A 117497-nucleotide genomic window follows, 5' to 3' on the forward strand; every position below is an offset into this window, starting at 1 on the left:
AAAAAATCAGTACATATTTTTTTACACGCAATCAACTACGTAAACAGCTGCCTGTGCCACCAAAGCTCGCCTTGCTTACGGATGCTCCATTTCTAGGTCATCGTCGGTAGCGCGGTTTGATGTCACACTGCTGCGGGGTCTATTTTTCCCTCCGTCCTCCGCTCCTGCTCCCGCCAGGAAGACGCACACATGAAGGCGTATAAGACCAGGTTGACTGTGAAACACTGTCTGTAGGCATGTATGGTAGAGCCAAACACATTTATAAGGCATTCATTACAGAAACCTGCATACAAACACGTGCATACAAAAGGCCTATTTGCAAACCTGCATTATCCCCCCCTCAATGCATTTACAATTATTAGCTGAGGCATACACTTTCTCCCACAAGTACCATACTGTCCTCTCACCCCAGAATGAACCGGCAACCACGATTTCCTTCCCTTTGATGCTGTGGCAATAAACTTGACCTGGTGGAAAGCAGGAGACATTTGACCTCTGGGACATATAAGCTCAGCATCTGCTCTGAGGTGGACCCAGTGGGGAATGGCAACCCATCGAGGGAAGGGCCAGAGATGCTGAGAAAGTGGCTGGTGCATCCCAGAGGTCAGCAGATGTAGGCTATGCTGCAGTTCAAAGACTAGGTTCTCAAGCATGTGCTTTCATTTGTGGTTTTATTTCAAGAGCACGGTCACATGTTGGTATGCTAATTTAAGCTCTGTTAACTAATGAGGAGGTGAGGGCTAACACAAAGGACATCTGGCCACATGGTTCTGGAGGCGCAGCATTTGGATTCAGCTGTGTGTACTCCCCCTGTCCTCTCTTCTTCTATGGTGCGTGTTATCATTCTCACCTTGCCTCACCTATCTGTCAGCTCAAAAGGTGAAGCATGCGTAGCGCTCCAGAGGAGTCTACGACTGCCAGGAGCAGGTGTAACCAGTGTAGCAAAGGTCTGCAACACAAGTTGGATGACCACTGAGCAGAGTGAGCAGACTGAGCTAAATGACTAATGAAGTATGCCAGCAATTAATGCATTTTACCACACAGATGACATCCATATATCAGCATATTTTCTGGAGCCTATTCATTAAAGTAGCCAGTGAAATGGGAGACAAATTGCACAAACTACATACGTATTCCAGATTGTTTACCATGTTACACATCTTGGCATGCTAACGTTTGCTAAATAGCTCTATTATGGGGAATATCATAGAATGCAAGAGAAAAAAAATGACAGAAGGGCGAGACTCAGAAAAAAAAAGTCACAATGACAAATTCGTCTTCTGCTTCAGCACCACAGACAGCGCCGTGGATTTATCAATACACAGCACATTTGGGCTCCTGGTATTTCTTGATATAACTCGCACAAATCTCAGTCAGATAATGGATCAATAACTCAGGCAAACTGAACTAAAATGATCAACCTGTCGATCCGGAACAGCCGAGACTGATGAGATTGTCATTAGTCAGGCAATCAGTCCTCATCAACTTAAGTATTGGACAAACTGAAATTTGATCTGATTATGGCATGAGATGACATCTATTACACTTCGTCCGGTGGGAGCATGAGTGAGTACAGTGTCTCTACGACGTTTCATGGCAATCCATCCAGTAGCGTTTGAGTCATTCAGTCAGCAGAAGAAAGGCACTTGAAAAGGAAATGAAAATAATTTCTGTCTGCATCCTTTCTGTCTTCGTGCTGAATGCTGGCAGAATGTTTTCACAATAGTGATGATCTAAAAAGACATGCAATGCAATACACGTGTCTTCCAGTTAGTTGGGAAACACTCGATCTGACCAATTCTTTTTTTTACCTTATGAAACTAACATCCATGTAACTAATCCATACAAAATAAACAGAGCAAGCAGAAATAACATTTCCCTCTCTATCAATTCAAGGCCACTTACACATTTCACATATTTACACCATTTTCTTTTAAAGAAAGTCATTTTGGACCTTTAGTCTTTTTGTCAGAACAACTCATTATGATTTGTTGGTCAAAAGCAGTTTACCTTGTCTTACTCTCACCAAAACAAAGTGCACTGTTTAAAAAGCGATAAGTCATCTTTGTACAAACTGCAACACACACACTGCTGAACATCAACAAAGCAGCGCATTCTTCTGAACAGCTCTGAATGGATTTCTGAAAACAATGGGAGCATGTGACTTCTGGGAGGGCAGGCAAATCTGCATAACAGTAGAGCCCATAATTTGGTAACTGTAAAAACATAAAAGTTTCAATGGCAGATCTTAAAATAAAACAGCCAACTATTTATTCATTTAACACTGTTATTATCCTGCACACTAACACAATATGTCTCTCTCATCCTCACTCAGTTGGCCTCATTGAGATTTAACACTATGTTGAATGAGGGTCTTTTCTCAAGGAGCCCCCCTCACACGTGTGGTGCTTGATGTGCGGCCTGCTGTCCATCCTCCACAGCTCCACAGCTCCTGCCACGTACGTGATTAGGAGAAACAGGAAGAAACGATCTCATCACAGACCACTAAACCCATTCAGTATATTTTTTACTGAGCCTTGCTGGAAGATGCTGCAATCAAACTCAATTAGGGTAAATCTTCTGGTGCGTTCATCATTTGGGGGGAGAGATGCCACCGTGGGCTTTAAAGCAACACGCTGGAGCAAGAAATAGTGGAGAATTAGGTGGTTTTGGATTAGATGCAGCTGGTTTCAGTGAGATGCTTATAGGACTAAATGCAGTTTAGAGGGTTTATTAACACCTTGTGAATCCAGCGTGGTGGTGACTCATAGTCAACGCTGACGACACTGACGTTCGTGGGTGTAAAGAAGATGACATGCCTGCTCGGTTGATCGGGTTTGTTTACGGGGATAACATTAGTGAATAAGAGGGAGAAGAATATGATCCACATCGAATATGTCAACATTTAATTGCTTCATTTGTTTTCTACATCTCCGGCATCAGTTTCACTTCACGTGGGCTTGGTTATTTGAGTCTAGTGTTTTATAACCTTGCCATTTATCCCTCAACATAACCAACGTACATGTGCTGATTGTTTAAATTGAAATATTTTTTTGTGATTTAACAAGAGTAACCCAACTAGCTTTTTCCAGAGATTTCAATCCTGTCACATCTTCAATGGTCAGTGGTGCTGGAGATAGATCTGGTGATCTCAGCAGCTGTTACGATTCCACTTTTAGGACTCTGTGTTGTGTACTTTTAAACACTGTCTTCATCAGCAGATTAAGTGTGTTTAATACTACAGTGATAAATCCTGAAACTGAAGGCACCACTTAGGAAAACATCGTCGCTTTGATTTTACAGAAGCAAGCGGACACGTCGGTTGAAAATAAAACACTATATTGTCCGCGACTGTAAAGGTTACATAATGACCCGGTAAGCTAGAGTAATCAGAGAGTTTCCGAAGAATCAAGAGGAGACATCTGTCATACGAGGGGGATGATGTTTGTTATTCTCGCCGGACTTCAATCATCTGAGTTTTTACAGAAGAAGTTCACAAAGTGTTCCCTCTCTACACACATAAACACATACTCGGGCCACCTGCCCATCCGCGCCTCTTTGGCCATCAAAGAGGCTGCACTATAGTGTACCACACACACACACACACACACACAGAGAGAGAGAGAGAGAGAGAGCCCTGAGCATTATCCCTCTCTGTGGGAGGAATTCCCTGAAGGGGCAGCCTAGAGGAGGGAGCTGAAACATGGAGGCCCAAAGAGAGAAGAAGGTCAGGGTCACACAGAGTAAAACCATTCTTGGATAAAAAATGTGGTATAGTTGCAGTGCAATATAATGTTGTCAACTGCAATGACAAAACAAAATTGTCCTTGGAAATGGACTAAAACTTTTACATTTCAGAATTTATTAAAAAACAATTTTGGTGTCAATAATATTATCCTCAGTTACCACGGTAAATACGAATAAACCAATATATATAATACGTGAGAAGTGTTATTTGGACCTTGCTCCATCCATCAATAGTGCAATCAAATCATCGTTGATTGGAGCTAAATTTGCTTACAGATCACTATCAAAATATATAATTGTAGCCATGCTCTTTTTTAGTGATGTTGTTGTGGTTTGGTTTAGTTATTGATTTGCTGTAATTATGTCTTTAATGTGAGTCCTGTGTTATGTGTATTATTTTAAAGTGAAAAAAAAAATTGAATTACGAAAAAACATTTAACTAAGTTATAGCCATGCTGACATGGTTCATCGGATGAGAATCAGTTATTCCACCACTTTATTCCAGACTAAAATATCTCAACAACATGCCATTCATAGTCCCCTGAAGATGAATCATAGTCATTCATGAAATATAAGATGATATCAAAACAAAACTTATAGTAAGAGGATACATAAAAAAATGAAAAATAATTGGACCTGTATGACTTGTCAATATCATTTAATGTGCATAATACCACCAAATATGGGTGCACATTTAAAACAGGTTATATATTATCAATGTCAAAAACAACAAAAAACCAGCATATCATTAGATCTACCCTGTGTTGGTTAATAAGATTCAGACTCAAAAGACTCACATTTCTAATCTCCAAACAGATGGTATCAGATAGTTGGGGCCATGGGAGCAACATGCCAAACATGTTTTGTAATAATAAAGTAGAAATACCTCATTTTATGAATATTATCTAAACTCCTGTGTGAATGCGACTCATAAGTTCTTCAGTTATTGAATTCAGTCTCGTCCTGTTTGGACAGCTGGCCAGAGTTTTAAGCGACTTGCCTGCATGAGACACGTGTATTACCAGTGTGGGTTCTTCTCTTACTCATGTATTTGTACAAACTGTAGTATTCTATGTATTTCCTTTTAGATCCCTGAGGAAAAGAACACAAACATTTCAGATGTAGACAAACACGACGCTACAGTACGTCCCTTTGGATCACCTGAGTGCAAACAAAGCTCCGCTGTTTAAATGGGGTTTAACTCAGAGCCATCGTTTGTGTTAAGGACTCAATCAAATGGTGTGGAATTATCATGAAGTCGGATCATTTCTTTTGTAGAACGTTCTCCTTGTCGTCTGGGTCTACTTGTATAGTCAACAATTTCCTTTCAGCTTGCCTCATGATCTTGTTTTTATATTCCATTCTCCATGTCACTACTCCTCATGTTGAAACACAACATATCATGAATTATTTCCACATTTCATGCTTCCCCTCCATCAGGGGCCGGTCTAGAAACTTGCCATAGTTTAGTTTTAGTTAACGCCTCCTTTCCTCTAGGGTCAATCTTTGACAGCGAGATTGAGTTTCATGGAAAGTAATTGGATTTGTTGCTCTGCAGTCACAAACTGTAAAAAGCAAGGCATAATGTATTTGAGGAGGCATACGCTGTTACTTAAGTTATCTGACCTGCTCCAGTGATGAAAGCAGGGATGGCCTGCACAGTGAGGTTAGATGCTAGTTTCTAGGACTAACTAATGAGTGCGTTTGCTGAAAACATCTTCATATCACATTCTCTGTACATTTTGGGACATGATGTACGTATGCCAACCCCGTCCTCTCAGTTTTATTCAGTGTGGCCACTGATTGTGTTATGCAAAAACGGCTTAGTCAATTGACACAGATTCCAGTAAGCTGAGCCAGTACCAATGCTGAAAACTAGGCATTCACAAGTGTCCGTGTGAGACAGCGAGCACAGTTCATTTGGAGCCGCAGTATTAATCAACAGGCAGATCAAAGCTGTCATTCTGCTACTACTGGGTGAGTTAAGCTGCACACTTTGGACATCACTCAAGTGGAGACCCGGGGGAGCTCTGGCATCCTGGCCGTCTTCGCCACCTGTTACGACACATAAGATCACAATTGAAGCGAAGGGGAGGATTTCTTCATGAAAAAACAAATGTGGATGATTCCTCAAGCGGTACCATTGGGACTGTCGTATTATGACCCAGTGCCAGAGATGTTAATCCAGCCCCTCCTCCCCACTCTGTGCCCAGCAGCGGCTGGGACATCACCATGGCAGTGTGAGGGATGCTGCTGATGTAACGAGCAGCACGGATATAAAACTAGAATCACAGCAAGATGTGAAAAAAGTTTGGATCCGACAAGCAATTATATATACAAGGCGCTCAGATTAAAGAAAGAAATCAGAAATAAAATACATTTACTCTACATGTTAAATACATCTAACATCATTCAGGGACTAATATTTTCTTACTAGATTTTCATCATCAGAACATAATTTGAATGTTTTTTGGTGAGGAGTTTGTCATTTGACAGGTTGAACAAATTTCTGACACTGCCCCCTAGTGGAGGGAATGAGAGTGAATTGTTGCATTTAAAACGCATGAAAACAACGGACACGCTCTATAATAATATCCCTCCCTCACCGAAACCAAACAGTGGAATTTGACTACTTATTTTACAAATCCGCCTCTAAGAGATCCATCCCCAGGAGACAGGTGGGAATCTTTTCAGCAACAAAGGCCTGAACAACCACGCACTGGACGCATGATTACAGAGAAGAATTAGTTACACTACACTGCTGCGTGTCACCATAGACACACTTTCCTCATGGTTCCCCCAGGAAACAGTAGAGATGGAATCAGCCCAAATGAACAGACTCTGAAGGGCATATTCAAAATCACTGAAGTGAGCTGGTGGTGAAACATGTCAGGAAAAAAGGATATGAAGGCAGTCAATTGAAGGTCTGGCACAAAATAATGGTGAACATATCCAGTGGGCACTGAGAGATAGAGATGACTAGAGAATCAGGATGATTGCAGCTTTTGTATAATGAACCTAAATGCACAAAATGAAATGATCGCCTCCATATTCAAGGCTAGAGTTTAACAATTGTGGATGTTTTGTATCAAAAAAAGAGCACAGAGAACAAGAGGTTCCAGGCTGGAGGACAACGCTCACAGATACAGTAAAATGTTTCCTTAAAGTGCAACTCTAACCATAACTGACATAGTGAAACATTTAGCAAGAATTACCTCCTCGCCATTGTATGCCTCTGCGACCCGGTCACGTAGCAGTTTACGTCCATGTGTCCAAAAATGTCATTTTATCCTATTTAATTTGTGCTGAAATGATATTCTTGAGGCCAAAAACGTGTTTTGTGAGGTCATGAACATGACCTCCAAAATCTAATCCGTTCATCCTCGAGTCCAAAAGGACGTTTGTAATTGAAATTTGAAGAAGTTCCCTCCAGACGTCCCTGAGAATGAACCAGATGAAAGTACTGACAAGCCGGAAACATAATGCCTCTGGCCAAGGCCGTCACTGAGGCATAATAATAACCTTTTATATTTAATCTCCAATTACCAACCTATAAATGCAAGTCTTTGAGCCATGAAATAAACTTGCAACTCAGTAGGGGCATTTAATAACAATGTGCTCATTTTCCATGATGTTATTCTTCTCTTTCTTGCTAAAGAAGAAAACATTTTTCAGATTAAGTATCGTTGAGCAAAAATGTTGGGTTTATCGTCACATTTATTTAGATTTTCAAAGAAACAAAACCTCAGCAGGTTTACATTATCATATGTACAAACATTATACAACATTTACACGTTTCAACTGAAAACATATTTTGGATTGATAAAATATCTAGCTATATAAATCAAAACTACATTTCATATACAAAGAGAAGATAAAAATTACAGTTCGTCTGTGCGTCTTGTTTTTCTTTTCACAGTATCATTTGGCCACAAAATTAAGATTTCCAGGGTTCGGTATGGCGACTCATCTCCTTCCGGTTCACTCAATCTCAGTAAAGCGTGCGAACATGGCCTTACGAACTGCATCCTTGTAAGTGTCGGATGCAGAGAGTTCATATGAGCTTCCTTTAATGCCCAAGCCTGTGCCTTTGGTCCTTAATGAGGCCTGTAGGGAAAAGAAGGTTATTAGAGGAGACAGATTGGATGCAGCCAGTCCTCAGGTAACACTGCTAATTATTTTGAAAGTGAAAAAAAAAAAATGCATTGACATGCACAGTCCATCTGTTAGGAGCTGGTAGGGTTAAGAAAGTTATTTTGAAGAGAATAAGTGTTGGCTGCCTCACCGCGATGGGAGTGGTGATGCCCTGTTGGTGGCGCCCCAGACCTTTGCCTTCCTTCCAGCCCATAGCTTGCAACATTTTGTTCCCGATGTTGTCACTTGTGAGGCCGTCTTTGGTGGGCTGCTCATAGTTTCTGTTGAAGGTGAATGATGGGAGGTGTTAAAGATGACATTTCACAGATGTTCGCAGTGAGCTTTCATTCTTTACACTTACACCGTGGGAGTTGGCGGTTGATAGAATTTCTTCTTTGGTGCGGGAGGTTCAGGAACACCGTACTTCTCCCTTCTCTCCGCAGCTCGGTCTCTGTATTTCAGCTGTTAAAATGAGCAATAAACTTTATTAAATGTATCCGGAAAAACAAAAGAAAAAGAACGGGAGTAAATTCTATTTTAACCAAATACCTCAGTTTCTTTCCTCTCCAGCTCCTCCAACTCTGCTTCTGTGAGTTTTGATCTTCGGTGTATTTCCAGGTTTTGCTTTAACAATTGAAAGCAACTTTAAATGCCAAATATATATCACATGCACACATAAATATTAATTCAAGACGGTATCGATCAATAATGCCCTTGCCATTTTGCGTAGAAGCTTCATACACTGAACAGATGGCATCAGCCAGAATATTCACAGCTCCTTGCAGATTAAACGCCTGCTGTTTCTCACCGTCCTCACCTTGTGGAGGTCGGAGAGCTGCTGGTGACGCAGCAGAGCATCCTTGTTGGGGAACTGCCGTCGACACAGCAGACACACCATCTTATTCCAGTCCGTTATTTTGCTGTCATCCTCCGCTACTCTATCTGAGCCGCCCTCCTCTGGGTCACTGTCTCCGTTGTAAGCAGCAACCAGACTGCTCTGTGATAGGAAAAAGCATAAAAGTTATTGAATTTATCTTTATTATTGATTGTGCAGGAAATAAAAGGCAAAAGGCAGAAACAAACCTTAGCTGTAGTCTCCTGCTCTGCGATCTTGAATGGTTCAACCATAAAAGATGGCATCTCAAAACCTCCCATTTGCTAAAAGAAAGAAGCAAAAATTGCTCATGAGACCAAACCAAAAAACAAATTAATTCACACAAAAAATTCACAACACAAATTTGAATGAATGAGAATTCCCAGTTAGCCTCGTCTCAGTATATTAATACTGTTTGCTTCAACACTAATCCAATTCAAAACACACTTGTAATGGTGACAACCAAATACCTTTTTCTCAAAGAGGAAGAAACCTGCGTCGGCAGCTGCAGACTCTCTCCGTTCTTCCTCCTTGGACGGTCCAAAGCCTTGGAAACTGCTCTTAAAACTTTCTTTTTGCTTATTTAAGGTTTTTGCCCAACGCTCCATGTCCTTGGCAATCTGCAATTGCACTCAGTCAGTTCAGATATCGTTTTAATAAATAGATAAAAACAAAAAAGAATTAAAAAGTATCATTTACCTGCTGTGCAGACTTGCTTTTGGGCTTTTCTTTTTTCTCTTTGGGCTCTTTACCGTTTGCGGCTGAGGAACTGTTGGCTGAGCTCGCGTCCCCTTCAGCTGGTGCCGGCACGTATGTGGCTTTATCGCTGTCCCAGTAGAGGTACTGCTGAGTCTCAGAGTTATAGTAGTACTATTGATGACAAGCACAAGAAAACATCAAATTAATTACATACAAAGGCATAGTGTTTGGCAATACATTGTGCACATAGAGAAAGACCACAGGGAACATACTTGGCTGCTGGGATCGTAGTACAGGCCAGTCTGTGGATCATAATAGTACCCTGAAGCCTCATCATACTGGTACGTGGAGGTGTCGGGGGCGGCTACAGATACAATAAGAGGCACATGAATAAATCATATAAAATTAACGTAAGGTTGATCTATTCATCCACATAGAGAGGAGCCAATGTGCCGCTAACTAATCTCACCTGTTGTGTTAGCGGTCGGGGCAGCAGAGCCAGCAGCTGCAACAGTGGAAGCTGCTGGTGTTACTAGTGCTGCAGTGCAAACACTAGCAATCTGTTGTGCTGCATCGACAGCCCTCACTAACTGGTGTGACTGAGAGTGAGGGGAGGGGGAAAATATCACCATTTACTTTTGTAGCCACTACACAACAGCAGAAATACCATTATAAATTGAGTACTACCTGTAAGGCAGGCTGGCTGATAATGACAGGTTGGTAAACCTGAGCAGTCTGGGATATGACCACACCTGCAGGGATCATGGTGTTCATTCCTGGAGCAGCTAAAGACAGGTAATAATGATGTTGGATAAGCAATCCCAGCATTAGTAAAAACAAATAATAAAAATGTCAGAAAGTCTGAGTGATTTGACACCTCCGAGTAATCCATCTCCAATGATGGGAGCCGATGCTTCAGGATGCTGCCACACTTGATAGCTCTGTCCCTACATCCCAGAAAGAAAGAAAAACATGACATCAATCACTGGTCTTCCTTGTTAAAGTCATTGTCAAAACCAAAGTTAACTGTGAACCGACCTGTGTTTGCTGTGCGTAGCCCTCTGAAGGAGCAACGTAGTCCGAGGTGTTGCCTGAACCTTGCTGCAACTGCAAGAAGATACAGAGACGAGAGCAATGTCAGCTTCCCAATTAACAACATGCCAAGTTGTATTTGCAACTGAGCCAATCTGCAAACATACATGTCTAATTCTACATGTCAGTGGTTGTGAATTGATGCACATAACCTCCTATACAGCCAGCAAGACAACCTTTATTCCACACATATGCATCGAAGTCACTGCAGTGAACCCCGTAGCTGATTGGCTACTGCTTAACCCCCCCCCCCCCCTTAAAAATACTCAAATATACTCAATACTCTAAAAAGCACAAGTAAAACCCCGTTACCTGGCTGGATGACCACTGGGCGGCAGCAATGGCTGTGCTGGCAACAGAGAGAGCACTGGCTCTGATCCCTTCAGACTGTGTCGAGTCTCTGGAAAAGACACAGAGCGATTAGTTCAAACTGAATTTTGCAGCACATGCAGGATGAAAATGGATCCGTTATTTGTCTTAACTAAACTTGTATCTGAATGACTGCAGGAACAAATAAGCACCGTCTGGCAGAATGTGTTTTAATAGGTGTACTACAAAACTAATTAATAGAAAAGACAACCTATGTGGGGATATAACTTCACACAGGGCAGATGCATAAGAGCTTCCATGTCCCATTTTACTATTAATAAAGTTGACTCAAACTGTGTGTGTGTGTGTGTGTGTGTGTGTGTGTGTGAGAGAGAGTGAGAAAGAGAGAGATGACTCACTTCCTGGCACTCTTGGCATAATCCACACCAATGGTTTTTCCATCCAGTTTTAGAGGTGGCTGAAGGCTCTGGAGAATGGTGAGCAGCTGAGAAGCCTCCTGTACAGGAAGTGGAGATGCGACATAGTCGTGTGTCAGCCTCCCCCAGAAGAAACATACTGACTCATATCAGGACCACATATTGACTACAGCAATAACATACCAATGGAGACGAGAGCTGAACAAAGGCAAAGCCTCTGTTTTGTCCCGTTTGCTTGTCTTTGATGAGGCGGATGTTGCCCGCTGACAGGTTGGCATAGGGGGCCAATATGTTCAGAATTCCATCAACATTTGAAAGAGGGGCAATGTTTCTCAAAATGATTGCTGTAAACAAAAAAAGTACTCATGAATAGATGTTTGTTTACTGGGGAAACATACCATTCTGAATATGTGGTGAAAAACACACTCACTGTCTCCATTGTAATCTCCAGGCTGTTGAGACTCAGCATTTAAACCACTTAGTCCCGGTGACTCCCCATCTTACACAGCAATGACAAAGCAGATTAACACATAGGTTACCATCAGTAGGTGCCAGGATAGTGCAGGACACAGTGGAAGGTACTTACATAGAAGAACAAAATATATACATGTACTTTTAGTCTTAAAACAGCAACTCACCAACTTTAGCTGCTCCACACCGGAAACACTTCTGCCTCTTCCGGAAATTGTACAGACCACACTGATAAACCAATGACATTGTTATAGTCTTTTGTTTTTAAAGAAAAAGAAACACACGTGCCCATACTGACTTATTTACAGATTAGTATGCAATCATGCTACTAACCTGACCATTACATATTTGCAATATTCCTACAGGTGAAACCAACAAACTAGTATGCTGCTGCATAGGTGTCTTTTTTTACTATATATTGTGTCATTTTAAAAATGTATTCTCTATTTTTTTTTACACAGTGTATGACCCAGATGTTAGATGTAAATGACTCATTGCCCACACAAAGTGTTGCCACAGGTTGTACTATTTTGCATACAAATTCCACAAATGATATCTATGAATAAATATCCATCAGGTCAGTGTGTGCACATATGGATAGGACACATCACACACCCACAAATGGGCACTCTGCCCCTCAGCATCCCAAAGCTGCTAGCGAAGCAGACAAGCTAACCCCTGGCAGAAATACGTGGGCAAAATAAGGTAAGAAATGAATATGAAAAATGGAAAAGTGAAATTAAATTAAAAGAACTAGTCAGAAATGACACTCACTGCATTGCAAAGCCAGTTTTCAAACTTCTGTCTCCTGTTGCTGTAGTGCACCGTGATGCTTTTCCCCTGGATCGCCAGCTTGCTCTGCAGAGTGAAAAGCCACCAGTTATTTCACATTTCAAAGAGAAGAGTGAGAGCAGCTGGAACGGGAAAGAGTGGCTAGGCTTACACTCTTAGCTGCTTAGGTAGAGTGTCTCAGGGAACAAAAGGGAACAGAGGTAGAGAGTGAGGTTCAGAGAGAAGGCTGCAGCTCTGTGTACGAGGGAATGAGTTCTCAACAACAACAAAAAAAAAGTGTTCTAAGTGTTTGGGATCGGAGTGCTGCCAGCTCGTCCATGTCCCACTCCATGTCTTCGGAGTTTAAATGGAGGTGAGAAAATATCCAAGTGACTGAGCTGGAGCAGAATGTACTGGATAGTCAGGACAGAACAAGACTACATGGGCCACTCTGTGAAGAGGAAGCATGTTCCTTTCATAAGGAGAGACAAAAAGCTACTTAGCTTAAGGTCATAAATATGTTCTGCAGTGTGTCTTGGTTAATATTTGTAACAGAGCAGACAAAAGGTTTCATTGCATTTCCATAATCAAACCTTTATACAGTGAATCATCACTGAATTCACAACAGTCAGTAAACTAAGTAGTTGAGAGACTATCATGTCTGGAAAAGTTGCTGTATACTAAATTAAAATCAGCCAAGCGTGTGATATCAAAAATATTTACCTCAGTTTTGCGTGACCAAGGTTATGATACAGTCCTGGAACTACATACCAACAGCTTTAGCTCTCTATATAAATATCTAAATATAATGCACAACTCTCAATTATCAGACAGACATGTGTCGGTTGATTGGGGCTCTAATCTCCAAGAATAACTCTAAACTTGGTGATTGTTGAGGCAACCTGATTGGTCTCCATCCATCGGGTAGAATCTTGCAAGTGATAAAACTCCACGAAGGCGAAACCACGGCTTATACCTAGAGACAGCATTCAAATATAGACGGGAGGCGTGTTAGTTAGAACGCTTTGGTGCAACATTCAAACTCACAATGGGCTTGTACACTCCAATTCAAATCAAAAACGGAGGTGGGAAAGGTGCTTACAAGGTCAGGGGGATGGTGGATTTAGGTTTACCTTAACAAAAATGGTACAGGAATAGTACATACAATTACCTCCTTACCTGGCGATACCATTAAAACCAGGCCATCTAAAGGATCCTCTGACAGTTGTAATATGAGGCTCTTTTTCAGGGATTGCAATAAAAGGAGGTGAAGTGGGTTGTAAGACAGAGGGTGGAGGCAAATGCGAGACACTCAACACTCACCTGTCCTTTTCTTCATCAAGCGAACATCAACAGGCTGGGGCCCCTCCAGCTTCTCGACTGCTGAGCGGATCTGGAGAATTGAGGCAGAGGGACATCATCTGATTACAACTGCTGGGAATTCTTACTGTTTTGTCGATCAAAAAGTCACAAAAAAGCTGGTATTAGTTGCACTCAAACAATTTGAACGTTCCAAAACTCCATAAACTGCCTGATGAAAACCGTTAGAACTTAGGAAAAAAACTAAACCTCCCAGTCAGTTGCTTGATGGCAGATAAATTGACATGCTGGCCCAAGTTTTTAGAATTTAGGTCAATGAAACAGATCAATGCAGAAGCTGCCTGATTTTTTTTTTACAATTTATACATATTTACAGTCACAAAGGGATCTCCGGTGTGACCGAGCATAACATCGACTCCAGGTCAACTTTCAAACTGTCAGTTTTGGATTGCTTGTAGGAACTCTAGGAATTAATCCCATGCCTTTCTTTCTGCTATTTTGTGTAATGGTATTTGGGTGTTCTATGTCTTTTGTGTTTATTGTTAAAACAAAAAAGCATCGGTGAGACTTGTGGTCTTACATCATCCTCTGTGACATGAAGAGAGAGACCCCTCAGCATAATAGTCTTGCTCTCCTCTTCCTGGTCCATTTTGTAGTCCTGGTCTGGATAGTCACCATCGTATTCATCATCAGATCTGTCACTGTTGCGCCGTTTTCGGCCCCTCTGCTACAGACAAAAAACAAAATAATCATGTTATTAGATTTAGTGTTTTGTATTTTTTTCTGCTGTGAAAGTAACATGAGGTATTTCTATTGACTCACCTCTGGACTCTGGTCTCTGCGCTCATCAAAGCGTTCTCTGTGACGATCATCACCCCATCGTCGGTCATAATCCCTCTCCACATCTCTACTCCGTCTTTCTTGCCATTCTAGATCGTCTCGCCTCCCATCCGAACCATATCTCCCACTGCGTTCACCTCGACTAAGCCTGAAACAGAGAAGAAGAAGGTCAGTGGGAATTCACTGAATATGTGCCAGTCCTATATTGGAGTATGTTCAGCTTACCTTTTATCAGCTCCCATGGTTCAATGCAGATGAGACGCTTGATCAAGCAACTCTGCAAGGGGAAAAATATTGTTTAGCCATTGAATTGTGACGCTCAGAGACTGATAGATATCAACAGGACACCTTGACATGGTATTGTAATATGTCTTGTTTGACTTAATGTAGCTAATGTGCAGATTTTTCCAGACTACTCTTCAAGCCACAGATAAGACCTCAATAGAAACGAGTGGCAGAATAGTTTTCAGATGGAGGTTCAGTTTAGTTACAAGAAAGCTGTTCGTTTAAAGCTCAGACCGGATTGAAAAATATTTTCATGCAAAAACTCTGCTGCAAGCAGCGGCCCCTGCTAACACAGTAGCAAACAGGCCAGTTTAGCTAAATGCGTTAACTTTAACGTTAAAGTCAGCGTAGGTACCCTTTAATTACTTAGTTTACGTTAACAGAACAAACGAAATACAAATGCAAGTAATACACCGTTTTTACATACCGTTTTTCTTTTATATATATATATAACCAGACCGCATCTGCTGGTAACTGGGGTCTAGGAGATTTCCAGCTTTCCCCATTTCCGGGCAGCATAGTCTTCTTCTGTTTTATGACTGATAGCAAACAGATTCGTTGCGCACTACCGCCACCTACTGATCAGGAAGACACGGTGAACAAAAATCCTCTATCAAGGTGAAAATGACTGAATAGACAAAACATCTACTGTACTTAATAATACATATTATAAATATCACAGATTAATATACAACTGTGCAGTAATATCTGAGCAATAATATGTATTACTGCAGGTGTGGGCTTAATCTACTCAGGCTGTTAACCTGTTGCCTTGTATGTAACCTATAACTGCTGACAAAGTGCTGTAGAAATTGGTCTGGCTATGTGAGACTACCATATATAAGCACTTAGGCCTGCCAGATTGAATACTCTAAAATATTGTGCCAAATATTTTGAAAGAAAATAAAATATGCTTAAATCCATAATACTTTTCTTAAACCTGGTCACAGTAGCTGCTTCCTGTTTCCCAAGATCTTCCTAGCCATCATTCATTTCTAAATATGTCTGTTTCACTCATGTTACTGCTTGTTTCAGTATGACATCATCTTTAGCCCTCTGCACTTTAATTATATGCAATTACTGATCAGCATGTTAATTGGCCTCTTCACTACCTTTAATAATTCCTCCGTCTGCACAATGAAACCACTATAAAGATGCTTTAAATTCTATACAATTTACAATGACTTTGTGTTGACCTCAAATAAAACTTAAAATAACTGTTGAATTTGAAATTTAGAAGCAAATGAAGAAATATTTTGAAAATATTTTAATAATTTTTCTGCTTTGGTGTTACCTATAAAATGTCTGTGTTCTGTACAGTAGTGGAAAATAACTAAGTACAGTTAATCTTGTGCTGTAAAATGCGTGAGAAACGAGAGAAATATTGTAATGTGTACTCCATTGCATTATTTTAATACCTTTAGTTACTAGTTACTTTGCAGATTACAATTAATACAAACTATACTCAAAAAATAAATTATGATAGATCAGCATACAAGCCCCTACTTTACCAACTGCAACATTAAAGTGATGTACACATGAACACAACAATGATTAAATTATCCAATTATATTACATATATCTTTCTGAAATGGGCCACTCTGCATACTAAGTACTTTATGGTATTCAATGTGCGTCCTGATGCCAATACTTTTTTGAATCACTGGGCAGACACTTCCCCCCATCACCGCGGGGTGGCGCTGCAGTCTCATCGAGATGCGGACGAGCTGCAGAAATCTGCCTTCATCCCTCAACACACCACAGCGCGATGCTCGCAGCAGTGGATGCGAACCGTTAAATGTTTAATTGTTAACTACCTCACATAGCGTATGCCTCGCGTCTCTCGCAGTTGGGGGAAGGAAAAAAGAAACACTACAAGAAGTCCGGACAGCGCTGAGACGACTCGGCCGCTCCCACCGACTGTGACCCGGGCATCGAGAAGAAGGTAGCCGGCTGGCTAACGTTACCATTAGCTAGCAAGCTAGCAAACTGTGTTAATCGGCGGTAGTTTCATACGTAATTGCTGATGTTCGCTTGAGGATCGGATTAGATTAGTTAGTGAAATGCATCTGAGATTGTGCTGTTTAACGTTATCTCGTTGATTGTATGCCTACTATTAACGTTACCTTAGTGACGCTGGCTAGCCAGCTACATGGGCTGACAGCTCGTCCGTCTGTGAGCTCGAGGCTTGACGTAGCTACGCGTTATGAGCAGGCACAATAAGCAGACATAATAACCACCGTAGTAACGGCCGTATTCGCCGTTAAACGCGCCTGCTCTCTGTACTGAACGCTCTCGTCTTGACGCCACCAGGCTGCATGGCGGAGCCGGAGCTTCTGCTGGACTCCAATATCCGACTTTGGGTGGTGTTACCCATTGTCTTCATCACCTTTCTGGTCGGCGTGATTCGACATTATGTGTCCATTCTGCTTCAAAGTGACAAGAAGTTGACGTTAGAACAGGTTTCTGACAGGTACGTAAACTTGTGAGGTGGATCCTATTAAAACATAAATGAACCAATCACTGGAAATTCACGTAAATAACTATTGTTTCATCACCAAATCCAGCCAGGTTCTTATTCGGAGCAGAATCCTCAGAGAAAATGGAAAATACATTCCCAAACAGGTAGGGGATTTCATCATCCATCTCCAATAAATGTACACTCTATTGTCATACGACACAGTACTGAAAATCCCTCCTTGTTTTAGTCCTTTTTGATGAGGAAGTTCTACTTCAATAATCAAGAAGATGGATTTTTCAAGAAGACCAAAAGAAAGGTTGTTCCACCCTCTCCAATGACAGGTAAGTTAGTTAAATTAAAAATGTCTGTCATTGGGAGAGTTAAAGTCTTTGTGCTTTATGGCAGTATTTATAAAATAGTGTTAATGTGGTTCATTACATATACTGTATAAACAAAGTCCTCAGCAAGACCTTCACTGAGTGCATTTTGCTGCTGTATCTTCCTCACAGATCCCAGCATGCTGACGGACATGATGAAAGGAAATGTCACAAATGTGCTTCCCATGATCCTCATCGGAGGCTGGATCAACTGGACCTTTTCAGGATTTGTAACAAGTAATCCTCTCACTCTCGCAATGATCTTGCAGCAGAATATGACATGCATAAAAAAAACTTTTAATGTATGCTACCAGGTATGATATTGTTCATATGTGAATGTTACATTTTTTTCTGTTTCACACAGCTAAGGTTCCCTTCCCTCTCACTCTGCGCTTCAAGCCCATGCTTCAGCAAGGGATCGAGCTGCTCTCACTGGATGCCTCCTGGTAAACAAGAAAAAACACAAACATCTGTAGACATGTATTGTATTGGTTGCTGCACATTGATCTCAAAATGCTTCAGCTAATGTGTGACCTTCTCGTTTGTGTGTTTATCATCTAGGGTGAGCTCGGCCTCATGGTATTTTCTGAACGTCTTTGGACTACGAAGCATGTACTCATTAATTCTAGGCCAAGATAACGGTAATTGTAGCACATTTTACGATGTTGATGTTGTCACATCGTTTCATTTCAAAAGCAGGAAAAAAATAATTGAATTTCAACACGCGCATCTTAGACTTATTTCATTCGATGTTTTAGATACAGATGCATCCTGGCCTTGTATTCAGATGCTTATTTTTGATTCCCAGATGATGATTGTTTTGGCTGTGTGACTCGATCCCAACAGGTGCGGATCAGTCGAGGATCATGCAGGAGCAGATGAGTGGCGCCGCCATGGCCATGCCTGCGGATACAAATAAAGCTTTCAAGGTATATACTGCAGCTTCAGCATGATTCGTAAATGTGTTCGGGGCTTTGCTTGGTTGTTCGCGTGACATCTGATGTGATCTTGATTTCAGGCTGAGTGGGAGGCACTGGAATTGACAGACCATCAGTGGGCACTGGAGAGTGTAGAGGAGGATCTGATGAGCAGAGAGCTGGACTTTGATGGCCTGTTTAGCAAGGAGCTGCCAGTTGGTATCTTCTGATGGTCGCTGTTACTCGGAGCCTTCAATTTGAATTTTGATCATTGCAGGGATTTGTTTTTTGGTTAAAGCCACAGAGATGGGACAGATCCCTTCATGTTATGCAAAGTTTACATTCACTTATTTGTGTCCCTTGTCTTTTCACATGCATTATTACATTTCCAGTCCTACCAATAGAATCTGAAATGGCTTAATACACTGGTTCTGCTGCTGTCTCATCTCTTTTGAGACAAGGAGATGTTTGGGTGAAATTAAGTGGCTTTGTGCTCATTGGAATGCATTATAGTTATTAGCGTGCTACTTGTATGCCATCATGTCATTAGGTAATAGAATTAACTACCTGTGCTTCTTTTTTTTTCTTATGTCATGCACAGCCAGACTAGCTGTTTCAATGTTCATATGTATCACCATCTTTAAACCATATGACACAATACCATTTTACAGGTCTGAATGAGGTTAATTTAATTATATTTTAACAAACTTTAACGACTCCTTTGTTAGAGATAGATCCGCTGCCTGAAGTTGAAAGTAGACCCACAACTGTTTAGCTGTTGGCAGAGAATGTTGTGTGATTGAAATATTGTGTTTTTGAAGTATGTAGATTGGTTTATTTTGTAAAGTAACTCCTCTGTGTTTTGTACAGCATAAAACCTGTTTTGACTAAATACCCAGTTTTGTCTTTGTTCCAATGCACCCCGACATGTTTGGGGAAAAAAATATTCCATTAACATGCAGACGTAATGTAAACTAAACCGCTTCAGTCAGTGCTGAAGTTTCCGCCCCAGAGGATGTTCTGAGGTCATAATAATACACTGATGTTTCTGTAAAGTAGCACCCTTGGGTCCACTGCTGACCTAAGACATTCTGCCATCCGACTGCTCTGTGACTGACCGGTGTGGCAATGGTGATGACAGAGCAGTCACACTGGAGTGCTACAGCAGCTCCGCTAGCTTGTGTAACGTGACCGACCGTAGAGGAAGAACGTTTCCTATGAGCGGCGCTCTGAAGACTCTTCCAACCGCGCGTTCACGATACCGGCAGCACACACTCGCTGCATGATGGCCGAGGGAGGCGGACCCGAGTCGGGTGGCGCGGCGGACTCTGACTCGGAGCCGGTAGCCGCACAGATGCCAACACCTTCGACCGAAAATCAAAAACAAACTATTGGGTCACTTTTGAAAACAACTCTAAGGAAGGGTGACGAATGGTAAGAATCGGCAACGGTCAGCGCAACCCGAGTGTTTAGGCTAGCGTTAGCTAGTCAGTTAGCTAACGGGAAACAGGAAATGCTAACATGCTAAAGCTAGCGAGCTAACGGCACCAATGGTTGCTAGTCTCAAATCGAAAGCTGCCCTGCTAGCGATATTTTGGCCAGCTAACGTTGAACAAGTTAGCACGCTAGCTGCTAGCAAGTCCGACGTAACTATTTCCTTGGTGCCCGATATAACATCCGTTAACGTTGGTCATAAATATCCAAACTAACATGGCCCGCTAAGTGACTCATTTGTAAACATTAATGCCAGTTGTGTGACACGATAATGGACGTTAGCTTATGTGGTGGTTAGTAGGCTGGTAGAACAGGCCCTGGATTCAGATGTTGGTTGTCCTGCCATACAGACCGGCTCGTTGCCAGATTAATAATGTTAATGTCCAGGAAATGCTCCGGTTGGCAGGGATAATTTTGCGATCTCGTTACCTGCTTGTGGTGACATGCCATGGTGAAGTTGTCTAACGGGTTTCTCAACTGGCCAGCTTCCTGTGTTAGCTAACATTGTTTCATTTCATAAAGACAATCCGGGCCTGGGCATAATGCAGCTAGGTGTATTAAAGAGGCTTCACCTAAGCAATGCGATTTTACAACAGAGAAATTTCAGATAAGCATTTCAATTTGCCTTCTATGAAAATGGGAACTACGGGCAGAACATGACACATTTATTACGTCTAAAAGCCACTTGCTTCAGCAGCTGACAGACATTAAACGTTATTTGTTGAAAGTCAGTTATTGTCCATATAGTGTTTAATGGTACAGTAGTTAAATGCCACTATCCCATATCACTCATGCTGAAATGTATCATTTTCCACCAGCATAATTACAACGTTGCATAGCTTTGTGAAATTAACCTCGGGTTAAAGTGCAAAGCTCATACACCTTACTTTACAGAGGAAAAAAAAAAGTTTAAATGACTCCAACGTCTTAGTATAGGGATGCTTGCTAACAAGCCTATTAACTAAAGGAGATTCTCTTGGGAGGAGATTAAGTCAAACTAACTTGCTGTTACTATATCCATCTGCAAATGCCAAAGCTGTTTGTTGTTGCATAATGTTCTAGGTTGTACACTTTCCCTCCAAACCCCACACATTGTATCATCTCTTCTTTTTCTGTCCTTGCTCGCTATCATGAACATAGCAGGTGACCAAAAAGTGCTTTATCAAGTCTTAAAGGTTCAGACGATATGATGAAGTGTCTTGAGGAAGTGTGATGTGTTTGTTATTAACTGTTACCAACCTATTTGTTTTAGGTATCTAATAGACAGCAGGTGGTTCAAACAATGGAAGAAGTATGTTGGGTTTGACAGCTGGGACATGTACAATGTCGGAGAACGTAGCCTCTATCCTGGACCAATCGATAACTCCGGCCTGTTCTCAGGTAAAAACTTTAATCTTTAAACAAACTTCTATGAGACATTGAATTATTTGCTCTTGAGAACAGCACATATCCCACATAGAGGTTTAAAGAGCCGTTTTCAGCCTGTAGTCATTATTTTGTTTTTGTTGCCTTAAAGACCAGAAGACTCAGGAGCTGAAACAGCACCTTATAGATGAGCTGGACTATGTCCTTGTACCCACTGAGGCATGGAATAAGCTTGTCAGCTGGTATGGCTGCCTTGAGGGCCAGAGACCTATCGTCAGGAAGGTAATGCTGGTGACGATTTAAACATTTTTTTACTTGACTATTCACTTCCGGATTGGACTCCTAAATGTCTTCTTCCCTTTTTTCAGGTTGTTGAACATGGCATGTTTGTCAAGCACTGTAAGGTGGAGGTCTTTTTGCTGGAGCTGAACTTGTGTGAGAATGACAACATGGACAATGTTGTAACACGTCATTTCAGTAAAGCTGATACTATAGGTGAGGGTGTATGTTAGTGTTCTATGGATTCAACTTTGTATTTGAAAATAACAGGATGGCTGTGATTTGTGTAAACAAATAAGGAGGAAAGTTAATAAACAAAAGATAATAAACAAGCCTTGCAAATCCACTCTTTCCAGATACTATAGAGAAGGAGATGAGGACGCTGTTCAGTATCCCATCGGAGAAGGAGACACGGCTCTGGAACAAATACATGAGCAACACCTACGAGCAGCTGAACAAGCCAGACAGCACTGTACAGGATGCTGGGCTCTTCCAGGGGCAGGTAGTGTAGAGCTATGTCATTCAAATAACCTTCAGATCAGTGATGTTATTCATTTCTTTTGAACACCATTGGCCAGTAACATACTGGTGCTCACTGTGCATACATAGTTAATTTACAGGCATTGTACAGAAGAACATGAGCTCTTAAGAGTCTATTGCAGTAGAATACATTAGCCCTGCAATAACATATTGTTATGTTTATGTTGTGCCATAGAGGTGGAGCTGTATGGTAGTTACACTGAGGATTGTGAGGTCAGTTGTGCCAGCTTGGCACTCATTCAGCTTATTTTTACACAGGTGCTTGTGATTGAGCGGAAAAATGACGATGGCACGTGGCCCAGACAAGCTTCCCATCCCAAGTAAGCAAATGCTTGTTGTTTTCATTAAGGTCGGGAATTTATTATTTATTTTTTTTAACAAATGTGCTTCTCTAAACAATGCTCTTGCTCACCAGATCCAGTACAACCCCATCTAGGAATTTCACTACCTCCCCAAAACTCTCCTCCAACTCAGCAGCCAGTATCTCCTCAACAGTAACCAATGGAGACAGCAGCTGTAGCCCTGGCTACCCACTAAACAACAGCACCTCCTCTGGCAACAGGCAAGACTTCTTTTCTCTTTATTTATCTACCCTTCATTATTTGCCCCATGCACAGATTGTCATCCTATACCTCTGCTGCACATTTGCTGTGTGCTTTATGTGGTGCAGGACCTTTCAGTTATGATCACATGGATTTGGACCAACCACCAGCTAACTTAACCAGCTAACTTAACCTAATGTACTTCTGCATCAGTTACTTCCTCAGCTTCTGTGGTATTCAGTTGTTTAATCTCCAAGAAGTATGTTATGCTGAAACTTGCATTTTCTCATGCTTGTATTGTAGAGGAACTTAAAAGGAGATTCTTGCACACTACTTCATAGGACTTCTGCTTGTTAAATGGTTGTCAGTTATTCCACTGTAAATTTGTATCGGGTATTTGCTTTCAAATGCAACACCTGTGTCACCCAGAAAAAGCAACACCCACATAAAAGGGGCTGGTATTAAATATGTACATACACTCCTGTGCAGTGTCAGAATAGTATTAATCATATTGCATGGTGAAGAACATTAAAGAGTACACTGTGACTGTACTCTTGCAACATGGGTCCATTAAAGTGCTTTGCTTGCTGGGAAAGGCGTTATGAGGCGTTAAGGCGCTTGCTTTCTGAAGTTCAGTGCTACCTAGAGCTTAATAGGATTGCTGATTAACTGTTTTGTGCAATTCAATGGGAAATGCAGTGTAATTAGACATGGATATATTCAGAGTTTCAGTTTATTTGGTTATGTATTTGGAGAGGGTAGACTGATGATGAATACATAATATAATGTAGTTTGTGGGCAGGGAGTTATTATTGCAGAGGTGTTGCATTGAGTATCATTAGTTGTAGCTGATATTGCCCCATCTCACTCAAGAACAAACCTCAACATCAAATAAGTTTTTTAATGAATATAGTTTTTAATAGTTTATACATAATAGAAATTAAGGTTACAGAGAAAGTCTTGCTCACCAAATGTGTTTTTCACACTGCCAGTGTATTCAGGGACAGGGCATTATGCTCAAAAGGGAAATAAGATGCAACTGCAGTAATAACATCTGAATCCGGTGCTGACTAGGTGGAATGGCTTTACTTAATTCAAAAGGCTTCCATGTTCTTTAGCTAGTCCTAACCACCTCCAGAGGTGGCTTGACACTTAAAGTAACAGTAATATTTACAATCCACCCAACTGCCCTGGGGTCCTGTCATATTAAGGTTTTGGGTATGTATTTGTTCAGGATAGCCTCAGCGTTATTACTAGTTCACAATTCAGAGAGGTACGCATGATAAGTTGTTAATGTGTTCTCTTGAAGGGGAATTTTGTCAATCTGATATTTTATCCATGTACCATATTTGAATATCACGTTTCAACATATTTCATATTTCATACTTCATCCCAAACACAGTGTCTTTGGACACCCACAATAACAGAGCTGCTCTTCCAACAGATTGGGAGGCTACAATTCATACAGCTCCTCCTACAACTACAGAGAATCACAGTCGCAGCCTGGCCTGTGTGGTCTCAGTAATTTGGGCAACACATGCTTCATGAACTCTGCCCTCCAGGTAAAAAACAACTTCCATTCAGAGAAAGTCATTTGCCATAATTATTTGTTTCCTATTCACACAATCATCCACCTTTTTTTATTGTGTCTTCTTCCAGTGCCTGAGCAATGCATCCCCACTCACAGAGTACTTCCTCAATGACCAGTATGAGGCAGAGATTAACCGAGAGAATCCCCTGGGAATGAGAGGCGAGATTGCCGAGGCCTATGCAGACCTAGTAAAGCAGATGTGGCTGAGCCGCAGCAGCTATGTAGCCCCACGTACCTTCAAAGTGAGTTGTGATGAACAACTCCAGCTGAAGCGAAAGTGTACAGATTGAAAATTATCCATTCATAATCTTAGAATTATAAAGTTGATCAAATGTACTTTTTTCTTTCCAGACCCAGGTCGGACGTTTTGCCCCCCAGTTTTCAGGCTACCAGCAGCAGGACTCGCAGGAGCTCCTGGCCTTCCTGCTCGATGGGCTTCATGAAGATCTAAACCGTGTCAAGAAGAAGCCTTATCTGGCCCTAAGGGATGCAGAGGGCCGTCCAGACGAGGTACAGAAATGGTGTGATGCTGGTTTTCAGACTGTGGACATTTTGTTTGTCAGGAGCATTTTATTTTGACTCAAGTCTGATGCTGTAATACGATGCTGCTTAAATATTTATATTCACAGTACTCCCGGCGTTGTTGTTTTGACGTATGAATTTTAATACGTCTTTAAATTTCAAAGGCTGACTGAGCTGCGAGACATAGCAGGTTTTATTTTGAAGCTGCACATAGTGTGCTTTGATCTACGCTGTTTTATAGGAACAGAAGAGGAAAATGCTTCAGTGAATTATTTTACAATATAGCCTTGCTCTTTTTTCTTCCTGAGGTTTTAAAATGGCATTTGATGAAAGTTTTTTTTTTTTTATTGCAGATTGTTGCAAAGGAGGCCTGGACAAACCACCGCTTACGCAATGACTCTATTATCGTTGATATTTTCCATGGCCTCTTCAAATCCACTTTGGTGTGCCCAGAGTGCGCCAAGGTGTCTGTCACCTTTGACCCATTTTGCTACCTCACACTGCCTCTGCCCATGAAAAAGGACCGCACTATGGAGATTTTCCTGGTGCGATCAGATCCTCAGTCTAGACCCACACAGGTGAGTTGGAATTGTGCTCTAATGATATACATCTAGATTGGGAACAACTACAAATGAAGCTAATTATTGCCAAGTAACTAATATTAGCATTCCAGTTGACTTTGCACTAGCTGTTGAAGTTTCTGAACGCTCCATCTTTTAACTAAGCAGCTCACAGATAGATTTTTAATATCTTTTATTTTCTTTTGTCTGACAGTATCGAGTGGTGGTCCCCAAACTGGGTACAGTGACAGACCTGTGCAGCGCCTTATCCAAACTCTGTGGATTCCCTCCAGAAAATGTAAGAAACATTTTCCTTTTTATACTGCCAGCTTTACAGTTTCTTTTTCTTGGGTTGAAATAATGCTAATTTTGCAACTTCCTTCTCTGTCAAGATGGTGGTGGCTGACGTGTACAATCACAGGTTTCATAAAATCTACAGACGGGATGATGGCCTCAACCAAATCATGGAAAAGGATGACATCTTTGTGTGAGTCTTGTTGTTCACTAAAAGATGAGATGTCTTAAGGCCTGACCTCGCATACTGCCCTATGCCATATGTACTACAGACTGAACACTGGGTTCATCAGTAGGATGCTGTACGTGGTTTCTAATTCAGTTTGGGTGTGTGTAACATGTGTGTTTGTGTTGTTCTTTGCAGGTATGAGGTACAGGAAGAGGACAGTGAGAGGATGAACCTGCCTGTATATTTCAGGGAGCGCCACTCGAAGCATGCCGGAAGTTCCACAAGCACCATGCTGTTTGGCCAGCCTTTACTCATCACTGTGCCCAGACACAACCTCATAGCAGATGTTCTTTATGACAAGATCCTAGAGAGAATTGGGTAAGGACCTACTGTGTGGATGGCAAGGAAGGGGACACATGACGGTGTTGTTACTGCTAATAAAAAGTGAGTTCTGAGTGTATTTGCTGGACAACTAATCTCCTCTGTTCTCCGTTGCAGACGCTATGTAAAACATTCCCCGAGCCCTAATAGTGAAAGCAGGGCGTCAGCCTCAGCAACCTTTGCCAGCTCCAGCCAGGCTCCTGAATGTTCCACATCGTCTAGTCTCAATGCCAGCCTGGGTGGCTGTGGCAGCCCCCCGTCGGACGGGGCCTCATGCAGTGCCAGCTCCAGTAACGGCAGCAACCACTCAGGGACCTGCAATGAAACGAATGGGCTATATGATGGTACGGAGCTAACAGTGTTGGTCAGGAAACATTGATCAGCCAACGCAAAAACTGTAAAGTGATGAGATTTCTTTGTTGTCTGTGCAGGTGAGGAAGAGGCCATGGACCATCAGGTGAGTCCAGAGCCAGAGAATGGCCAGTCCGAAGAGGAGGAAGACGAGACCTCCGACTTGGAAAATGGGTCGAAAAGAGACGCAGCCAAGCAGCGCTCTACACCAGCCAAGCAGCGCTCTACACCAGCCAAGCTCTTCACTTTCAGCATAGTCAACTCGTATGGAACCGCTAACATCAGCCCACTGCCCTGTGATGGAAATGTCCTCAAGCTCAATCGTCAGTGCTAGTCATTTGACCTCGCAACTACAATGTTAGTTTTATTATTCAAAGCCGCTTTGTGTTGACACAGCCTCTCCTACGTCCTCTTCTCTGCAGCACATTCCACTGTGGCCATCGACTGGGACACTGAGTCAAAGAAACTGTGCTATGATGAACAGGAAGCAGAGGTCAGTAGGTTAATATTCATTATAAGTCCTGTGACCATGTATGCTATCAGTCTATTTATATTTGTGTGAAAACTGTGCGTAGGCCTATGAGAAGCACGAGAGTATGCTGCAGGCCCAAAAGAAGAAAGCCACGGTGGCTCTGAGGGAAAGCATTGAGCTCTTCACGACCATGGAGACACTTGGAGAACACGATCCATGGTAAGGATTCAGCTTAGTTCAGTGTCGAACCTCCAATTTAGTTTCTTATCTGTGTTATATGAATATGATCTTTTTTTTAATGCAGGTATTGTCCAACATGTAAGAAACACCAACAGGCCACAAAAAAGTTTGACTTGTGGTCGCTGCCTCGCATTCTGGTAGTTCATCTAAAGAGGTTCTCCTACAACCGGTGTTGGAGGGACAAGCTGGACACAGTGGTGGACTTTCCCATCAGGTATGCATGCAGCCAGTGTTGCTCATGAACATTATTTTGTTGCGTGTTTGGTGTGAACACACCTTTACACCAGGGGGAGCTGTGGCCTGAAACTCGCAGAACAATGCATGTATTGTATCTTCAGGAAATGGACTCTTACCTCAGGGACCTGAGGTCATACGCCAAAGAAGAATTACACCTCTGTCCTTACTGTCCTTATCTGCAGAGTAGCCTTTGAGCTCTGCATGAGTCATGAACCTGTTTTCAGTCGGCCCAGTACAAGCTGCAACTTCCTGTATCACTCTTGGGACTGTGTGTGCTGCACATAATGACCTCTGCTGAGGAACTTGATTGACTAGAAACCAGAAGGAGGCGGAGAAAATGTTAATGGGATTCTGCTTTTAAAAACAGCCGAGTCATGCTCGCTCAGGTTGACTTAAACCTACAGTAGGCCCATCTGTTTGACATGTAATGTGATGTTAAGAGAATCCCTCTTTCCTTTGTTAGGGATCTGGACATGTCGGAGTTTGTCTGTGACCCTAAGGCTGCCCCCTACGTATATGACCTCATCGCTGTATCAAACCACTATGGAGGAATGGGAGGGGGTCACTGTAAGTCACTCTTCATTTTTCGACTTTGTCGTCATTTCAATCTCTTGAATAACACTTTACCTTCTTCTTGAGTGGAAATCACAGGCCAATATCACTCCACATCAACATACCACAAAGAGCTGTAAATAACCCATTTTAACATGAAACTGCTCTAGTTCTTTGGTAGTCTATAAACATGCACACAGTAAGTGTTAACGGATGGTCTGCTGAACATGTTTACAGTGTCTCCATGGGCACTAACCAATCGGTTACATTTTCATATGAGCCTCACACATCTTTGTTCTCTGTGAACTCATTGTCAAGTCTTTTTTTTTTGCATTTGCTTGTGGTGTGAGTGAAATGGTTGTTTCTCTTCCTGGATAAACAAATGAACTGAATAGCTTTTTTAACACTTCCCTCTCACAGACACAGCCTATGGCAAGAATAAAGTGGATGGAAAGTGGTATTACTTTGATGACAGCAGTGTCGCCTCTGCCTCAGAGGACCAGATTGTGGTTAGTTTTGACTCTTTAATATTCATAAATCTTCTGTATACAGGTATCCTGTACCGGTGTTTGATGAAGCTAAGCCCTCAGCCTTCTTGGCTTTCGTTCCTTGGTGTCACCTGTCCCCATTTGTGTGGTGTAATCCTATCCTTGTTGCCCCATGCAGACTAAAGCAGCCTATGTGCTGTTCTATCAGCGCAGAGATGAGGAAGTCTCCTCCAAACCTCAGCCTTCGGCCTCACTGGGAGGAGCCCCAGAAGCAGCTGATGACCACATGGACACAAACTGAGGAGCCCTGATGCAAAGGGACACGCACTGAAACACATATGGCAAATAGAGACACTTGGACGCACACACAAAGCTACTTTAGTGACAAAGGACTCCACTGACGTAACATTATTAACCCCACCTTCCCCATATTTTGTTTGCTTTCTGTCTCGTATGTTGTCAACTAGAGCCAACAGCCTTGTCAGTAGAATGACCTGAGAGGCTTCCTCTCTGCAGCAGCCGGCCTACTGATTTCTGAGCATAGATTACTAGTCTGGAACTAAAGACGAGTGAAAATGGATATAGATCTGCTCACTGGACGAACAGAATGTTAGAAGTGCCCTCAAGTGCGTAGATAAACAAATGTTCCTGTTGCCCATAACAACAGTCTGAAAATTTTAAGAAAAAAAAAAAAAGCCAAATGCACATGTTGTTCCAACCAAAGCGTTCCAAGGTTTTTATGCTGAAATGTACCAACTGTTACGACATTAGCAGTATACTGGCATTGTGCCTGGATTGATCTCTAATAATCTTGCTGTGCCCAGATTAATGCAAACTCTAATAGTGTGATGTGCACAGAGAACAATACATGCCATGCTTGTTGAAGGAGTCCTGTGACCTTATTCCATCTGTGTAGAGTGCATCACTGATGGGGGATCCTGCCGCGGCGGCAGTTGTGCCTGCCAGACCTGTGTTGCAATCTAAACACCAGAGGGGAAGGCTTGTTTCAAGGTTTTAAGTTCTGTGTGTCTTGACATGATTTGTGGCAGAAGCAGCTTTTCGGCCTTGCTCTTGTTCAGCCATCCTTTTTGTTTGGTTTTGGTTCTTTGACGCACAGAATGGGCTCTGCTGTCTGTCGGACCCTAAACGTATGAGAGAAGTTCTACCCTGCTAACAATTTTAATTTTCCTTTTTTTTCTCTTTTGTGATGACAAATGCAAAAGCGGCCTTTTGATTCCTGCAACCTGACTGAAAGGGGGCACTTTGAATTCTCCATGAGTACATTATCTACCTGCGCCTGGCGTATCTAGACATGACAGAATTGTATGATTTGGCCTTAGTGTTAAGGGTTATGGTCTGTCATACACTTCCAGATCATTTTAATGTGTCTTATAAGCATATAATGATTGCTGCCCGATCAGACCCCTTGCTCACCTGCAAATGGCTTGTCCTAATTAGTCTTGTACATTAATGCAGCTCTGTATTGACATGGCTATGTTATTTGATATCTTAAAAGCACACTGAGTGAAGCAAAATAAACTAGTAGAAAAGTGGTGCTTTTATTCATGAAACCCGAAGTCGTCTTTAGGAACAATCTAGATGGACAGCAGCACCTTGACGGCGTTCCCACTGAGTGCAGACATTTGGAGGTTCCTTCCAGTAATCGCAGCACACCACTCAGCTGTTCAGTAAAATAAGAACGAGTTGTCTCTGTTGGTAGGATGAGAGAAGAATCCCGTTGTTGTATCTTCATGGGGTCTTCACAGGCACACAATTATCCCAGGTTATAATAGGTTTCTGTATGAATGTGACTGAGTATAAAATACATCAGCTTATACTCATGAGGGTCTTCTTGAGGGTCTTGGAGTGAAATCAGATGGCATTTAGTACTTAATGGGTCTATAACTCTTGTTCTGTGGCATAAATCTGCATTTTGTTGCATTGCAGCATGTTGATATGAAGGGTCTCCAAGTGCCCTTTTTGCTGGTCGGTCCTGCCCATGGTGTTCAGCGATGACTACCTAAATATAATAATTTAAGCCTATGCCTAGAAAAGCTTTAAAATCATATTTGTAATCTTAGATACTTTGTTGAAAACAAAATCCAGCTGCCAAATGCAGCAAGTCCTGTTTTACCCAAATCAAACTCAAAAACAACTCAAACATGTAAATAATCACACTATTGAAAATAGGTGTATAAATTCTTGTCCTCATATTTATCTTATTGCCAATATCTACAGTATTTGTTTTTAACAGAAATATTTGAATTCAAAGTACAATAAAGACTGGAAGTCTCAACAAGGTGGTTTGTTTGAACTAATTGCATGCACAAAAATATATATATATACACAATACTGCAATAAGCTGTGACACTTAACAAAGCAGGCTTAATGTCTGTGGTAGTTGTGAATAGCTATTGTAAAATTAATTAAAAATTAAAAGAATTATCTTTTATTGGCAGGTGATGCAACCTTGATTTTATGGTGACTAGTTTCGACATGAACGCTGATCTGTAGCACTGGCACAGCTCCAGTAGTGCTCACACTGTAAACACAGGATTGCAAAAGTTATTCAAATGTTTAAAAAAAAAAATCTAAATATGGGACCCTCATGCCACATCATGTTTTCATTTATTTTTACAGGTCTAATTGTGTCCTTTAACACCATAATTTCACTGAGAGGCAGTCAGGTAAATGGAAAAATACATTTATTGGTCCTCTTGATACATGAAACCACAGCTGTGTTTTACATGCACACAATGCAGCTGAAAACATTCAGCCTTTTACGTTTCATCAGATAACCCCCTCACAACAAGCTTGGCTTCGGAGGATGCCTTCATGTAGTAAAAGAACAGAACGCAGCTGGTGTGTACATGAGAGCACAGGTGGCCTGGAAAGGTTGTACATCATCTACAGAAGCTGTGGAGGGAAAAACAGTGAGCCCAAAGGTGTTTCCCCTGATGACCTGATGGTGACACACATCTTCTGCGAGTGGGATGAGTGAACAACATTTTGGAGGACTGCTTCTTTAGTTGGCCTGGCTGAGGAGCTTCTTGATGTCTCCCTCAATACCGCTGGTGAGGAACCTCCTGCTGTAGCGCTTGAACGGCACTCCATCCGGCCCGATGAGGAACTTCTCAAAGTTCCAGGCGACGTCGTTCCTGCAGACTGGGCTCCAGATGATGCACTTGGGGTCATTCATCAGGGCGGCGGGCTCGTCGCTGGGGAACGGGAGCTTCTCCCTCAGGAACATGAACAGGGGATGGGCATCTTTCCCGTTCACGTCCACTTTCTCCAGGAGCTGAAACTTGGGCTCAAAGCCATTTCCAGGACGGACATACTTCAGAGACGAGAGGATTTCCTCATTCTTGCAGTTCTCCTGCATGGGTTGATGAGAAGGTGATGTGTGATTATAGACATTTGAGGAAGTAGACGGGTTCAGATCCCTAGAAGAAGTTTCCTTGATAAAGACTGACATGGCAATAGTACTTATACACATGTATTACAGAAAATGTTCTGTGAGACGTGGTCAGCAGAGATTGTCATGGACAATAAAGGTTTGGAGTTGAAACAAGTCTTGTTCAGCTGTCCAACATTACAATGTCAACACCACACAACCATCCTCACTCAGGTTTAAATTGTTGAGAGAAAAAAAAAGAGTAATACATAATATGATGACTATTTAACTATTTTACCAGGTCGTTGGCCCACTGTTTGACTTGGGTTTTTCAGGTTTTACCTCAGGCTATATTCTTATCACTTCAACAGAAGGAACTGCTCTCCTAGACGGTTGAGCTTCCTGCTGATTATTTGAACAAGCCATAACAAGGTGTGTTAATAAATGACACAATGTTCATTGAATGTTGAAGCAGAGCCTTTTTGTTAGGTGTTTGGTAACCCACTAACAGTAACGCAATTTCCTCTTTCATAATCATTACTTATTGCCAAACTACTTCTCTACAGTAACTAAATGAGGCACCAGATTTTGTTTCTATTATGTATCATAAAAAAACATACCCTATATAGCATACACGCACCAACTTACAAAAAATACAAAGCTAAACCTCAAACAAGCCACTTGGATGTATAAAACAAGTCTAAAACAGGAACGAAAATCCTTCCATTTAAGGAAATTACAAATTAAATATAATTTACAATAGTTGTAAAAGTTGGAGAAAAATCACTGTTGGGTGTCAAAGAAAACAAGAACAAAAGTCAGCAGAGTTGGTGACAATAAAGTTCATTTCCTCACCTGGTGACCGAACTGGTTACAGGGCACTCCCAGGATAACGAGCCCCTTGCCGGCGTACCGCTCGTGGAGCTCGTTCATCTGGGTGTAATCCCTGGTGGTCGTACCTCAGAGAGACGCCACATTCTCGATGAGGACTACTTTGCCCTTCAGAGAGGAGAAATTAAATGGTTCTCCGGTCAACAGTTTGGCCGATAGGTCGTAGAATTTCGCAGCCATTCTCGATACCGATTCCCTTTACTCAAAGTGACACTGATGCCTTCCCTTCCGACTCTGTCACTCTTGTCTTCTCTTCAAGTCTCCTTGAGCAAACGTCGCTGAATATGGTCAAAGATCTTGTATTAGCTGTCAAAATAGTTCACACCCTGCAGCCCGTCGGACGCGATTTGAACGTTCCCACGGACATCAGATTAATATGAAGTAGAGAGACACCAGTCAACACTTTGACCAAGCCGCTTATATAATTATACATATCATAACATGAATTTAGTCTCTCAATTTAACATCCTATTTCATAACTTTAATTCGGTAAATTACAATGTTGTCTTGTCATTAATATTTAATTTCGTCATTTTTAGCTATTTTGTGTATTTTCAGTTTTTCTGGTGGGAATTCTCCGCAGATGCAATGAAACGTGACGAAATAATTGGAATTGGGCTAACGTTATTACTGTTGTATTACTGTTGTAAACCAAGCGAGGCGAAAAGGGAAGTGAAGGCAGTGAAACCGCTCGACGTAAAAGTACACTCTTCGAGCTAGATGAACCGGTACTGCGCTCTGGTGTTGCGCATGTTTCCCTCCATGGCGTATCCCAGAAAGAGAGTCTGTCCGTTCACGCCGACAGAGGTCTAACCCCGCCCAACAACGGACACGGTGTTTCTATAAACACGCCGCCGTATGCTAGAAAGTTAGAGACCGTCTAGAACGTGCTGTAGCAGTTATAGTGTTGAACGACGGACCGCGTTAAAGACCAATTTTATAAAGCAAAGGTATCCAAAACAAAGGTATCCAAAACATATATAATTGTTTAAAAGTAGTTGATATAAAGTCACTTATGTGGTTGTTCTCAGACGAGGGATTATTCATAGCTACCGCTCTCTGTTCATACACTCCCGGATGATGGTCCCTAACTGGTTGATGACGTGCAAATGTCTTTGGCGCGGAAGTTTGTTTTGTAGTTTGCTCGTCTGTGGATCGATTCGTCTATTAAAACGTATGTCTCTCTTCTAGCATTTCTCATATAATGTCGATACAACGTCTCCTACTTAAAGTGCGTCGTGTCTGTTAGTTATTGCATCCTTGGACTACCTAATACTCTCACTACAGTCGGTTAATTTGCTGTTGCGTCGTAGGGTCCCTGTGACATTCACTTTGTTTTAACAAACCGTTTGGTGGTTAGCTACCGTTGATGCTAGCCTGCTCTCTAACGTTAGCTAACAAACACATTCTGTCCCCTTGTTTCATCAGATGATGCGTAAAAAGCGGCGCCCCTCTGTGGACAAGGGAGAGGGAACAACTACGACCACTAGTAAGTTGTTTTATTGAAAGTAACATCACAGTTTTTATAGCTATGCGTCTCTATGGGGTTTCCTAGAGAGCAGAGTAAAATCAGTGTCACATGAGTATGACATCATCTGACAGGACCACTGCATGACGTCACACTGATGTGATCTCACCAACACACCAAACACCATGTCCCGCTCCCCTCTGTAAAGTTTGATTCACTTCTCTCCGTAGAGGCAAAGAAGAGTCGCAACACCGGCCGCCAATCAAAGGACCCTCCTCCAGAAGAGACAAACCAAAGTGTATTTGGAGTCTTCCTTCGTGAGGCTGGTGTCACGTTGAAACAAGGTGGCACATCCAATGAGATCGGTAAACATGAACTCCGTCCCAGTTTCAAAACAAACCATGAAATTAGGTTTAAAAATGAGGTAACTTCTGATTTTTCTTGTCCTTTATGGTTTCCCCTTTAGCCGTCGACCAAGTAGTTTTCCAAAAGAGGATACAGAAACAACTCCAGAAGAGTCCCAGATACCCCGGGGTGAGTACAGGCTGTACACCACCCCTTCACAAAATCCTCATTATCATTATTATTACGTTTCACTGAAATGTCTTTGCTCAGATTGTACAGGAATTCACTGCTGGACTGGAGTCCCATATTGAGGACACTGAGCGCTTTAGGAACTGCCTTCTTCCATGTGTCCCACGGTTGTCTGATGGAGACTCCGGGTGACTGTTACAAACACACACAATGCACAGTTACCACCAAGACCAAACCTGTGTGGGAAGTTGCCGGTATGGTGTGACATGCTGACATGTTTTCATCTGTGTTGCAGTTGTGTCAGCTCGTTCCAGGAAAGCCTGCTACGCATGTTGTTGGGGATTGAGATGCTGCAGGTCAGATTCTCTGCATAGATTCTTCCAAAGACAACTGCTTTACCTTTGACCTTTTAACAATAAGGTCTCACAGGAAAATCTTCTTTTCTTTTTCCATATAGACCTTCATCATTAACACATTGCTCGAGAAACTTCCTGAATTTATGTTCGATAGGTCAGTATTTCGTCACTTTACAGCATTTTAGCATTTGACACTTTTTGACGTTGTCTCATCATCGTTGTCTTGTTCTGTCCCTCCCAGCACTGGTGATGGAGGACTCAGTATTCCTCACACAATTGTTAACCAGCTGAAATGGCTCGACCGAATTGTGGACAGCAAGGTAGTCATTTCTATGATGATAGGTTGCATGGACTGTATGTCGGGCTGGTTCCAGCCTCTAAGTTGTTATTTTTCCAGACCTGCTCCATCAGACCTACAATCACGGGTTCCTCCCTCATGTCTAGATGGTGATGTGTTCATTTCTCCCCTCTTTGTGACCTGTTATTGCAGTCGTTGGCAGCGAAGCTCATGGAGCTGGTGTCAGTAGCGCCAGTGGAGGTTCAGCGTGACATCATTACCAGCCTGCCGGAGATACTGGAAGACTCCCAGCACAACGATATAGCCAGAGAGCTCAAGTATGTCCAGTGAATCTACAGATCTCTGGTCCTGATGTGTGGTTTCACGGTTGCTGGTTTTACTTACTACCATTTTCATCCCCGTACTCTGTAGCTCTTTACTCCAAGAGAACACTCAGTTGACTGTGCCCATCCTGGATGCCCTCTCCAGTCTGAACCTCACTTCCTCACTACTCACTGAGGTAACACACACACAGATTCTCGCACTTATTTTGGTGAATTATTAAAGGCCAAGTGAATGTTGCTGTGTTGTTACCTGTAACTCTCCATCAGGTCCGTGGAGCCGTTATGGCCACTTTGGCTGCTGTGCAACTGGAGGACCTACCTGTGGTGGTCAAGTTTATCCTGCATTCGGTCTCGGCCTCTGACGCATACGAGGTCAGATCTCAGAGTCACGTCCACCTCTTTTTGCATTTTTAAAACACAAGGTAGTCATTGTGCTCTTTATGTCTCTTACATTTAATTAAAAAATGTGGCATGTGTGTTTTTCCTGTGTGTAGGTGGTGTGTAATCTTCGTAAAAAGCTGGAGTTGGAGCAGTGTGTCCTCCCTCCTGTGCTGCAGGCCTCCCAGAGCTGCATGAAGAGCAAAGGATCAGCAGCGTAAGACAACTCTCAGCCACACCTGCCAATAATATTTATTCAGGAATCTGTTTGAAGTAGGCCAGTAGGATTTTGATACAACTTTATTCTTGTAAATTTAATCTAATGTGATTTTGGAACAGGTCCACTTCCACAGCAGCAGCTGGCAGCAGCCAGGACAGCGTTGCATTGATATTGGATGGCATCAAGTCAGCAGTGAGATTCCAAAAAATGATATCTGAGGCTTGGATCAAGGTGGGAAATGAATTCAGTATTCAAGCCCTCTTCCATTCATTTATTGATAAAGACTTCTTCTCAATTTCAGTGTTTCTTTCTGAACATGTGTTGTTTTTCATTAGTCAATAGAATCCGTGGACGAAGAGGAGGGCCACAAGGTGAGTTCAGGGTATCCCCTCATAAATTGTTTAGTGTAAATGTAGTCTAAATGTCTATAAAATCCAGGTCTATAAAATTAAGAAAAATTGTAAAAAAAAAAAAAAGAATCTATAAATTTTGACAGCAGTTGTAAGTCTGGCTTTCTATTATATATTAGCATAAACCATAGTGTTATCATCAAAACCAGTCACAAAGTTTGGCATTTTAAAATCATGTAAGAGATGTATTTTTATGTGTCATGTTTACGTGTGTGTGGGAATGTGACGCTGTCTCTCGTTAACATGTGCCGTGCCATGTCAGGTAATAGATCTGCTGGTGCTGTTCATCCTCCACTCCATCAATGCCAACCAGAGCCGTCGGGCGGCGGAGAGGGTGCTGAAGTTGAAAGTGAGGACTGGACTGATCCAGGAGGCTCTGCTCCAGAAGACCTTCAGGGACTACGCTCAGGTGGGTCAGTCCGCAGATGTATAAACGTTTAAATATAATGTCAGGAGCACAGAGAATTTTATCTTTCTATACTCTATAATTAATGTTAATGTTAATTCATTCATGATGATGCTCTAGGTCATGAGAGGCTATTTCCCGTCCATCCTGGCTCTGGCTCAGAGTTTGTTGCGCTCCCCTGACCCCTGTGTGGTGCCTTTCGGTGGACACATGTACCGACACTCATTCATAGCATTTGACTCTTACTGCCAACAGGTGCGTTTGGCCTTTTTAAATTGTGCATATGCAAATTGATCTTTTTGGGGTTTTATTGCACCTGTGTCATTTTAATTCCATCCTGGATTATGTTTTATAGGAGGTGGTGGGCTCTTTGGTGACCCATGTGTGCAGTGGTGTGGGTGGGGAGGTGGACATGGCTCTGGAGCTGCTCTGCGGCCTTGTAACGGAAAAACCCACAAAAATGGCCCTGTATGCAGTTTTTGTCAAGGTAAGGAAATTATCCATATATCCAAAGTTTGAAAATGTATAAATTACTCAAGGACTCAGGACCTCAAGGAAAACTTGCAGAATCTTGCAACTCTGCAGAATCAGGATCACGTTTTACAAATTTGAGGCCATATTCATAAAGCCTAATAATTCTTAGTATTATGCCTATGTTTTCTTAGAATTTTTCCTTACAGTTTAGACAAGATGAAGATAAAAGTGATTCACAAAGCACCTTAGCCCTTAAGAGAGCTCCTAAGGTGATAATACTGTAGTGCAGGAGTGGGGAGGACTTTTAAGAGACATAAGAGTTTCTGAAGCATAGGTGAAAATAGTAGAAAGACAAAGATCGGAGAAATATTCTCAAACGCTGAATGAGATAATGAAGCGCTACAGATTAGATGGTGCAGGATAATCTTTGTGGTCCATCTCAATAGAAGTGCATTCTGCACCCAACACAATAGCGCCAGAAATGAAAGTGATCAAAGCACAAAAAAGTGTAAAATTCAACAGTGTTCGCTGGTTTGTAGATTTACATGCCGGCCGATGTCGCTACTATATATACTGGTTAGTAATCACTGAAACTGATGGAAGTTGAGACATTTTCCCCTGTTAATAAATCATAATAAAGTACTGAAATTACCAGCATGGTAACATAAACGATCAACTGTCAGAATGTGAAAAGTCTACCTGTGTTTTCAAACATTGCATACTTATTTTAAAGTAGGCCTATGGCTTACAATTTAGTCAACAGACATGTTCGTTACATAATATTATATTCATAATTAATCGATTTCGCTGTCCATTCTATGCCCATTGTCACTTAGAATTGATTTAGTCTTTCTGGATCAACCAATCACACCTCTTGAAAAGAAAACGTCATTCCTAGCGAGGTAGAAGTGGAATCTGAGCTAGCAGAGCGACATGTGGCTTTCTTACAAAGGTTTTGTATCAAAGTGTTTGGTTTAGGTTTTAACTGAGAATAATGTTTGATTCAGGGAATCTTAGACTACATGGACAACCTCACACCCCAGCAGATCCGCAGACTCTTCCACCTTTTGAGCCGACTGGCCTTCGGGCAACAGCAGCAGGGATCTCACATCCAGGTGCACGTTCACAAGATGATTCAGTCCTTTTCGCCCATTGGCTGTGCTGCCATTTGTTGTCATCCTCACACCTGCTGACCTGGCTCTCTCCCCTCAGGATGACATGCACATAGTGATCCGCAAACAGCTTTCCAGCACCGTGCCCAAGTACAAGCGTATTGGCATCATTGGTGCCGTCATGATTGTAGGCAGCATGGGGGCCGTCAGGTAAAGGGTGTTACTCACAGGTGTAAGCCACATTTTCCTTGTTTGTTCTGGCACTTTGTCTTGATCACACTCTCTGCCCCCCCCCCCCCCCCCCCCCCCCCCCCCCCCCAGGCTTAAAGTGAAGGAGTCACAGAATGGTTCATTACCCCAGGAGACACTCAGACAGGTACATATTAGCTATTAAAATGCAAAGAATGCGTGTGTTGCAAGGATATTTCTTTTGTTTATTTTTATTTCAATATCCCTTGCCTCGTAATTTTGCATAGCCAAACATATGTCCACCTTTTATGTAATGTCCATTTGCTACCGAGGGGGGTTTGGGTAGGGTCAGTACCGTCTCAGGGCACTATTTGGAGTAAATAAATGATCCTTCATTATGTGGCTGTGAGCCTGTGCTCAAACTGCTGACTCATGTACAGAGTCGGTGTCTTGATTCAGCTACGAGTTTTCTCTTCAGTAACTAAACCTCACTGTGGAAAATGTCAACAAGAACATCATATCAGTAAAAAGAAATCCTCCTGACACAAACTATAATAAGGCACTTTATTATTATGAGTTAAGATTTGATTATTTCCATTCCTGTTCCACCTGCCAGAGTACAGTGATTGTAACTGAAGGTGTCTGGTCTTTATCTTTATGTCTGCGTGTTTCTCTTATTGCAGGTGACAGCCCTGTTGGAGCTGGTGAAGTCCAGCAGTGAAAGTTCACCTGAGGCTGCAGCTCTGTACTATGATGAAATGGCCAACCTGGTCCTGAGCTCTACTCTGGACCCACAGGTGCAGGTATGTTTACCATACGTCCTATCTTAATAGCTCCTACTATCGCCTCATTTATAATCTTTTTGACATGCATCTAATGTAAGACGCCACAAAGGCATGACTAAAAATTCCGGTTATGTTACTCTCCTAACAACAGGAAAACATTGCAGGGAGTGTCCTGGATGACTTCCAGAACGACTTTGTGGTGGATCTCGGGCCTGAAATCTCTGGGTTAGTGATGGACAGCCGGCCGCATAAGAATTCACTCGTTTTAACATGGAGGTATTCCTGCTGTCATTAAACCTTCCTGTCTGCCTATCTCAGTCCCTTTCCCTTTCCGCCCCGTGAGATGTACAACCTGGAGGAGGATAGTCCGGGACACATTGCCATCAACCTGCTGCCTGTACTGGCCAACGACATCCAGAATAAAGGGGAGCAGCAGAGTCAAACCGAGAAAGCACACAAGTGAGTCAACCCACTCTCACCACCTCCAAACAAATCATGTATTTCACTGGCAGTAGAGTCATATTAACAATTTTTATTTTGTAGCAGCTTACAAACATGCAACGTAAACAGCGACGTGTTTGACCTGTCCCTCTATGTATTTTTGCGGGGGCAGGCGAGTGTCTCCTCTCTGCCTGTCTCCATTTTTCCGCCTCCTGAGACTCTGTGAACAGAAACAACACCAGGGAGACCTGGAGGACATCGACGGCCTGCTGGGTGAGGAAGTGGAAAATAACACACGTCTCCTGGAAACCAGTTTGTTCTCATCTCTGTGGTTGTAAACGTATTTGTGTCCGTGTGTTTCTGTTTGCTGGAATGCAGGCTGCCCTCTGATCCTGACAGACATGGATGTTGTAGAGAAAATGCAGAGCCTGTCAAAAGCTGAGAGGGAGTTCCTCTGTACTTTGCTGTTTCACACCATCAACTGGTTCAGAGAGGTCACTGCATGTGGTTGAGTTTTTTTGCAAAACTTTTCTGAAAAGTAGGCAACATATGGGACTAAAGCAGTGTCTTACTGCTGTTTTCTGATAGGTCGTCAACGCATTCTGTGGACAAAAAGAAACTGATATGAAGATGAAAGTGATGACCCGTCTGCAGAACATCACATACCTTCAAACACTGTTGGAGAGTGCTTTGGCAGGTGAGGTTTCATCCATCCATACTGGGTATATCAAAAGCTATCATTATGCCACGTAGTGTTAAGGTTTTTGAAATAATGTATATTTTCCTCTGTTTCAGACACACCCGGCTTTGTTCCACCTGTTGCCAACTTCGATGGAGAGAGCACAGATGGGGTTGCACTTAGTTCTGCTGCTTCTGTGAATAAGGCAAAGAAAGGTAACCAATCTCTCTGAATAAGGGTATAAAAAGTTACATAACTGTCTAACTCACGTATGTGATTTTAGATGGAACGGGAAAGAAGAGGAAGGCCCCGGGGAAGAGTTCCTCAGAGGGCAGCTCTCAGCTTGAGGAGACGACTGAAGCACAAAAAACTCAGCAGGTAAACCGTGACCTCTTGTATTAATCTCTTTTTTTTTAATGTAACAAAAGTTCAAATGTTATTCTCCTTGTGTTAAAGGAGCAGCCGGAAAAAGAGAAAGAGAAAGAGATCCGGCCAGGTGTCAGCCTGGTTTCCTACAGACCCTTTTTTAGGGAGCTGGACATAGAGGTGCTTAGTGTGCTGCAGTGTGGCTTGCTGTCCCGCTCACTTCTAGACTCTGATCTTCACACCAAGGTAAGAAATAGGAAGTTTTCTTTTGAAAGAGGGTAGGCCTTTTATAGGATTTTTTATGAAATTATTGATTTTTTAAATTATTTTTTAATATCATGTTTTTTTCCCATGTTTTTATGTCTGGGCCTTGTTCAGACTGTCATCTGATATTGTATTTAATCAAGTCTTGCTTCTGAAATCTCATTCTGAAATCTGACATCCATTTTTGAAAGTATGGGGATTAATTCAGGTTCTCATGAACGGAATGTTTTTATGCCGCTTTAATCTATTGCACAAACATATGCACCACATATATCAATACAAAGGTTGTTGTTACATCTCCTCCACTATTCATCTGTGAATGAGGTGCGGGAGGAGGTTCTGCTGGGTCCTGCTGAGCTGGTGTTCCTGCTGGAGGATATGCTTCGCAAAGTGGAGTTCAGTCTGACAGCTGCCCCTGCCAAGAGACCTCCTTTCTTCAAGGTACAACAAAAAGTTAGCTAATGCAGATCAGACAAGTTATGAAAGCTCACTACTTGTGAGTGTGTGCAGGTCTTAGACCTGTTTAACAATGTCTGGGGAACGACAGTTTTCAATATTCATTTTTGTTTTCTTAGAGTTCTGGAGAAAGTACATTTTCTGAATCCGTCTAAAGGAATATGCAGGCTTATGAGACAAAACTTAATGACGTATTTTCTTGTGCAGGGAAAGAGCGATAAGAGCGTTGGATTCTCCCATCTCCAACAGAGGAACTCTAAGGATATTGCTTCCTGCTGCGTCCAGCTGCTGCCTGCCCTCTGCTCACACCTGGAGAACTGCCACAACTATTTTCAGGTAAAACCCCTGCAGGTGTGAATGAAGACCTAATCTCTTTTTGTCCAGTTATCTCTAAAAGGTTTGCTCAGTGCTTGTACACAATTGTGCATTATTTCCACAGACACTGCTGTCTGAGAACGACGGCGTTGTGGACGGACCTGCCACGGATGTCCAGCAGCACCTGCTGATGTCATCAGGCTACCAGCTGCTCCTGCAGGTCCTGAACACCACCTTCAGCTGGTGAGGAGGACCTGCTCTTTAAAATAACTCTATGAAATGTCAGAGTGCCTTTGGAAGAGTCCACGTGTCTGGCTCTGGTTTCGTTTTGTCTCTGAAATCTTCTCTTTGTACCTGCAGGTCTGGATTCAGCCAGCCTGGACAACGAAGCTTACTGAAGAAGGCGCTTGGAGTGATGGCCGAACGACTTAAAGAGGGGAGTGCTGAAATGACCCTGGAGCAGCTTGTAAAGTGAGTGGTGGTGATGATGATGACGAAGAGCAGCACAGTATACATTACTATATATTATGTTTTTTTAGTATTTATTTATTGATCTATTTCTTTATCACATTCAATTGTATTTGGTGACCTCTGTTAAAAACATAACATTTAAAACGGCACAATTCTCCAAATAAGTGAATAAAGAACAACTCTTTACAACACAATAGAGATGCATGTATTGTTTAATATACTGTAGCAAAGGGACATTTACAGTTTGTTCTAAAAGGAGCTCTTACTGTCAGAATTGTCTGATAACGTCATGTGCTATTTTTTGTAGTTTTTCATGGAATCAAATGTATATTTCCCCCCCGGTTCGCTCTGTTTAGGCACTGCTTTGAGTACCTAGTGAACTTCCGCAGCACAATGCCAAGCCTCAGCACAGCCCTGTGTCTCCTCCAGCTTCTGTCCACTGTGTCAGAGAAGGGAGGGAACCCTGCTGCCTACAGAGAGCAGACCGGTCAGTCTCGACTTAAGCCCTAAATCAACGTGTCTGCTATCCAATAAACCATGATGATACATTTCTGATTTTTCTTCCAAGCTTCCCTCGCGAAACAGTTCCTGAGTCAAGCCTGGTTGACAGCCAGCGGAGGGAATGAGCGAGGGAACAAATTCAATGAAGCCCTTCAGACTCTCCTGAGGTGAGTCTGCATGTCAAGAACATTTACATGCAAAATGTACAGAAACCAACCAGAGGTAGCTTGTACTGATACACTGGCAACGGAGTTTAGTTCATCACACATGCTGTATATTGGGATCGGTGTATATATGATGGCCATAAAGTAACACTAGGTTGCAACGTGGAAACGCCCTGTTGAAATTTTGTAATAATTAAAAATCATGTTGCCAATAACTGTCATATTTTACAAATGACATGGTGTGACCACCACAGAACGACGCTCACTAAATGAATTAAGTGTTCTTTTTGTTCTCCATTTTTCATAGTTACATGTTATGACTCACCTCGAAGCGTTCACACATACATAAAGCACAGATTGTGTGTTATCGTTTGTCTTTCTGCTCTCTGCAGAATTTACCTGGAGCGTGTCGCTGATGTTCTGAAGGCTGTGGAGGAAATAGCTGAAAAGGGAATTCCTGAGCTCCTCCAAGCATCAAAAGATGAGAGCTCTGCATCGTGGCCCACTCTCAACAGGTAGAGCCTCGTCTCCAGCAGTTCGTTGTGCTCGGTTGTCTCAGAGCAAAGTCCTCAGCAGTGTCTCCATATGGCTATTGTTTAGTTGTTGATTATTTCATCCCTTTTTCTCTTTTTTCCAGACAAACATTCCTGGTGTTCTACAAAGTGTTGATGGCAGTGCTGGAAAAGGCCACCAGGAAGATTCCTGCTAGCAAAATGGGTGACAGCTCTGAGGTCAGCCACTAGGTTCTCTTGTATACAGGAGCTCTGTTATTAGAGCCACAAAACACTGCTGCATCTACTTCAACCGGCAAATCAAAACATGACACTCTTAAACATTTGTGAATGCTGATTTGTTCAAATTCTGTGAGCTGAGATTAGCCTGTAGTTTATTTTTGCACACAAGTAATTGTTAGTTTCTCCTCAACTGCCTTTTTTCATATAATTCACGCAAGTGAGATCATATTGTGTTTGTTTTCACTATAAAAACATTTCACCTCCTTCAAGGCTCAGAGTGAGAAGCTGCTGACATGGAGCCTGGCTGTCAGAGATTTCCATATCCTGGTCAACCTTGTTAAGGTTTGTTCGCATCTATGAATGTTGTTTTTATTTAATTTTTTACTGATTTATGACATAATCTATTCCCAGCATTCAGCCAAGAACGGAACTTGATTCGTTTTAGCATATTTCAGTTTAAGTTAGACATGCGACTTTTATGGTTTTTATCATTTAATCTCATCACTTTTGTCCCACCTAATCTTTTATGTATGTGTTAGTCTTCAACAAATGTGTTTTAAGTTCAGTCTCATCTGCTCCTGTATTTGACCTCTGATCTGTTCCGCCAGTCGTTTGATTCCAGGCCGGTGCTCAATGTTTGCCTAAAGGTGAGTTGGTTGTGTTCGCTGAAAAAAAAAAGTCACATTCGGGTGAAACTGCTGTGACTTTCCACTAACTGGTTACAATGATGTTTTTGGTAGTATGGCCGACTTTTCCTGGAGTCTTTTCTGAAGTTGGGGATGCCGCTACTGGACAACAGTTTCAAAAGGCACATGGTACGCATGACGCATTTTGTCGCCTAATACAGCTTGTAAATGTCATATTAAGCTAAACATTTGTCTGTGAAATTGTATGTGAGAATGACCTTTGAAAAATAGACAGTAGTCTTTAATAGCTGACCATGACGGGCAAACAACAAACAAATAAAGTACACTTTACTCAATGAAATTAGCCGTATTCCTGGTTTAATACAAGCAAAAGTCAATCATCTTTTATAGACTACTAATTAACTCCTTAACAATGTAATCTCCTAATGCCGTTGCTTATTTAGACAAATAGATGTTAAAATACAAGCCCAGACCTTCAGAAGATATAATTTGTAATGTGTATAATTTGCTTTATATCTTTATAAGTGCATGTTTACTTCTTCTGCTTCCCTGTACAATTCAAAAGTTGGTTTGCACTGGAAAACCGCTGAGCACAGAAAAAAAACATTCTGGGTTGTTGTATAAAAACATGCAACATGATGCATTGTCTTTTTAAGGAGGATGTCCAGAGCCTGCTAAAAACCTTCCAGCTCAGCACCCGGCAGCTCCATCACATGTGTGGATATTCTAAGGTAGCTACAGATCACAACGCATTTTCATTTTTGTATTTCTTTAGATGGAGACGTCTTGTTGCATGTTCTGATGCCAAATCTACCAACACAGAAGTACATTATAGTCGTGCGGAACTCGAGAAACACAGCAAACATGTTCATCCTCAGACCCCTAGGAGGTCCTCAGAGTTACTGCAAGGGGTCCCGAAATGATTTGATCCCAAACTATTTTTCTTCCTAAAATTGAAATATGTCCAAAAATACACCTTAACATGAATACAAACTATATTAAGCAAATGTAAATCTTTCTATTTGTTTAATATTATGCTGAGAAATTATAATGTAGAAATGCCAAAATAGAATTAAAATATGAATCTGGCAGCAATTATTATTTTAATGTATTAGCACTGTATACATACATAGTTACAAAGTATTGTTACACCTGGCACTAAAGGCTGCACTACACATTGTTATTGGCCCGGTTTAATAAGGAACACAATTATATAAGATATGTAATAGGGCGGCCCTCCACCGGGTCACTATAAGCCTTGGGGACCCTTGGCCTGTAAATATTGAAGACCTCTGCTCTGGTGTTCTCTAACTTCGTAGCCTTGTCATTATGTGTTGGCGCTCAGATTCACCAGGACACCAGCCTGACCAACCATGTGCCAGCCTTAAAGAAGAGCCTCGAGCTGTTTGTTTACAGAGTGAAGGCCATGCTGACACTCAACAACTGCCAGGAGGCGTTTTGGATTGGCAATTTGAAGAATCGCAACCTGAAGGTACAACATTATTGAAGTCCTAGTATGTCTCTGTTCATATTTGAGTCATTCACTAACACAAACACAAACTATATGCTACAGGGTGAAGAGATTCTTTCCCAGCAGTCACAAGGAAGTGAAGAGGAAGAGGAGGAGGAGGAGGAGCAACGTTCACTGCTGCCTCAGGACCAGTCGGAGGATGAGGTACTTGTTATTTCCAGACTTTATATGGATACTATATATACGTTGATATGGTGTCACTTCCAAGACCCTGTGTTATGTAGTTTCTCCCAAATGATACTCCGCACAACATGTTTGCATAATGTTTCTCATGTGCTTGTCATCAGGCCCTGGAGTCGGACTCTGAGGAAAGTAAGATTGTGAACGGAAAGGAAGATGTGGATCAAGATGATATTACTGATGACTCCGACTAACTGACCATTAAACTCTTCACTTTTTTTCCGGCCCCACCCCCATTTTGGGATTTCCTTTTTTGAGGTTTCAAATGCCAATTGCATTTTTGTGTCTTTTTCACTTTCTGAATGTATTAAATGTGTATGTGCTTCAACATGTTTTCTTTTGCTGTTAAAGATAAAAGAAATGCCTAATAATAAGGCAGGGTTCGTTAATGATGTGCTACATGCTTTATTGTGTTTGTTTGCTTACAAAGTCAAATATATGTTGTTGAGAGATTATTTCAGTCTGATTTGTCATCAATATAAGAACATTGACACAAAATCCCATAAAGATGGACGACACTGATGACCTTCAGTTTTAAATAAAGTCAAGTTATATCTTTAATACCTCCTGCAGACTCATTTTTGAACAAGTTTTAATAGGATTTGAAAGATGATTCAAACTCTGTACACAAAAGTCACAATTTATAAAAACAAATGTACGCAATGCATCTCACAATCATAGTATTACATGAAAAGCTTGAGTAAACTCATCAATATCTCTAGCTGTTTTATTCAGTTGTTGTTGAAAAGAGTCTGTCTGACTCTGGCATCATATATCCCATTTCTCTCACATGATGATTAAGATGCACAACATGATCGATTTGGGTCGAAGCCATAATTACACATAAAATATATTGGACTCAGTCCAGCTCAGATCCTTGCTCAGGTCCTGGTCCTGAGTACAACAGGGAGGACCTCTGCAGAAACTCAACTTAGATTGCCCAGGGGCCACTTTTGCTCTGTAACAAGAAGCCGGGCCCAGTTAATAAACACATTACATTTAGGCCTTAAACCAAACCTCAACTGGGGGTTCAGGGAGTTCCTTCCTTGGCACTTCTTTTAAAATATATATATAAACAAGCTCTATTAGTCTATTTTTATGTAATTCTCTTATGTACTTGGCATGATATTTAGATTCAATGAACAAATCCCATTGTGATTGAACATACCGGTATTTTAATTGTGAATTTGAAAATTGTTGGCCAGTATATTGGCCATATGTTCCAATCAATCAGTTCTATTGTATACACCAATAGGCCTAATATACTTGCAGCTGTGTATCCAACAGCATGCTTAGTAGTTTTCTGCCCCCTAGTGGTCAACCGTATATTAATGCAGCTTTAAATCTCGTCAGGCAGATTTAACATCACTCAGCTTTGAACATTTTGCAGCGAGCAATGAAAGCTGTCATGTTTGCTTTGAAAGTCTGTCACACCACTTATGTTGGGGAGTCACCTCAGTTAGATATAGTTACTTTGTAGTCACATTTAATTGGTCACTTAATTAGTGACCAATTAAATGTGACTACAATCCTGATTCTGTCCTAACATGTTTACAGAATGTGTTCTGAACTAATTGAACAGTTTGACTCTTCCGTCACAACAAGCAACACGGAAAACTGTCTGATAGCACGGAAAATAATCCCTCACATAATGTATAGAGCAGGAGAATCCGTGAAGGGACAAAATATCGGAATGAAAACTCGATTATCCACCGATTTTTATTACGGCGCTACTATTTTTCTGCACACAATGCTTGGGTTGAACCATCGTAATGAAACGAGGTTTTTTTTTTGCCGTAAAACCATATGCTGTACGCACTAACCATATCTCACGTTAATCAAGAGGAGGGGTATTTATATATTATAAGTTAATATATATACACTTTATGTTTCAACTGTGTGATTAATATATGCGAAACATTGAATTAAAAAAAACCTTTCCAGCCACCCCTCCTCTGTGGACGAGAATGGTCCATCCAGGAAGCATGTTCCGTGTTTGCGGAAACACCACAAACAAACTGCCTTTTCTGTCAACTTGAACGAGTGTTTCCTCTTCCCTGACGGGTCTTTGCGACTGTTGAGGCCAAAGTTGACCCCGTTTCGTGAATAGCTACACTGTTTGTGTTATCGTTTGAAGCTACTGGACCAGTCTCGGTGTGTGTGTGACCCGGAGGAGGACGTGTTTTAGCCTTGCTGGATATTTGCTAATTACATTGGCTGGAGCTTCACCGTTTTGAGGAGAAACGATGTCTGACTTAATCCTGGTGTTTCTGTTGGTCGTGCTTCTGTTGTGTTTGGTTGCGACGGTGGGTGGCTTCCTGCTGTACTCGGGACTACTGAGTGACGTGATTATAAAGACCGGGCCACCACCTGTCAGAAATGTTACCATCGCCTATAAGTTCAGAGAGGGATCGTACAAGGACTGCGGTGCAGCCTACACGGAGAGCTGCAGTATCGGACCACAGCTGAGCACCGTCGGTGTCTTCTACGATGACCCCAAGCAGGTGAGGCCCCCAGGACTCAACCACAGAGCACTGTGACCTCATGACATAACCAAAAAAACAATGTACTCTGTTCCCTGATAACATGTTACAAGTTGCTGAGATACGCTTTGTTTGACCTGACCAGAGTCATAAAGGTCACAGGAAGGGGGTGATATGTTTAATTTAAAACTTTGAATTTAAGAATTTTAGTTGGGATCTAATGAGTTGTGAAAGTTCTATGTTGTTATGAGTTGTAGTGTACTCAGCTACATTCCTGTAATGTAAAATTGGCTATAGAGGCCAAGTTGGCATGTTTAAGTGGCTTCTTTTGTCCAGCTATTAGTTTAAAACCAACATATATTTGGTTACTGTCCCATGTGACAAAGAAATGCAGCCGATTTGTCACTTTTGAGAAGCGCAACCCAGCAGCCGTTTTTGCATTTGTGCTTTAAAAAGGACTAAAATAACTAAAATGTTATCAAAATTGTTGCTCCTTAACTCTCCGTACAGCAATTATTGAACAAGCATCTTATTGTTTAGCTTTTTAAAGTTGCACAAGGTTTTAAATACCTTGCGGGGTTGTCTTATCTTCTGAGCAATGTCCTTGTCTGAAGGTCTTGGAGATTTGACATGGATGTGATGTGCAGTACAACTTGATTTCACTGTAATTTAGCAGGTATGGCTCAGGGGTTAAATGTACAAGCGGCCTTTTGAAGGAACTGAGCCTGGATGATGAAACCAGTCAGCTGTTTAATGCCACGTTGCACTGTTGATACTTTCCCCCCATGTCATCAGTGGGGCCAGGGTGCCTCCTCTTATCCAAACTAGAAGGGCAAACACAGCCTCTTCACATGTGTCTGATGAGAACATGTCTGTGGGTCTCTACCTTTTGAGTCTAAATGGTTATGAAGTTACAATCACACTCCAGATGCGAGAAGTTATTAATCTCCTTTTGTCATTCTGATCCTAATCCCAACCCAAATGTATTTTGGTGTAGGCTAGATGGCTCATTCCTCAGCTGAGATCTGCTGTTGTCTCATTTCACATCCAGTCATTCATCACATGTTGTGTTTTTAGTCAACAAGAAATGTCCTCACAACAGCTGCTTGTGACACGGGAATGTTTATTGTTCCAGACTGATGCAGGGAGAGTACTAACATTTTAAGGCAGAATATTGCCTGTTCATAGCTTGATTCATGACTCAACAAAATGAACAGTACAGCATTGTTTGCTTTTAATTAGCTCCAAGCTAAGTTTATATTGTTTCGGCTGACTTTTAAGTGATGAGTCAGATGACAGTATGGAAAAATAGCGTCTTTTGGCACATCAGCCAAATGCTCACACTTACTCAGTCTGAATAGTTGACAAGGTGCATACAGTACATATATAACTATGGTTAGTTAGTATTATTAAGTCAATTGTTAATATGAGTTCTGGTTCCTTCTGATGTGGCAGCTGTGGCTCAGAGATAGAGCAGGGTCCCTGTTTTTATTGAAAGACCAGCAGTTCGATCCTCTGCTCCTTAGCCTGCATGAAGAAGTGTCCTTAGTCAAGATATTTAACCCCACATTGCTCTTTACTGTGCCATCAGTGTGTGAATGTGTTAGTTTAGATCCTGATGAGCAGATGGCACCTCGCATGGCAGCCTCCGCCATCAGTGTACGAATGTTGACATGCAGTGTAAAGCTTTGAGTGGTTGGAGGACGAGAAAGAAGCACTATAAACGCAGGACCATTTATCCTTTACCCTTTGGAATAAAGAATGCGGCACACTGCAGCACTTTGAGTTTGTCTTTCTGTTTACCCCTGCCAGTTCTCTGTAGCATGCTGTCCTTCTTTAAGTAAAGGCTTTTAGTGGAAACTGTGAGTCATACCAGTGGAAAGTTGTGGCAGGAGGCTCATTGACAAGCTTTTAAAACTTTTTTTGCTGTTCTCAGAGTTTATGGAGAGTCTGGTTCATAAGGGCCCATTGTAGAGTGTTCAGAAGTCTCTGCAGGGCAATTAGATTTCTGTACAGAATTCATGAATCAGTCCCGGGGTCTGTTTCTATTTTGAAATAATCTGAAATGTATGGAGTTCTAACTTCCTTGTGGTGATATATTTCATTAACTTAATCATTCAAGTTCAGAAGCCAAATATTCAATCAGCCTTTGAGTTCTAGACCTACAGAACTAGAAAAGTTAGTTAAAAAAACTTTGTCTACCGATTCAAAAGAATAAGTCAGTCTCATGCTCAAACATTTTTACATGTTATAATGAATTAAAGCATAGATCGAGTGATGGAGGCTTACAGTATATGCTCTAAAATCTTGACTGGCATTCTATCACTGAAGCAGCAAATCGTAACTGCTTGCTGTTTCCAATGTTTGTCTTGGGACATGAGAGTTTGTTGACCTTTGTTTACAAAGGTCAAAAGTCTGATTACTCACCACCAGCCATACGAGTTAACTCAAAATGAGAGAGATGCCATTTGGCTGAACTTTGGCTGATATGGAATGTCAAGTAAATGTTAATACTTGTTTTTAAGGGACTCGGCCCAAGACGCTAATACACTAATTAAAGAATAAATACGTTTTAAGGGGAAGTCAACACTTGTTGCTACATTTTCATGACTCACAGTGGAATTTGCAGCTTGCTTGTGTTTACACTTGACCTCAATACTTAAGGTTGCCTCTGCATCCAGTATAAACAGCAACTAACAAATGTTAATTAAATCAGAATACTGAGAAGTATTCATGAACCACTAAAACGGCTCTGACATTTCTCCATTAAATCAGTAAAAGCCACATCTAAGCTTGTTGCATTGGAGCATTTAATCAGAAAATATTATTAATTAGTGAGTATACTTGGTACCACATCCTCTACCCTGTACTAACATTATAAGCCTGTTTGCTTCCTGCGCACAACAGCCACCAGATGGCAGGGTTAGCATCCGAATGGGTTTTGTGGGACTTAGGCGCATCCTCAAAACCACACTGATCTTTATATTGCATTTTATTACCATGGCTCCAAGTAATGTGACTCAGCCTCATATAATACATTCAGTCAAATGTGGATTTCATCATAGAATATTGTATATTGAGTACGTCAAATCCAGGAAAGTGACTGTGCATGAATTGGTCACTGTGACACTACTCTTGTGGCTTTCCGAGTTCATTTGCATTCACCTCACATTCAATTTGTAATATAATCCCTGTTTGATGACTACAATAAAAGCTGATAGATCCTTGTGTCCCGAGGACTAGCACTCAGAATGAACCACAACAATGGATCACGTTAATGACTGGCTGTGAAGAGAGCAGGCTTCTGTTATTGTGGCTTCATACTGTAGGCTTGGGGAGTCCGACATCTCTCTGGACAGCTGTGAGAGAGTGTCAGAGAGTGGACTGTTTGATTTCACTGGTCTGCTCTGCTTGCAGTGGTTGGTGGACATCCTCACCTAACTCACTTGAAGCATTTGCTGTAACACTAATTAGCACTAAATCATGTCATGCATGTGTGTGTTTGCATGTGTACTCATATTTGCCATAATTTATTATCACAAAAGCCCGAGGGGCTGAACAGTCGAGCAGTTTGGCTACGGGTTAGTCAACCGAACAACAGTCTGACTCACTGGATGTAAACAGTGAGACTTCCATTGGTTGCCTATTTTTGCGGGCATTCTCCTCCCCCTCCTCGATATGGCTGCTATCTCCTCTGCTCTAAAAAATGAAGGGAACACTTAAATCACACATCCGATCTTGATGAACGACCTATTCAAGTAGAAAATCTTTACTCTTGTACATTGCATAATTTGTTGCTCTCCTCTGTGAAGAGAACGGGTGCCAATAGCAGACCTGCCAATTCTGGTGTTCTCTGGTGAATGCCACTCGAGCTGCACTGTGCCGAGCCCTCCTACGGCCTGTCCAGCTTTCCTCGTCTAACAGCCTGGTATCTCCTCCAGGCTCTTGAGACTGTGCTGGGAGACACGGCAAAAGGAGCCGGACTACCTGTGAACCTGATTGGGTTGCCGGTAGCGCCTAATGCTACAAGTAGTGACAAGGACACTAGCAGAACACAAAACTAGAGAAGAATCAGTCAGGAAGGATGAGGAGAGAGTAATAAAAGTCCCTTTTTTTTGGTTGCTTTTGCTTCTCTCTTGCACCTGTTGTCACTTTCATTTGCACCGAAGCCGGTGAAATTGATTTACAATGACTTCCTGAATGGACAGATTGATATATCTGAAGTTTAACTGACGTGGTGTCAAACTGGGATGATTAAATGTTCCCTTTAAGTAGTGTATTTTGCAAGAGCAGTCAATGCATCCTGTGCTTAGTGCTGCTCAAGGTGATGTGGTGACATCATAATGTCATAAATCATTACAGATTGCAACCAACTGAATGCATGCATGCAGAGCAGCTACAGTGGCCAAGGTGAAAATGTGCAAACATGAATGGCGCTGTCTAGGCTGGGCTACTGTAGAAATATGGCAGCCACCACGGTGATGAGAACCCGCTCATAAATTATATAAAAGCTTCATTCTAAGGTAAACTCCTTTTTTCAGGTGAATATACACACCGTCCCTTTAAAGAAATACAAACAAGCCAAAGCATCCCCCCCCGCAATACTAGAATAATACTATGTGAAGCCAGACCTTCCTTTAGTGTTGACACAGCACTGTCTGATAGGTCTGGCTGTGCGGAGCTAACTGGAAAGTGACTCACAACGCTGGGGATTTCACTTTAAACTCACCTAACAATTCAAGGCAGAGTTGCCTTAGGTTCTGCTGTAATGCGGCTTTGACATAAGAATTGAATGATTCCCAGTCCGGATAAAGAACGGGCCAACTCATTGAATTTGTGGTTTGTAGCCCTTTGTTATGTTGTTGAAGTGCAAGGAGTAAAAAATCAACAGGCAGCCTGCCCGTGAGCAAAATTCATAGAGTGGACAGACAGCAGTGAATGCTCAGAGACCAACGGAGAGTAAGAATCCATCTCATCTTCTTTATCTTGATGGAATTAGTAGGTAGTACAAATATATGGATAGACTATTTATTTAAATGCTGTCTGCTGGGGTCTGTCCATTATTGGTACGGTGATGCAGCTAATGCCTCTGACACTGATAACACGTTGTGTCTTTATCAGGGCTGAACTAGAGCTGCTGTTTGGTTTATCCTCTGATCTGCTGAATTTCAACTTGGCATTAGCATCTGAAGCAAACCTACTTGTGGCTCCCCATTACAAGTAGGAGAAAATGAAATGTCATGTGTAGACTTATATGGTAGTGGCAATGAGAGATGAGGCGAGATGTTGAACTGCCTTGGAAGAGGGGGTATAAATTGGTAGGAGTCTGACTCACCTTGAGAGCCTTGCAGTGCTCCAATTCATCAATCGGAATTTCAGATCAGAGCGCCGAGCATCACTGCACTCCCAGTCAAATTTATTAGCATTTTACTGCTGCTTGTCTGTCTGTCGACGGCAACAACATGAAAGGGGGGCTTCTGGCGAGGAGCTGCTGCTTTTAAAGGTGGATATAAAATGAGAAATAAATACGCTGATACTCTGAAGTCTGGTCCCACAGGTCTTCAAGTCAATATTATGCAAGATTGTGGACATGCAGGCACTCCCTATAGTAAAGCACCGCATTAATGTTTATGGACATCTCTACACTGAGTGAGAGACTGCAAAAAACGAGAAGGCAGAAATCCAGACCGAATCTATTAAACGGGGAGCTTCTTTTTGTCGCCCGGGAACACAACTGTTGTTTTAGGATGCCATTTTGATCTGTTCCTCACAAACTGTAGAAAGGAAGACATCAGTCTACATGCTGACATGCTAGGATTAGTCAGTGAAACAAGATGGTGAAGAAGGCCTCGACATCCTCTGCGCCATCAATCCTGTGACATGTATTGGCTCTTCACCCCGTGTTATGATACGCAAGATATTGGATTACATGGCTGAATATTTATCAGAGCTGCTCCACAGAAGGCAAGGAGGTGGAGGACGAGAGTCGAACATTAGGAGGAAGTGAGCTGAGGCAGAGGAGGGAGGAATTCATTCACGTCTCCTATTAGAGAAGATTATGTGCCTGCTCTGTGACATCTGGCTGGAGAAGTGCCACACTATGTCCAGCTGGCCGAGGAGTGGTGAACCAACTCAGTGATTGTGGCAAAAGGAAAAAACCTGCCTCCAGCAGGCTGCTTATCCACGCCAGTAATTATACATGCCAGAACTCCCAGGATGCCATGTGTAATTACCAGCTAAGTCTGAGCAAAGCCTAAAGGCACAGAGCTGCACTTGGTAAAGGAGAAAACGAGAACGAGAGAGAGAGAGACCAAAGAAAAAAGATTTCCACTGGGTCCCAACTCAAGGTGCCATTGGGGCCCATGCTTCATCACTGCAGTTGATATATATAATCTGATTTGGGTGGTTAAGCGCCATACTTTCACAACTTCTCATATTATTTTCCCAATCATGGCACGCGGTGGCACATTCAAGTGGCGTGATGTCGTCTCAATCAGTGCGACAAATCCCAAAGCGTCGCTTTGCTTTAACTGCATTTGTTTGGGTGAGCATACTTGCTTCACTGCAATTGCCACTCCATTAATTCAGCTGCAAACAACCCATCACAGCATACCTGTGGGCCCAATGCTCCGCAGCCCTATTAGTTTCAATTTCCCTCCTGGTGACTTTGTCTCCGCTGCCTCATCCGCCTGTGGGAGGGCGAACGGTTTTCCAATCAGCTGAGACGGGTTATCGCTCTGACAGACTGAGGGAAAAGACGGCTCTTGTTGAGAGATTGCTTATCCCGCAGTCCTCTGTCTTCTTCCTTCACTTGTGACAGGTTCTTCGCTTGTTCTTGGAAGTGCCCTAAACACCATCCTTCTCTGTGCTCCAGATACAGAAATATAATTATACTGCAAACTGCTGGACAGATAGAGAGAGCTGTCCAGCAAAGGCAGTGATGTGTGGTTGGGGTGATACATTTATCCGATGCAATCGGACTGTGGAACTTTTGGGGTCATTACATGCTTTTCACAGACTTAATGTGTCCTTTATGAATGCCGCATTTGCTGCTTGTCGTGCTTCACTGCAGATGTTGATGTGAAGATGGGGTTGGAGTCCAGACGAGCCCTACATTTGCAGATTTATTGACTACAATGCAGTGAAGGACCCTTGTACAATCACAGCCTTTTAACTCCATTCTGGTATGATGGTTAGCCCAGTTTGAAAACAAGAGCATGAAGGGCAAATGTGATGTTTTTGTGTTAATTTCTTAATCTCAACGAAACTTTCTAAGTTTATGAATTGCATGCTACAAGTCGGCTTGTAAAAAAAGAAAAGTAAACTCACATGTCATTACTTTTTTCCTGACTCACAGCAATGCTGCTGTGTTGCCTTCACTTAGTTTATATAGTTGGTTTAAAGAGGGAGCTGATGTTTTGCTCTGCTGTGCAATTTTAATCGCTTCCACTCTGCTAATTTAGCCCCCTATTTTGTTGATCAGTGGCTTGGCAGTTGTGTTTTTTAATGAGCGTGGAGATGGTCCTCGGTCAGGCAGAGTATTGTATACTCATTACGACCCTGTCTTTACAGTAAATGCAGAGTGTTGGCCGCTTGCCTGCTTAGCTGCTGTCCTCCCCAATCAGCCAACGCTTCAGAAATGACCGTTTGTACACGGGGCCGACACTTTTACTCCAACCGATGCATCACAAGTGCTGATAGCCAGGAGGGAAGACATGCAGGGCTAAGAGGAGGAAAGAGTAAATCCTCATTATGTGTCTGCTGATAAAGAATTACCTCTGTCAGCCATAACTTTTTTGTTTTTATTGTTGGAGTGCTCCCATCCATCAAAAAAAGGCCCTTGTACCCTCAAGCAAAGAATTGCTTTTGAAATTACTTTCTTTCCCAACAGGCCCTTGGAGACCTAGCTTAAAGGAATCTGGTAGCGATGGGAATGGCACCATTTGTGTGGGAAGACCTCTTGGAGTCCCATGGGCCATGACCTCGACTAAAGTTTGCTGTAAATGTCTTTTTTTCCCCCCTGATTTAATGAACTTCCCTAGCTTTGGGAAATTTGTGTTTGCCTTCATGAAATCAGCGGAGACGTTGTCAGATGGAATTAAACGTTTGTGTTAATCTTGCAGGTAGCTTCAATATATATTCAGTGTTTACGAGTCACTGTTAACTGGTTTTCTGCAGCTGGGCATAAAAACCAAACATCAGTGTTCAGTTACAGAGGTAAAACCTCCACCATTATCACACTCTCTTCTTCTCACCCAGGTCAATCAAAAGCCACAGTGGGCTTTCCTCAACTACCTGCAGGAAATTAAATCCCAAGCTGTTTTCCAAAATATAGCTTTTGGCAGCAGCTGCCTTCAGAGTGCTGCTGCCCAGTGTCTGAGAATGTCTTCCTTTTGTTGGTGTTAGAATTTCAGACACAAACAAAACAACGTTGGTGGGGAAGACAATGCAAGTCAAGTACATGGCGTGGTGCTCTTCTCTTTCCTAATTGCCTGTAGTCTCTGGGGTGTGTTATCTGGAGGGAAGCAGAGATGAGATGCAGTGAGCTGCTGTTTGTTCTTGCCACTGTGTGGGATGTGAATGATAGCTAGAGTCCTGGATGATATCATTAGTGAACTGCTGGTTTGGCTAACACACTGTAGTCTATCAGCGCAGAGAGCATGAGTGATGGCGAGATGGTTAGATACTGAAGAACGGCCGTGGAAGGACAGTTGTTACCCCCTCTGTGTTGAACGGTTATTGTTGTTGTCTTATCATAGACCACTAGTGTCGACAAGAGTAGCTGTGTACAGGAGTAATGTGATGTGTAGCAAAGGGCACAATGCTGACCAACCCCTGCACCTCTTTAGATGAAACTGTATAAAGTACAATTTCATTGTTTAAAAAAAGGCCAAATGTCAATATTTCATAGGGCTGAGGGAAATTTCAGTATATTTGTGTGTGTGTGTGTGTGTGTGTGTGTGTGTGTGTGTGTGTGTGTGTGTGTGTGTGTGTGTGTGTGTGTGTGTGTGTGTGTGTGTGTGTGTGTGTGTGTGTGTGTGTGTGTGTGTGTGTGTGTGTGTGTGTGTGTGTGTGTATGACCATATTCATTATTGTTTTACAAAATGATTGTTATTATAACATTTTCTTCATTAAATGTATTCAAGATGTACTTCTATGAAGAGCAATGTATTTGACATATCATGATGTCAACAAGAATAAGTGGGATTTTTGAGGCTGAACTTAATGCTGCATTCACATGGAATCAGGCAGCTGGTAGTCGGCAGATGGACAACACCTTGTAGACAGCAGAAAACAAACCGTGGAAAACGGACAAACAGTACGATGGAATGGCAGTATGTCAAAAAGAAATTACGATATGTTGCTATGGTGATGGAATATTAATTTAAAGTTGCTCCCTAACATTTGCATCTATTTAATTTTCTTTTATCATACTTTCTATCAACGAGTGAATTAAAACAATGGCGATTGATCACATGACCAACTAATGAAAGAGCTTGTACTTGCTGCTTTCAAAAGCTGCTCCCCTGTCGAATGGCACATTTCTCCCCTTAAAGTGATAGTTGTGTAATGCAATAAGGTTTAGCAGGTTTAATGAATATATTATCCACCATCTTAGTATAATAACATTTGCTAAATAGCACTAAACGTACAAGTACAAGTACAGCTAAGGATGAGGGTTTTTTTTACAGGTAATTTGAGTGTTGACAAATGTAGATGCCACACTGCAAATCCTTTCCTAATAGTTCCTGGGACATCACAAAGTACTAACAAAGTACCTAAAAACGTTCTTTTGAAAGGTTCCTGTAGAAGAAACCACCCAGCTGCTCTAAATATGGATTGGTATATATAATTGGTATATTATATAATAATTATCTATATAATAATTATAATTATATAGAAATATAATAATTATAATAGAATATAATTATATTAAAATGATTTCTGCTTTCAATAATGATTTTGTCAAATAGATCTTTCTTAAAACTCATGTTTTTTTTAAAGATATAATTTTTTATATGGTACGAGGCCTTAAAATAGATACATCTTCAATGTCACATTGCTGTATTGACTTACTCAGACAGTTTTAACACAGCCATTGTGACTTCCTGTATTTGCAATGACTCATTGCTTCGGTGTAAATAGATCCAATGTATCTCGTGCTGCCTTCAATGCATAATTCCATGTCAAAAGCAGGCGATCTGTGTTCTCTGACTCACTATTGGGGTGGCAAGGGGCTCTGTCAGGTGACAGTAAAGATGATCTGTTCATGCTCAACAGGCAGTGTCAGTCATTATTATTACCTACATGATGCAGACGTTAAGAAGCACTGAGGGTTAGGTTCGGGCTGCTCAAAGAGATTAATCTCAGCCGGGGAGTCTCACCGGGAGCCAGCAACGCTGAGTTACGGTGCAAAAACTGCTGTATGAACAAAGTAGGGCAGTCAGAGCAGTGCAGGGTAGTAGCAACACAGTCAAAAATAACCCTGAATGTGAGAAATGAGAAGGAAAAGAAGAGAAGGTTGTGGCAGTTAGATGTGATAATTGAGCTAGGATGCCAGGGACATGAAGATGAGTGTTGCTGACTCCCATCTGTGCTCTCTCAGTGCCAGCTCTTTGCAGACGGCCACTGTCACAGAGCACAAACCAGTAGCAAGTCTTAAAGGACCACACCAGGCTTTTCCCCTCTGTTTCATCTCATTTGGTACAGATTACATATACTATTTTTACTTTTTGGGGATTCAAAATGTATTTATCTTGCCTTCCAGGCCGCCACTGGTTCCCAATTCTAAAAGCAATATAAAATTCAACTTGCAGAGACAAAATTTGCTTGAATTGGGCAATCTGTCACAGTGAAGATTCTGTTCGCCTGTGGTTGTGTCAACATGACATTTACTTTTATTTTTATTCTGTACAGAAGTGAATGGAACACAGTAGAGGCTTCGGATGCCTATTTTTATTCTACATATAATCTTTGCTTAATTTCTTCCAGCAAGAGAACAAGTATTATTAATATTTTTTAAATTATATATTTTTGCAAAGAGCATGGTGTACAAAACAAGTGACCATGTCAGCCACACTTGACTAACATGATGTGCAGTCAGATACAATTTTGAACTGCCACATATGTGACCTGGCTGTTGGAGCTCTGGGATGTTTACCAGAACTGGCAGCTCCATGTTCTGGGACACTTAAAACTATGCGATGGTGCAACGTCTCCACAAGTTTAAATCAAACAACTTCTATTTTTTTTTCTACACACGTGCAGCATTACAGCACCAGTGACACACGGGTTACATCTTTGCTCTGAGCCTTCTTGCTATTGTTATGAATAATTATGGGTTAACATAATGACACATGAAAGAACAGATTGGTCGTCTGTACATGCGTCATTAATGAAACGGAGAGTTCAGTTATTTTTGTGTAGTCATTTTTCATCATTTTAATTTATTGGCTTTTTGATTCTGAAATAAATATGGATGAAAAGTTTGACATATTGCAGAAGTCTTTGAGTGTGTCTTAGAGTATTTTGTTTTTATGCCTTTACAAATTGCATGTCCTTGTTTATAAGAAAATGAAATATAATAAATATGCAATAGATCAATATTTATCTGTCTTGAATCTTACAGAAATGTGCTACAGTTAAATACAATATAAGTACATGAAAAATCTCATATTGTTCCTCCAACAGAGGGCATTACCTTGCCCTGTTCGATTGTTGAATAAACGAGTTTCTACTGGTGTGACTCATTTTGACTCACTGGTAATATCCTCTCTCTGTCCCCTCAGAGGCCAGCAGAGAAATGCCGCTACGTGGTGGGCAGCGTCCTGTGTGAGGGTGAAGAGAAGCCCGATGAAGAACTGCAGAAGATGTATGAGAAGTTCGGCTTCAAGGTGTTTTCTCTGCCTGAAGTGAGCCATGCTGTGACCACCAGCTTCCCCTGCACCACCCCTCTGTCTCACGTGCTGGGACCCTACAGGGTCTACCCCAGGCTCGCTTCCTACATCGAGGTACAGAAAATATGAGATTATATGAAGACGATGTGGATATACCTTTTAATCCCTGAGGCTCCTTTAGCCACATTAAAGGAGTTAAAGCTGTAGTTAATTATTCAGGATTCACGCCTGTTCTTATAAAAAAAAAGGATCCGTTAGAAACACAGGTGTAAAGGTTTAAGCAGTGTGCGTGTCTCCAGTGTTTCCAGGATGTCTCAAATTTTTTTAACAGTTTTTCTCTATAATACTTATTTCGTAACCTTCTTCCAAATAGACAAGTTTATGCTATCGTTGACAGGAGTTTTCTTCTTTTCTCTTCTTTTTAGTATAGTGGATGGCCATCATCTCGTGAACATAACTGTCCTCCTTTTTTTGTTGCTGTCTGCTTGTCAAAAGACCCCCCACTCGTGTTGTTTAATTCATCACATGAGCAGATGAGGTCTTTAAAGTAGATTAAGAATAGATGAAGTAGTAGGAAATGAAGATGTGCCTGAGTCCCAGGGCCCATATGCTGGGCTCCATGTCCTCAGGACAGGCCTCAAAAAGCTACTGACATTTACTGATGACATTTACACACACGGATACATTTTGGGGCACCCCACTGCATGAATAATGCGCCACGAGTGTTTGTGTGTGAGTGCATGCACGTGCGTGCTTGCACATCTACCCATCTGTTTATTTGAGCTTCCATCTCTTCACAGGAGGTAATAGGGTCCACTTCCTAGTCAGAAAATGTACCATTATCTCTAGAAAATAAGCGGGATTTTACTCCCTTTCACCTTTTGTGGGTGTAATGTTTCTTTCTCATATTCATGATAGTCAGAGGCAGGTTTTCACACAAAGCAGTTCGAAGGCGAGAGGGTTCCCTTTGAATGCTGAAATCCATTGGTATTCCTCTCTAGTTCTGCAAACCTTTTTGTGTTTTATCAGCTAACTGCAGGTTTTGAGTCTCTTGCACAAAACCCATGAATCATCAGGATGTGAGGGTGCCATTATGCTAGGTATTGGCCTCGTGTTTTACTGAGTCTGTGTTGATCATAGTAAATAAAAGTGATGCAAGGGTGCCGGCGATGGCATTGTCCATCGTCCGCATCCAACTCTGTCAGCATACCAAAGCCATGCTAAAGATAGCCTGTGTGTAGTAGGCAGACCGGTTCTCAAAGGTCTCTGTTGGTTATACTGTTGACTTCATCCTAGCTTTGTCCCTTAGTGTCTTTACTACAGAGCTTATATTCTTGGCACTGGCGACAAAGTTTGGATATTGTTTAAAAGAAAACACAATAGCTGTACAATATATAATGTGGGCTGAAAATTAACGTCAACACTGTCTTTTGCGTCCCACTTTACAGCGGCTAATTCCCCATAATACTTTCTGCCATGTGTGTCCTTTGATGTATTTGGTCACCAGCTGCTTCTTTTTCGCCTGCCCTGGGGGTGTTACACCCACATCTCATGACCCTGCAGGGAGGTCAACCAACCACTGGGGGTGTAGGCTTACCACCCCCCATAAAAGAAAAACGACACGGAAACAAATTATCACAAAATCAAGGTTCAAATGTGTGATGTTTGGTTCACAATTAGAGCCGCTCTCATGAGGATGATGGGCACGCTTTATACATTTTTACACCACAGATATCAGTCGTGATCTACTCATTGTAATCCTCAGCTCATCATTATTTACCGTCCATCTTATCTTGTTAGCAGTCTGGTCTCTGCGGCACTATGCACAGTGTAACACCCGACGTCAGAGGGCAGGATGAACTCTTATGTGTGCACTGACACAGACTAAACGATCTGAAGGCATAGCAATAGCATCCCTCAGTGTAAAAATGTGGTAGTATGCCCTTTTAGGCACCAATGTTACATAACCCTGGCCAGTGTAAGTGTGCATCTTTTTTCAGCGTGAAGCTCTGTCTGTCCAGCGAGCTGATGTCACTGTGGGAAAGCATACGATTTTACTCCCTCACGCCGCTGTGAGGCAGAAGTGCTTGTCGCAGTCAATCAATTGACCTGAGTGCAATGACAGGTTGTTAAAGAGCTGCTCCTGTACAGTAGATGGCCTAATAACACACTAACATCCAATCGATTTGAGTTGTGGAGTGGCGAGTGTACTATGCATACCGGCTACCGTGAGGCTCATGAATAATGGAGCATGGTTTAGAGAGGCTTGGTTTGAGGGTGGTATGTGAATGTGCTAGAAATGTGTTCCCATATACTGCATGTATGATTAATTGAGTAGGTTTATAGCATAAGGGACTTTCAAAGCAAGCCAGACACTCGTGACGTAGCTTTGCACTTGGTATCTACTGTGGATCCAGTAGATTTTAATACACCTATGACAATTATGATAATTTATGTACACACAGTAGAGGTGTAACGATTTATTCGATTAATCGATGAATCGATTGTCAGTCCTATAGATTCCACTAAATCAATCTGCTAAAATAAATAAATAAATAAATAGAATGAATCGTTTTGGCTTCACCAATAATCGATATAAATGCATTTAATCGGATGAATCGTGATTCTTACTTATGATTAATGTTTTAATACGTTTAAGACACTCTCTCCCCTGCCAGCATGTAGTCTATTGAAAAATGTTAAAAATAACCGAGCATATGTTAATTACATTTTTGTATTCAGCATAAAATATTATGAAGGTTTCCTTTTTTATAGAATAAATATGTTATTTTTCAGCTTTCAGAAGAATACAGATAGTCTCACTTGCATTATTTCATGGATATAGAATTTTGGTTACAAGTTACTGAATCGAATCGTGGTTTACAGAATCGAATCGAATTGAATCGAATCGTTACAACAACAACAAAAAAATCGTCCTTCAATCAAATCGCAAACTACTGTATCGTTAATCGAATCACTGTGAAGCCAAAGATTCACACCCCTAACACACAGTGAATATTAAACGTACAAATATATTGTTTGACATTTTTTTGTGACCACTTGGGGAAAGTTATATTAGTTATTAAGTAATATTATTATTGTATTTAGTAGATATGGCTTATTTAGTAGCCGTGTGTTGGCTAACGGTTGCTAACACATCTAGTAGACAGAGCAATAGAAGCATTCGTTTGAGTTTTTTTGGCACTTGGCGAATGTTAGTCCAATATTTACTTTCAGCTCTGCTTTGGTCGTCACCAGCTCCTGAGGGAATTATCATGCTACATGCATGCTATGTTCACCAGCTAGCTTACTGGGGGCCGTTTGTCACTGGGCAGTGAGCAGCAGCGGGGCGTACCCACCAAACGCGATGAAACTTCATCGCGCGACAAGATTACATGTAAAGTCAATGCAAAGACGCGATTAGACGCTTCATCGCGCCGGGCGACGCGATGGACGCGATAGCGCGGCGCGATGGACGCGATGGACGCGAAAAATCGCTTCATCGCGCCATCGCGCCATCGCTCGAGTTGAAATAATTGAACTTTTGCGGCGAATTCGCGTGAAGACGCGCCGCGACAGCCTATCAGCGTTGAGATCGTCACCGACGTGCTGACGTACGGACGTCCTGGTGTTCCCTCGCTTTTTGCCACAATATTTATATATTATATTATATTATATATTGCCCATAATCAAAGTTGGGGGGCGCACGCACGCGCGCGCACACACACACACATACATACATATCAATCCCAGCTCTTTCACACACAGAGATCCTTTTTTTTGCGATTGTTTATCACTGGGGCTTATGGCCGGCTATGAAGCACCAGTTCTGGGCAGAGCAGCAGCTAAACCTCCCGGTCCTGTACCCTGGTTAGCAGGTCTTCAAACTGGGCAACAGTCAGCCTGAAGTACCGCTGGAACCGGCCGTCGTCCAGGCGCAGCTCCTGCAGGAGACGGTGGAACTCGGCGAGCTCACGCCGCCTCCGTAGGGTAGCATGCACCCAGAACCGACGTCGGCGCCTAGCCCGCAGACGAAGCTGGGAACTTCTCCAGAGTAGATACAGTGCAGCGATGGTGGTTATCTCAGCCATGATCGACGAGAGAATGAAATGGCGGAAGAAATGTTGTTGTTTGGGCGAGCTCGACGCGATGACGCGATGCCGCGATGAGGCGTTTTTTGGCATATTGGACCGGCGTCAAAACTGGAGCGTCTAGCGCGACGCGATTTCATTTGTCGCGCGTTTCAATCGCGTTCATCGCGTTTGGTGGGTACGCTTAGCTTCATCAGAGCTGTTAACAGTTTGCAGCTTGAAACAAGGGCGAAGAGAAGGTTGAGACTGAACTAAAAGAGTAAAGCTGTGGGCGGACCACCATTATTTCCTCAATTACACTAAAATGCATTGCATCAAAAGGAATTATTACATGACTCTGTATCACCATGCTAAACAGTTGGAGTTTGTCACCATGACACTGTTCCCTAGTTGTTTGGCCAATGGTTTGTATAAAAGTATTGGTTAGGGCAGATTTAAGCTTTAAATTCTAGGTCAAATCAGTGCCAGACTGTGGAGGCCAGACTGTTGGCTGGTGGCCTTACAGTTTGGCCCCGTGCCCAGTCTTCAACATGTTTTCTCAGACACTCTGATATACCTCCCGGCCTCCTATAGCACTTATCAGAGACCAGGTGCATAACTGTGCTTTTTTTCACTTGAATGCTTTCTAACCAGTTCAACAGCCTCATCTCCACACCAGCTTACCTTGCCTTATCTCTCCTGTGCACAAAACATAAGCTAAAACACACACACACACATGCAAGCGCGCACACACACAAACACACACGCACACACACACAAACACACAGAGGTATAATTGTAGTTTAAAAGATCAAAAGTAGATGATATGTGTTCATTGTCTTTATTCCTGGTGTGTTTTAATGTGCTGTTAATAATGAGAGGATATCAATGAATTTGTTGGACAGTAGGTTGTCTGAGATCTTGGTAATTTGTGCTTAGTAGCTGTGTATCCATGTCGCTCTAAATGAAAGCAGTGAGTGAGTGAATGAGTGTGTGGGTGAGTGAATGGGTGAGTTGATGGGTGGGTAGATGGGTATGCTCGCAGGATGCTTGGGATTGTATCACCTCCTCATTAAAAAGCTCAAAGTGAAAGAAGGAAATATGAACAGATAAAGGAAGTGGCTTTAACGCTAAATTAAAGGATTTGGTCAAGCCCCTGTTTAATCTTTGTGAAAACACCTTCTCAGGACCGGAAAGAATGAAAGCAAACAATCACTGTTTGTGTTATTTTGGTGGCTGTGTCAGACAAAACTCCTAACAGCCACTGTGAGCTGCAGAACCGAGATGAGAAACTGATAGCTCCCATCCCATTTAGTAATCCATTTATGTGAATCAAGCTTCAAGCATCATGAAAGTATTATAATTTCCCCCCTCATTTCACAGTTTTGTTTCCCTCGCAGATCCCACGGCAATTCAAATGTAGATCTATGAACCCCTAGAATTTCATGTGTTTATATTCCACAATTGTATGAATGGGATGTATTCTATCTATTGTTTCCCTGTATGGTTACTCACATTGTGTTTATAGGAGAAATATGTTATTTCAGGAGGAGGAGAAATTAGAAGCTGTGCTGACAAAACACAGCACAGTTTCAGCACACAAACACAGGGTTGGAAAAAACTTCACTCTGTATCAGCATTTAAGCACAATTTCCTGTTTTTGTCGATTTAGTTACCATTTGAGCCCCCCACCCACAATGTTCGGTGAATTCAGCGCTTGTTTCTTTGCCGATTCTGCATCAAGTGAAGCTGAAATTGAAATTTGCCTCTGTGTGGTGTGTCAGTGAGGATGGCTCTGATTTGTGTGCAGCAGCTATTTGGAGTCTTGTTGCAGTCTTAGGGCACCTTAGTGACACCTGAAGACTAAATCCTTCTGCTTAGGGGACTCCAGTGCATGGTTTACTTCCAGTGGGTCTTCATTTACACTTCTTAGTTCACCTCAGACTAGGAAACTTTAGGGCAAAGACTGGTGATCAACTATCATCAAATATACCTCCCATCAAATTTGGGTTTTGGTAACAGAGGAAGCAGCTGGACGTTCCCGATGACATGGAACGTGCAGTCAGGGTGAACTGGGAATGTCTGACTAGGGAGGGGATGATATAAGATTTTTATCATGGATCATGATTAAAAACACTCACATTGATTGTGGTGAATTTACATTATCGGGATAATTGTAAATATCATCAGTGACTTGATATAGCTGTCTAGCTTGATCATATTTATTATTTTTTTAATGCAGGGAACCCTTATGATTTATGATCCTCTTATTTAAGATTATTTGATTGTTTTTCACAAAAAAAGGATGTTTAAAAAACAAGATGTCTAATTTGTGAAGCAATGAAAATATTTTTTCTTAATAAAAAGAAAAAGGATTTGATGTGTGAGTTACATTTTAAGAGTTTTAAGTATATTTTGATAACTATCGGGATAGCATTGTGAATCGCAATTATTTCAACCAGGATAATCATGGCATGAATCTTTCCTACCGTCCCATGCCCACGTCCGACATCTTCAACTTCCTTCTCCAAAGGGAATTTAGACGGTGGTAAGCAAGTGGGTGTTCTCAAGCATGCTGCATCAATCCTCATGGAACTAAACCATTAGAAACTCCTGGCCTGTGATACAGTTTATCATCAAGATAAATATCTCATTACCGTCATCTATCTCCCACTGTGGAGAGGTTGAGCTTGTTATTTGCATTTATATGTGATTAGCAAGCAAAAATGGAGGCGATCGTGTCTGTTTTCCAACTTTTTCTGTAAATTCATGCTTTACCTTTGCAAAGTTTTGATTCCTCGCCTCCATCCTGCTCATGATTCACCAGCCACTCCTCTAAAACTTCTTTGATGTTATTATTTGTTGAATTAAATATAGAAAATGTGATATGCCTGTCCACAGCATCTATATTTCATGTAATAGCTTGATTAGGGGTTAGCCAGTGGAACTGGGCTGATTTCATGTGTACCCACCAAGTAAACAACAACAACAACAACAACTGAGATGCCCTTCGCTCTGGTTCGATGGTTCTGAAATGAATTATGAACTATGGAGTTATTGTTGTATTCAATTTTATATTAATGTTTCTCTCAACAAATCGGGATATCCTTGGTTTCTGGAAAATACATGTTTTACTATATTGCATCCTCTTTTTCTGTCTGTCTTTCTGCCAGTCATTGTGTCATACACCATGTGTGTGCAGCTGATAAACTGCTGTCTGCCAGTCAACCAGCAGGATAGTGAATGGGGAATCGGGACACTCCTGTAAAACAACTGTGCTTGCACCATCCATTGTAGCGCAGTTGTGTCTCACTGAGTCTCCACCAAACACCCACCCACGGAAACGCACATAAACGCAGACCATTTATTAATAATAACCCTGAATCATGTTACGTGGTTATAAAGCCAATTATTTTCCTGTCAAAGTCAGGTGAAGGAATCCGCCCACTCACCGTCTCACATCCCAGCATTTCTGAACATAATGCTTTATATTATAGGTCTTCTCTCTGTCATCTCGCAGACAGCGTTGAGTTCAGGTAGAAGTTTGAGGAATTAATTGTTTTGCAGATCACAACTCTGTTTTTGGCTTTGTTCTATAGCATTTTGACACCCCACCCACAGAAGCCTCTGACTATACAAGTGTGTCTAATTATCTATTCAGGATTATTTGAGGCATTGTCCAGACATTGTGTTTTCTTCCTTTTAGTCCTGCCTTTCCCACCTAATGCGATATGCTAATAGAAATAGAAATAGGCTTTCTTTTTCTAATTATTTTAGATGGATGCTGGTTGTTTTCAGCAGAAGAGAGGGGGCTTAGCAAGACACAGTTAAGGGGAAAAAGATGGACTTTTTTGCATTTCTCTATGTAAAATGAAGCTTATCTTAGCTCACTTATGGATATCTGTGGAATCAAAGAGATTGTTGGCATATGGTGCAGTCAAACTGCAAGCAATGAAAAAGCTGGCGTTTGTCTCACCTGGGAAAAATAGAAAAAAATCCCCCCAAAACATAGAGACTATAATTATCCCTTTGAACTTCTTAAACATTAACTTCATTAACTTCCTTTTTTCCTGCCCGGTGACACCATGTTAACCCTGAGGCACTCATTCTACCAGGAGACCATAGAGTGCAGCATCATTGGTCCAGATTGTCTGCAGTATCATCAGGCATAATGAGGTTTTACACAGTTCTACATTCAGCTCCTTTTTGTCCAGCAATGAAAACTCTAAACCGGCCCAAAGGGGAAGTGGGGGCGGTGGGAGGTGGCATGATGGTATTCTACATCTTTTATACCTACAGGGCTCAGGGCGCTGGCGCCTTTAACTGCTCTCTGTTCAGGGATTTCTGCGTGGGACGGTGCAGAATGGCAGAGGTTGTGGCTGCGGTGGCATCAAAGCGCAGAAAGCAAAATGAGATTAAATAAGTGAAGTGTGCGTTCGTGAGCGAGCATGCCTCCGGGTGGCTGATTGCTTGGGAGCCTATGGTGAAAATTTGAGTCGGAGGAGACACACGGCCGTCTGCGCTTTTGTGTCTGTGTGCTTAAGAATGCAGGTTGTGGTGAGAGTGCGATACGTCTCCTTAATTATTAATGCTGTCATTCCACAGCATTGTTTCCTCCATTACATTTTTTATTGGTTAACGCTTTTTTGAGGGCTTTCAAAAATAATAACCTTAACACCACAGAAAGGGGCAGTCCAGAGGTGGAGGCAGCCTCTGACCCGCAGTTCCTCGCATCGTGTGTTTACATTTAATATGCCTTGTTATCGCTTCTCTCTGCCCTGAAAGTCTGAGGAGGAAACACTTGGTTATAGATGCACAAGGCTATATTTAGAAACCAATGACGCTCATGGCAGTTTCATCACTTTTTTTCCCCTTTTCTTACAAAGAATGGGGCTAAGATGTGCTGAGGGCCTTTGTACACTCTGGGCCTCTTCATATAATACCTGCTTTTAATTGCTGCAGCCATTATCAGTTATTATCTGTTTGTCATACAGAGCCTTTGCCCTTGGTTAACTTAAACCTCACCTAGATTCAGAGCAGTAATATAGCAACCTATTGAGGTAACGTCTGAGCAGATAATGGAGTGGTTCTTTGCTATGCTGACCACACGTGATTTTTTTATAGCTCACAGCTGCCGCTCTGCACTCTTCTCATATGCAGGTTACAGCTGATAACAGCGTCCTGACCAACGGCGTCATCACAGATGTGCAGTACTCTTTAAATATTTAGCTTTGTCAGCTCTTTTGTCTATAGTTTACTGTTGGCTATATAGCACCCTTAACGATGAGCTACTCAGGTGTCTTTCTCCCATGACAACGTATTATTCATCTTTGAACCTCTGTGTGCATCAAAGTGGTTGCTTCCTATATTTTTACATTTGGAATTGTATTTTTTTAATTGTGCTATACAATTAAATCTAAAAGGATCAGGAAATGTCCTCCGCCACTGGACTTTACTAATCTGGCTAACTAATATGCAAATTGTTTTAATATTGGTTTTTAAATGTGACTGTAAGATGAGTCTAAAAACGCAGTTCTTAAATTTGCTGAAATCTGTTTATGTTCTCAATTATTTACAATCTGGAGAAACTGAATAACAATATTACTACTACTACTACTACTACTACTACTACTACTACTACTACTACTACTACCACTACTCAATGACGACAACTTCCACTTCAGCTTCAACAACTTGAAGAGTTTCCAGGGAAATAGAATTGTCCAACAGTTTGACAGTTTGACGTTTTGGGAAACACTCTTATTTGCTTCCTTGAGTTTGTGTCTGTCTGGTTGAGCAAAATCCAATAGGCAACTACATTTTTTTGGGATTAGAACATAGGCTGGAAATGGGGGGAGCAAACTAGTCTGGATCTAGTCAAAGCACCAGGACAACAAGTAATCGCAGCGTGTGACTTCCTGTAAAACCACAACATTTCGTTGTTTGTATAAACAAATAGAAATAGTGAGAGAAGGATATACACTGCTGGATGTGATCTCATGTTTAGCATACAGACACGAGAGTGCTATTGATCCGCTCATCTAATTCTTTCCAAGAAACCAAATGAGCATGTTTCCCAAAATGTTCCTTTAACCAATTGATTTAGTTGCACCTTTCAAGATCAACATTCAAGCAGTCCCAGGCTTTAATCATTCTGTGAGTGTTGGTCTGAGGCTCTTATTCTTAGTGACAGTCAAGCGATGCAGTAAGTGAGGTTGATAGCAGGCAGAAGCGTTGGTGGTGTTCTTATTGATTCCTGTTTCCCTTTCCGGCCCTGGGATGCTCTTCCCTCTGAAACTCCAGCTGGGCATCACACACCATGCTGCCAATTAGATTCTGTCTTGTGAGCTCACTCAGGTAGTGTTTTCACTCTCATATTTGTGACCTATGTGTATTTCCGTCCACCTTCTCCACTGTGTTTTGCGCATGCTGTTCCCATTCGACTGGGTGTTAAATCGGCCTTTTTACATTTTTTTTGACCCTCTCATCCTCACCTATTGATACGTGAATAATGGTTGCCATGGGAAAAAATGGTCTCTAAGGCATGGTGTATTCATGTTTTTTGATCGAAAACTGCATGTCCCGCGTACAGGTATTTTGTGCATATGAAGGTTTTAAATTGTCCTTGAACTTCTGGTAATTTAAAAATGTGCTTTATAGCTGCTACTCGCGTTATAAATAAATGCATAACACATCGTGGTTGCTCGATATTCAGCTCGGTCCTTTTTCTTTCTGAGATTAAAAACCGTGCTCTGGCCTGGCAACCAATACTGGTCTATTTGAATGTGCAGGCATGTTCGCTTTCATCTGCATGGAGAATTGCAGCATGAGTGCGAAACAAAGTCAAAGGGAGTGTGTTGCAAATTGACAAGGTCAGATGGCAGAACTACGGGATGGACAGTCCTTTAGAAGCACTATTACCATCTGCACACTCATCTTCTCACAAAATTGTGTTTGATGAAAAAGTAGCTTGTTGTATTGACTTGATTCCAGTTTATTACATCCAGCTAAGTTGGTGAGGACATGTTGGCCTTTTAACCAGAGGTTCACAGCCTTTCTTCATAGGAAAATGGAGCTCAGTCTAATCTGTCCATTTGAAGTGGCAGACTGTGGAAGAGTGGGTTTGTAAAGATTAGGCTTACCTTTGCATCATTGTCTTTACAAGAGGTCCTTGAGGCAGTACACTCATTTGAGGCAGGCTGCTCTGTGGACATGTTAAGGTGCAGAGTGAGGAGCCCTTTTATTTTGGCCAATCTATAACATGCATAATGCATAATGAAATGCAAATTGTGGTCCCTTTATGCTACACAAGAAAAAACAAAAGAGTACGGAGATGAGTTGGACAGCTTGTGGAAAGAAGACGCTCTCTACGACAGTGGTGCAGGAAAGTATTTTAAATTCTATGAACCGTGTGCACAACTTTCTAAATAGTGGGTGATGTGAAACTAAGCACATGATGTTCATATTTTTGTTTTTTTTAAAGATTTTTTGAGGCATAAACACCTTCATTAGCAGTGGATAGATCGGAAACTTAGGAGAGAGAGGGGGTGTGACATGCAGAAAAGGTGTGACATGCTAATTATTTTTGAACCAATTAATACAATGCAACACTTTGGCAAAGCAGCATTATACTTAAAGGGATAAAATGCAACTATTTCCTAAATAAAAAATGTATAGACAGATAAAAAATGAATCACTTTCAACTGACTAGAAGTGTGTGGTGGTGTCTGTATCAGAGATCCTGCCCTCTGCCTGAATTTTCTCTTTTGTTCTTATTTTGCTGTGTTCGGGACCCTTCTGGGCATCAGCAAAGAGCATGTTTTTCCTTGTGTATGTGTTACTCCCTCTCTCCTCTGCTGTGTGCTTCTTCCGTGACCGAGCAGAGCCACAAACAGACATAGAGAGAGCAGACAGGCCAGCATGAAGCATGCAGGTTTTTGATGAAGTGTGGACATGTTTTAGAACGTAACTGCTGTAAAACAATCAGAAAATAGCTGATTCACAGCTCCGTTCTCACTAAAGCCGGTCCTTCTCTTCATTCAATCACTAGCTTGCTCAACCGACGGTATGTTCATATTTAATTAACCTTTAAAACTAAAAAATTAACGTGAAAACTTGCCATGAGACAGCAATTAGGCTGTTAACATTCAGCATCAACCTGAGAGGAAATTGAAATGCTCCCAATCTCATATTAGGCACATTTACCATATTTATGATGGCCAACCGTAGTGGGCTCATATAGAAGAAACGAAAGTCGTCAAGTTTAATTTCAGGTTGGAACACAACATTATTAGATACATAAAAGATTAAGGACATGTACGGTTGTTTTGTGGATTTGTATGGTTGTATACATGAAACACTATTATTTAGAAAATGAATACAATAGATTTGCAACTAGTTCCCTTTTTTTTTTACTGTGGAATTATTTCTGTCAGTGTCGGTCTGTCTTGATGTTTGCACATTGTCCATGGCATCAGATAATTGTTCGGAAGAGTTTGACAAAATGAGTGTCAATGGCCATCACATAGTAACTAAGCACTCGTGCATCCCTTACAAGATGCCATCTTAAAATAACCAAGCCGTGTACCTGTGTCGGTGCCATGCTGTATTTTTCATTCCCTCCAAGTCTGCTCCACGGCCACAATTCTCACTTCAATCAAAGGTCTCTATATTTTCCCACAGCTGTTGGTCAAGCCTGGATCTCCATCTCACAAGTAGACCCAACCACTAGGTCAGAAGCACATTATCCTCTGGAACATGTCCTATCCTCTAGCAACCTCTCTGGCTGTCACGCAGTGAAAAGGCCACACTGCCTTGCCACCGTGGGTGAGCAAATATTAAATAGATGCCAGATTACTGAGAACGACCCCTCTGGGTGGACCATACGGCAGCTAATCCACAACCCCTCTGGCTTTGGAGACACAGGAGAAGAACAGGGGTAGTTGAAACAGATCAGCTGTTGACATTTCCTAAAATGTGTGGAACAAGTATTGCTTTTCTGTCTCCTGATGTTTATAGCTGTTGTTATGCTTTAGACCTCTTCCTCTGTGTGTTTGTTCTCCAGTGGATGCATACTAAAATGCAGGGCTTATGCAAAGTAGCCAAACAGACACAAACTAGCCCTTGGGATCTTTTGTACCAACAGCAGGGATGAGTATAATATGTGGGGAGATGGGGCATGCTGTGTTTATGTGGCAAAAGTGGTAATAATCTGGTCACATCATGCTGGATGCTGTGTAACTGCAACTTGTTCAACAAAGATACTGTGGTTCTTGTCTGGCATCATTCTCTCTGTTTACATCAAAAGTTATTTCTGTAATTATACTATGTATTTGTTTATCTACAAATGAACTACTTTGTTCTTTATTTAAGGGTATAAGTAATTACTTTTTAGTACCGATGCTTGATAACACAGATGTTATGTCAGAGACCGCCCAATTACAGCAGAAGCCCTCCTATCACGTGGCTCTGCAGTTGACAGGTAGGTTACAAGCTTTATTGCTCACAGTAATGAGGGCGATACGACAGGGAGATACTTTCTTGTTCCATCAGAGGACCATGGTAATATAAAAAAATAACCTTACATTATTTTTGACTATTTTCTGAGAAAAAGACAATTGCATCCTGATCTGAAGCTGAACCTCCAACTCCCCAGCAACAGAGCAGGAATAATATCAAGAGTGCATCACAAACTGGGCCCACGCTTTGTACAATAAGGAAATAAGGATTTTTTTAAAGATCTGAATGCAGTATTGAATCATGTGAAGCGTATTTCTTTACTGTAATTGAGAGCAAACACTGAATACCTAACGATCAAGCCTGAGCTTTCATCTCTTTTGTCCTCATTGGTGAACTGTGGCCACTTCCTCGGTGCAGCATGAGTGCCTTGCTGCTCTGGCATCTAAGAGGGAATCAAAGAAGTTGAAAGAGGGAAAGGTCTTGCAGTAGATGCTGTGTTGTCTCACGTGAAATTAATCGTCAGATTTTTCTGCCACTGTGTCCTCTCTGTCCCAGACGGCTTCACAATCCATGTTACTTTAGAACCTGTTGTCCAATCTCGCCCTTCATGAGAAAGGAAATGGCTTCAACCTCCCTGTTCTATTTAATGGGACAAATAGAAGTCCTCAGGGAAGCTATATAGACATCTCTTCACGGCATTTTTGTTGTTGAACTTTGTGACCTATAGTTTGTGGTGTTGGATTGGTGGTCCCATCTCTGGCAGATTGGTTTCCAAAACTGTGGCCCTGCTGTAACAACATCGGATCTTAGAAATACACCTGTCTAGGTAAGTCTTATTGATTTTCCAATGATGATTCTGGTGTAGGCAATCCAGGGTGCAGTGGTAATTTAAGCCTTTAATGAACTGTAGTGGGCATTCGTTAGCAGCCAGTGATTGGGAGTCTGTATTCTTCAGAGAGCAGTTTGTCCAATTAATTAAGCAGGTGTTTGCTAAGGACTATCATCCTCTTTTATATTCACTACGTGTTTATTTGTCGGTGTATGACTTTGTTTGTTTGTCTGTGCTATTATGTAGTTAATAGGCAACCCTTCTCTCTCTAAGGCTTACTAAAAACATAAAAATGCACTCGGTAGTACAGTCGTGTAGATCTCCGCCAGGTGTGTCTGCAGTGACCACTGCTGTACTGTGTGATTGAATGAATACAGCCCCCCGGCTAGAAAGGAAGGCAGGGTAACGTCATTCAAACTCAAAAACAAGCAGCATTGTGTGCAGGCAATCGGTTTTATACAATCTTGCCAAAAATGATCCTCGCCAAGCTGTCTGCCTGTGTAGCAGCGGCTGAGTGGTGGTACTCATCACCAGTTTGTTTACCAAAACAGTAAAAATGAGAAAACTTTTATTGGTAAAAAAAAAAAAAAAACGTTTCTCATGGACCAGAGTAATGGGCTAAGGTTGGCGATGCACTCCGTTATCACGTGTAGCCCCTACTGACCGGGTGTGAGGAGCCAGCAGGCTATTTTATTTTATTTTTTTCTTCAATATTATTTTGCTTCCTCAAAATCTTCATTTCTATATTATGTTGTGCAAATAATTTGTTAAATAGCAATCAGGAAGCCTTGTACTATTTACATATTGGGAATAAAATAATAATAATAAAAATAATAATAAATCATTGGTGTTATAAAACAGACAATAAAAGGTGTTTTGAAAAAAAGAGTGTCAAGGTTCTCGAGCATGAAACCATATCTGGGCACCCATATTATGCAGTTTGCTGCAGAATATAAGATTAGATGTGGACAGACAGAGGGGTGCACAGTCACTCAGACACACACAAGCATTTGCATTATTCTCCTGGCGTAGGATATTAACACACATTGAGGTGGGTGAAATTACATGTAGCCTACTATATTCCTTAACAGAAATACTGCTCTAATACTCCAATTAATTTCCGTCATTTCTTATTTGCCATACTCGACATTAGCTCATAGTTGCAAATGAACTGAGCGAAAAAGAAAAATGTATGGGGATCCCACTGTGACCATGCTGTGTGAATGACAGCATGACTGCAGGCAAATTGGGATAAATGAGACGATATTATGTGCAAGGGATTAGCTAGTCCCATTAAAGGGAATAGCTCTAACACTGGCAGGTGAGAGGCTCAATGCATCCTGTCCAGGGAACTTGTCAATCACATCGCACATATATACACATTTACACTCACATTCGCACCTACAGACAATTTAGTTCCCAGTTCACCTAACTTCAGAAGCTGAGGAAAACTCATACAGACAAAGGGAACATGCACACTTTACACAAAAAGTACCCAGACAGCTGGGTCATGTTTCAGTTTGGATTTCACCAGCCACTTGAGAAACTAGGTGCTGAGACTCATTTCATATTCTACAAATATATAACGACATATTTATGATCACATTTGTCTAATTTCCCATGTTGGCCTGCTTTGAAAGCCTGTTTGCTGCTAAACTTGCAGGCGAAATAACCCATCAGCAACCAGAATATGTACTAGTGTTGCCATACGTAATGTGCTTCCTATCATTTAAACACCATTGGTTCTGCAGCTAAAACCGTTGGCTGAATTTACCAACAGCACAATTTTGTAGACCAGTGTTGACAGTTAATTTATTTCCATACTTGAACTTGGAGCACCAGCCATTATTATTTTGTGTAATTTAATTATATTTTTGCCTTGTATGAGATCAAGTGTAAATACTCACTGCCAAAATAGTACATTTTGTTGACCACCTCTCTATAATCTTCGCATCAGGAGTTACTTGACAAAAAAGCTGACAGGTGTATTTTCCAAAAATATCAAACTATTACTTCAAATTTACACTGAGAGATTTAGGCAGGACCTGTAACCTGTAAATATTCTGTAAGTGGGTCTAGACTGGCATCTTGGACGACCCTGTGCACTTTGTAAGATAAGTATAAATGATGCATAACAGGGCTATGTGAGAAGCACTTCTTGCACCTTTACTGTGTACGAACTCCATGTAGGTGAATGTTCGGCTTTAACGTTTCCGGCCCCTTCTTGCATCTTTCTGTGGACTGCATACGTACTCTTGGTGACATTCTAGCTAGCAGCAGCCTAGAGCTGCAGTGGGAACAATCTATGTGTAACAGATGCCTGGTGAGCCATCCCTCATTAAAAGAGATGAGACATCAGTGGTTTGCACTGTGGAGCCTGGAGAAATGCTTCATGGGTACAAATATTGATTCTGTTTACTCTCTCCCTGTGGGATGAATGTTGTAGATCCATGTGGTTGATTAATGATCAAAGACTGAAGACATTTGGATTTTACATGTCAATGGTAATACGGCTCATTATCTTCGATGTGTGCATTTAGTGTGCATTTATCTGTGTTTGTTTTGGATATTAAAAGTATTGGTTCAAATCAATACTATCAAGGTGAAAATCTAAAATTAAAGACATCATGTGCGTCGCAGAGACACACTGCATTTGTTTGTTTTATCACAGGCTCTTTTGCATATTCAATCGCTCATTTAGTTCTCGTTTTCTACAGTCTTCATTTTTCCGAGCTGTGCTCAGACAGGATTGTTTACTTGTTAACTAAGTGAAGTGTGGCTTTTTCATTGCAGTAGGAAAAACAATAACTTTTGGATGTGGGAAAACAAATACTGTGTACAAATTGGTTTAAAAAAATGAAATAACCCCTTAGCATCAATTTAATGATGCTCCAGTTACACAGTGGTTGTATGATTTCGTATTTATTTTAAATGTGTCTTTTGAAAGAATGGGGGGTCGGGTATCACTGTTTTATTCACTGATATTGTGGGATGTTCACTGCCTGTTCCAAGGTAGAGCTGCTCTTGCTTCACACCTGTTTGTGAAGCTGAGGAATGGTGTTGATTATGAGACAGCGACAACGTCATTTTCTGCCTGTTCTCTTTTTGCTGCTCTACATCTTAACCATCTCCTGACAAGAAGGCAGCACGTTCCTGGGAGAGGCAGCAGGCACATTTGTTTCTTTGTGGATGTTGTGAAGCATGAGGATATGTGTGGATATGAATGTTGAAATAAGGGGTTCTGCATGTACGTCCATTCACATCACTATAAGTGTGTGTGTTTGCTTGTGGGTGTCAATGTTTGCCTGTGTGTGTGTCCGTCATTGTTTAGCTGTATAGAACTCGTCACCGAGTGTACAAGAAATAAATGGAGCTCCGATATGCGTGTGAGCCGCTTGATTAAATTAGGGTAGCAAATTGATTGTAAGCGTGTAGTTGTCTCCATCGGAAAGTGCCACTGATTGCGGAGGCGGGTAAGCGTGCTGTTGCCTAATTTGATCACTCAGTAGCTAATGCAATCTGTGTTACGGCAGCTATTGCAGATTGGGATTAATGTGGCCATAGGCTGAGCAGGAATAGAGAATGCAAGAGAGTTAGATGTCTGGAGAGAACACACGCAGCAATGTGATCAATAATAGTTTCAGTGCCCAAGCATTATTCATCCAACCCCTGTGGCTGATTGGTCCATATGTTCTCAGAAAACGCAGACGGCTTGAATTTAGCCGGGGTAATAAGACACTTGCAGTGGTTACAACATCCTATTATTTGAATCAAATAATGGTCAATGTTTAATTTAATTTCATTTAATTTCAATGCTTTTCCTATGGGGAAAAAAAAACAGTTGCAAATGCTTTTTTTAGGTTTTGAAACTTATTTTCTTTACATTAGTTTGTAGTTTTCTTCTCTTTTATTGGTGCATTTTCACACTTAAGGTACAGGTGTAGGGTACCTTTAAAAAGTATCAATCCAGGAGTAACTTTCCATCCATTTCATTGATCAGTTCTGCATCATAGGCTGATTACATCAGAGGATGATTGGCATGTGCGTATGGATTAATCTGCGTTCTGTGTTCTAATTCAGATTGACCTCATAGGAGATGGGTGAGAGAAAAGAAGGGCTGGGTACCACAGTGATACTAAGGGTCCTGCCTGTCCCCTGTCCACTCCCATTAACTCCTGTCACATTTACTTCTGAACCCAAATGCCACATTAGCATGGCTGAGACCCAATCCCACAGTGGCATCACAGACTGACAGCTCTCATACCTGCACTGCCTGTAGATCCTCTGTTCAGACAATGCAGCAGCTCCCATCATGGTTTATGCATTTCTTCATTCTTCACGGATCTTTAGCAGCATCCAGACACACAGTAAATAGAAAATCTGTGCCGTGAAAGCATGTTCTGTTCAAAGAAAGATCCTTGGTTCTGTTTAGTTATGCCAGCTTGCCCTAAGAATATGGCGAATGGCTGTGTAATATATGTCAAAATAGACGATGAAGAACGAGCTTGAAATCACAAAAGCATATGAGTGTGCTATTTAATGCTTTCTAATGAGGTGTGTGCACCATGTTTGATGCTGAGTACCATTGTAATGTGTCACCATGTATCGCAACTTGCAAAGATGGCCTTTGTTCCTGAGAGGACTATGAAAGCCGTGCTTCATCTTTCACCTTTCACCGCTACAGCTCCACTATCAAAGCCCAGGCGTGTAGCGGTCAGTAGTATCGTCCAGCTGGGGGACAGGCCTTGGCCATGAGGGGTTTAGTGGCTCTATCAAACAGCGGGGTACTTTTGTTACCTTTAATTTTTTATTCAAAGAGGTTTTGGAACAGTAGCTTGCAATACTTTCACACCCACTGTGTTTGTGAGAGGCACACACCGTCAAACATATGCCGTCCTCATCTCCACTGTTATTACCAGCAGGGCACTCGGAGAGCAGAGACCTCTGTTAGGGCACTTTCAATAAGTGAAAAATAATGTCTGCATCAACCCAGTGATTTAAATCAGCTCCAAACCCACTGGGTTCTTCCTTGACCGACGATACACCCTTCAACCAAGTTTCACAAAAATCAGGCCAGTAGTTTTTCCGTAATCCTGCTGACAAACAATCAATCAAACCGCTCCCTATATCAATATGATGTCGCTCAGCTTATTTTCTCTGGTAGTATACATTTTTTATTACTGCTGATACTTCTAACACCTAATTTGACTGAAACGATGCCTCAAAATACACCACGATAAGCCATGCAACATCAATTAGCCGAGGGATAACATCCAATTTAATATGTATTTAAGATGTGTGCAAAAAAGAAGACTTGTATGTTCCTTTAAGTAGGACTCGGCACCGATGTTAAATCATTTAGCTAGGGGATGAGAGTGGGAGGAGGGAGGGCTTTTCATCCTAGGGGTGGATGTTGTATTTTAACATTCAACATGCCACAGGTAGTGGATCAGCAGTCTGAGACACATCCCTCTCCACCCCCTCTGCCCTTCACTTTCCTCATAGATCTTCTTTCGCGAGCACTGCATGTGTCCTTATTGGCCTGTCTTCCCCTCCCATGCCCACTCTTGGGCAATTTTCTTGTTTGTCTGCAGGGGCTGGGAAATTAGGAGCGGGAGGAAAGGTTAACGTTGCACAGAAATGATGTCAAAGTGCCAAACAGCTCTGTGAGCCCTCCGAGAGACAAATGATTAAAATCGATGTTTTCACATTTGGTCCATCACCTATAAAGTAGGATGAGCTTGCCCACACACGTAGGCTACATGTCATGTTCTAAACGTGGGATGGCGATGAATAAAAATGGAAGTGCTTTAAAGACGTCTGCCAGCAGCAGCCTTTCAGGAACATGGATGATTGAACTGATACTGGGAGATGAAGTGAGTGAACTAGAGTTTAGGACATCTCCTCTGAAAGGCAAACAATCAGGTCTTGCTGTTCATTATACAGTTGTAATAAAAGCTGGGTTATATGCCAACAACTACATAAAGCCTTATTGACATTTCTCCATCTTCTATATATGCAGCAGTGTAATAAGAAACAAAGGTAGTGTACAGGGCAGGCGTGTGCTGGGCAGTGGGCATTTTACAGCTGATAAAAAAAGCTTCAGACAAACCTCCCCTTTTGACCCAGGGTCCCTCACAAATGCCGACTGAGTGCTTGTTCCTCTGTGAACTGGAGTGAAGACAGCTAACAGGGCGATTCAATTTATTAATGCCATTCAAGAAGCCGTCGCTCAGAGGAATGAGGCAGAGCAGGGCAGGGTGTGGAATACCATAACAATCTCCATGGCACTGAGTGGTTTGCTGAGCAGGATGGCAGGAGGTGATGGGATGCACCCAAGTGCAATGAAGAGTACCGCATGAGCAGAGTAGTGAAGAGCGCGTTTTTTCCCATGTAGACTGCTAAGACCTCCTCCTCTGGTTCTCTCTCTCTCTCTCTCTCTCTCTCCCTCTCTCTCTCTCTCTCTCTCTCTCTCTCTCTCTCTCTCTCTCTCTCTCTCTCTCTCTCTCTCTCTCTCTCTCTCTCTCTGTACGTGTGTGTGTGAGTGTGTGTGGCTTCTTATATGTGTGGTTTCTGGCATGTCGCGAACCTACAGTATTCAAGCCTGAAGGAGCAGACACACTTTGCAGCAGGACACCAGTGAGCCGTACTGCAGATCAGGGACGATGACAGCTAGGGCAGATCTGAAATGAAGTGGATAACATACAGATGAGACCCAGAGTATGTGTCACAGTTCAACTTGGTAAACAATACAGATATGACTTAAGGATAGTCTTGAAAGTGTTATTGTCTGCTGTAATCATCCCTCCTGTGCAAATTATACCCCAAAGATGTTCTTTTCTGCTGTTAGAGATGGGGGAGAGACAAAATAGAGTCCTTGTTTTGTATTAAATCCATTCACTCCAGGCCCCATTTGCATCGGGTATAATCATGTGATCTGTATTCAGTGTCTGGATAATAACTGACGGCCCTTTGCATTCACACCTGGTGGAAAAATGCGTTCTTGCTGTCTCTATTCTGCCCACATTGTGATTGTATCTGAAAATGCTGATTCGTTAGGCAAACTGTTCATAAACATGGCAAATAAAGCAATAGAGTGCTGCAGGGAGGATGTATTTTTGGGACAAACCTGAAAGGTGGCATCACACTGGTTACCTTGACAAAAAGCCAATGAGATTTTAGTAAAGTATATCAATATTTCTCCTTATCTGGAGGTTTTTTTTTGAGACGACATGGAAGATACCAGCTTCATTTGGCTGAAGCCTTATGTTAGTTTCAACTTAATGTCACCGTGCATTTTTCACAAAAAAAGAGGATTTTAGACTTAAAAAGACTGAAATAAAGTTGACTTTTTCTTCAACATGTACTTGTTTTTATAACTCATTAATTTAACCTAGTATTTTTATGTGATGAAGCCAGTGAGTCAGTTGTAATGTTGATGAATTCTGATCAACAGGCATGTATTTTCATTATTACTTAATATGTATCAGTACTTCATGAGACAGAAGCTGGTGAACTGATAAAATTAAACATAGAAAGGGTTTGAATCTATACTGTGTGTGTGGGTTGCTTTGCTTTTGCACATGTCTGCTAATTGGAGAGAATCCACTATAAATAGTTTTGTTGGAACCGTTACACACTGAGTGGGAAGTTGAGTTTGTTTCAGATGTTCCTCATGTTGCAACTTAGCATGCGTGCGTGTTCATGCATGTCATATCTCTCGTTACTTCATCTGACAGTTTTAATCTGACGCTGATCTGCGATCGAGGAGGCTCCCTGCTCGATGTACATTAACATTAACATTAGCAGTGACATAACGCCATCACTTTGCTTACTGGGGAGAACAGAACCATTTGGGCGCCGTCATTCATCTCCCTCCTGTCACCAGCACAGCCTCGGCTATGTGGAATACTTTCATATGGATCCACTGTCCCCAGAGACCCCCTCGAAGCTTATTGTTCTCCATATTCTCCTGTCTGGGGAACTTTTTCATATTTGGCTGAAAATGAAGATAAATTGTTTCTCTGTTTTATGTGGAGACCACGAACAGATTTACATTTCCCTTCTTTCCCCGATTCATTTCCATATATGTAAATGTTCTGTGTCTCTACCCATTGGCAGCTAGGCCGTATGTTTTCTGTTTACTTTAGTAGATGTAGTGTAATGATGCATGGATTTAAATGAGCACTTTTGCTTATAGTTTACACCAAAGTTTCACGTCACATAAATTACATCACTTTGTGATTTAATATCTCTTTTTATTTCAGTTGTATCCACAGAATAACACGGTATAATAGCACTCTCAATTTCAAGAAGTTTCTATTTTTATGCTTGAATTCAATGCCAATATATAGAAATTGTACCCTCTATTAAAGGAAGACTTTGACTTAATCTTATACATGTGACACTGAGTCCAGTCCGTTGGTTAGTGGGCGAATTTACTGCATTTCCTGGTCTTATTTTGTTTCATTTTTGGCAGCCAGCCTTGAATCATCTCTAAAACGTTTCATCATGTTACTGGCATTTTTAACATAATTTTCATATCTGTCACAAATCCTATTAACATGAGGAAGTTGACTCAGGGGCAACATTTATTTTTTGAGAGAAACTGTGGATGAAACCATTAGCCAAACCGATGATATCCTTGTAACCTGGGTTTAATAGATACTCTATAAATATATTCCCATTTTTTAGGAATAACATCCACAGTAGGGATCTTCTCTTTGCTGGAGGATAATGAATACAAAACTATATTATACAAAACATTGAGTCAAAAGTTGCTCCTAGAACACAGGCACGTCCTCAAAATCCCTCATAAGCAGAACACATAGCTGTGTCTTGTACCTGCAAAGAAATGTTTCCATAAAAAACTAAACATTTTTAGCAAAACAAGATTAGGAATCTATCTTATATCTCTTTAATTGCTGAATGGTCAAATTTATGGTAATTATTGATATGGAGATTGGACACATCCAGCAGGGATCAGCTTTAATTTGGGTCACTGTTCTTACTTTTTTGTTAAAAACAGAAACAGTGGAGCAATTACGTGGTAATCCACATACAAAACACTTGCTATAATAAAAAGAGAAAATCAAACTGCTTTTTTCATGGTTCTTGAGTGTTTGTTTGATAGCTCTCCAATCCATTCAGTGGATGGAATATTGGGATAATCAGAAATGTATGTTTTCTCATTAAACATCGCAGGCTTCTAAAACATTGATAAAAACATGAAGACGTTACTGTGGATTGTATGTTTTTAATGGAAAGAATACACCTCTTACACATCAGCGGGGGACAGAAACATGGCATCTCAATAACACACAGCGGCTCTCTTCTTCTTTTCTCATTTTGCTCTATTGAGAAAACTCCTGTGCTTCAAAAGACAGTTGGCAGCTACTCCACACTCCCCCTACGTCGTCTGCAATCCCTCAGATTATCAAAGTATCCGGGCTCCATGGAAAACAGAGAGGGGGAATCTTTGGCAGAGGCGGTTGCCCTGGAAACAAGCTCATTCAAATCAGCTGGCCAAAGCTGAGGTAAAACATAGCTGACTAAACCACATAACGGGATGTTGGCAGACAGCTGACAGGTCGGAGTACCTAGCTGTCTCAGCCCGGTGAGACAACCAGGGTGAGAATAGTGCGGGTCCTGTAGTTTAAGATCTGTTTTAGAAGCTAGACTGACATTGATGATTGTTGCACCTCTAACTCTGATAAAATATAAGGGTATGAAAGATGGTGCAATCTGAACTCTAGCAGTTTCCCCAAAACAATTATTCTCTTTCTTTAAAGTTTCCCTCCTTTACCTCATCCTATACGTAGTGTACCACATTGTGCTCTAATGATGACTTCCTCATTAAAAGTATTGAGATTTCTTTCGACTGGTAAAACACACACAAGAACTTTCGACATCTGCAGTGAAGCATACTCCAGCGGTGCGTTGCCTAGTCTTGCACATGTCCTACTTTTGTATTTTTTTGAACGTGCTTCCGAACTGCTGTCACTCACAACACATCTTGTTGTGGGCTGCAGAGCTCTACGGTGTTGCTCACATTTCTGTGCTGCAGTGTTTTAAGTACGACTGTCAGGCTGAAGTCGGTGTCATGTGCTGCATTGAAAGTATTGACGAGTTCATCAGTTATGTTCCTGTCAGCACCAGGAGAAAATCATAAAAAAAACTGTACCTGTCAAGATGCACGTTTATCTCTCTTTGGAGTTCTCTTACAGTGAAACTTATGTTTCCGTTTATTTGATTTAAAAGGTGGACTACCAAAGCCTGCACACACTTAACTGCTGTATATATACATTCTGCCAGGTAGAGCCAATGTATTGATTCTCTTTTGTTTGCAGTATCCAAAATCTTGAAGACTAAATAATGCATGCCATTTGTGTGGTCTAGCTGGTGTTGAACTGAGCAGATCCTCTCAGGGCTGGTGGTATTTGATCTTGATTGAAAGCAACTTTGCTGCTGACATATAGACCTGTCTGGATTCCTGGGGCACCCTACGATCCAATTAGGAATTTGTTGACAAGTTAGGATGTGCACACGGAAGGACCGGAAAATAAAATGTCTCCAAGATGACAAGGCCATATCCAATGTGGCAGCACAGCACTTAATGGACAAACGTTCATCTCACCGGTGTCACTGGGACTGGGGTTGGGTCTCCTGGGTGGTTGTAAGTTAGAAAACTGCCTCTGCATCAGTAAAATGCTGACTATTATTACATTTTGAAGAAATGCAGCAGCATCAATATAAAGGACAGTATGAATACACCAGAAGACTAGAAAGATTTCCCCTGAAATCGACAAAAAACCCATTAAGAGGCAGAGTACAAAGCAATATCTTTGATGTATAGCTTTAGTGTCGTAAAAGCCTGTGCATATGTAAAATGGAGAAACGGAGAAAGCTCCGTGCATTTCAAGAGAGGCTGGCAGGTGAAAGGTGTTTGAAGTGAAAGTTTTACCTCCAGGGACAGCCTATAATGACTATATCAGGAGAGGAGTGACCGTAGCTGGAGAGACACTTCGGATTGATGGACAGATATAATGAAGGAAAGGAGACGTGCTAATGGAGGGTTTTTTCCCCTCTAACATGAGGGTTTTTTTTATGAGGAATTTCTTAGCTATCTAAATAGCAATTTAGACTCGGTGAAGTGAGGCCATATTAAATGGAATGGGCCTCAGGAAGGCATATGGGTCAGACTTAAGTGTCCTCTGGAGCAAGGTGATGTGCTCTATAGAGACAAGAGTTTGAAAAGTAGTGTACATTAATTACAAAAGGGTAGGAGGTTATTTGCCATCTACATGCATTTTACATTAAACCCCCAAATGTATTATGGAAATGTTAAGCTCCTGGCCATAGATGGATTAATATACTGATACATAAGAACTTTATTTTGTCGATCGGTAGCCATCGTCTGTGTCAAATAGACGATAAGCAATTTTCAAAGTTAAACCTCTTCCATCTAAGTTTAAAGTCAATTCTAGATCAGATTTCAAATTGTCTTCGGTGCAACAGAATTCAATTTTGAAAACTACCGTGGCCCCGAGAGCTTAAGCATTTAGAAAACATTCGCCAACTTGACGAGACACTAAAACATATACTTGGCAACACGCTAAAATGTCCAGTGAGGCTTCATGCAGGTTATATGAACAGCTCCTTTACCCGCGGTGTGAAGGAGAGTTACGGCAGGTCCTTCCTTCCACCTGCTGTCACACATTACTTTAGTTGGTGGAGATGCTTTTTTCCTTTTTGAATGTGTTTTCTTAATTTGCAGTGCGTTGAGCTTTCAGGGTCACCGTGAATAAAAGAAAACAAAACACAACAAAACAAAACTGATGTTTAAAGAGAGATTTAGAGTGAATCTTTGCTTTCAGCTACTTTTAAACTTTGGTGTGACATGATTTAGAGTTAAAGCGTGAATGAATCGGGTATAAAAAGGAATACTTGTTGGTGTAACCCAGATACACACTAATTTCAATGTCAGCTGGATGTTTTGGGGGGCAGAATGTACTAAAGTAAAGTTGGCAAAGGGAGATGGGCTCGTGAGATGTGAGTTCAGACTCACGTGTACGAGCCGTTCAGCCGTTCAGCCTAATGAAGGATCAAACAACATGAGACATTTTGTTGCTGAATTTTATATTGGTGTAGCTAGACTCATCAGCAGCCCAACGGCCGACCGATCCACCAGGAAAACTCCCTCTCCTCCAGATGGCCCGTCTGCCCCGGATTGCCAATATCCCTGCAAGCGTTATTCAGAACATCTAAATAACTAAAGCAGCAGAAACCAAAGGCAAACAATTTCCTTCATCATTTAGACTTCAACATTACAACTGTATACTGAAAAATGATCATAACCATTCCATAGAAAAACTGAACACAAAACAAATGTCTTATTTTAATTAGAAGTTAAACAAACTCCAAACTTAGTGAAGTGACTGAAGAAGCCTCTTCCACAGATTGTGTTTTGATTGAGAGGAAGAGGAGTGGAGTGAAATAAGTAGATGAAAGCATTGAAAGGATGCTGTAAGGATGGTGTTTGTTGCACTTTTCCCTTGGATCCATGGGCTTCATTTCCTAAAAACATATGCTTTTTAAAGGTCTTGATATTTATTCACCATATCCAATATTAAATCAATAGCCAATAGATCAAATAGGGCTTTTGTTAAAATAGTTTTTACTGAGAAAAAATGTCTTCATTGTTTTTCATTGCAACAAACTTATTGCATATTTTTCTCTTATATTTTTCTTATAATGTAATTGTGCTTCAAACCTGCAATATATATACTAATATATACAGTACATCACAGCACACTATTTATACCTAAGAGTCACATTCTCTGTTATTTCCTCAAAGCTAGTATTAGATGTATCCCTTTATTCCCTCTGTAAATCTCTTCTTCCTGTATTCTTCACCTTCCTGCTCCATCTTTTGGTCCGGGTCTCTCATTCACTGCATCCATAAAACACAGTCATTAGCGCAGGATCAGGCTCAGAGGAGCACAGAGGGGGCATTCAGATCGGAGCTCTGTCAGCAGAAGGGACTGTTAATTGTAACCATTAGGCTGCCGTTGTTCCAAACTGACAGAGCTCTAATAGTGTGATTTAAACATGGCTCTTGCCCCGTGGACAGCAGCAGGGCTATAGCGAGCTGCGACTTTAACCCAGTCTTGGAGCTGACACCAGATCACCCCTCCCTGTGTTTTTCTCCTGGTCTTTGGGGATGTGGAGGCGTGGAGCTGAAACAAATTGTTATCTTTGGTACCTCTTAAAAACATGCCATTAGTCGGAAGATCAGTCCCGGTTTCCTGTTTTCTCCTTTCTGTTCCACTTGCACCAATTGTGGTCATGGAAGCGAAGCTTGTTTGCCTTGATCGCTGCTCGGTTGGCATTATGTGTAGTTTACAGGGGTTAATTGAAAGAATCAAACATAATTAATACTAATGCTTTGAGGACTATGTGTTCTGATGAGTGTCCTATTCTAGAGTATAGAAAGGCGTGTACAGCAGGAAACTATCGGCAGAATTATGTAGCTTAACATTCAGGCTTCAGCCACATGTTTGAACCCACTGTGTTTGTCGTGAAGCTACACATTCAGGGCATAGTTTACTCAAAAGAGGTGTTAAACAACCAAATAAGGGATTAGGTTTTAGGAGTCTTTCCCCATCAATACTTTGCTCTTAGACCAAATCACAATGTTTTTCTCACTTAATGGCAGGTACATGGTCCACTGAGAGCCAGAGTTCTTCTCTTGATCAACATGACCCGGCAGGGCCTGTGCAATGCTTAGTTCTCCACCCCTGTCCTTGATTCAGTTTTCTAGGCTTTTGAGGTCTTAGTGTTCTGCTCTGGGGCTTTTCAATCACCCTCAGGCCCAGCTAAAGGAGTGAAGGGGAAGAATGGCAAAAAGCAGGAAGACAGGGACTTTACTGTTAAGTGGAAAAGCTGGAACTTGTGACTATTAGTCCTACCGGTCACCAATCTGTGTGGCAGGGCTTTTTAGAAAAGCAAGCTGTCTTGTTCAAACGCACAGCATGTTATCTCAATTGTATGCTCGAGGAGGGAGACAAGGCTACCAAAGACACCAAATATGTCAGACTGTATCATGGGGAAATGTGAATGGCCATAAAAGGATGCAAAAGGCATCGAGAATTGTTTTTAAATTTTAAGTAATGGTGCTGTTAAAATGTATTACAATGTAAATGTAAAAGAAACATGACATTGATTAAATATTGAAACAAGCAAATATTCTACTTTTCTTTTACTTTAATGTAAATGAATAGAATATTTGAAGAGAAAATTGAGATTCAAGAGTGGTCTTTTTGTTGTATCCCTGTCAGTTGCATTTAATTTAGTGTGTTGGCCACGGTCACATGTGTGCTTTGAGCTGCCCTCTTCCTGTGTGAATGCCAAGGATGGGTGGCTATGGTTTATTCATAGAGAGGTGGTAGAATGCCTGATGGCTTATTTCGACGGCTACAAGGCCAAGCTGGCTAGCGCTTTGTGAAGGACAATAGATGAAGTGAAGCATGATCAAAATAATTCTTTTTTCCTCTATTGATTATGCAATTCGTTGTTTGGAAGGAGTGATATTCGTCACCTGTTATGTATTTTCTATTCTGTGCAGGTCTTTTCTTTTACTTCCAGTTCTTTGTCATAATGGGCCCCGTCATTTCATTATTTGGCCATTTCTGCAAAATACCAGACAGAACTTATTACATTAATCACACCTTTTCCTATATTTGGACCCAATTTACTTCTTCTGCTGCTGCTGCCTTTCATTACCTTTAATTATGTCCATACTCGTATAGAAATTGATTGACTGTGCTTGCCTCTCTTTGTTTTTGTAAGCTCCATTATACACGCTGAAAATGAACAATTATACCACCTCTGCAAAATGAAGCTTCACTTGACAGTTCAGAAATAATTCACTAATAATTTCTCAGCCCCACTAGTCCCACTTCCTGGTATTTTCGTGCAAAGAACCCGCAGCCGTGTAGAGGACTCATTATGTTGAATATATTTAAGGTGCTCTGTACACGAGGAGCCTGCAGGACAAAAGAACAGTCCAGTCCTTGTCCATCACACAGCCACTGTCCAAATCTCTTCCTTCTAATTGCATCTAATTAGTATAGAGATGTGGAAATCTCTAACATTAGACTCCCAGATTAAGATCTCAATTAGAGCAGGGAATCTGTCTGCCTGTTTAAAGACGTATCACTATTCATATTCACGTATTCCCATATCCTCCTTTCCACGCAATGGTTCACTGAATTTTGACGCTTTAATGGCCGGGACTAATTGACTGCAAACCTCCCAATGGCTTTCTTAATGGCCCCGTGCTTTCTGTTGAATCACTTTTCAGAAGGAAATCTCACAGCTGCTGTAAACGCACTGTTTGCTTCTTAGTGAGTGTTTACTTCAGGCCTTAAAGGCACATTAAGTTTCCTCCTGGAAGGCTACATTTAAAGCTCCCAAGGAACTCTGCATCTCACTCAGTGTGTTTACAGGCACTCAAGGAAACTGGTAATTGTTGTTTTTCTGTAATAAACTGATTTCCTAAAACATCGTGTAAATGGGAACCCAATTTAAAATGTAAAAAATTGGGTATTACAGAACAAAGGCTTCAGACAGGGAAATAATTACTCTGATGGCACTATGGGGAAAGGAAAAGAGAGGAAAGAAAGCTATATATAACCAGCTATATAATACCAATATCAATTTACATGTGGAACATATTTCATTCTATGATAGTATGTAGTATTTTTTAATTAACAGTCCTTTTAATTGAGTTTACAAGTAAGAACTTGGTACCTGGATTGGCTTTCCATTGTATTTTTTCCAGTATGTCTGAATGTTTTATTTATTAAAGAGATAACACTGCACTGTACTGTACTACATTCTCACAATAACAAGATGCTGATGTTCAGCAGGTTCACCGTCTTATAGTAGTTTGCAATAGTTGGGAGGCCAGCTACTTTTATTGCCTCTCGCAAGTCCACCAGATCAATCGTGGAAGACCGCTGGAGACCACAGCAGCTGCTAAAAGAGTCACTATACTTGAGGCTCATCAAGTGTTTCTGCTTTTTGATTGCATGGGGCCATGGAGAGATTGCAATAAACCCATCACCCTGCCTTGCTCCTCCAGCTCGGAGGTCTGGAAAGCAAGTCGGAGGAGGCCTGGGCTCGCCGAGACGGGTGCCAAAAATAGCCCCACTGCTGGCAGGATGAAAAGACACTCTTCCGGTCTCCGGGATGTGTGTGACCATAAGGGAGAGTCTGAATTGGACACCTCTACTGAGGTGTGAAGTAGGGTTTTTGTCTCTTTCCACAGATAGGAAGGGGAAGAGGAGGTTATAGTGGGTGTTAGGAGGGTGGACTGTGTGGCTGTAATGGTGCAGTGGGAGTAAATAGACCACGGGAGAGAGAGAACACAGGGGATTGTCACCATGTGTCGCCCAGCTTTTGTATTAATTTTCTTTTTTGTGTGCCTTGGGACCCGGGTGAGAAATCATCCACCTATAAATAGTTGTGTGGTTGGTTTACACCCTATACTGTAGCTGGGGACTTTCTTTATCTTTCCTTGGGTCCATGCCCGTCGGAGGCTCTGTCACTTTGAACACAGGGCTGAATGAACATCCTGTCTTGGTTTCATTATTCACCACCGCTCCTCAGCCATATCTAACCATATTTCCCCTGAGGGGGGAAGTGTGCTGTCCCTGATTACACCTTTTTTCCATAGTAGGATCAGTAGTTTCTTGAAATGATAGTCAAGGACATTTAAATGAGAAATCCACCCTTGGATGATCTTTTAGGTATTTTCAACCTGTAATGAGTTGTAATTTAATTTTTGGGTGTGCATATTTTCCTTCATGTTACCTCATCACCTTCTTCTTTAAGTGATGATTTGAATTAGTGATGAATTTGAACAGTACGGATGCAGCATGAACTAATTGACACAGTGGTTACCTTTTGGCCTCATAGCATCAGGTTAAAGACCAGGACTGATTGGTCTAGGAGTTCTGGTCTAGAAGCATTTAACTTTTTTATTTTCACTTTTTTCAGTAATAAATAGAAACATTTGAAATGTGTTGCATTGGTTCATGAGGTATTTTCCCCTTTTACTGTATTTTCCACTGTACAAAGTTATGGGAATCCCCTTTTTGTGGTATTTCAGTTTCGACCCTTGACTTTGAGAGAGAAGCAGGCTGTGCTGACTTTGCTTTAGGCAATGACAACACTGAGATAAATGGGAGGATGAGCTTTTGTGCAAAATAGGGCAAGTATTTGTGGAGCTAAACGTTGCACGTTTCCTGGTTGTCGCTCTTTTTCAGGTTTACTAACAGACCAATTAGAGGTTGTATTGTCTGTCTGACCTGATCATGATCAATGACCTTCTGGATATGAAACAGGACCTCTAAACACCATCCCTTACTGCCCAATGCAGTCTTACCCTTCTTATTGTCTCCTCCGGGATGTGATTTTTCTAGTTTTCTAAAGGCGAAGTTTTCTAATTTGTCTTTTTGTTGCCTACATGTTTCTTCCTCCTGCCTTGCCTACTTCTGTTTAAGTTAGTAATTTTCTGAGTTTGCTTGAATACCTTCTTACATCTCCGAGACAACTCCACAGGACCTTCAGTGTCCAGCTGAGTTTTATGCGTTGGTGGAGAGAGTAATGAACCTAAAAGGAGTGAATGGCATGGTGGTGTGTTTATAGTTGAAACAAATGAGTGTTAGCCTTTCACTTACTGTAACCTGGAGTATCTTGCAGGTTTTTGGAGGGTGATGCGTATTTATTTATTTTTCTTCTGTTATTTATTCCTGTATGTATTGTGTTGAACAATCATGCAAAACAGTAGTGCAAAATAAAGCACTTTAGTCTCTGTTTTGAGAGATTGACACAAACAGTTGATGGATACCATTAATAAAGAGATTCAAATGTTCTCTAATTTGATTCTGTTAATATTACTATGTGATGCAACTTTACATCTGTGTTTATCCTCTGGAATAATAACAAAAGAACTGACTAACACAATGGACTCGGGAAGAAGGATCCAGGGTACACTGCCAGTAGCTCATCCACCTGTCAGCATACACTGTTTGTGTTTTATCCATGCCTCAGAATTCAGTGCATCTCTGAAAACACACAGAACAGAGGTAAAATGTCAGTCAGACCTCTTGATATTTCCTGTGGTGTGCTCCTCGACATTGCAAGACTGGTGGCCCCTTGAGAGTGAGATTCTCCATCATCTCCCGTTGCTGGTTTTCTGGCCATCAGCCAGTACAGCCACCGCGCTGAAAATAGAGGGATGAGACTTGAAAAGACGAACGACGGCAATGCACAGATCTTTGAAAATGATTCCTTTTATGTTGTGTCTTTCAAGCCACATCTGGAAGTGACAGATTTTTTGCATCAGTGTTGTTCAGTAGAACGGATAGGACGGGATGTATTTCATATATGAAAGGTTGAAATACTGTATATGGCATCAGTACCGAGTCCTTCTGCTGTACTTATGGCCCAGTTACTCCGTGGCCATATTGGAGGGTTAGTTAAGTGATGCAGTAAATCAAGCTCCAGGGGTGTTGTTAGGTTTACTTTCCTCTTATTGGTGTTTCTATTGGAGCAGCTGCCAGAGAGGTCAAAGACACTATAAAGCCCCATGAGACTACCCCCCCCCCCCCCCCACACACACACACACACACACACACACACAATCTCACACACACACACACACACACACACACACACACACACACACACACACACACACACACACACACACACACAATCTCACACACACACAATCTCACACACATACCCCTTTTTCAAGACAATACTGAGCATTCCTAATAACATTCCTAGTTGCATCACCATTTAATGAACTAACCAATTAAACAAAGTGCCTTTAGCAACACTAATTTCTTCCTTAAAACAATTTGCTTTCATGGACAGAAAATCCTATTATGTTTAGGTACAAGTTGCCCATACATAACAATGAGTTTGCACAACTTTTTTAAAAGTTTTTCTTCATCTCTTAGTGGTCTGATTTAATTTGGTTGCATTTTTGAACTGCTGTTTGAGACATGTGAAGATGATGAAGTCCATTTGGATTGTTCTTATTACAGGTGTGCTACAGTATTCCTGTGAGACAGCTGGGTGAGCAGTAATAGTAAAAAAAAAAAAGGTGACACCTTTATTGATTTAGTGGGAAATTACTGCTTGTATCTTCCACTGAAGGTAAAAGGTCAACTAGAGAGTCATACCCTGAAGGTGCGAGAGATTCAGTTTCTTCAAGGACATTTCAACAGAGCTGATAACCTGTGTCCTTCGGTCCGTTATATGACTCCAGCACATTTGCTTGCTTGATTAATTCCTCACCTCTTTCTCATAAACCCCTTCTGATATTCTGTAAATACTTTCCTTTTTTTGTCTATCCAATAGATTCAAATAAAAAAAGGTGTGAAAACAAAGAGGCTATGGCTAGGACATCACACATTGTTCCTTAGTTAGGCATGATTGTAGCAACTCAAAGTCGAGGACAATCCTTCTGAAGTGTTCTCAGGTCATTTTCAGAGGTGCTGTCCATTTTACAAGATAAGGAATTTATCTTTTTTTTTTTTTTTTTTTACCAAACTTCATGGTTAGATAGCAATTCAAACGAGTCCATCTTGCAGGATCAAACCTGACATATAGTCAAAGAAAGCGACACAGATTAAAGATATTTCAAGTGGTGCTTTTACCATCAAGATTCAGTAAACTCTAATTAGGATGCATTCCTACACAGAGAGGCTCTAACCACATACCGTAGTCTAATCAAGGGTTGTTTTTGGTTGAAATTAATGGTGCCATATTATGCTGTTTTTCATCAATTTCACACAGCTGTCGGAGGTCCAACAACACTGTTTTCTATATGCATTGCCCAAAACCCATCCGTGGTCCTGAATTTCAGCTGTCTAAAAGTTGCTCAAATGAGCTCTCCTGAGAACAGGCAGTTTCTGTGCCTGCACCTTTAAATGCTAATGAGGACCGTCTGTCATCGCCTACTTGGATAGATGCCGCTTACATTAGCGGCAGCATGCGCCAATGTTTACATGGATGTATCGCTATGGCTCGCCTATGTGGCTCAGGTGAAGTTGCTGGGTCCCGTATGGTTGGGACAGATCCTTTTATGAGGGTCAGTGTCGAGGCAAAGCCAGCTTTGTACTGACCCTCGTTACTGAAGCAGTCCGTAGTGTATCCAGAGAAAACGTGTTTTTCATAATATGGGACCTTTAAAACCTGCACACGCGTAAAGCTTTATTCACATAATTTCGAAAAAAAAATCCAACGTCATTTTCATTTTTTTGCTACACAATTGGTTTGGTAATACTCTCTTCATATAAAAGGGCAGTATGATTTGCATGAGGAAATGGAGTGAAGGATATTTTGTATGAAAATAGGATCATGTATTCTCCATCAATCACTTATTCAACACCAACTTAAATGTACAATGTTTAAAAGACAAAACACATCAGTTGCAAGGTCAATAATTATTAAGAGTGAGGTTGCATAACGTAGAGAGCAGGGCCAGGACAGTAAGTGACTCATTGTATAACCACTATAAGGTTAGGACCAGGTGATGCTCTGTTGTTTAATGGTGCTGATACCAGCTGGTTGTTCACTTGCAGGTTCTTCGTCGGGGATGGTTGATCATTGATGAGAGAAGTGTGAATGAGTGTGAATGAATCTACTCTGAGGCAATGGGGAGGCACGGCTGACCTGTTTTTAGACATTTCAAACTCCTCCGCCTCCGTATCCTGCAGGAGAACAGATTTCATTCAAACCCAGCAGCTCCCGGACACAGACACAGTTTAAGTGGATGCATGTTGACTCCATGATGAGCTGCAGGGATATAGATGGCTCCCAATCAGACAGTCGAGGCTCAGGTCAGAAAAGGGCACCGGGAGGAAATGGAACATCTAGCTTGTCGCATAATTAAAACATGCAGGAGTGAGTTTTGACTGTGATGGGGGGGTTAATCTATCTGCTATTTCTTTATTCATTTCCCTGGTGAAAGGAAATATGGATTACCTTTCAACGATGAGACCTCCTCTGATCTGCTTATCATTGTTTAATTATGGATTTTTTAGCAGTTCGATAATTTGATGAATACCCTTTCTTAAATTTGTTGCAGAAAAATGAATGTAGCAAATAAGTTCATAAAATGTATGTATATACTCAAAAGAAAGGAATTCATTATAATATCCCTACTTCAAAATTGATTCTGTCATTTCTTATAAAAGTTTGTTTAAATTGGAGTTTGGTCAAATATGCATTAATAACCATCCATTTTGAATCAATTCGTCATGTTAACAATGTGATAAGTAAGAACCCACTAGTCATGTGGAGTCCACCCATTCCCAAATCAGGGCCCTTCTGCATCAGGGCCCATCAAAATTAAAGACACACCAGGCTTTTGAGTTAGTCCAATGACAAATTCACAGTAAGTCGACGGTAGAAGCATGTGACGTTGTTTAAAGAGTGCGAGAGCCTCAGTTTGGATGGAAGGTGAGAATGAGATCTTTTGCTTGATTTTGCAAAATACCTCAGCAGCTCAGGAAGTAATTATTAGCTTAGAGATGTTCTTGTAGAAGCACAAGTCTCTGATGGTTAAGACATAACACATCAAACATGTCTATTGTGATGCAAATATAGCTTCCTGAGGAAAAAGACCTTCACTGATCCATCGAATAATACTAATGAATGTAAATGCCGCCAATATAGAAATGAAAGAATCACAAAATTAAAGATATTTTCCTTTAAAAGTATACTGTAGTCCTCCAATTGAATGTAAACAACAATGTGGCCTGCAGATCACATGAACAGAACAACACGATTTATCAAAAATTGTTAAACTGTGTTGTCACTTAAACTTGAAATGGCATTTCACTGAAAATATTGTAAACTAAAATACTGAAGAGGATGTACCAGAGGGATGCAGTTGTAGATGTGACTTGGTTTGTGCACTTCTTTAGATGAGTGTTTTGTGCTCTTGAACAAGTTAACTTCTGGACTTCACTGTCATGTGGTCCCTTAATCTTCCATTTATTTCATTAGGAGTTGTTGTCTGTGTTTTTGTTGTGTGTGTGTGTGTTTAATGCTCAGTTGCTGGTGCTGCATTGGCTATTGTGTTCAACCAGTCATGGTTCAACATGATTCACGGTTGCTCTTGTGGTGGGAGAGTACCTTCTCTGAAATAGGAGCTAAACAAGCTTTTCTAAGAACAAGAATCGTTCCGAGTTCTTGCCGTGTAGGCACAATTAAAAGGAGGATTCTTAGAACTGTGAAAAGATTCCTCCGGTCTAAAAACACCTGATATGAGGTGATTTCATGACAAGTTCATCCTCCCTGGACGATGGGGTGTGTGTGTGTGTGTGTGTGTGTGTGTGTGTGTGTGTGTGTGTGTGTGTGTGTGTGTGTGTGTGTGTGTGTGTGTGTGTGTGTGTGTGTGTGTGTGTGTGTGTGTGTGTGTGTGTGTGTGTGTGTGTGTGTTGTGTGTGTGTGTGTGTGTGTGTGTTGTGTGTGTTGTGTGTGTGTCTGCAGTATATTGGTGACTGTTTTGTCTATTCCCCTGCTCATTACCGGAGCAGGTTCAAGGAGATGGGTACTCATTTGCTTAGGCAGCTCCGGGGCTGGGGCCCTCGTGTGTGGCAGGTGATTCATACCAGCTCCTACAGTCTTATTTTGAAGAGAATTAAATTAAAACCAATCAATCAGCCTAGATCACGCTGACCCAGAGGAAAATGAGTCAGGTGACTGACTGGTGTGAGACCATCCAACATGTTTTCGCCCTCTCAGGAAAGCCCAGAATAGCAATATTTGTCGCACAACCATGGCAAAATTGCAAGTCTGTACATTCACTTCAATTTATAGATGATGATGCATTTATGAAATTCAGACGAGGGGCAGACCAGCGTACGCCTAAACTCTCCAGTAAAGGCAGCTATATTCCATAGTAAGGTGTTATCTATCTGTTAACATACCCTTTATTGCTTAAATTGAATCCACTCTCCTGCATAGTATCTCATGCTAAAACATTGATGTGCCATTTTGCGAGCGATCATAGCCGGAACTGGCCTGTACAGCTCACCGAGGCCTCCTCCTGCTGCTCTCTGCCAGCCCATTGGAGACCTCACGTCTCTGCAATCCCTTGTGGACTATATAAAAGCATAAAGCAAAATTATGCAAGGCTAATGCCCTCTTTAGAGAAAATATGGTATAATATTTATAAACTTTCCCTTTTCTGCACACACCACAGGAGGGTGCAAGTGTAGACACTTAGATGTGGTGGTAATGCAAATTTAATGGACTTGCATGGTTGAGTGTATTCATATTAATGTGCCAAAGACATAGGGTAAGGTCAGCAAAGTGAAGACATTTTAAAGCTACATATCGAGTCGACTGCTTGTCTGAGGCATTCTGACCATCTAAGACCATCACAGTCATCTACATAGTCCATACTTGCACAAACACATTTTTTATTCAATCCCAGCACAATATAATTATGACATATTAACACCTTCTTAATGAGAGGGTTTTGAATGCACTACTATATAGTACAAACTGTGTAACAATGTCTCATATTACACATCTAACTGTCCCTCTCTTCCACAGGAGAGGAAGCTGTGTGCATTTCCCACTATTGAGATCTGCAGCACAGATGTCATCAACTATATGGTTCCACTGTCTCGCCAGACAGACTTCTTCGTTCCAGAGATGAAGGAGGAGGTTAAAACGGATGTTAAAGAAGACGACTCTGACGAGGACAGAGGAACTGATATTACAGGTAATGTTTTTCATCCAACTTAGTCTAACATAGCCTTACCTACCTCCACAGTACTTTGTCAGCCCAGAAGAAAGGTCTCCCTGCACATCTATCATTCTGGTATAGGGGGAAAACACTTTACAGCTTGTTTGTATTTAATTAAACTAATGGTCTTGGCCGACTAAACACAGGATGTTGCAGTGGTGGCCAATGGCAGACTTATGGCAACAGTATACATCTGGTGAGTTTGAGTCATCACAAACAAGCCGTGTTGTGATCACTTCATCAGGACATAATTGACAGCCTCAGCCATAAAACTCTCCCAAAGAACATAATTCCAGATACTAAAAGTAATGTCTGTTTTATTGAAAACAAAAAAGTTTCAAGGAGTAAAAAGATTCATCACATTTCAATTAGTTTTGTTGTTGTTGTTGTTGTGTAATCTAATTGCAGTCTAATGAAGCGTGTGAATAGAGACACGAGTTTCTGCTCTGTTGAGACTATAGCTTGTGTCAGTTAGAAGCAAACATAGAAGAAATATGTGGTGAATTTGATTTGGTCTGACACGGCACTGACTCCCTCCTGCCCTTGATCACCGAGGACATGTGATATATAAGACTTTGTAATTGTTCTGTCACTGCAAGTATGTGTCTTGGAGCGCACTGGCTTCTCCCTTGCTATTACTCTTTCAAACTGGACTTGTAGGCCGGACCCGTGGCAGTATTGACTCTGTCATTGCACAAATCACTCGAGGAAGAACATGGTTGGTTCAATGGGACAGAGTGGGTGGAGGTGGACGGATTTACATCAGGTGCTTTCTACCTCAAGCTCGGATCATGTTCCATCCCTTGTAAACGCAGGTTGGATGTGGGAGCTGCGTCAGGAAGAAGGTCTTATGTGATCCGTACATGTCTACCGCTCTTTGTCATGTTCAGATTGGGGTCACCGTGGAAGAAGAGTGGCGTTGCCTGAGACATGTAAAAGCCTTTCTTCAGACCGTAACGGCACAAATGAAAGGCTGCGGTGTCACCAACATGCTGCTGAACTGAGAGTCGAGGTGATTCACAACTTTAAATTGGGTTGTCAGTATCACGAGAATAAGATCAAGTTTTGTCTCGCTTTTCTAAGAAATTAGAAAATTAAAGAATGAACTAAAGTGCTAGAAAGCATTTAACTGTCACAATTCAGATTAAAAAACACACACAGTTGTTTTCTTTTATTAACCCACCCATCATTTTACAGTTTGGAAATTTGAATAAATGCACTACTTTTGCTGAACACATTTCATTGTTTGTCACAAGCTTTTAATGGAAGTGGTGCTTCAGGCAAAAAATGCTGATTGTTGTTCAGAAGAGCTCATAACTTTCATAATGCTTCTGCTATATTATAAGACACAAAATGTATTCATGCTTGTTGGTTCAATTATACTGGAGAATCCGATAAAGCGAAGCCCAGATACAGAGTCCAGAAAGGGTATGACATGAGCATTAACAGCTGATGCAGCATAATCCAAGTTTCAGGAATAGTCAGGCAAACATCTGCTGTGATGGAGGTGTGTATCAGTGCTCTCATCTATGCAGGAAAACAGGAAATAAATAAATCCACCTTCATCACATGGAATCTTAATATTCCAAAGGAGGAGCATTTGATAAACAAGCTTTTGGGGTCACAATGTAGATTCTATTGCAAGGTGTTATTTTTATCAGACTTCATATAGCTTTACTGTATATTGTGTGTTTTTTTTTAATGTCTTTAGATGAGATTTCTTTTTCAACTGTGAAAAAAAGTTTATTTTTGAGATGTGTGTTCATCAGCTTAGGTATTATGTGTATAACTACAGCAACAACAACTACAAGGCAAGTGTGGGAGTGTATGAGTATTTGTGTGCAGTGGTCCTACACCATTGCTGCTATATATCCATGTGTTTTTGATTATGTATTGATGTATTACAGGAGTTTTAGGGCTCAGAGCTAGCTAGGAGACTGTGTGTGTGTGTGTGTGTGTGTGTGTGTGTGTGTGTGTGTGTGTGTGTGTGTGTGTGTGTGTGTGTGTGTGTGTGTGTGTGTGTGTGTGTGTGTGTGTGTGTGTGTGTGTGTGTGTTCATGCTTCCAGACATAGCTGAACTTTCTAAATCAGAGACGGATCAATCAGTGGAGCTAAGCTTTGTCTGGCAAGTCAGCGGTGAAAATCCTGCACCAGCACCTGGGAGATTGCTTTAGACGTTTCATCCCTCAACTCCACTGTCCCCATTATAGACTGCTTTGACCATAAACTGTCTGTGCCCGGACATATGTCCACATTCTACCATCACAGCACGCTGAGAGCAAGCGAGCGCAGCGACAAAATGAAAACACTTATAATCGGATGATCACAGCAGCACCTGCGAGATGCTTGTTAATCTTTTGAGGACACAAAGCAGCCTCAGTGAAAAACAGGCCAGTTGGCTTAATTTTTATACCTTTTGGACCGCTGATGGCCGGTCGATGATACAATGTTCATCACAGAAAGCCACAGGGGACTTGTTGGAATCAACTCAGGTACAGCCTTACAAAATATGGCAGGCTTGTAAACTTAATTTGAAATTGGTCTGCTTTTACTTCATTTGTGTTTATTTGTTTTTAATCACTGTGTAGTTACACATGCGTGGTAATTGTGGGATGTATTACTTACCATCAGATGATGACTTTGAGTCAATGTGATGCATTGAACCCTTTAGCCCCATTGACAAAGAATAGAAGAGCCTTTACTTAAAAATTCAAATATTATAAAAAGGTTACACTTGGCCGAGGGGCTGCCTATTAATGCAAGCGAAATGCAATAAACAGCAGTGGAAACGTTGGTGATCCTCTTGGTGGAAAGGAGTTAAACAGGGAAGAACCTTTTGAGATTTGGAACTGATTTGACTGGTGGAAGTCTGCACTCCCAGAAACATCATGTTTTCCACATTGTGTTTATTTGAGGTTTGACTGATGCCCTTTTAATTGCATCGTCATCAAAAGGTGCGCTTAACTTGGATTGATACCAATGGCTTGTTTTCTGAGAAACACATTGTTTACTATGCCATACATATGCTTCAGTGCATGTGCATATCCTTAAATGCTTCTTCCCCCCCAGCCCTAATTTGTAAACAAGAAGATCCATTTACTGCATTACCCATTAACGTCTCTGTATACATTTTATTTTCACATTTTTCTCTCCTTCAACTGCAAATCTCCAAACTCGCAGCATGCCTCAGCCCTATCTGTCTCTAATTACCTCCTTAGAAAGCCTCTCCTCTGTTCCAAACAGTTGGAAGAACAAGACCTTGATTCGCTGCTAATAATCCCAATGGGCCCAATTTAGCAACTAATTTAGGCAAATGTTATCTAAAAGACTTTCAGAGGCACAGCTGGCTTCAACCAGGGTACCAATTTCCCTTGCTTGCAGTTGCAGAGGGGGTGAAAGTTGTCCGGTGTGTTGGGACTCTTCCACAGGGTGCTGTCCTCCCAATTACCTTAAATAGATCCATTATTTCCTGTAAAATCCTGTGTTTTGTAAAGTCAATCCATCTGGAAAAGTTATTTTACTGCAACATGCAAATGAAATATAGATCACAACCTACACTCCATCTGTACGCATTTTTAAAGCAATGCATGTCAGTCACATTCACACCAAACCTGTTCCACCAAAGACCGTTCCCAGTGGATTTATATGGACCTGCGAGCTAATCAACAGGCCCATAAATAGATGTTATAAATAAGCAAAATTGCCTTCCCATATATTCTGCAGACAGGATCATATCTGCCGGATGTGATAATTAGATTGTTGAGTGATGCTGAGATTCAAATGAATGAAAAGGAAAGACAGACCTCTGCGAGGAGCTCAGAGACTCCCTGTTTATTGTATTTGGGTCCCAGATGACACATTTACTGCAAACACACTTTGATGTGTGGATGAGATTTATTTGGAGTGTGAAAGCAGCTGGAAAATATCTTGGACAATAGCGTTTTAAAGTCCTTTGGGATAATCAAGTCAACTCAAGGCAGGTTTATTTGTGGAAGATATTTTTATATTAAAGTTGTTCATTTGAAATCTAATAAGATATAAAAATATTGAAAACGTGAGTATATTGCACAAGAACAGGAGAGACCAAAGTACAATAAAAGGCAAAATTGGAAAAGCTTTACCCCAGCGATGGGATCGAGTTTTTAAATCTGCTTTTTGCAGAACGGGTTTTAGAACATATTATTTTCTCCTGCCTCTGAAGTCTCTTCTGGAGCACCAACTGTAGAAATCTTGCTCAGTAATATTTGTTGTGTAGGTGGGAGATGTGATATGTCTCTTACATTTATAAGTCTCGATTCCTATTAAGGCAGTATGAGCGACAAAATCCTCACAGCTTTCATTTGTCTCCCTTGTTTCAGTTTTTCTATCTTACACTCAGTGCTGGGTTTTTTATTTTTATGAACCTTCATTTCGTTCAACCTTCAACTTCAACCTGCAAAATGTTCACATAGCAGGCTTTCACTGACTGTGTTTCTACTCGGAACATTACAGCATTTAACTTCTGGTTTGCTACGAACGAACACTTAAAAATAACAGCAGTAAGAGACAATGAACGGCTGTCCAGCAACAGAGAAGCATAGATCAAAGGCCAATTAGAATCCGGTTTAGGCTGAAAGCTTTAGCAGGCTGATCATGTGGGTGAGGAAATCTCCATCAATTACGCTAATGTTCCTTGTTCATGATTATTTCAGATATGTGTTATGTGCTGCAGACTGCAGCAGAACAACGTTCTCTCTCTGCAGAGCTCTAGTTGGCTCTCGTAGCGCGATACATGACAAAACATTAGATGCAAGAAAACGCTGCTAACATATGACTCGCTTTTGAGTTTATATGAATTATCTTATCTCTCGTCAAGAACAATAATCTATTTGATCTGAGCTCAGCTGGCACGCAGACTCCTGATGAGCTTTAATAACCAGGTTCAAGCCGAGGGCAGTGCGGTTGGTGTCATTATAATAAACTTACTGAAAAATGCAGTTCCGGTGAATTTTAAGTCAATCAGAAGTTTGGGATCAAAGGATGGCAGAGAATGAAAATGCATATACACACCTCTTTACACCCTTGCATCATCTTTAATGAGGATGATTACGAAGCATAATGTTAATATTGGTTTCCGTATCTTTAACCTTTGTTTCCATATGAAAATAATGGGTTCTTTTTAAAGCCATGCTAGCGCAGGGCTCTGTTTATTATTTTGACTTTTTTTGTTTTTTAGTGAAACATGTAAATGAGTTCTGGATAGGGTTGTGTGTAAGGGATGTACAGTTGGCTTAGAACGTCCTTATAACGTTTGTCCCACAGGATGAATTGTTGCACATCTTTTGACTCTTCATTCGGCTCCATTTTCAGGTCAAAATGTTAATTTGTCCAACATTTAGGTTCATGACTGACTTTTCCAAGCATATCTCTAATGTATGGTAAACATTTGTCAGGTCCAGTAACCGTTATATGCTATTAAAACAATTATTTCTCATGTGCTCTTCAGTATTATGGTGGTAGTATAACGTCTTTATGGCCCCACCGAGGGAAACTAAATTAGCTTCTAATAAATCAGCACACCTGTAGCTCACACTAATTGAGTCTTCCATGCCTGTAATTTTGCTTTCGCACGCTCACAGAGCCTGTTTTCTCTGTGTCTCTTTTCCCGTTCTGCTGCAGGTGCAGACTCCCACAGTGATGTGAGCTCAGTGAGCGGCGGCGTGCCCTGGGACAGCAGAGAGACATCCCTCGCTGCTTCCACCGCCGCCTCCCTGGCATCTTCCCTGCCTCTGAGGGACGTAATGGATGCAAATGAAGACATTAAGCACAGGGACAACAGCGAGCGAGGCTCAAACGAGTCCATGGGCAGCGGCTCATCCTTTGAAGAGCTTGACATGGATCAGGAGGAGCAGGAGGCGGGGGAGGAGAGGGAAGAGAAGGGAGATGAGGAGGAGGCGGAGGTCCCTGAGGCTGAAGACGGAGCTCGAGAAGCAGTTGAACTGGTGGCTGAGAAGAAGAAAGCCTTGGGGGATGGAGATGAGTAGGGAGGATGCTGAAGAGATAAGCGATGAGGCCATGTAACACTGGCATGCTAGAGAGTTTCTCAGTTGTTGCTGGTTATCTGTCATGTAATCTTGTTGGTGGATCTAAATCTGTTCATGCCATGACCAACATGTCGTATTTCTGCGCCTTCTAATTCCCTTTTTGAAGCCTGTACTTTTTTGTTCTCATTTTTTAAAAATGATTCCCGATCCTATAATTAAACTTGTCAGGATAGAACAACAGACGGCCCCCGTTCGGTGACGTCTTCTTGAGTAAAACTAATTTTCTCATTTTCACATAATGTGCAGCAAATGAAAGGCAAGATTTGTTCGACTCTGTTTCATTTCGAATCGTAATCCTGTGTGAATCCTCCAACATTCCGGTTCAGATCTGAAATCACACAAGGAAAGACACCGACGCCAGCTATCCTGGATCATCACGTGGCGTCTTTTTGCCCACGTGTCACAGTTTTCCCACTTTCAAGGTCATGTATTGAGAATTGTTATGTAAAGTGTTGATGTGCATTGCCCGACTTTGGTGTCTAAAATATACAATAACGATGGAGTGAGAGTGTGGAGGAGCTAATGGGGTGGACATTTTTGATGGACCTATTTCACTGTGTTATTATTTTTGTTCCTACTTTGAACAATTTCTATCACACAGGGGAAAGTTTGTGTTTGCTTCACTGAAGCCTCCAAGTCACCAGGATTTAAAATGCAATTCAAAGAAGTAAACTTTCCCCCACGGATACAGAAGTGTACAGAACATTTTATTGTCGAACTGTGCTCAGATAATTGCTTAAGTTTTTTAACGTAATGTTCTCTTCTATAGTCTGTTTTTTGAACAACTCTACAGTTCTGTTTGTAGCCAAAATCCCCTTTATTCCAGGTACTAGCTGTAATATGTTCGTAGGTTGAAGTTGTTGGTGCTGTGAGGCATTGGAAGTAATGTACAGCACATTACCATGGTTGTGTCTTTCGGTCTGTATTAAACATTTTCAAACTAAAAGTGAAGTTGGCAGGAATGGGTTCTGCATAGATCGTGTTGCACACAGCAATCATACAACCCTTATTCTATCTATCTATCCATGGCTCTACTCTGAGGACAATTCTTACTCATTTCATGTAAAATATAACAAATGTTTAGAAGTTAGCACCTAATAACTTATAAAGCTCTCTCTTAAACACTGCTTTCATGCTTTCACATTGTAACGACTGCCTTTTGCCGCTGAGGAGAAAACGTGGCTTAATTTATCTTTCAGTTGAGAAAAATCAATGCAAAGCTGTTTTAAGATTTTCATGAGGGAGCAAGTTCCCCTCAACGCGCACAAAATAATACAAATGCGGGAGCCTTTTGGGAAGCACAAACACTCTTGAAACATTATTACACAATGTTATTCATCTAAATCCTGTCACCTTAGTAGGAGTTAATCAGAGCAGTGTTTGAATGAGAGGTCTGGCATTTGTGCCGCATTATTTAATTAGCTGTGAATACACCAAAAGAGGAAGAATAGCCTCCAACAGTCTATTGATGTTTGACGGACACATAGCCAGGGTTCCCTAATGAGCATTGTGACCTATAAGCACAAATGTTCTCAGTCATGTCCAACACCACAGTACGCACATTCATTTCACTGATGAATACACCATCAACCAGAGAGGAATCGTCCTTGTCCTGCAGAGGCCAACGTAATGGTGGATATTGGTTTATCGCACATTATACAGATCTATCAAATGATACTTTTGAGGTGATTCTAAACTCTCTTGGTTACATAGTTTGTGCACCAGAGAACAAGTTGTATTTATCACCTGCAAAATGTCCAGCATGTCATACACTCAACAAAAATATAAACGCAACACTTTTGTTTTTGCTCCCATTTTTCATGAGATGGACTTAAAGATCTAAAATTCATTCCAGATACACAATATTACCATTTCTCAGAAAACATTGTTCACAAATCTGTCTAAATGTGTGATAGTGAGCACTTCTGCTTTGCTGAGATAATCCATCCCACCTCACAGGTGTGCCACATCAAGATGCTGATCTGACATCATGATTAGTGCACAGGTGTACCTTATACTGCCCACAATAAAAGGCCACTCTGAAATGTGCAGTTTTGTCTCACAGCAAAATGCCACAGATGCCACAAGCATTGAGGGAGCGTGCAATTGGCATGCTGACAGCAGGAATGTCAACCAGATCTGTTGCTCGTGCATTGAATGTTCATTTCTCCACCATAAGCCGTCTCCAAAGGCGTTTCAGAGAATATGGCAGTACATCCAACCGGCCTCACAACCGCAGACCACGTGTAACCACACCAGCCCAGGACCTCCACATCCAGCAGGTTCACCTCCAAGATCGTCTGAGACCAGCCACTCAGACAGCTGCTGAAACAATTGGTTTGCATAACCAAACAATTTCTGCACAAACTGTCAGAAACCGTCTCAGGGAAGCTCAACTGCATGCTCGTCGTCCTCATCGGGGTCTTGACCTGACTCCAGCTCGTCGCCGTAACAGACTTGAGTGGGCAAATGCTCACATTCGATGGCGTCTGGCACGTTGGAGAGGTGTTCTCTTCACGGATGAATCTCGGTTTACATTGTTCAGGGCAGATGGCAGACAGCGCGTGTGGCGTCGTGTGGGTGAGCGCTTTGCTGATGTCAATGTTTTGGATCGAGTGGCCCATGGTGGTGGTGGGGTTATGGTATGGGCAGGCATTTGTTATGGACGAAGTACACAGGTGCATTTTATTGATGGCATTTTGAATGCACAGAGATACCGTGATGAGATCCTGAGGCCCATTGTTGTGCCATACATCCATGAACATCACCTCATGTTTCAGCAAGATAATGCACGGCCCCATGTTGCAAGGATCTGTACACAATTCTTGGAAGCTGAAAATGTCCCAGTTCTTGCATGGCCAGCATACTCACTGGACATGTCACCCATTGAGCATGTTTGGGATGTGCTTGACCGGCGTATACGACAGCGTGTACCAGTTCCCACTAATATCCAGCAACTTCGCACAGCCATTGAAGAGGAGTGGACCAACATTCCACAGGCCACAATTGACAATCTGATAAACTCTATGCGAAGAAGATGTGTTGCACTGCATGAGGCAAATGGTGGTCACACCAGATACTGACTGGTTCTGAGTCCCCAGACCCCCAATAAAGCAAAAAAATGCACATTTCAGGGTGGCCTTTTATTGTGGACAGTCTAAGGCACACCTGTGCACTAATCATGATGTCAGATCAGCATCTTGATGTGGCACACCTGTGAGGTGGGATGGATTATCTCAGCAAAGCAGAAGTGCTCACTATCACACATTTAGACTGATTTGTGAACAATGTTTGAGAGAAATGGTAATATTGTGTATCTGGAATGAATTTTAGATCTTTAAGTCCATCTCATGAAAAATGGGAGCAAAAACAAAAGTGTTGCGTTTATATTTTTGTTGAGTGTATGTTTGTTACATGTTGAAAGGCGAACATCGACCAACCATTCTGTATCTTATCTTACTGTGTCTCAAATATCTGTAAACTCAATATTGGCCAGGCTTTTGTAGACCTTTCAAGGCACAGAAAAGAACACAGCCCGCGATAGCATACGATACACTGTAGGTGACAAATCATCATAGGCCTATCTTTTGGAAGAATGGTGATTGTTGGAAACCCATTTGGAGAATCTTTATTGAAGCTGTTCTCTGATTTGGACTGAGGCACCAAGACCCTACTTCTAACTTGTGTTTCTGCTCACAGTCCTTTGAAAATGGACATGTCGCCCTAAGGTTCCATCCTCGGACCATGGGAGAAGTCTGTGAGGGTTAGACGGTGAGGTGTGTAGCTGCATGCCTCCACAGGTGTGATCAGTCTGCGGGGACAGATGCCCTGCACCGCACGTCTGTTGCACTTCCAAGTTTGAATCCAGGTGCCAACCTTTGTCCAAAGGCAAAAACAAATCAGCCTGGAAGAGACTCGCGATGTCACACTGGGTCAGCACCTGATTTAATTAATTGCAAACCCACAGGGGTGTCGTGCAGCTTTGGGAGGGGATGATTGCCTTTCCCATGATGTTAATTATTAATCTCATTACATTGCACGTGGACAGAGATGGGGAGGGGGCTCGTTTGGGTGCTCGACCGTTGCGTGTCTGAAGCTGCTCTCTCAGAGGGAAGGGTCGCCGCTCCCCCTTCTAGAAGCGCCTGTCTCCCCTCCTGCGCGCATCGCGGTGCCATCTGGGACTGAGCTCACACTCGATCGCGCCGTGTCACAACTTGTTTGCGGATCCCAAATAAGATTTCCACCTCCTGAAGATGACCGGTCTCTAAAGAAGCGTTGACATAATCGACAGTAGCCCTCTCCTGACCGCTGGAACGAATAGGGAGCGACTCTTAAAGCGCCTCCACGTCAGATCCAACAGCTTATAAACTAGAAGAAAGCGGCTAACATTGGGTTCTAAATGACATAATGTTCATGTTCTGCGGCGAGGCGCACTATCTCCAGGACTGCTCACGTGGGAAGCAACCGCGCCTCTTTCCAGGTGTCCGACCCTTCTGAGAGTTGAGGCTCTCCCAGATTGCTGGCTCCTCTGCAGCAAGATCGCTTTTTTTCTTTCTTTTCAAAATCAGTTTCCTGAAGATTTTGCACAGCGTCGAGTAACAGGTAGAATTTTAACTTCGTGTCCGATTGCAGGGTTTCTAGCCGCGACGGATCCAAACCCGGCATCCTATCAGGCTCATAAACGTCACACTTTTTCCGAGATTGCTCTTTAAATGTATATTTCTTCAGCTGATGCGCACGCCCTTTCCCCCCAGCAGAACAATGCATTGGGCGTCAGTTGCTTTTGTTTAGGAAATGTGATTTTTTAAACACTGGCAGCAGGATCAGACCTCCAGGTATCCGGGCAAACTCGTCGTTGTGTTTTTTTTTTTCTCTCTCCTTCCCCCCCTCTTTTTTCAGCACCACGGACAGCTCTTGGCGGCTCAGCTGCACGCGTTTCAAACTTCATGCAGCGACACACTCGCCTGCTTCATTCATACATTCATTCTTCCAGCACTGTAGTTCACATCCACGCTGGTTCTAGGCTTAACAACTCAACACTGCTGCCAGGGATATGCTTTGGGTTCGCAAGATCCATTCCTCCCACGGCGACGCTGGAAACTAAGGAACCCTGCAGGTAAGAGGTGTGTGCGTGTGCGCGCGTGTGTGTGTGTGTGTGTGTGTGTGTGTGTGTGTGTGTGTGTGTGTGTGTGTGTGTGTGTGTGTGTGAGTGTGTGTGTGTGCGCGCGCCCCTGAAGGTGCATTTTTATGTGTGAACTTTTATGAGCTGGTTTATAGAGAAGGACATCTCATGGATTCAGGTTTGAATTAGTTGAAGAGTTGTCCTCTCCTTTTATTTTTGTAGTTTACATCCTTAAATATTGGTTTAATCTAAAAACGAAGGGGGTGAAGGAATGCATGTGTGCGTAATTTGTCCTTTTCTGGTAATATTCGTATTTTAAATTGAACGTTTGTCGTATAATGATCATAGGTTACATTACCAGCTTTTTAAAATGTATTACTATAAAGAAAACAATTATACCCATTATACCTGCTGTTTGTGTATCACAACACATCTCCGGCGGCAGCCATGTCTCCTCGCTGCACATCCACATGTGCGCGGCTGCTGACCAACTAACAGCGCCGCAGCCCGCAGCACACAGCAGCAACCATACCTCCGATCTGGCAACTCACGTTGTATGTTAAAAAAAAAGTGCGGAACATTACTGAGGAAGTCGATTTGAAAGTCTAAAACTTAGAGAATTAGTTTGTGTGCCACATGGTGTTAGGAAGAAGAAAATCATCTCCCCGCACACAGTTCAGTTTCCTTCGGTTTCCATTGTCGATATCATTTCTATATTTCAGGATAGTCAGAAAATGTAGGCTATAATGTATCATCATTGTGTTTTCATACCGCAATAAAATAAATGATAGAACCACATCAGCGCAGATTAACATCATACTGTTTGAATTTGCGTGCCGATGGTGAGATACTGCTTGTAGATGGAGCAATTCCGTGTAATTGTTGGATTATCATATCATCTGGAGTTTAAAATACATGTTCAAACACACTAGGAATATACATGAACACCCCAAGGCGCAAATATTTAGAGACGCTAATGCTGGACAAAGTCATTATAAGGGAAGATGTTCTGTGGATGCTTCCTCCGGTCCCCAGGGGCATTTGTGCTGCATGTTCAGCAGATACAACACAGTGGAAACCCCCTCAGAATGGAGTGCAATCAGTTCACTCAAAACACAGAAATAATTAATGGACAGAAAGCCTTTAAATAACCATTAATATATGAGCTTTTACATTAAGCATCCCCGTACTGTACTCCTCGAGGGGTGAGAATCTGAAATGATGTGATGCTGAAGATGTTGATTGCAGTAAATGGTTCAGCTCATAGCTGAGTGAAGAAGACCACACTCCACTGCCATCATCTGAATCCACAAACACCGTAGCAGGAGCAGGTGAGACCGTCTGACCTTTGCTCCCTCCTTATTGTGGTCTGCCTCACCTGTTACTTCAGACCTGATGCTGAGAGGACTCGCGTTCAGAGGCTGAACCCTGTTAATGACTGGGTGTGGAGTCACCATACGCATGTTAAGAGTTTGGGAACAAACAATGCCAAATAGCTCAATATCTGGAAAGAGAAACCCAAGCAGGAATTTCTTTTACTCAGATATGTTCAATGAATGTGGATGTATCTTAAGGGAATTCTGTTATTACAGCAATCCAAGCAAAGAGTTTTCAAAGGGGCTGAATGTGGGTTGTATTAACTACTCAATATCTGTATGAGGAATCACTCTGGTTCCATCAATAATAATAATAATAATAAAATAACAAATATTATTATTTATATTAATAATGATAATGATAATTATTATTATTACCATTATTATGACAACGAAAGTTAAGAAATGACATGATAGAAAAAGAGTCCTGGACCTGATTTAACATAGACAGATGAGCAGAAATGTTGTCAGCGTGTTGTATGGCCGTATTTTAGTTTTTCCCCCTAAACATTTAATTTCAGTTCAAACATACAAAACCATTCACTCATGATGCAGTCCCGATGGTTAAACCGCATGTTAAACTGAGAATAAAACATTGAACCTTCAGCAGATTCCTACTCGAGTAGAAAGATTTAAGTATAGACTTACTCAAGAAGAGAATTAATTAATGATGTGCTCATGACACCCAGATTGAATTTTACTGCTGCACTGACTGTAAATGGCTCATTCTTATTATACATTCTTCGTGTGTGTGTGATGTGTTCCTAAGTGAGTCCTAGGTCAGTTGTATCAATCATTTCAATTGTGAGGAATGATCAACTGTTGTTGATTTCTTCTGCTTCTAACTCCTACTGAAATACACCCTGACTTCAGGAATACTAACAGGATTAGTGGCACTCCAAAGAGTAGTTAATCGAAATTATTCAGGACATTGAACAGCGTTTACATATGTGGATTAACCGCGGATGTGTGGTTTCCACCACTGTCTAAGAAATGTCCATGCTGAAAATGACTTAGCACCCACTGTTCAGAGGAATCCAGAGGAATTTGCCATTCATTGTAAATATACAATATGTTTGTCTCTGCCTTGGATAGATTCCTTTTTTTATGTTAAAAGTGGCTTGAACCATCAAAAGTGGTGGAGGCTGAATTTAAACTGAATTCAAACTAAAAACTCTACTCAGGTAAATACACACTCCTTTATATATTTACATATCAGTTACTATATCAATGCACTGGATATCATAACGAGAACCTTTAATACAAAACAATATCTCCTTGTTGTCTGATCAGTCCAATTGGATTGCTTTCCACAGTGAGATCTTCAGGGGCTGAAAGGGAAAAATTACAGTATTCCAAAAGAAAGAAGCAAATATGGAAAAGTCTAAGATTTAGTTTTTTTCTTCATATACACTAGATTCATCTTGTGACCTATTAGGGCTCCCGACCCCCGTTGATAACCACTGCATTCAAGTATTACGCCTAACCTACAAGCACCTCATTTTGTATCAGCGTTCTGGCTCATTGTTGTGAGGTTTCAGTACCGCATTTCTCAACCTTGAGTTACTCTTTGTCATTCTTGGCATCGTATCTTATCTATCTTATATGATGGATGAATGTTCAGTCATATGATTATGCAACCATGCATCCTGATAAAGCAAATCAGCCAGTGTGTAAAACTCTTACACAATTTAATTTTCATGCTAAATTAAAAATTCAGAGCATATCTATTGCCTCCACACAGCTTAAATACGGAAACGCCTGGTAGTTAAAAGTGCTAACAGCGCTAACAAACGATGACAGTAAAAGAGCTGACAGAGCTAACAGAGTTTAGCGGAGGTTGAGGGGTTGGCGCTACGCTTCCATGTAATGCCGGTCGGTTAGGGCGGCTGATGTGCCGAACGAGGACAGTGTAGAGCAAAGAGAAGCTCCGACTACAACACACACAGAGGGAAAGTGACTTAATTCTCTGCTCAGGTAGCAGATTACCACATTACAAATAGTTGTTTGACGCTGTGTTAATACTCTGAATATCATATAGACAACCTTTAAAGTATACACTTTTGTTTGCAAGTCTCTCAATCGTATCAACAGAAATGTTGAGGTTCCAAAATCGATGTCTGCATTAGCAAACAGCTTTTTAAAAAGAGATAATGTCTGCAAGAAAGAGGGCGGTGAATACAAAGGATCTCTGAAATACAGGTGGGAAAATCACTTGCATGGTGATATTCCTCTAAATGCAAATACGCCTGAATGCAATAAAAAAATAATCTTGTTGAGGCAAGAACTCATCTAAGAGAAATCGAAACATTCATTTAACAACCAATACAGCTGTTGGATATTGTTATTTTACTTGATTTTTACATTTTAAAACATAGAAAAGCTAAACGTGAGCTCCAATCTCAATAACTTGAATCCCTTCACTAATGTTTATTGTCAGTCCGGGAGCAGCACTTATAATGACCCCCCCCCAAAATAAAAGACCCTGGTGTTCCTCGCCACGTTAATTCACCAGTGTGATGGTGTGATGATGAATAATGCAAAGATACAATAAAAACCTCTGAAACAAAAGCACCATATACATCCATCACTGTGTTACGGCCAATCACAGGGCTGGCAGTAATGATCTCCGAGAGACAAAGAAAGAGGATGAATGTTTGATGAGGGAGGCAGAATGGGGCTCCTGGGAGGCGAAGCCACCATTGAACACGTGCGAGGGATTTCCCCTTTACAGGTGGAGTGAGAGAAGGAGATGGATGAGGGGGATGTGAGCATAAAAGCATATATAGAATGAGGTGGATTGTGTGACTGAATGTGAGGTTTGTTTTTCATTCACTGACTGTCTCCACTGATCGTGCGACAGCAAACCCTTCCAGTGATGCTCCTCCTCTTGATTGATTCCCGTCTGCTTAATTGGCGCTGCTCAAAATAACGCAGTAAAATGCCGATATTCAAACTTCAAGAGACTCCTCGCTACTACTTGTATAAATGACCTTATCAGAAAAAAGGTCAGCAGTTGGTTTTTTGGGAGACATTTCAATGTTTCAGTGATGTAACTTCAGCGGACATCATTGATCCGGTCAATCTTTCAGTTCAACATTAATTAGACTGGATTCAAAAATCATGCTGTCTTTTAAAATGAACATTTTCGCTTTAAGCTTTAAGTAACATAATGTTTGTTCTGGAATCTAGAATCTAGAATCAAACTATTGCAGACTTTCATGTGTAACAGGTGCTTGTTTGTGCTCTGTAATATGTGCTGGAGCGTGTAAGTGCGTGTGCGCTCTTGGACCTTCTTTCCCATTAGCAGACCATTTCCAGTCTTCCCCCACCCAGGACCATTCTCTTTGTTGGCTGGAAATGTGATTTTAGGGAAGCCTGACTCCCTGATTACCTGCGCTTCCTCTTAGCCAGCGTCAAAGTCATTCCACTGGGGATCTCCAACCATGCTCATCCAGGCCCAGGGCTGCATATACAGTGAATGACCTCCACTCTTCAACACGTGCTATCGCCTGGGGGGATATTACCATATTAATGCTGCACTCCACTCCTGGGGGCAAATGAGTGTCATAAAAAACCAGCCTGGATAGCATCTTTTCTCAAACTCCACCTTTATCCCCCTTTTCACTGACTGCCCACACTTCTACCCCCCTCCCTATACCCTCTCACATCTGCTATCTTTTTTTTTCCCCCTGTATTTTTTTCGGTCGGCATCCACTCCCCCCATTCCTTCACACAGTCTGGTTCGAGAGAGTTTGTGTAGGAGGCTGGCAGGCTTCGTGCTCTTGAATTAAAAAGGCCATCTGGTGAAGAAGGAAACAGAGATGGCTGCATAGGAGGAGAGAGGAAAATGAGAGGCATGTTTCTTCTTTGAAGTTAACGTGTTGACAGAATCCTGGGTGGGATATTATCTAAATTGTAAATATTGCTCATAGCATCTGTCACCCATTTTTTTTAAACATTTTGCTGCTCATTGATTGATGCCTCAGGGTGTGAAAACACTGTGGTGTCCCTGGGATATTGGCCAGGAACAGGACTCTCAGGAAGTGACCGAAATATTTCCCTTTCATGTAAAGAAAAAAACAAAATGTGTTTAATTAGTGAGATTTAGAGGTGCTGGTCGGCAAATTGTGTTACAATTACAGATCCAGGTTAGACATTTCCTCATCATTCTTTATGTTGAGCTAAGCTTATCGAGCAGTATCAATTTTTTTATAAACTTGTGGCCTACATAATGTATGAATTGTTTTGCAATAATCTTCATAAAAAAATGTGTCAAATGGAGGCGATAAACCTTTACTGCTTGTGACTTTGCAATGACATCATTATATTTAATGGTTTTCCAAGAGGAGTGTGAATGCTTTTGTAACGGGTTGGATATTGGAGTGAACAAAGATACACAGAGAGAGAGAGGGACAGAGAGAGAGAGGGACAGAGAGAGACAGAGACAGAGAACTAGAGAGTCCAGTGGTGAGATGGAGGTGTCCGGTGGGAATGCAGGATCGGGAAGGAGACTGACAATGTGTCAGCCAGAAATCCTTTTGTCACCATTCCCTCCTGAGTCTGTGTGCTTAAGTGCTTCATTGGTGTTATTGATGCTGTTTTCTCTCTCTCTCTCTCTGCAGAATTATGTTCAAAATAAACACATTTATTCAACTTCCACAGCTGTATCCATTCACCTGCCTGCACTTGCCTTTGTATGCAGTGTAAGTAGAAGTGATTTGTCCGATGTGCACATGCTGTTAGACTTTCACTTGTTGACAAAGTTGGCTTAGCACAAACTTATATTGTGTGGAAGAAAAAAGGAAAAATATCAAATATCTTATTTGTTATTAAAAGGCTGCATTGTTTGCACTCGAAGCATCTCTGAGGCTATAATTGTCTTCCACAAACCGCTGCTGGACAAGTAAGAATAGTAATGGTTAAAAAAAAAAGACAAGATATTAAAGCAATACCTCAACACATTAGCAGTTTGAAACAGAGGGTTGTCCATGTGTTGAAGAGGCGGAACACGAAAGAGAAGCTCTGACTGGAGTCGGATCCGTTCGGTCGGTTCACAGTGTAGGTCTCCCAGTTTTCCCACAGGACCGAGCATCATGCATGGTCAGACTGGCCTACTTGTCCTGGTCTGTCTTCCACTTCCTCTTCACCCTCTCCATCTACTGGCAAGTTTCCATGGAAACAGCAGGGAGGGAGAGGGAGAGAGTGGGGGTGAGGGAAACGGAGTAAAAACCCAAAGAATGTGGTCTGACTTCTGTTGAGAGCTATATGTTTTTTTTTAATAGGTAAGTCAGTCCTTTGGAACAGAAAGAAATATGAGTTTTAATATCCGCCTGCTCTGGTTTCATAATCTTTCATCAATACGGTTAATTACTGCTTGTCAGCCTGCTTGACTTGTTGAAACAGTGTATGTGAGACGAACCAATCTGGCTCAATAATTCACTCGGATAAACTTCTCCCACACTCAGGCAACACTCTGCCTAATTGGGCCTCTGGGGTTTGTGGGGACCGACATCGGGACTAAACAATAAC

The 117497-nt window shown here is 41.6% G+C and overlaps 6 protein-coding genes across 8 annotated transcripts; 4 read left to right on the plus strand and 2 right to left on the minus strand.

Moving 5' to 3' along the window:
• Positions 1-7337: 7337 nt before the first annotated feature.
• On the minus strand, positions 7338-15484 carry LOC311033044 (RNA-binding protein 5-like). 2 transcript variants are annotated; one of them, XM_084040211.1, is made up of 25 exons: positions 15407-15484; positions 14920-14971; positions 14677-14842; positions 14435-14578; positions 13858-13927; positions 13437-13510; positions 12538-12621; positions 11931-11991; positions 11723-11791; positions 11476-11636; positions 11275-11372; positions 10859-10946; positions 10493-10561; positions 10332-10401; positions 10142-10239; positions 9924-10053; positions 9727-9818; positions 9455-9625; positions 9226-9375; positions 8965-9039; positions 8699-8878; positions 8431-8505; positions 8243-8343; positions 8033-8162; positions 7338-7854 (listed from the first exon to the last, which is right to left on the minus strand). In XM_084040211.1, the coding sequence occupies exons 2-25, from the start codon at positions 14934-14936 to the stop codon at positions 7729-7731; spliced, it is 2499 nt and encodes an 832-aa protein (XP_083896337.1). In that variant the 5' UTR covers positions 14937-14971; positions 15407-15484; the 3' UTR covers positions 7338-7728. The 2 variants fall into 2 exon arrangements, with proteins under 2 accessions (XP_083896337.1, XP_083896336.1); XM_084040210.1 differs by having other exon boundaries at positions 14435-14581.
• Positions 15485-16725: 1241 nt separating this feature from the next.
• Positions 16726-19628, plus strand: emc3 (ER membrane protein complex subunit 3). Its single transcript, XM_084040230.1, has 9 exons — positions 16726-16924; positions 17293-17452; positions 17547-17604; positions 17688-17781; positions 17950-18054; positions 18182-18263; positions 18379-18458; positions 18664-18746; positions 18836-19628. The coding sequence occupies exons 2-9, from the start codon at positions 17298-17300 to the stop codon at positions 18962-18964; spliced, it is 786 nt and encodes a 261-aa protein (XP_083896356.1). The 5' UTR covers positions 16726-16924; positions 17293-17297; the 3' UTR covers positions 18965-19628.
• Positions 19629-19984: 356 nt separating this feature from the next.
• On the plus strand, positions 19985-30373 carry usp4 (ubiquitin specific peptidase 4 (proto-oncogene)). Its single transcript, XM_084040125.1, has 22 exons — positions 19985-20168; positions 21481-21608; positions 21745-21875; positions 21962-22088; positions 22229-22374; positions 22671-22732; positions 22828-22974; positions 24399-24516; positions 24614-24787; positions 24897-25055; positions 25421-25645; positions 25842-25925; positions 26020-26114; positions 26286-26468; positions 26589-26815; positions 26903-27145; positions 27245-27315; positions 27398-27513; positions 27599-27748; positions 28235-28338; positions 28744-28832; positions 28990-30373. Exons 1-22 carry the CDS (start codon positions 20017-20019, stop codon positions 29110-29112), a joined length of 3054 nt encoding a protein of 1017 aa, XP_083896251.1. The 5' UTR covers positions 19985-20016; the 3' UTR covers positions 29113-30373.
• Positions 30374-31499: 1126 nt separating this feature from the next.
• Positions 31500-33334, minus strand: gpx1b (glutathione peroxidase 1b). The gene is made up of 2 exons (XM_084040137.1): positions 33061-33334; positions 31500-32187 (listed from the first exon to the last, which is right to left on the minus strand). The coding sequence occupies exons 1-2, from the start codon at positions 33274-33276 to the stop codon at positions 31837-31839; spliced, it is 567 nt and encodes a 188-aa protein (XP_083896263.1). The 5' UTR covers positions 33277-33334; the 3' UTR covers positions 31500-31836.
• Positions 33335-34207: 873 nt separating this feature from the next.
• Positions 34208-47330, plus strand: fancd2 (FA complementation group D2). Of its 2 annotated transcripts, none has more exons than XM_084026452.1 (44): positions 34208-34270; positions 34525-34585; positions 34795-34929; positions 35031-35098; positions 35180-35286; positions 35394-35454; positions 35556-35608; positions 35696-35774; positions 35945-36069; positions 36164-36251; positions 36343-36447; positions 36570-36670; positions 36793-36904; positions 37009-37044; positions 37346-37492; positions 37610-37744; positions 37845-37976; positions 38971-39078; positions 39176-39285; positions 39397-39451; positions 39948-40067; positions 40201-40274; positions 40368-40508; positions 40663-40763; positions 40869-40984; positions 41079-41187; positions 41286-41384; positions 41453-41547; positions 41626-41781; positions 42124-42240; positions 42463-42591; positions 42695-42813; positions 42931-43041; positions 43398-43528; positions 43610-43709; positions 44099-44221; positions 44344-44437; positions 44711-44782; positions 45049-45087; positions 45181-45255; positions 45744-45818; positions 46433-46579; positions 46661-46762; positions 46906-47330. In XM_084026452.1, exons 2-44 carry the CDS (start codon positions 34525-34527, stop codon positions 46990-46992), a joined length of 4350 nt encoding a protein of 1449 aa, XP_083882578.1. In that variant the 5' UTR covers positions 34208-34270; the 3' UTR covers positions 46993-47330. The 2 variants fall into 2 exon arrangements, with proteins under 2 accessions (XP_083882578.1, XP_083882579.1); XM_084026453.1 differs by having other exon boundaries at positions 36570-36667.
• Positions 47331-48825: 1495 nt separating this feature from the next.
• On the plus strand, positions 48826-106399 carry tex264a (testis expressed 264, ER-phagy receptor a). The gene is made up of 4 exons (XM_084020414.1): positions 48826-49302; positions 61071-61292; positions 99189-99360; positions 105043-106399. The coding sequence occupies exons 1-4, from the start codon at positions 49045-49047 to the stop codon at positions 105405-105407; spliced, it is 1017 nt and encodes a 338-aa protein (XP_083876540.1). The 5' UTR covers positions 48826-49044; the 3' UTR covers positions 105408-106399.
• The last annotated feature ends 11098 nt before the right edge of the window (positions 106400-117497 follow it).

This window comes from Eutrigla gurnardus (genome assembly GCF_963514095.1).
Source record: "Eutrigla gurnardus genome assembly, chromosome: 2".
Classification (NCBI taxonomy): domain Eukaryota; kingdom Metazoa; phylum Chordata; class Actinopteri; order Perciformes; family Triglidae; genus Eutrigla; species Eutrigla gurnardus.

Bases quoted from the DNA above. Each gene is read 5' to 3' on its own strand.
- usp4 (XM_084040125.1), top strand. From the start codon at position 20,017: ATGATGGCCGAGGGAGGCGGACCCGAGTCGGGTGGCGCGGCGGACTCT. The intron at 22,975-24,398 runs GCAAGACTTCTT...CTCTTCCAACAG, and splicing joins AGCACCTCCTCTGGCAACAG to ATTGGGAGGCTACAATTCAT. The intron at 26,469-26,588 runs GTAAGGACCTAC...TCTCCGTTGCAG, and splicing joins AAGATCCTAGAGAGAATTGG to ACGCTATGTAAAACATTCCC.
- LOC311033044 (XM_084040210.1), bottom strand. The intron at 10,947-11,274 runs GTGAGTCATCTC...TGTCTTTTCCAG, and splicing joins TATGCCAAGAGTGCCAGGAA to AGACTCGACACAGTCTGAAG. The intron at 9,819-9,923 runs GTGAGATTAGTT...TTGTATCTGTAG, and splicing joins CCCGACCGCTAACACAACAG to CCGCCCCCGACACCTCCACG.
- emc3 (XM_084040230.1), top strand. From the start codon at position 17,298: ATGGCGGAGCCGGAGCTTCTGCTGGACTCCAATATCCGACTTTGGGTG. The intron at 17,605-17,687 runs GTAGGGGATTTC...TCCTTGTTTTAG, and splicing joins GAAAATACATTCCCAAACAG to TCCTTTTTGATGAGGAAGTT. The intron at 18,264-18,378 runs GTAAACAAGAAA...TTTATCATCTAG, and splicing joins CTCTCACTGGATGCCTCCTG to GGTGAGCTCGGCCTCATGGT.
- fancd2 (XM_084026452.1), top strand. From the start codon at position 34,525: ATGATGCGTAAAAAGCGGCGCCCCTCTGTGGACAAGGGAGAGGGAACA. The intron at 43,529-43,609 runs GTCAGTCTCGAC...TTTTCTTCCAAG, and splicing joins TGCCTACAGAGAGCAGACCG to CTTCCCTCGCGAAACAGTTC. The intron at 44,438-44,710 runs GTCAGCCACTAG...ACCTCCTTCAAG, and splicing joins AAATGGGTGACAGCTCTGAG to GCTCAGAGTGAGAAGCTGCT.
- tex264a (XM_084020414.1), top strand. From the start codon at position 49,045: ATGTCTGACTTAATCCTGGTGTTTCTGTTGGTCGTGCTTCTGTTGTGT. The intron at 61,293-99,188 runs GTACAGAAAATA...TCTCTTCCACAG, and splicing joins GGCTCGCTTCCTACATCGAG to GAGAGGAAGCTGTGTGCATT. The intron at 99,361-105,042 runs GTAATGTTTTTC...GTTCTGCTGCAG, and splicing joins CAGAGGAACTGATATTACAG to GTGCAGACTCCCACAGTGAT.